The following is a 131,636-nucleotide window of genomic DNA, read 5'->3' as shown; positions in this document are numbered from 1 at the left end:
TGAAATCTTTTTTTTTTTTTTTTTTTGTAAAACAGGGACTTGCTGCATTAAAAAGTAGGATAGGGTGCTGGAGACATGGCTTAGCGGTTAAGGCGCTTGCATGCAAAACCAAAGGACCCAGGTTCAACTCCCCAGGACCCCACGTAAGCCAGCTGCACAAGGAGGCGCACCCATTTGGAGTTCCTTTGCGAAGCTGGAGGCCCTGGTGCACCCATTCTCTCTCCCTCTCTCTCCCTCCCTCTCTCTCTCTCTCTGCCTCCTTTTTTCTTTCAAATATATATATGTGGTGGTGCACGCTTTCAATTTCAGCACTCAGGAGGGGTAGAGGTAGGAGGATTGCCAAGAGTTCAAGGCCACCCTGAGACTGACTACATAGTGAATTCCAGGTCAGCCTGGTCTAGGACAAGACCCTACCTCTCAACAACAACAAAAAACCAGCCAGACATGGTGGTATACACCTTTAATCCCAGGACTTGGGAGGTAGACATAGGTGAGTCTGAGGCCACCCTGAAACTACATAATGAATTCTAGGTTAGCCTGGGTTAGAGTAAGACCCTACCTCGAAAAAACAAATAAGTATGGTTATATGATCTGTGATTTAGGATTTGTACTTGAGGAAAGAAATAAATGTTATGAAAATTAATACATGAAATAACTGTTTTACTAATCTACCTTTATTTGACAACTTGCCTGATTTTAAATATTTTTTTTGCAAACAGCGAGAATGAAAATGAGCATGCCAGGGCCTCTTGCCCCTTCAAACAAACTCCAGATACATGCACCACTCTTTGTCTGACTTTACATGGGTACTGCGGAATTGAACCTGGGCCATCAGGCTTTGCAAGCAAGTGCCTTTAACTGCTGAGTCATCTCTCCAGCTGTTGCCTGCTTTTAGATGCCCTCTGTGTCAATCATCTTTCTGTTGCTGTGGCTATATACCCAAGAAAACAACTTAAAGAAGGAAAGATTTGTGGGCTGGAGAGATAAGCTCAGTGGTTAAGGCACTTGCTTGCAAAGCCTAAAGGCCTGGGTTTTGTCCCCCAGTGCCCACATAAAGCCAATTGTACACTGTAGCCCATACATCTAGAATTTGCAGTGGCAGGAGACCCTGGCACATTCTTTTCTTCCTCTCCTTGCAAATAAATAAATAAATAAATGACTTTTAAAATATAAAATATTGATATATATATATATGTATGTATAATTTATTTATTTTTATTTGAGAGAGAATGGGCACACCAGGGCCTCTAGCCTTTGCATACAATACAAATTCCATCACATGCACTTCCTTGTGCATCTCTGGCTTACATGGGTCCTGGGAAATCGAACCTGGCTCAGGGAAAAAAAAAAAAAAAAAGAATAAAGAAAGAAGGGGGCTGCAGGGATGGCTTAGCAGTTAAGGCATTTGTCTGCAAAGCCAAAGGACCCAGGTTTGATTCCCCAGGACCCACGTTAGCCAGATGCACAAGGGGGCGTTCGCATCTGGAGTTTGTTTGCAGTGGCTGGAACCCTGTCGTGCCCATTTTCATTTTTTTTTTTCTCTCTCTCTCTTCTTTCTCTCTGTCAAATAAATTAAAATAAAATAAAATATTTTAAGAAAAAGAAGGAAAGATTTGTTTTGGCACATAGTTTCAGAAGATTCAGCCTGTGGTTGCTTGGTGCCATCCTGTGGGACTGGCAGGGACATGGCAGAGGAGGTGTGGTGGTACGAAGCTGCTCACCTCATGGCATGAGGAAGCCCACAGTAAGGAAGGGAGAGGAGGAGTGAGAGGGCTAGAAGGGATCACGGAAGTAGAGAAAGGGGGGAAGGAGAAAGATGAGGGAGAGGAGGATGGATGGGAGGGAGATGTAAGGAGAGAAAGAGAGAGAGGTGTCCTGGGACAAAAATACACTCTTTAGTGTCATTCCTCAGTGACCCACTTCCTGTGACTAAGCCCCACCCGTGAATAGTCCGCTGAGCTAGGAACTCAGGGGGTAGACCCACGGGATTCCGTGACCTACTGTGGGGCGATCTGCCTGCAACATCTGTTGCCCACTTGAGCATCAGGGTTTGTTTGGCCCATCTGGCTGGCTAGGCAGGTGTCTCCTTCCCTCAGTGTTCGAAGTACGTCCCTCCTGAAGATTCATACTTGGTCAACAGGATGACTTCCTCAGCAGAAGAGGACCATTTTTTTCTTGTCGTTGTTGTTTGTTTTTTAATGACAGAGAGCTAGAGAGATGGCTTAGCAGTTAAGGCAGTTACCTACAAAGCCAAAGGACTCAGATTCAATTCCCCAGGACCCACAAAATCCAGATACACAAGGGGGCACATGTGTCTGGAGTTCATTTGCAGTGGCTGAAGGTCCTGATGCACCTATATTCTCTCTCCCTCCATCTGCCCCCCCTTTCATAAATAAAGTTTTTTTTTTTTTTTTTTTTTTTTGGTTTTTCGAGGTAGGGTTTCTGGTCCAGCTGACCTGGAATTAACTCTGTCATCTCAGGGTGGCCTTGAACTCATGGCAATCCTCCTACCTCTGCCTCCCGAGTAAAGTTTCTTTTTTAAAAAAAATTACCACATGGCCAAAGAGATGTCTCAGTGGTTAATGGTGCTTGCTTGCAAAGCCTGCTAGCCTAGGCTCAAATTTCCCAGTGCCCACATAAAGCTGGATGCTCAAAGTGGTACACACATCTGGAGTTTATTTGCAGCACAAGAGGCCCTGGTGCACCTATTCATTTATTCTCTCTCTCTTTCTCTCTGCAAATAAATATTTTAACATACCAAAAATAAATTAGAAATAAAGTTTAAAATTACCATAATGTCATTATTAGAACAAACAAAAATAACAGTAATTTATTTATTTTAGTTCTCTTGTGAGAAAGGGTCTCATATATGCCAGACTGGCCCAAACTTCTGATCCTCCCACCTCTGCTCCCCAAGTGCTTGGACAATAGGCATGTTATCATATGTCCACTTAACTTTTTATTATTACTGGGCTGGAGAGATTGCTTAGTGGTTAATGTGCTTGCCTGTGAAGCCTAAGGACTCATGTTCAACTCTCCAGGTCCCATGTAAGCCAGAAGCACAATGATGCCAAGCTCGCAAGGTTGCACATGCACACAAGGAGGCACACACGTCTGGAGTTCGATTGCAGTGGCCGGAGGCCCTGGTAAACCAATCCTGTCTGTCTGTCTGTCTGTCTGTCTGTCTCTCTCTCTCTCTCTCTCACACACACACACACACACACAAAGGCAATCTGACAAAATGTCCTGGATATCCATGACCTCACAGTGCCTGACACTATCTACACAAGACCATCATAAGAGGATAAAAAGATCATGACATCAAAATAAAAGAGATTGATTGAGAGGGGGAGGGGATATGGAGAATGGAGTTTCAAAGGGGAAAGTGGGGGTAGAGAAGGTATCACCTGGGAAATTTTTTAACTGCTAAGCCATCTCTCATCTCTCCAGCCTTCCCCCCAAAATATTTTATCTTTTCTTTGCATTTATAACATAACCCCCCCCCCCATTATATGGGTCTTGTGTAAGTAGCCTCCAGCCACTGTGAGGTCATGAATACTAAGCCTGCTTTGTGTCTGGAAGCCAATATTGCAAAGCACTTCTTCCCTTCTTTGGGGTCTTACATTCTTTTTTTTGTTTTGTTTTGTTTTTCAAGGTAGGGTCTCACCGTAGCCCAGGCTGACCGGGAATTCACTACGGAGTCTCAGGGTGGCCTCAAACTCACTGTGATCCTCCTACCTCTGCCTCCCGAGTGCTGGGATTCAAGGCATGCGCCACCACGCCCAGCCTTAGGCTCTTACATTCTTTCTGTCACCTCTTCCACAATATTCCCTGAACCTTAGAGGTGCGATAGGGATGTCTCTGTGCTGAGACACCACTCTCGCTTCTTGGCACTTGGTGACTTTTGAGTCTTCCCTGTGGTGCCCACCATCTGGAAAGAGAAGCTTCTGTCAGACATATAGCTGGCAAAGATTTTTCTCTCACTCTGTGGCCTCTTCACTTGATTAAGGTTCCTTTGCTGTACAAAGCTTCTTAACTTCATGAAGAGACATTTGTTGATTTATTGACCTTATTTATAAGCCGAGTGACCGAGTCCCACTCAGAAAGTCCTTACCCACACGTGCATGGTAGGTTGTTTCCCTTACATTTTCCTCTAGCAAGTCAGTTTCAGGTCTTACACTAAGGTCTTTGAGCCATTTGGTGTTGGGTCTTGTGCAAGGAAAGAGATAAGACTCTGGTTTTCTTCTTTTGCATATAGATATCTGGTGTTCCCATCACCATTTAGCTAGGAGGTTTTCTTTGTTTTCCTTTTTCTAATATTTTTTTTAAAAAAAGAAAAATATATGAAAATGGGGGGGGAATACATCCCTGATACTGAAAACTTAAAACAGGGGTAGTCATGAGCCCTAGAGGTGTAACATCTGCTGATGTCTGGATAAGTGTATATATTATGCTTATCAAACTGCCCAGTAAGCACTTCTCTTAGTATTTATACCCTTATATTAATGCTACTCTCATTTTGGGTAGAGAATCTTCTCTTTTCAGATGGCAGTGACCTTGGGATGACTCAGAAGGTATCATAGTGCTGGGAAGAAGTGACTGGAGTACTGAGTAATATCTCGATCACACCTTCCAAGGCTCAGGGTCTTACGCAGAAGAGGTGGCAGAAAGAATGTAAGAGATAAAGGAAGGGTAGGACTCCTTACAACATGCTCCTCCAGACACAAAATGGCCTGCATATCTATGACCTCACCATGCCTGACACTATCTACACAAGACCATCATAAGAGGAGGAAAAGATCATGACATCAAAATAAAAGAGACTGATTGAGATGGGGAGGGGATGTGATGGAGAATGGAGTTTCAAAGGGGTACGTGGGTGGGGTGAGGGGGAAGGAAGGGTATTACCATGGGGTATTTTTTTTATTTTTATTTATTTTAATTTTTATTAGCATTTTCCATGAGAGGGGTATTTTTTATAATCATGGAAAATGTTAATAAAAATTAAGAAATAGAACATTTTAAAAAGTTTTTTGTTTTTGTTTTTTTAAGGGCTGGAGAGATGGCTTAGCGGTTAAGGCACTTGCTTGCAAAGCCAAAGGACCCAGGTTCAATTCTCAGGGACCTCACATAAGCCAAATGCATAAGGTGGAAGAGGTATCTGGAGTTTGTTTGCAGCGGCTGGAGGCCCTGGAGCACCCATTCTCTCTCTCTCTCTCTCTCTCTCTCTCTCTCTCTGCTTGATAATAAAATAAAAAAAAAATATTTATTTATCTGAGAGAGAGAAAGAAGAGAGACAAGACAAAGATGGGTGCGCCAGGGCCTCCAGCCATTGCAAACGAACTCCACATGCATGCGCCTCTTTGTGCACCAACTTTTGACCTACCACATTTTCAGTATTTGGTAACAAGGCCTGGGCATTATTTACAAAGGATGATTTAACTGTAAGAACATTGAGAACCCCAAACTGGAAGAGACATTTTAAAAAGTGAAGAAAGGGGCTGGAGAGATGGCTTAGTGGTTAAACGCTTGCCTGAGAAGCCTAAGGACCCCGGTTCGAGGCTCGATTCTCCAGGACCCACGTAAACCAGACGCACAAGGTGGTGCATGCATCTGGAGTTCCTTTGCAGTGGCTGGAGGCCCTGGCGCGCCCATTCTCCATCTATCTGCCTCATTCTCTGTTTGTCTAAATAAATAAAGATAAACAAAACGCAACAAAAAGTGAAAACGTGTAAATGAAGCATCTGTGACCGCTGCCAGTTTTTACCAAGCCCCCCCCCCACCCCAGGGTGTCCCGTAAGCAGCGAGCTTGTGGGCTTCTGGGGCGTTTCCAGAACTCACCAGCAGGGGTCAGGCTGTACCACGCCCGTGCGTGTCAGCCTCTGGGACTCGGGACCCGGTCAGGGTCATTTTCTCTCCACCCATCTCCAGCTGCGTGGGCAAATCAGTCCCCAGCGCACAAGGGGACACCCGCGTTTTCAGTGACCCGGAGCAGGTGCTCCACGTGGAGTGACCGGGTCACAGGGAGAAATGTTTGCTGAGCGCGGACCCGGCCACGCAGGGACCACCGTCTCCTGCTCTGCGCCATCACCCACCTCCATCATGACTGCCTTCCTCTCTTCTCATCTTCCTCATCTCCAGCGACCCAAGAGCAATGCAGCTTTCATCTTCCCAGCCCTGCACTCCAGCGCCTGCGCTCTCTCCTGACATGGGTACCCTTCCCCACCCACCCCGTGCCACCCAGGTGACAGGTGACATCCCGGAAACCACTTTGCAAGCAACGTTGTTTGATTTTTCGAGGTAGGGTCTCACTGTAGCCCAGGCTGACCTGGAATTCACTCTTTAGTCTCAGGATGGCCTCGAACTCACGGCGATCCTCCTTCCTCTGCCTCCCGAGTACTGGGATTAAAGGCATGCACCACCACACCCAGCCCAATAAAATATTTTTTAAAGAAAGAAATAATAGACTGGAGAGATGGTTCAGCAATTGAGGCACTTGCCTGCAAAACCTAACAACCCTGAGTTTGATTCCCCAGTACCCAAGTAAAGCCAGATGCACAAAAGAGTGCATGCATCTATAGTTTGTTTACAGTGATTAGAGGCCCTAGCATGCCCATTCTCTCTTTATCTCTCTCTCTTTCTCTCTTTGCCTGTATCTCTCTGTTTGCAAATAGAGAAATAAAAATATAAAAAGGAAATAAACTAAGGATGAAAACATGGGTTAGTGGTTAAGGCACTTGCCTGAAAAGCCAAAGGACACAGATTTGATTCCCCAGGACCCATGTTAGCCAGATTCACAAAGTGGTGCATGCATCTGGAGTTCATTTACAATGGCTAGGGGCCCTGGCGTACCCATTCTCTCTCTCTCTCACTCTCTGCCTCTTTCTCTCCCAAATAGATAAATAAAACTTTTTAAAAATTTGAAAAGAAATAAAACATATTTTATTACAACTGTGTTTAGAAAAATGGCCTTTATTTTATAGAATGTGATGGCTAATACAGTCAAGTTGACAGGATCTAGAAGTATCTAGAAGACAAACGTCTGGGCATGTTTGTTTGGGAGTTTCTAGATTGGGTTAAATGGGGAAGTGGAGGTAGGAGGATCAGAAGTTCAAGGTCATTTTCAACTATATAGCAAGTTTGAGGCCAGCCTGGTTTACATGAGACCCTGTGGCCCCTCCCAAAATAAGAGGCTTAATACTACAGCATGTACAAGGCCCAAGGTTCAATTCCTAGCACTCCCACCCAGCAAAAAAGCAATTTTTAATTTTTTTAATATTAAAAACTTTTTTTTTTTACGCTGGGCGTGGTGGTGCACGCCTTTAATCCCAGCACTCAGGAGGCAGAGGTAGGAGGATCGCCGTGGGTTTGAGGCCAGCCTGAGACTACATAGTGAATTCCAGGTCAGCCTGAGCTAGAGTGAGACCCTACCTTGAGAAAGCAAAACAAAAGAAAAAAAAATTTTTTAATTTATTAGAGAGAAAGAAAGAGGGAAGGACAGAGAATTGACATGCCAGGGCCTCCAGCCACTGCAAATGAACTCGAGACACATGCGCCCCCTTATGCATCTGGCTAAGGTGGGTCCTAGGGAATCAAACCTGATTCCTCTGGCTTTGTATACAAGCACCTTAACTGCTAATCCATCTCTTCAGCCCAAGCTGTTTATTTTTATATATCTAAAAATAAGTCCTTGAGCCGGGTATGGTAGTATATGCCTTTAATCCCAGTACTCAGGAGGCAGAGATAGGAGGATCGCCATGAGTTCAAGGCCAGCCTGGGACTACATAGTGAATTCCAGGTCAGCCTGGGCTAGAGTGAAGCCCTACCTCAAAAAACCACACACACACACACACACACACACACACACACACACACACACACAACTAGGCAAAATAACTTATAATGTCAGAAGGAAGGACCTGGAGGGGTCGAGGCTGTATAAAGCACTTGTCTAGTGTGCAAAAGGCCCTAGTTCTATCCACATATCCACAAAAAAAAAAAAAAAAGCAACAAAAGGAAAGAAAAAAGATGAAGGAGGCAAGAAGGGCAGGGGAAAGGAAAGGAGAAGGAAGTGGGGGAGAGGAAGAAGAGGAGGAGAATGAGCCAGAAGAAGAGAAAGAAGAAACAATGGTTAGAAAAATAAAGAAATAATGAGGAGGAGACTATGTGGCTCGTACGGTTCAGAGGTCTCCTGTGCTTGTGATAATGGCTGGTTTATGACTTCTGAGCATTGTGCAAGAGTGTGTAGATGGTGGATATTTATCATCTTGACCACTAGTGATCTGTACTGTGTTCTTGCCAATACGTAGATGCTGCAATAAAATTCACTTTAAAAATGGCCACAGAGCCGGGTGTGGTGGTGCACGCCTTTACTCCCAGCACATGGGAGGCAGGGGTAGGAGGACTGTTGTAGCTTGAGTCTGGGACTACCGAGTGAGTTCCCTGTCAGCCTGGCACAGAGTGAGAACCTACCTCGAAAAGCAAAACAAAACAAAACATAAACAAAGGCTGGAGAGATGGCCCAGTGGTGAAGGCACTTGCCTGGAAAAACCTAACGACCAGGGTTTGATTCGTCCAGGACTCACATAAAGTCACATGCACAAAGTGGCACATTCATCTGGAGTTTATTTGCAGTGGCTGGAGGCCCTTACCTACCCATTCTCTGTCACTTCTATCTCTGCTTGCAAATAAATAAAAACATTTTTTAGCCAGGTGTGGTGGCACATGCCTTTAGTTTCAGCACTTGGCAGATAGAAGTAGGAAGATTATTATGAGTTCAAAGCCACCCTGAGACTACAGAGTGAATTCCAGGTCAGCCTGAACTAAAATAAGACCTTACCAAAAAACTTTTTGTTTTAAAATTTAAAACAAATTGCACAGTATTTTCCTAGTATGCTCTTGGGCCTTAATTCAATTCCTAACTGGGCAAAAATAAAAATAGATTCATAAACATAAAAAGCTCTAAATTTGGGCTGAAGAGATGGCTTAGGGTTAAGACACTTGCCTGCAAAGCCAAAGGACCTCAGTTTGATTCCCCAGGACCCATGTAAGCCAGATGCACAAGGTGGCACATGCGTCTGGAGTTGGTTTGCAATGGCTGGAGGCCCTGGCATGTCCATTCTCTCTTTCTATGTATGTCTCAAGTAAATAAATAAATAATTTTAAATATATATTTTAAAAAATCAGCTTTAAAAAAAAAAGCTCAAGTTCAAGCCAGGCATGGTGGTGCACACCTTTCATCCCAGCACTTAGGAATCTGAGGTAGGAGGATCAAAATGGAGGATCAAAGCCAACCTGAGCTAGATAGTAAGGTTCAGGTCAGCCTGCACTAGAATGAGACCCAGCCTCAAACAAACAAACAAAACAACTCAAATGCCATGAGATCTGAGATGCAATCTGGTTTAAACATTACCTAAATACTATCTTGTTGCTCTGAGTAACTTTTCTTTTTTCCATTCAGGACTATCAAGGAGATGAAAGTATTATTGCAAAAGGAACATGTTTGTTGCTTCTTGGACACTGTGAGTATCGTATGCATGTATGTGCCGGAACATTCTGGTAACACTGCCTGCAGCCACTCTGTCACATGTGAGAGCTCACCAGTACAGAAGGATAAACTAGAATGTGGCTTGGTGATGCCATACAGCTTTCACCCCAGTCAGGTCAATCATCAACCCAGGCCCTCTGCAGCCCAGGGAATCTGACTAACCTTGTCGTGTGGAATGTAAGCCAAGGCAGGAAGCAGAGAGAAGAGGTTGTGGCTGCCACCCTCTCTGAAGGAGCAGAGAGAGGAGAAATTATATGGTGAGTTTGAAGTCTGACATATCCTCTGTCTGGTTCTTGGCTGTAGTCACTATCTGTGTAAGAGAAAACACCTTTAAGAAAGCATACCCTGGGCTGGAGAGATGGCTTTGCGGTTAAGCACTTGCCTCTGAAGCTTGAGGACTCAGGTTCGAGGCTCAATTCCCCAGGACCCACGTTAGCCAGATGCACAAGGGGGTGCACGCGTCTGGAGTTCATTTGCAGTGGCTGGAGTCCCTGGCATGCCCATTCTCTCTCTATATATATATCTGCTTCTCTCTCTCTGTCACTCTCAAATAAATAAATAAAAACGAACAAAAAAAATTAAAAAAAAGAAGGCATACCCCCTTAAACCGGGCGTGGTGGCACCTTTAATCCCAGAACTCGGGGAGGCAGAGGTAGGAGGATGGCAGTGAGTTCCAGGCCAGCCTGAGAATACAGAGTGAACTCCAGGTCAGCCTGGGCTAGAGTGAGACCCTACCTCAAAACACAAAAACAAAACAAACAAAAAAAGTGGCATTTCCTCCCCCCCCGCAACCAAACCTGATTTCACTTCCACAACACACAATCCAGAATCCCATGCGGATTACTTGCAACCCCTCTGAGGAGGATTCCCAGTGGAATGGGGGCAGGGATGAGGGGGGAAGATGATACCAACACACGATGAATCCATACAAAAATAGGTTGTTAATAATACTAATTAATTAAGAACAATAAATAGGGCTGGAGAGATGGCCTAGTGGTTAAGGTACTTGCCTGCGAAACCTAAGGACCCAGGTTTGATTCCCCAGGAACCATGTTAGCCAGATGCACAAGAGGCACAAGCATCTGGAGTTTGTTTGCAGTGGCTAGAAGCCCTGGGGCTCCCATTCTCTCTCTTTCTCTCTGTCAAATAAATAAAATATTTTCAAATAAGTAATTATAAGTAAAACAAAAACAAGAAGAGTCACTTCCTGAGACAGCGTGCAGAAAGGCCACAGCAGCCCCTGGTACCTCAGGTTCGTGTGGGGCGCGCCATGGGTCCGGCTGAGGCAGTTCTCTCAGTTCTCTTCTGCAGCTCTGCTCCTGGTGGCCATGGGCAGCCTTGGGCAAAACTCAGCTTGCTCATTCTTCCAGGACAAGTCATTCCCAGGACAGCGACTGTAGATTCCTAGTCAGAAGAAAAAGGCAGCTCCTGGGAAAAGAGGTGAATATTTCCCTGGTCCAGCTGAGGTCATGACAAGAGTGTTGGCCTGCCTCGCCCAGGCTTCCTGCTACCAAGAGCAGATGGCATTGGCTTGACTGTTTAGCAACCACCAATGTAAAAATTCATCTTGGGCTGGAGAGATGGCTTAGCGGTTAAGGCACTCTTGCCTGCGAAGCCTAAGGCCCCATGTGCGACTCTCCAGATCCTACGTAAGCCAGACACACAAATGTGAGGCAAGTACAAGGTCACACATGCCCACTAGGTGGCAAAAGTGTCTGGAGTTTGATTTCAGTGGCTGAGACCCAGGTGCACCAATTCCCTCCTTCTCTCCCTCCCTCTCTTTCGCTCTCTAAAATAAATTTTAAAAAAATTTTAGCTGGGCATGGTGACACACACCTTTAATCTCAGCACTCAGGAGGCAGAAGTAGGAGGATCACCAAGACTGAGAATTCAAGGCCACCCTGAGACTACATAGTGAATTCCAGGTCAGCCTGGGCTAGAGCGAGACCCTACCTCGTAAAACCAAAAAAGAATAAAATTTTAAAAAACAAACAAAACAACAACAAAAAAAACTTTATTAAAACACATGTATTGGGTTAGAGAGATGGTTTAGCAGTTAAGGCCCTTGCCTATGATGTCTAAGGATCCAGGTTCAATTCCCCTGTACCCATGTGAGCCAAATGCACAAGGTGGCGCATGTGTCTGGAATGGCTAGAGGCTCTGACACGCCCATTCCTTCTCTCTCTCTCTCTCCAGCCCCCATCTTATTATTAAAAAAATTATTTATTTGCAAACAGAGAGGGGGGAAAGAGAGAGAGAATATGCATGCCAGGGCATCTAGCCCCTACCAATGAATTCCAGATGCATGTGCCACTTTGTGCGTCTGTGGGTACTGGGGAATTGAACCTAGGTCACTAGGCTTTGCAGGCAAGCAGCTTAACCACTGAACTATCTCTCCATCCCTTCCTAATTTCTTTTTCTTTTTTTTTTTTTTTTTTTTTTTGGTTTTTCGAGGTAGAGTGTCACTCTAGCTCAGGCTGAACTGGAATTCACTATGGAGTCTCAGGATGGTCTCAAACTCACAGTGATCCTCCTACCTCTGCCTCCCAAGTGTTGGGATTAAAAGCATGCGCCACCATGCTGCTTAAATTGAAAGTTCTGAGCTACACTTTTTTTTGTCGAGGTAGGGTCTCACTCTAGCTCAAGCTGACCTGGAATTTACTGTGTAGTCTCAGGGTGGCCTTGAACTCATGGTGATCCTCCTACCTCTGCCTCCCGAGAGCTGGGATTAAACTGTCCAGCACCATGCCCGGCTTGAGCTATATTTTCTCTTTTACTCCAGTTCCTCCAGTGTCTCCTCTGTGAATGATTCCATTGTTCTTTACATTGCAATTCTTGGAAGTCATACCAACTCAGCCACTTCATAGATTTCACTTAGCACTTCCTTAAAGTGAAGTGACACAGTACAATTTACAAGAGTCAGTGTAGGTTGAAGTCAATATAAGAATAATCTGGAAAAAAAAAAAAAGAATAATCTGGGTCCAGGCACGGTGGTGCACATGCCTTTAATACCAGCACTCGAGAGGCCGAGGTAGGAGAATCTTTGTGAGTTCAAGGCCACCCTGAGACTCCATAGTGAATTCCAGGTCAGCCTGGGATAGAGTGAGACCCTACCTCGAAAAATAAAAAGACCAAAAAAAAAAAAAAAAAAAAACAAAGAAAAAGAAGAAGACTCTAGGGTGCATGTATGGTGGCACATGTCTTTAATCCCAGCACTCAGGAGTGTGAGGTAGAAAAATCGCTGTGAGTTTGAGGCCAAGCTGGGACTGCATAGTGAATTCAGCCTGCACTAGAGCAAGACCCTACCTGAAAAAAACCTAAAATAATAATAACCATAATCTATGCCTGGCATTGTGGTGCATACCTTCAATAACAACACTCAGGAGACAGAGGTAGGAGGACTATTGTAAATTTGAGCCCAGCCTGAGACTACAGAGTGCGTTCCAGGTCAGCCTGGGCTATAAGACCCTACCTGGGGTGGGGGGGGGAGGGAAAAAGAGCGGCTAGAGAGATGGCTTAGTGGTTGGAGCGCTTGCTGGCAAAGCCAAGGGACCCAGGTTTGATTCATGCAAGTTCAGATACACAAAGTGGCACATGCATCTGGAGTTTGTCTGCAGCAGTTAGAGGCCCTGGCGTGCCCATTGTCTCTATAGATATATCTGCCTCTTCTCTTTCTCTCAAGTAATTAAATAAGTAATTCTTTTTTTTTTTTTTTTTTTGAGGTAGGGTCTCACTCTAGCCCTGGCTGACCTGGAATTCACTAATGAGTCTCAGGGTGGCCTCGAACTCACGGCAATCCTCCTATACCTCTGCCTCCCGAGTGCTGGGATTAAAGGCATGCGCCACCACGCCCGGCTTTTTTTTTTTTTTTTTTTTTTTTTTTTTTTTTAGAAAAGTAATAATCTAGGGCTGGGAGATGGCTCAGTTGTTTAGAGTGCTTGCCACAAGCAAGAAGGCGAGCGGTACCCGAGTTCTATTCTCCAGCACCCAGTGAAACACCTGGGCAGAACTATCATGCCTGTAACCCAGTCCTATGGGGAGCAGAGCCTGGAAGCTCACGGGGACTTGCTAAAGAGGGAGAGAGCAGCTCCTCTCTCTCCAGGAGATTTAGGGATGTCTTCCTCTGAGCTCTGCTCTTGCCCTCGTGTCTACACACACATTTCTTTTTCTTTTTTTTTTTTTTTTTTTTTTTTGGTTTTTCGAGGTAGGGTCTCACTCTGGTCCAGGCTGACCTGGAATTAACTCTGTAGTCTCAGGGTGGCCTTGAACTCATGGCGATCCTCCTACCTCTGCCTCCCCAGTGCTGGGATTAAAGGCGTGCGCCACCACGCCCGGCTTACACACACATTTCACACACACACCATGTGTTGCAGGTAGCTCGGCCTTGCTGGCAGACAATACCCCGCCAAAAGTGGTTTATGGGAAGAAAAGGGTCTATTTTGGTTTACAGACTCCAGGGGAAGCTCCGTGATGACAGGGGGAAACACAGTACGAGCAGAGGGTGGACGTCACCTCTGCCCCGGCAGGTGGACAACGGCAGCGGGGGAGTGTGCCAAGCACTGGCAAGGAAAAGCTGGCTGTGCCACGCATAAGCCCACCCCCAACAGCACACCTCTAACAAGGCTCCAATTCCCAAACTGCCACCAGCTGGGGACCTAGTATTCAGATCATAAAGGTTTATTGGGGAAACCTAAATCAAACTGCCACATTCTGTCAATAACCCCCTCAAACTGATAACCATCCATGATGTAAAATGCAATGCATTCAGTCCAACTTTAAACTCTCCATAGTTTTGTATCAATCTCAATGCTGTTCAAACAACCCCATAGTCCAAGGTCTTTTAACTGAGCCAGAATACAAAATAAAATGTCACAGAATAAACATTTATACTGCAAAAGATGACATTGGGGGCTGGAGAGATGGCTTAGCGGTTAAGGCACATGACTGAGAAGTGTAAGTACCCAGGTCCAATTCTCTGGGTCCCACGTAAGCCAGATGCTCATGGTGGCGCATGCATCTGGAGTTCGTTTGCAGTGTCTGGAGGCCCTGGTGCACCCGTTCTCACTCACACTCTATCTCTCTCCCCCTCTCCCTCTCTCTGTCTCTAATAAACAAGTAAACATAAATAAATCTTAAAAATATATTTTTAAAGAAAGATGGCACTGGGCATAGGAAAGAAATCTTGAACCATTATAAGATGAAAAACAAGCAGGGTGAACATCAAGCTCTGTAGCTCCAATCTGAGAAGTCTCCAAATCTGACCATTCTAACCAGTGAGGAGTCTCTGGAGCCCACTTCCGCCCTCCAGCAAGGCTACTTATAGTCCGGCAAAACTTCATCTGGTGCTGGCAGCTCTCCTTGGCAGCCATCCTGTAGTCCTGGCATCTCCACTGGGTCTCCACTGAAGCCATGGTTCATCTTCACAGCTCCACTGGGCCTCCACACAGATAATCCAAAAAGCTGCTTCACACCGCCCATGATCATATACAAAAAGCAAAACCACGGGCTGGAGGGATGGCTTAGCAGTTAAGGCACTTGCCTGTGAAGACTAAGGACCTAGGTTCGATTCTCCAGGTCCCACCTAAGCCAGGTGCACATGGTGGCACATGCATCTGGAGTTTGTTTGCAGTGGCTACAGGCCCTGGCATGCCCATTTTCACTCTCTCTCTTTCTAATAAATAAATAAATAAATATAAAATCTTTTAAAAAAAACATGTTGCAAATTCGATGATCATCTCTTTCCTGCATTTGTTTAAATCCATAATACCAGTGGGCTGCCAATTTGTTAATCCAGTGGGGAATGAAGCAGACTTTGAAGAACAGAACACTCCTTGAGCACTCAGGCCCCTTCAAAAAACTCTGCATTCTTCCTGCTGTCCCAGTGCAGATCAGCTGGCCCAATCTCAATGGTTGAAATCGTTCAAGCAATTGCAGCTAATGGACAGCAGTTTCAGCCCAAAGATTTCATTTCTTCCTGTGCCATATCCATATACTCACATCAGTCCATTTCTACGCAATGCAACCCTACGTAAGTTGTCGGGACACAAGCAGGTGGAACGGAGCAAGTCTGTCATACAAACTGCTTCTAGACCAGTGAGCCAAGTTTTGCAAAGGGAGCTGACTACAACACCCCAAATCCTCCCCTGACAACACACCTCCTCCAGCAAGTCTCCACCTCCAAAACTGTCACCAGCTGGAGACCAAATATACAAAACAGACAAATTTATGGGGAACATCTGATACAAACCACCACAGTTTGAACCCAGGGTCCTTGGCAAATGTTCTACCACAAAGCCACATCCCAGCCCTGACTGTCATTAATGTATGAATTATTTAAGTATTCGGGTTACTGGTCTGGAACTCACTATGTAGCAGAGATCTCCAAAGTGCTGAGATGACAGAATGCACATGCATGATTGTAAACAATATCCCATGGTAATGTCCTCCCTCCCCCCCCCCACTTTCCCCTTTGAAACTCCACTCTCCATCATATCCCTTCCCCCTCTCAATAAGTGTCTCTTTTATTTTTGATGTCATGATCTTTTCCTCCTGTTATGATGGTCTTGTGTAGGTAGTGTCAGGCACTGTGAAGACATGGATATTCAGGCCATTTTGTGTCTGGAGGAGCACGTTGTAAGGAGTCCTACCCTTCCTTTGGCTCTTACATTCTTTCTGTCACCTCTTCCGCAATGGATCCTGAGCCTTAGAAGGTGTGATAGAGATATTGCAGTGCTGAGCACTCCTCTGTCACTTCTTCCCAGCACCATGATGCCTTCTGAGTCATCCCAAGGTCACTGCCATCGGAAAAGAGAACTTTCTCTAACCAAAAGTGAGAGTAGCATTAATATATGGGTATGAACATTAAGAGAAGTGTGTACTGGGCAGTTTGGTGAGCATAGTACATACATTTAACCAGACAGCAGCAGACATTACACCCCTAGGGCTCATGACTACCCCTGTTGTAGGTTTTCAGTATCAGGGATGTATTCCCTCCCATGGAGCAGGCCTCCAGTCCAATTAGAGGGCAGTTAGTTTCCCCATAACAGACGTGCCACTATTGCACCCATTGGCTCATTTGGCCTGGCTGGCCAAATATAAGGCTTGTAGTGTCCACTGTTGAGTATCTTCACTGGTGATTTCTCTCTCTCCCACTGAACAGCATGCAGCATGGCTTTTTCCATCTTTCTGTCAGCTGGTCTACATGGAGGAGGTTTTAAGCTTAGCTCCAGCAGGATTTCTTAGTGGCCTTGCAGCCCAAGTACGTGGAGTCTTCAGCAATAGGGTCTTACCATCTATTCCTGGTGGGAAACCCAGGGCCTCGGCAATGGCCTGTAATGTTTTGGGGCATCAGGGACCTCCCTGGTCAACAACTCACTAAAAGGTATCCCATTCCTGGAACTGCTTGCTTTCTTTCTTTCTTTCTTTCTTTCTTTCTTTCTTTCTTTCTTTCTTTCTTTCTTTCTTTCTTTCTTTCTTTTCCAAAGCAGGGTCCTGCTCTGGCCCAGGCTGACCTGGAACTTGCTCTGTCATCAATGCTAGGCTGGTCTCAAATTTACAGCAATCCTCTTTCTGCCTCCTGTGTATTGGGACTAAAGCCATGCACCATTACACCTGACCCTTGTTTCTTTTTGTTAGCTTGTTTTTCAAGGTAGGGTCTCACTCTGGCCCAGGCTGACCTGGAATTCACTACGTAGTCTCAGGGTGGCCTCAAACACACAGAGATCCTCCTACCTCTGCCTCCCGTGTGCTGGGATTAAAGGCATGCACCACCATGCCCAGCAAATTATATCATTTTTTTTAAGTGAAAAAATATTAAGGGTGTGAAGAGTTTCAGATTGGAAGAAAATGAGCCAGTGGCCAGTCATCACTTTAAAGGAGAAACCTCAGGTGTAATTTTGTGGCCATCCATTTTCTCCTCTCACAAGTGGGAAAGGGCTCTTCCCCAGCTCTACCAGGACTTCACTGATGATTGGTTCATTTGGACTGATTGTGCCTGGCTCAAATATTTTTTGTCAACATTTTCTATGTCCCTCTTTATTTATTTATTTTTCAAAGAGATCCCTTTTATTTATTTATTTATTTGAGAGAGAGAGAGAGAGAAAATGTCAGGGCTTCCAGCCTCTGCAAACGAACTCCAAACACATGTACCACTTTGTACATCTGACTTATGTGGGTCCTGGAGAATCTAACCTGGGTCCTTTGGCTTTGAAGGCAAGCGCCTCAACCACTAAGCCATCTCTCTAGTCCCTATTTTTTTTTAATTTAATTTATTAGTTTTCTTTTCAGTAAATACAGGCAGTTTGGTACCATTATTTAGGCTCATCTGTGATCTACCCCCTCCCATTAGACCCTCCTTGTTAATGAAAATGGGTCGTGAATTGTGGAGTTAGCCCCCAGTTATTAGTATGATAAATGTCTCTGCAAATCATGACCCAACATATATCTCTAGTCCCTATTTTTAATTTTGTTAAAGCCAAATTTGCCAGGCATGGTAGTGCACACCTTTAATATTGGGAGGCAGAGGTAGGAGGGTGGCTGTGAATTTGTAGGCAGCCTCAGACACACAATGAGTTCCAGGTCTGCCTGGGCTACAGTGAGACCCTACTTCGAAAAACAAAACGAGTAATAAAATAAAACCCAAATTTTTGAGCTGCTATGTAATCTGGAGATGAGGGGACAAAAGCCATCATGTTCATCAGTTTTCTCTTAGAGCAGTTAAATCATTTTGTGGTCAGTGGAGAACAGATTATGACAGAAAAGAAAAATAATTGGGGCTGGGCATAGTGGTGCACGCCTTTAATCCCAGCACTCAGGAGACAGAAGTAGGAGGATCGCTGTGAGTTCGAGGCCACCCTGAGACTACAGAGTGAATTCCAGGTCAGCCTGGGCTAGAGCAAGACCCTACCTTGAAAAACCAAAATACTACTAATAATAATTGGGCCATCATGGATTGATGGGTACATGTGAGTTTTTGGGGGACAAGATTTAATTGCTTCATAAATTGCATGCTTATTGTATTATAAGTAATAATCCTTGCGTCTTAGTAAATCCTAAATACTGTGTGAAACTCACTCCTTTCTTGCCAGTTTGACTAGATGTCTTGGAGTTATGCCATGAGAAACAGGTTAGGCAAGTGCCAGATGTTTCCAGAGCAATGACTTTTTGTGTTCATTAGTTTACACAATCCACGTGGGGCGTGGTGGCGCACACCTTTAATCCCAGCACTCAGGAGGGAGAGGTTGGAGGATCACCATGAGTTCAAGGCCACCCTGAGACTACATAGTAATTCCAGGTCAGCCTGGGTGAGAGCAAGACCCTACCTGGAAAGAAAAAAAAAAAAAAAGTATCAGAGAGTTTACACAATCCATGCTGTAGATTAACTCTCAAGACTTCATTCCATTTTTCTCCCTCGTAATTGGTGTGTAACTTTTCTTTCTGGAGGCAGGGTTTCACTTTAACCCAGGCTATCCTGGAGCTTACTCTATAGCCCCAGACTGGCCTCAAACTCACGGCAACCCTCCTACCTCAGCCTCCTTCCTGAGTGATGGGGTTAAAGGCGTGCACCACCACGTCTTTTCATTCCCTGTTTATCTGGAAGTGAGGACAGCAGGCCCTTCGCTGAGCAGGCCAGAGCAGGGTTCCTGTAGGGGTCCCTGCGTGGTCATGGACCGCGGGTTCAACCTTTCCCATGTATGATTTGCTTAACCAGTGGAAAAAAATCTAATTGTGTGTGTGTGTGTGTGTGTGTGTGTGTGTGTGTGTGTGTGTGTGTGTGTCAGCCAGGGTCTCTTGACTTTGCACAGGAATGGCAGATGCTTGTATTTGGTTTTGGGTGGGTGCTTGGGAATTGAACCCAGGTCAACAGGCTTTGCAAGCAAGCACCTTTAGCCATTGAGACATTTCCCCAGCCCCTAGCCAAGTTTCTTTTCTTTTTTTGAGGCAGGGTCTCACTCTAGTCTAGGCTGACCTGGAATTCACTATGTAGTCTCAGGGTGGCCTTGAACTCATGGTGAGTCAGTTATGATAAGAGGTGCCCGGCCTCCGCCACAGTGCGCCCTAGATCCTGAAGGAATCCGTGTTCATCCAGGTCCCTTCCTGACCTCTTAGCAACTTCCCTGGTCCCCCAGCCTGCTCTACCCTGACAAGGACCTAGGTGAGATAGCAGCTTGCCAAGTTTCCACGCCTAGAGTTCAAGGCTCGGTTCCCCAGGTCCCACGTTAGCCAGATGCACAAGGGGGCGCACGTGTCTGGAGTTCGTTTGCAGTGGCTGGAAGCCCTGGCGCGCCCATTCTCTCTTTCTCCCTCTGTCTTTCTCTCTGTCTGTCACTCTCAAATAAATAAATAAATAAAAAGCAAAACAAAACAAAAACAAAAACAAATTACAGAAGCCTATTGTTTTGGGCTAAATTTCTAAATGAGGCCTGGACAGATTCAGCTAAAAGTAAGAAGGCCACTCATGCTGCAGTTCTGGCCGACAAACTGAAATGACCTGTTCACCTGGCCGCCTGGAAACTCAGAACGAGAGCGCTAAGCTTTCCAAACAAGCTAGTTTGTTGTTGTTTCGTTTTGTTCGAGGGTCTCACTCTAACCCAGGCTGGCCTTGAGCTCATGGTGATCTTCCTACCATAGCCTCTGAGTGCTGGGATTAAAGGCTAGCCTTTTTATTTTTATTTATTTTTGTTTTGAGGTAGGGATTCTCTCTAACCCAGGCTGACCTGGAATTCACTCTGTAGTCTCAGGGTGGCCTTGAACTCATGGCGACCCTCCTACCTCTGCTTCCCGAGTGCTGGAGTTAAAGATGTATGCCCCCATGCCTAGCCTTATTTTTATTTATTTATTTATTTTATTTCTTTTTTAATTTTTTGGTTTTTCGAGGTAGGGTCTCGCTCTATCCCAGGCTGACTTGGAATTCACTATGTAGTTTCAGGCTGGCCTCGAACTCACTGTGATTCTCCTACCTCTGCCTCCTGAGTTCTGGGATTGAAGGTGTGAGCCACCACACCTGTTTTTTTAAAATTATTTCTTTATTTTTTAATTTCCTTTATTTGAGAAAGAAAGAGCAAGAGAGAGAGATAGAGAGAAAAGGCCTCTAGCCACTATAAACAAATCCAGACACATTCACCACCTTGTGCATCTGGCTTTACATGGTTACTGGGGAATCAAACCCTAGTTGGCAGGCTTTACAAACAAGCACCTTTAACCACTGAGCCGTCTCCCCAGTTTTATTTGACATGATAGTGAGGTTCCCTCTGCCTTAAAGGCGAACTGAGAGATGCCACTGTTGGCCAGGCGGGAGTTTGTCTTGCTCCTGTAGGCTTGCAAAGAACAGGACTTTGCCAGGGCCACTTCCCTGTTCCATTTCTGCCTTCTGCAGCTCTTTTCTTTCTATAAAACTGACTGCCCTGCCCACTGGAGGACGCATTCTTGTTGATGGAATGAAGTGGTATTCCTTCCTCTTTAAACCGTAATTGGGACCTTTGACACAGTCCTACTAAAGACCGGCTTAGCAACTCGTACCCTTTGGGTGTTATGAAAGTATTTTAATGAGCTAATAAATGACTGCATACAAAACTAATTCACCATAAAGCATATGTTAAACCCAGATATTTAAAAACAGTTGTTTTGCTCATGTCTACAATTCTAGAACTTGGGAGGCAACCTGAGGTAGGAGGATTGTCGGGAGTTTAAGGCCGGTCTGGGGCAATATGTGTGTATATACATACATACATACATACATACATACATACATGAAATGAAATAAAGCAGCTGTCTTGCTCACTCTGAAATTCAAATACTTGCAAGTCCTTCTTCCTTTTGTTTCCCCTTGGCTATGGCCAGATCTCCTGACCAGAATCTAGACAAGCTGCTTGACCATAAGCCTGCGCTCAGGAAGGTATTGTGGAACTGGTTTTGTTAGTGTTGGGCAAGCATTTGAATCTGATGTTGTTAAGGTAGTGAGTGCAAAGGCTCACTTATCACTGTTTTTGCCTTGTTGAATTTATTTGTCGTTAGGAACAAAATCTTTGTATCAAGTTCTCTGTGGCTGCAGTGGGCTGGGCAGTGAGAAAGGCAGCCTGCCCATCGCTGTTACTTCGAGGATTTGAGAACGTTGGTCATAGGTCCTGATTCTGGGGATATCTTCAGATCTCAGAGCAGAGCACAAGGTGTCCTTTTGTTTGGCTGGTTTTAATGTTGCTTGTTTTAAAAGTCAGGCTTAAGGCTTGCCTTAAACTGGATGTGCAGCTTAGGAAGACCTTGACGTTCTGGTCCTTATCTCCCCCTGCCTCCCCAGGTAGCATCTCACTGTAGCCCAGGCTGACCTGAATTCACTCTGAAGTCTCAGGCTGGCCACAAACTCAGCGATCCTCCTACCTCTGCCTGTCAAGTGCTGGGATTAAAGGCCTGACCTGATCATATTGCTGTTAGGAGATTAGGTCTGGTAGGAACTGATCAATGGCCCCCCAAAATATGATATAAAGAACAGAAGATGGGAAGCCGGGCATGGTAGTACATACCTTTAATTCCAGCACTCAGCAATAAAGTGAATTTTATCTTAGAAATATACTGCTTTGCTGATGTCCAGGGGATATATTTTTTTCTCTTATAGAGGGAGGTTTTTCTAAATTTATTTTAATTATTATTTTTAATTATCATTATTTTTGTTTTTTTTTTTGAGGTAGTGTCTCACTCAAGCCCAGGTTGACATGGAATTCACTATGTAGTCTCAGGGTGGCCTTAAATTCATGGTGATCCTCCTACTTCTGCCTCCCAAGTGCTGGGATTAAAAGCATGTGCCACCATGCCCAGCTTTAATTTAATTTTATTTATTTATTTTTGGTTTTTCGAGGTAGGGTCTCACTCTAGCCCAGGCTGACCTGGAATTCACTATGTAGTCTCAGGATGGCCTCGAATTCTCAGCAATCCTCCTATTTCTGCCTCCCGAGTGCTGGGATTAAAGGTGTGCGCCACCATGCCCGAAAATTTATTAATTTAATTTATTTATTTGCAAGCAGACAGAGAGATAGATAGAGAAGAGAGACAGACAGAGAGAGGCTGGGCAGGTTAGGACCTCTAGCTAATGCAAACAAACTCCAGACACATGTGCCCCTGTGTATCTAGTTTACGTGGGTCCTGGTGAATCGAACCTGGGCTCTTAGGCTTCACAGGCTTAATGCTAAGCCATCTCTCCAGCCCTGGCTTATTTTTTAAATTTTTATTTATTATTTATTTCTAAGCAGAGAGGAGAGAGAATGGGTACTCCAGGGTCTCCTGCCAGTGGAGGTTTTTTTTTTTTTTTTTTTTTTAACCTTTCAATGTAAGGTCTCACTCTAGTCCAGATTGACCTGGAATGGAATTCACTATGTAGTTTCAGGGTGGCCTCGAACTCTCTGTGATTCTCCTACCTCTGCCTCTCGAGTACTGGTATTAAAGATATGTGCCACCATGCCTGGCTTCTCTTCTTACTTCTTTCTCCTTCCTCTTTCTCTCCTCCTCCTTTCTATCCTGAAAAATCTATAATTGAATCCATGGTGGAAATCAGTGGTGCCTTAGATTTGAGGAAATAATATTTAACTGATTGACAATTCTTTCTCATGAATTTACCTTCTCCATGACAGCATAGACCTGGTCAACATTTTATTTATTTATTTATTTATTTATTTATTTATTTATTTATTTATTTGAGAGCGACAGACACAGAGAGAAAGACAGGTAGAGGGAGAGAGAGAGAATGGGCACGCCAGGGCTTCCAGCCTCTGCAAACGAACTCCAGACGCGTGCGCCCCCTTGTGCATCTGGCTAACGTGGGACCTGGGGAACCGAGCCTCGAACCGGGGTCCTTAGGCTTCACAGGCAAGCGCTTAACCGCTACGCCATCTCTCCAGCCCCCTGGTCAACATTTTAAAAATATATTTTACTTATTTATTTGAAAGAGAGAGAGAGACATAGAGAGAGAAAAAAGAGCGAGCGAGAGAGAGAGAATGGGCATGCTAGGGCCTCTAGCCACTGCAAACAAATTCTAGATGTATGATCCACCTTGTGCATCTGGCTTATGCGGGTCCTGGGGAATCGAACCTAGGTCCTTATGCTTCACAGGCAAGTGCTTTAACTGTTAAACCATCTCTCCAGGCCAAGGACAACTCTTTTTTTTTTTTTTTTTTTTTTTTGAGGTAGTGTCTCACTCTAGCTCAGGCTGACCTGGAATTCTCTTTTCAAAGTATTGTCATTCCTGCCACGGTGGTTACAAGAACACATGATCCTCTAAAGCATTCCCATCTCTTGTTTCCCAGAAGGTGAGCTCAACTCTCAATGTCTTAGGGGTTTTTCTTTATTTCTGTGGTGCTAGGGATGAAACCCAGGGCCTTGCGCACGTCAGGCTGGTGCTCTCCCACTGAGCCACACTTCGGGCTTTTCTGTCACATCAGGGTGACAGTTTCTGGCGGCTCCAGCAGTTCCGCAGCAGGGTGGCTGTCTGACCTCAAAGCACGCGGGACGCCCGTCTCCCTCCTTCTCCACGGTCCATGCTCCTCTTCCCGTTCTGTCCTGTGCCAACGCCGTACTTCCCGGTGGCAGGAAAGATGGAGGGCTTCGGGTTACCTGAGCGTCTTCCTTCCCTCCATGCTTTCAGATTCTATCTTCTTCTCTTTCTAGACTCTCATCTTCTTTCTTTCTTTTTTTTTTTTCTTTTTGGTTTTTTTCGAGGTAGGGTCTCACTCTAGCCCAGGCTTACCTGGAATTCACTATGTAGTCTCAGGGTGGCCTCGAACTCACGGCGATTCTCCTACCTCTGCCTCCCGAGTGCTGGGATTAAAGGCGTGCGCCACCACGCCCGGCTTCACCTTCTTTCTGTTTCAGGTGCAACTGCCCTAGGACTGGACACAGAGGCTCTTGCCTGAAGGAATCTAGTCACCTTTGGACTAATTTCCTTATCTCCAGGCTCTACGTAGCTCCTCCAATGCCCAGTTGACTGCCTCATATCACACTCCTTGCCCTTGCTGGTAACTTAACTGTCCACTGCCTACTACGTGGTCTTTTCAGCAAGCACCTAAGGCCTCTTCATGATCTTACCTTAGCCTAACCTTCTCCCACCTCATCTCCCAAGGAACTTGTGGCCTCATTCCTTAAACCTGCATGTGTAGCCAGGCGTGGTGGCGCATGCCTTTGATCCCAGCACTCGGGAGGCAGAGATAGGAGGATCGCCGTGAGTTCGAGGCCACCCTGAGACTACACAGTGAATTCCAGGTCGGCCTGAGTTAGAGTGAAACCCTACATCAAAAAAGCAAAGCAAAGCAAAGCAACAACAACAACAAAAAAAACCCAAAACAAGCATACAAATAAAACCCTGTATGTGGATTCTGGATAATGGACTTCTCTTCCATTTCTTTCTTTTTTCTTCTTCCCTGCCCCGCCCCTTTTGGTGTTTTGAAGGTAAGGTCTCATTCTAGCTAGCCTCGACTGACCTGGAATTCACTATGTAGTCTCAGGGTGGCCTCAAACTCATGGCAAAATCCTTCTACCTCTGCCTCCCGAGTGCTGGGATTTAAGGTGTACACTACCACGCCCGGCTTTGTCACCCTGATTTTTAAAGTTTATTTCTTTTTTCGAGGTAGTGTCTTACTCTAGCCAGACATGTACCCCACCTTGTACATCTGGCTCATGTGGGTCCTGGGAAATTGAACCTGGGTCCTTTGGCTTTACAGGCAAGCACCTAGTCTATTTTTGTACTTTCATCTATAATCTTATCTGGGTTCTTAGTTCTTTCTGACTGGTTAGTTATCACCTTGAAAAGAGAGAGCTGTAATCACCTTTGGAACTTAAGAGAAATACAAACACAGGCTCCAAGCACAGCTAGACATGGTGGCACACTCCTCAAACTGCAGCACCTGGGAAGCAGAGGCAGAAGAGGCAGGAGTTCAAGGCCATCCTGGGCTACATGAGGCCCTGTCTCAAAAAAAAAAAAAAAAAATCAAGGACGGGTGGAGGTGGCTGGGGAAATGGCTCAGTGGATAAAACGCTTAAGGCTGAAGCTGAGCACACGGGTGGGCCCCACACCTGACGTGAGCAGCCGTCGCTTGTACAGGCCCCAGCACATGGACGCTGGCAGCAAGATGGGAGCGGAGCGGGGAACCCGAGCTAGAAGCCGCCCCAGATGAGACGGATGGGAGAGGGCTGACCCCAGGGTTGTCCTTCGTGCTTGCTGACACTCATACGTGCCCACGTACACGGACACAAATGCCCCCTCCCCGCCACAAATAAGTATTCGTTTTTAAAGTCAGAGCTAAAACAAAACCACCTTCCAAAACCAAAAAAGTTCCAAGTACATTTTATCAAATGTCAGGTCACAATACCTGAAAGAAAGAAGGGGGACAAGCAGTGGGGGTAGGGAGAAGTAAAGAGAGTTGAGCAGTGTCATGGTGCACACCTTTAATCCCAGCACTTGGTTGGTTGTGAGTTCGAGGCCACCTGAGACTACATAGTGAATTCCAGCAAGAGCAAGATGTTATCTCGAAACCAAAAAGAAACCAAAAAACAAAAAAACAAAAAGAGGGCCTGAGAGATGGCTTAGCTGTTAAGGCGCTTGCCCTAAGGACTCATGTTTGATTCCCCAGTACCTACATAAGCCAGATACACAAGGTAACACATGCGTCTGGAGTTTGTTTGCAGTGGCTAAAGGCCCTGGTGTGCCCATTCTCTCTATCTGCCTCTCTGTCATAAATAAATAAATAATTAAATAAATACATACAAAAAAATGTAAAGAAAGTCAATTGCTAGGTGTGGTTGTGCACACCTTTCTACTTTTTAATTTTTTTACTGACAACTTCCATAATTGTAAACAATATCCCATGGTAATTCCCTCCCTCCCCCCCACTTTCCTCTTTGAAACTCCACTCTCCATCATATGCCCTCCCCCTCTCAATCAATCTCTCTCTCTCTTTTTTTTTTTTTTTTTTGTTTTTCAAGGTAGGGTCTCACTCTAGCCCAGGCTTACCTGGAATTCACTATGGAGTCTCAGGGTGGCCTCGAACTCATAGTAATCCTCCTACCTCTGCCTCCCGAGTGCTGGGATTAAAGGCGTGCGCCACCACGCCCAGCTTCAATCTCTCTTTTATTTTGATGTCATAATCTTTTCCTCCTTTTATGATGGTCTTTTGTAGGCAGTGTCAGGCACTATGAGGACATGGATATCCAGGCCATTTTGTGTCTGGAGGAGCACGTTGTAAGGAGTCCTACCCTTCCTTTGGCTCTTACATCCTTTCTGCCACCTCTTCCACAATGGACCCTGAGCCTTGGAAGATATAATAGAGATATTGCAGTGCTGAGCACTCCTCTGTCACTTCTTCTCAGCACCATGGTGCCTTCTGAGTCATCCCAAGGTCACTGCCATCTGAAAAGAGAAGCTTCTCTAACCAAAAGTGAGAGTAGCATTAATATATGGGTATGAACATTAAGAAGAGTGCTTACTGGGCAGGTTGATGAGCATGGTATATACATTTAGCCAGACAGCAGCAGACTTTATACCCCTAGGGCTCATGACTACCCCTGTTATAGGTTTTCAGTATCAGGGATGTATTCCCTCCCATGGAGCGGGCCTCCAGTTAAATTAGAGGGCAGTTGGTTTCCCCATAACAGACATGCCGCTATCACACCCGTTTGCTCATTTGGCCCGGCTGGCCAATTATAAGGCTTGCAGTGTCCACTGCTGAGTATTTTCACTGGTGATTTCTCTCTCTTCCATTGAACTGCATGCAGCATGGTGTTTTCCAGCTTTCTGTCAGCTGGTCTACATGGCGGAGGTTTTCAGCTCAGCTCCAGCAGGATTTCTCAGTGACCTTGCAGCCCAAGTATGTAGAGTCTTCACCAATAGGGTCTTACCATCTATTCCTGGTAAGAAACCAAGTCTTGACAATGGCCTGCAATGTTTTGGGGGTATCAGGGACCCTCCTCACTGGAAGGTATCCCATCCTTGGCATTGAAAATTTTCTAGTAACAATCTATGTCTTCTGAGTGTTCTTGTCCATAAAAGTAGGTTTCTATATGACTTATTTATAACCTCTTAGAGTTTGATTAGCCCTCCCTCCACCTTTCCTTTACTCAATCTCTTCCTCTGACCTCACTTAGGCCTTTACACCCCCCATTAACCTGTTCTTCTACTTACACATATACAATACCATCCTACTAAGTTCCCCCTCCTTCCCTTTCTATCCCGTTTATATCCCTTTTCTAGCTTACTAGCCTCTGCTACTGAGTTTTATTCCTACTCACATCAGATTCTAAAGTACTGAGTGGGATTACAGGTGTGAGCCACCATGCCTGGTTTATTGAATTACTATTCTGAAGTCTAAAAAATATATTTTCCTAAGTATGAAGTATATTAAAGTTTGATGTAGCACAACTTGTTAAAAGCATGATTTTAAGATACTTGAAGTTTGGGCTAAATAGATGGCTCAGTTGTTACGGTGCTTACCCGCAAAACTTGATGATCCAAGTTCAATTCCCCTGTATCCATGGAAAGCCAGATGCACAAAGTGACCCATGCATCTGGAGTTTGTCTGTAGTGATCGAAGGCCCTGGCATACCCATCCTTTCTCCCTCTCTGCTTGTAAATAAATAAATACTTTTTAAAAAAGTTTGGGAAGGAATCTTACTGTAAATGACACCTAAGTGGCCATAGTGGGTAAGAAATGCACACTCACTACTTCCAACCTAAACCACCACAGATATGAAGCCTTTTGTCCCTGGCATTCAGCAAGTAATCTTGGAGCTCTCAGGGACTTTGCTGGAAGAAGGAAAGTGGTTCACCTTTACCAAGGACCTCAAAATCACTGTCTTCACAGTATTTTATTTCTCAGTTATCGTCTCACTCACATTAGTAGTTGTTGAGAAAAGAGATGATAAGGGAAGTTGGGGGAGTATTCTTTTAAGGGGACAGGCAGATTTAAAATTGAGTTGATTTTTATTTTTTCTTCAGTTTTTCAAGGTAGGGTCTCTGCCCAGGCTGAACTGGAATTCAAAATATAGTTTCAGGGTGTCTTCGAACTCACTGTGATCCTCCTACCTCTGCCTCCCAGGTGCTGGGATTAAAGGCGCATGCCGCCATTCCAGGCTTTAAATTGAGTTTTGAGGCCCTGGGTTTTTATTTTGCAAAAATCATAACCAACTGGAAGTGTCATGGCCTTTAGTGTGTAGCACAATGAATACTTTTGGTGCTCATTTACTTATCTATTCATGATCCTCCTTCATTGTCTGATGCCATTTAAGGCTGAGAGAGGAATGAGCAGTTAAGGGTATACTAAGCAATGAGAAATAAATGAGAGCAGCAAAACTGGGCGTGGTGGCGCACGCCTTTAATCCCAGCACTCGGGAGGCAGAGGTAGGAGGATCACTGAGATTTTGAGGCCATCGTGAGACTACAGAGTGAATTCCAGGTCAGCCTGAGTTAGAGTGAGACCCTACCTTGAAAATCCAAAAAAAAGAAAAAAAAGAAAAGAAATGGGAGCAGCAGCCTTTATATATATGTGTGTATATAATTCTTTTTCCTGTTTTTTGAGGTAGGGTTCCACTCTAGCCCAGGCTGACCTGGAATTCACTATGTATTCTCAGGGTGGCCTCCAAGTCACAGTGTTCCTCCTACTTCAGCCTTCCCAGTGCACCAACCACGACCAGCTTGTTGGCATATTTTTGTGTCAGTGGAATTTTTAGTAATTTTGCAATCAGCCTAAGGGGTGAACCTGCTGGAAGATAAACTTTGGACGATGTATTATACTATGCCCTTTGTAATTAAATAACCCAAGATAATCTGTTAAAGTTTACTGGAGATTTAACTTCCTGAGCTGATTGAAGAACATGAGGTTTTTTTTTAAAAAAAACCTTGCTGGGATGTTCGTTTTTTTTAAATCACACATTACTTTCCAGCCTTGCAGAACAAATTATAACTAAGTACCAATAAAAAGACAGAAGGAAAAGTAACCAAACAACAACAAAAAAAGAAAAAGAGACATAGGGCTGGAAAGATAGTTTAGCGGTTAAGGCACTTGCCTGCGAAGCAAAAGGACCCAGGTTCGATTCCCCAGTACCCAGACAAAGCCAGATGCACAAGGAAGTTCAAGTGTTTGGAGTTTGTTTGGAGTGGCTAGTGGTCCTGATGCACCCATGCTCTCTCTCTCAAATAAATAAATAATATATATATAATATTTATAATGACTTAATTTAAGTTGAAGTCTAGAAGCAGAGCAGGAAAAATGGTTTAGGAGGGATCAGGACAGAATCTTTTAACTATGCAATGTGGGGCAGCGATGGTCGTGGGGTCATGGTGGAGGTGCCATTTTAGAGAGACAAATCTGGCCCTCTGTCCAAATGGGCTGGGGTAGAGAAAAGGCTGAAGAAAGCTGCTCGAGTAAGAATGATTAAGACAAAAACCCTCCCCTCCCCTAAATAGTAGCCGGGCATGGTGACACATGCCTTTAATCTTAGCACTCAGAGCCAGAGGTAGAATCTCCGAGAGTTCGAGGCCCACCCTGACTGTGTAGTGAATTCCAGGTCAGCCTGGGCTAGAGTGCAACCCTATCTCGAACACCTCCCAACTCCAAAAAAAAAAAAAAAAAAAGTATGGGACTTTTAAAGTAAGACTAAATTTGCATCATGAGATTGTCATACATCTATGGAGCCAGAGGTGGAATGTGGCGAATATAGAATGTCGGGCTTGGCGGTTAAGGCGCTTGCCTGCAAGACCGAAGGATCCAGGTTCGATTCCCCAGGACCCAAGTAAGTCAGCTGCCCATGGCGGCGTCTGCAGTGGCTGGAGGCCCTGGTGTGTCATACATAATAAAAAGGCTATAAGAATATAAGAATATAGAGGCACTCGGGAGGCGCAGTAGGAGATCGCCATGAGTTCGAGGCCATGCTGGGACTACATAGTGACTTCCAGGTCAGGCTGGGCTGGAACGAGACCCTACCTGGAAAAATAAAAAATAAAAAAGAAGAAGAAGAAAAACAACAAAGAACATAGTGGTGGGCAAGACCCACGCGGGCTCAGGACTCCACCCGGTAGGGGTCAGCTGGGCGAGGAGGGCGGAGGGAAGGCTTGGTGGACTTTCCTTCCGCCCGCAGAGCAACAGGGAGGCGCAGGCCCCGCGCGCCCCGCAGCCCTGACCCCGCGGCGGCGGCCCTCGCGCGCCCCCGCGCCAGGCCCCCTCCGCCCCGGCGCCGCCCTCGCCCCTCCCCCGCCGCCGCGCGCAGCTGACTCGCCGGGCTGCCACGTCTCACTGGTGACGTCACCGCCGCCCGCTCGGCCTCAGCCAATCCGCTAGGGGGAGTCCGCGCGAGGTCCCGTCCGGGTGGGGGAGACAGGGGAGGGGCGGAGTGTGCGGTGTGTACGAGTGTGTGTGTGCGTGTGGTGGGGGTGGAGCGGTGAGGGAACGGGGCGGGCGACAAGCCGCCGCGAGCGCATGCGCCGGCGGCGCGGTGCTTCATGGGAAACCGAGTTCGAGCCGCGTCCAGGCGCCGCCCGCGTTCGCGGCGCATGAGGCGCGCTGGCGACTCGCTTTCCCGGCGTGCCTGGCGGCGCGCCGCCCTGTGGGCTGGGTGCGAGTTGCCCCCTTCGGTCCTAGGGCTTTTCCCTATTTCCTGGTTCGCCGGCGGCCATTTTGGGTGGAAGCGATAGCTTGAGTGGAGGCGGCGGCGGCGGCGGCGGCGGCGGCGGTGGTGGCGGACTGTGTGTTCTCAGGGATCCGAGCCGGCCGGGCGTGCGGGCAGGGGGGGGAGGGAAGAGGCCGTAGACGTTTGCTGTACGGGGTCGGGGGGGGACAGCTCTGTTCTCATCCCTTTTCCCCCTCCGGTGACCGGTGGCGCGGACAGTCAGGGCGGCGGCTGCGGCAGCAAGGGCGGCGGCGGCGGCGGCGGCGGCGGCTGCGGTGACATGTCCAGCATGAATCCCGAATAGTGAGTGTCTGTCCGGGCGGAGGGCGCGGCTCGGGGCGGGCGGCGGCGGCGGGCCGCGGGCTCCATTGTGTGGCCGGGGTCGGGCCGCGGGCGCCGGCCGGCCCGGGTGGGGGCCAGCGGGCAGCGTTTGCGGAAGTCAGGTGCGGGGCCGGCGCCCGCGGGGAGGGCTTGTGGCCGTCGCCACCGCCCGTCGTCCGCGTCTCTTGTCGGCGCTTGAGAGAGGGACGGCACTGTCCGCCCGTGCGCGGCCGAGCTGTCAGGAGCGCGCCGCGTCCCCGGCTGCCCGGCGCCCTCCCTCCGCCTTCCCCGCCGGGTTCCCGGGCCTCACCGTGCACGCTTCTCGGCGCTGCGTGGGCCCCGCGGACCGCGTACGTGCTCGGAAGCTAGCGAGCGTTCCTTTTGTCTTATTATTTTATTTTTTTTTACTTCTGGTGCCCGGAAGAGTTCTTTGAGAACTTGCTGATCGATTGCTGTCTTGAAAACCTGGACTGGTGTTTTTGGGGGGGTGGGCTGGGGGGGCGGTTAGAGGACACCTTAGCCATTTTGTCTTTTGTAGGTCGACTGCAGTCCTGATGTTCTTAACCAAAAGCTAGAGCTTTAACCCAAGCGGTGTGTTTCTCGGTGGTCCCAATTAAAGGAAGCGCTGGCCTTCGAGTCGAAAGAGAAACGAATGGGACCTTATGACAGATCTGTGGGTTTTGGGTTACCTACCTGAATGCTTGTAGATAGGGGACGTGGTTCCATGACGTGTCATGAAAAGTTAATGCATTCCTTTTTCTTGCTTACTCTGGAAGTCCACACCTGGCACCTTCCATGGGAACCGGGTGTTCACTTTCCTTGGGAAGACTTTGTTGGGGGTTCTTCTCAGTGTCGCTTACAAACATCTCGCTACAGCTCTCATGTAAAACTAAACAACTAGAGATGTGATTTTTTTTTTTTAATTACTGTATAGTGTTAGACGTCATTAAGGGAGAGGTTTTTATTGTTTACTTTTTTGAGGCAGGGTCTCCCTCTAGCCCAGACTGACGTGGAGAACTCACTCTGGAGCCCAGGCTGGTCTTGAACTCAGTTGTTATCCTACCTCGGCCTCTCTTGTGCTGAGTTTATTATTGGCATGAGCCGCCACACCAGGCCTGGGGGTGGGGGGTGGGGCGGAGAATCACTATTGTCCTAGAAGCTGAATTTATTTGCTGCCTTGGTCAATTACTGCTAAACATTTCCTCGGAAAAGGTCCATCCATCAGTTTAGCTAACTTGTCATGTGAGTGTCACATGGCTCTCTTGCAAAATGCTTTCTGATTTCAAGTTTTGTAATACTGTGGTTTTATGCTAAGATGTCCCCTTTCATTTACATTAAACAAAAGCCATTTTTTTTTAATTATCAACTTTCATGATTGTAAACATTATCCCATGGTAATGCTCTCTCTCCCTTCACTTTCCCCTTTGAAACTCCATTCTCCATCATACCCCTTCCCCCTCTCAGTCTGTCTCTCTTTTATTTATTTTTTCCAAATTTTTATTAACAACTTCCATGATTGTAAAAAATATCACATGGTAACACCCTCCCTTCCCCACTTTCCCCTTTGAAAACTCCACTCTCCATTTCATCCCCTCTCCCTCTCAGTCAGTCTCTGTTTTATTTTGATGTCATGATCTTTTCCTCCTCTTATGATGGTCTTGTGTAGGTAGTGTCAGGCACTGTGAGGTCATGGATATCCAGGCCATTTTGTGTCTGTGTGGAGCACGTCATAAGGAGTCCTATCCTTCCTTTGGCTCTTACATTCTCCCTTCCCCCCCTGCCCACAGGTAGGGTCTCACTCCAGCTCAGGATGACCTGGAATTCACTATGTAGTCTCAGGGTGGCCTCGAACTCCAAGCGATCCTCCTACCTCTGCTTCCTGAGTGCTGGGATTCAAGGTGTGTGCCACCATGCCCGGCTGGCTCTTACCTTCTTAACAGAAGCCATTTTTTATTAGAATTTATACGCTTGAGGAATGGGGCAAATACTCATTCAGAAGCATATATGCTGTGTTGGCTTTTTTTTCTTTCATCAAAGACTCCAAGGACAAAATTGATTTTGTATAGTTGAGTAAAGTTGAACTTGGGGTTCCTAAATGGTGGCATTTTCTTGGTAACAATAAAAAGCATGGTTTGTATATATCTGTACTATTCCCTGAGTTTCCTGTGTTTGCTATTTACATTTTATTTTTTTTTTTTTTTATTTATTTGAGAGAGAGAAAGGGAGGGAGAAAAAGAGGCAAATAGAGAATGGGTGCGTCAGGGCCTCCAGCCAGCTCCAGATGCATGCGCCACCTTGTGCATCTGGCTTATGTAGGTCCTAGGGAGTTGAACCTGGGTCCTTTTGCTTTACAGGCAAGTGCCTTAATGCTAAGTCATCTCTCCAGCCCCTACATTTTTTTTTCTTTCCTGCGGTAGGGTCTCACTGTAGCCCATGCTTACCTGGAATTCACTATGTAGTCTCAGGGTGGCCTCGAACTCTTGGCAGTCCTCCTACCTCAGCCTCCCCAGTGCTGGTACTAAAGGCATTCACCACCACACCTGGCTTACTTTACTTTCTTTTTTCTTACAAATTATTTTTTTTTATTTTAGAGAGAGAGAGATACACAGGGAGAGAGGGAGAGAGAGAGAGAATGGGCGTGCCAGGGCTTCCAACCACTGCAAATGAAATCCAGATGTGTGAGCCCCCTTGTGCATCTGGCTTACATGAGTCCTGGGGAATCGAACCTAGGCCCTTTGGCTTTGCCAGCAAGTGCCTTAACTGCTAAGCCATCTTTCCAGCCCCCCCTACATTTTTTTTCTCAATTTTTATTAACATTTAACATGATTACAAAAAATGTCCCATGGTGACACCCTCCCTCTCCCCATTTTCCCCTTTGAGATTCCATTCTCCATCATATCCCCTCCACATCTCAATTAGTCTCTCTTTTGTTTTGATGTCATCATTTTTTCCTCCTTTTATGATGGTCTTGTGTAGGTAGTGTCAGGCACTGTGAGGTCATGGATATCCAGGCCATTTTAGGTCTGGAGGGAGCACGTTGTAAGGAGTCCTACCCTTCCTTTGGCTCTTACATCCTTTTCTGCCACCTCTTCCGCATTAGACCCTGAGCCTTGGAAGGTGTGATCGACCCCTACATTTTTAAATACAGTGAAAAAATCTTTAAGATTAATTAATTGAACAGAAATTTGTTGTGTTTCTCGGTGTCTGTATTTGTTTCTCCTTTTGTACAAGTGTAATACAAGTCATTCCTATAAAAGTATGTAAAAAATTTGGAACACTCCCAAGAGCACTCTAGAATTGTGTAAATCATTTTTTTAACTTTATTTTTAAAAATATTTTATTTTTGTTTATTTGACAAGAGAAAGAGGGGGAGAGGGAGAGAAAGAATGGGTATGCCAGGGCCTCTAGCCACTGCAAACGAACTCCAGACATGTGCGCCCTCTTGTGCATCTGGCTAACGTGGGTCCTGGGGAATTGAACCTGGGTCCTTTGGCTGTGCAGGCAACGCCTTAACTGCTAAGCTATCCCTCCAGCCGGTGTAAATAATTTTTAAGAAAGCATTTCTTGGTAGCACTAGGACTTAGGAACTAAGCCTTAACCTCGAGGAGCTTGTAATGTAATACATAAAACAGATTTTGTACATGTCAAATACCAGTAGACAGAGAAAATTCCAGAAGTGCAGTGTGGATGGGAGTATTAAGATTTCAGGGTCAGTTTTTTTTGTTGTGGTTGGCTGTTGGATTTTGGAAGACACTTGGAAGAAATTATTAGCAATTAGATCGAAGGAACAAAAGCGAACAAGGAGGATTTTTCAAGAGGGGAAAGGAATGGATGATAAATGACAAGACAGTAATTCTTTTATTTGTTAGTTTTGAGACAGGTTGTCACTGGTGTTGTCATGGCACACCTTGAACTTGGAGATATCCTTTACCTCTGTCTCCTAAGGGCTGTAGTTTTAGATAGCCACCATCACAGCCTGCATGGCCATAATTCTGTGATTTATAGATACCCACCATCACACCCTACATGGGCATAAAATTCATTCATCCTTTTTTTTTTTTTTTTTCCCTTCAAGGTAGGGTCTAGCCCAGGCTGACCTGGAATTTACTATGTAGTCTCAGGATGGCCTCGAACTCATGGTGATCCTCCTGCCTCTGCCTCCTGAGTGCTGGGTTTAAAGGCATGCACCACCACTCCTGGCTTCCAACATAATTCTTAAGTGTTAAATCTTTCTTTTGTTTTGAGAACTCTGATTTACTGCCCTCAACAAACTTATTCTACAAGTTTCACTTTCTTTTCTGGGATCAAGTATGCCTGTATCAGACCTACTGTACTGTATAATAAAATAATCCAGGAATTTGGGGAAACTTTTGCAAAAGTGTTGGTGACACTTACTATACATGAGAGGAAGTGATGGATTTTTTATTAAGGAAGATCACAAGTGCAACCAGTTTTTTTTTTTTTTTTAAAGCAATGTGACTTTAACAGTTGTTTTTTTTCCTGAGTTTTTGAGGCAGAGGTTCCAGCTAGTCTTGTTGATGTAATAGGCATGAGCCACTAGGCCCAGCTTCCTCTTTAAATGAAGGTTGTTACCAATGTAAAAGAAAGGAGAGAAAATTTGGAAAATAGCCAAAAAGAAGAAGGGGGAAAAAAAAGTTGTGTGTTGTGTTTTTGGCTTCCAAAGTAGGGTCTCGCTCTGGCCTAGGCTGACCTGTAATTCTCCATGTAGGCCTTGAACTCCCAGGAATCCTGCTTCCTCTGCCTCACAGTGCTGGGATTGAAGGCGTGTGCCACCATGCCTTGCATGCTCGGGTGGTTTTCTCTGAGACAAGGCCTCACTATGTAGCACAGTCTGGTCTCCGTTTTTTTTTTTTTTTTTTTTTTTGGTTTTTCGAGGTAGGGTCTCACTCTAGCCCAGGCTGACCTGGAATTCACTATGGTGTCTCAGGGTGGCCTCGAACTCCTCCTACCTCTGCCTCCCGAGTGCTGGGATTAAAGGCGTGTGCCACCACGCCTGGCACAGTCTGGTCTCAAATTCATTCCTCTGCCTTAGCCTAGCAAGTGCTGTTTTTTTTTTTTTGAGGTAGGGTCTCACGGTAGCCCAGGGTGACCTGGAATTCACTATGTAGTCTCAGGGTGGCCTCGAACTCATGGCGATCCTCCTACCTCTGCCTCCTGAGTGATCCTCCTACCTCTGCCCCCTGAGTGCTGGGATGAGAGGCGTGCGCCACCACGCCCGGCTGGCAAGTGCTGCATTTACAGGTGAACTCCACACCTAGCTTAACTCTTAGAGTTTTATTACCCATGTAAAATTCCATTTTCTTTAACATTTTGTTTTAATTAAACATTAAAATCTTATGTGTTCTCTTAAAGTTTTTCAGTTGGGCGTGGTGGTACATGCCTTTAATCCCAGCACTTTGAGACAGATGTGCACCACAACATCCCATTTAACCCCCTTTTTAAAACTTAAATTTTAATTAATTTATTGGGGGGGGCTTGAGAGGCCGATAGAGAATAGACACACCAGGGCTGCCAGCCTCTTCAAACTAACTCCACCTGCGTGCACTACCTTGTGCATCTGGCTTATGTGGGTCTTGGGGAATCAAACCTAGATCCTTTAGCTTTGCAGGCCTTAACCACTAAGCCATCTCCTCCAGCCCATTCCCCTAGGGTCTCACTCTAGCCCAGGCTGGCCAGGAATTCACTATGTAGTCTCAGGGTGACCTCAAACTCAGGGCGATCCTCCCACCTCTGCCTCCTGAGTTCTGGGAGTGAGGATGTGCGCCACCATGACTGCACCCCATTATTTTTAAATGGCAAGAAAATAGCTCAGTGTGCTGCTCATGCCAGTGTTCTCAGCAGTTGGCAGGAGGGCTACATGAGTTCCAGGCTATACTGGGGCTACATGAGACCCGGTTCCCCCTCGCCCCCCAAAAAATCCCTTGCACTGTGCAGTTTTGGATGATGACCTTGAACTTCTAATCTTCCTACCTCCATTTCCCAAGTGCTGGAATTAAAAGTATGAGTTAACATGCTCAGCATGAAGAAGAAAGATTTTAAAAAACATATTTGCATAACAAGTGTGCACATGTACCAGTGTGTATGTACCAGGCAGGCAGGCCTGTGTGCACGGAGATTCTTACTGCTGCAATCTAGTTCTTGTCCAGCTTCATGTGGGTGGCTCGGGAGTTGAACCCAGAACAGCAGACTTTGCAAGCAGGTACCTTTAACTATGGAGCCATCTTCCTAGGCGTGAAGCAAGCTATTTTTTTTCTTGGTTTTACAAGGTAGGGTCTCCGTCTAGCCCAGACTGACCTGGAATTCACTATGTTGTGTCAGGGTGGCCTCAGACTCACAGTGATCTTTCCTACCTCTGCCTCCCCAGTGCTGGTATTAAAGGTGTGCGCCACCTTGCTCGGATCAGAATTTAAAATTTTTTAAAATTTATTTTACTTACTTGAGAGAGGGAGAGGATGGGTGTGCCGGGGTTTTCAGCTACTGCAAATGAACTACAGATGCATGTGCTGCCTTGTGCATCTGTCCTACATGGGTCCTGGGGAATCGAACCTGGGTCCTTTAGCTCCAGAGGCAAGTGCCTTAACTGCTAAGCCAATCCTCCAGCCTGGTTTGAAGAATTTTAAGTGACTACATTCTTTTCTATTTTCCCTCTTCCACTTTAAAAATCAAATTTGTTTTCCTGTAATGATGGATTCAAGGAACATTTGGCCAAGAAACAAAGATCAGAAATGCTGTACCAGAAAAGACTGGGGTGGACCTCTTTCTTAATGTCCAGTGTCCTGTGTCTTAAGATTTGGTGCAATATTGTAAAAAAAAAAAAAAAAAGAAAAAAGATCAGAAATGTATTTCAAATAGACCTTGCCTCTTAAAAAAAAGTTATTTATGTTAATAAATGGAGAGAAAAATAGGGAGAATGGTTAGGGCAGGGCCTCCTACTACTGTAAACAATGCAGACACATACACCACTTGATGCACCCAGCTTTATGTGGGCCACTGGGTATTGAACCCTGGCTGTCAGGATTAAAATAAAGCAAATTTTACCACTGAGTTGTCTCCTTCTTATTTTCTCTTCTTTTTGCATTTTTGAGGTAGGGTCTCACTAGTCCAGGCTAACCTGGCACTCACTCTGTAGTCCCAGGCTGGCCTTGAACTCAGAGATTCTCCTACCTGTGCTTTCCATGTTCTGGGATTAAGGATGTGTGTTACCATTCCCAGCTCCTCCTTTTTTTATAAGAGAGGGAGAGAACATAGCCTCTAGCCACTGAAATCTAATCCTGTAGACGTGTGTGCCACCTTGTGTGTATGCAAGACCTTGCTTACATGGGGTCTGGGGAGTCGAATATGAGTCTTTAGGCCTGGGCTAGAGTGAGACCCTACCTTGAAAAACCAAAAAAAAAAAAAAAAAAGGGAAAAGAGGAAGAGAAAGAGATTATACATGCGAGAATTAATTTAAAAAGAAAATTTAAAATAGTGGCATTACGTGAGAGATTTCAATGTTTGTTTTACTAGCTTCTTAGTACATTTTTGGAGTGTTCAGTAAGATGTGGACAAAATGCCTATTTCTCCTCTGTTAAGGGTGAGAAGGGAGTGGCCCACCAGTTCCTCCTATTTTCCTGTCCAGGGTGGGGCCGAGATTGTGGCCTTGATTTCGGGAAGAAAGCCTAGGTTTTAGCTGTTCTTTGCCACAACCCTGGGAGAGTTTATTGTTTGCAGGAGGGGGATGGAGGCTTTGAGGAGCCAACTTGTGTGAGAACTACAGTAACAAGGTAGGAAATGAAAGGTTGTTTTTAAAATTTTTATTATTTGAGAGAGAGCACGTGAGCGAGCCAGGGCCTCCAGCCACTGCAAACGAGCTCCACATGCATGTGCCACCTTATTCATCTGGCTTATGTGGGTACTGGGGAATTGAACCTGGGTCCTTAGGCTTCACAGGCAAATACCTTAACCACTCACCACCTGGAAAAAATGTTTTGTCTGGTACTTTTGTGAGTGGTTGGCTCAGTTGACTAAAATACCTTTTTTGTTGTTGTTGTTTGTCTTTTCAAGGTAGTATACCATTCTAGTCCAGGCTGACTGGAATTCAAATGTGAGGGTGGTCTTGAGCTCACAGCAATCCTCACATCTCTGCCTCCCAAGTTCTGGGATTAAAGGTGCTGCCATGATGCTTGGCTAATATCCTGCTTTTTAATTTTTATTTATTTATTTGGTTTTTCGAGGTAAGGTCTCACTCTAACTCAGGCTGACTTGGAATTTACTATGTAGTCTCAGCCTTCTACCTCTGCCTCCTAAGTGCTGGACTTAAAGGTGCGCGCCACCACACCCGGCTTTATTTATTTATTTTAAATATTTTGTTATTTATTTGAGAGAAAGACACAGGGAGGGAGGGAGGGAGGGAGAGAAGGGGTGTGTCAGGGCCTTCAGCCACTGCAAATGAACTCTAGACACATGTGCCACTTTGTGCATCTTGCTTACATGGGTCCTGGGGAATCGAACTGAGGTCCTTTGGCTTTGCAGGCAAATGCCTTAACTGTTAAGCCATCTCTCCAGCCCCTGTCCTGCTTTTTTTGGTTCTTACATTATTTATTTATTGACAACTTCCATAATTATGAACAGTGTCCCATGGTAATCCCTCCCTCCCCCCACTTTCCCCTTTGAAACTGCACTCCGTCATCCCCCTCCTCCTCTGGTCAGTCTCTCCTCTCCTGCTGTTCTATATCCAAGGCTGTGACAGGTTAAGTTTGTTCTTTTTGCAGATTTTGATATGACAAGTAGTGTTTTGTGTACATGCTTTTTGCCCACAGGGGTACACTGTTTAATACTAGTAGCTTCTATTTGACAAGTGCTTAGTTTTTATGAGCCACTGGACTGGGAAATTAACAGTGATGGACTTAACTTCTGTACAACAATAGGTCACCACCCCCGGCACATCATCTAAATTTTTCAGTACAGAATTTAAAAAGCTTCCTGTGACTATACACAAATTTGTTTTGTCTTGGACGAAAGCTTGGTAAAGAAAATAGCCCTTTATCAGAGTTGAAAGTTTTTTTCTTTTTATTTTTTAGGTGCAGGTCCTCGTCAGCAGTAGGCGTGGGCTTTACCACTGAGCTAGCTGTATCTCCACCCTTTGAGTTGTGTTATTAAGATAGGGATTCGTTTTTGCAACTTAGTTAAAAAAAACACACGACCTCACACTAGACATGCTTGCTTGTCCCTGCAGTCGCTGCACGTGGGGTCTGAGGACCGAGGCTGGTTAGGAGTTTGAGGCCAGTCTGGCCAGCTTGGGCCGCAGAGCTCCTGCCTCAGACAACACAAGTAGTAAACCCTCACACTGGCATGCGTCTCTAACCCTGGAGCTACGAGTTCTAGCCGATGTGGTAGGGCACACCTTTCATCCCGGCACTGTGGAGAGGTAGGACCCTGCCTTGAAAAATCAGAACAAAAAATCCCTTCCCCATATTACTTTCCCTCCAACAACTCTCCCTCCCCAAAATGCTAAACACAAATTTGTGCTCAGTCAGTAAACTAGTTTTTCCCCCGTGGTCCATTGAGCCAGTCACCTCTATCCAACAACTGAATAGTGATAAATTTATAGAATAGGATGACGTAATATTGAAAAGATGTAAAGGGGCCCTGTGACTTTGTTTACATAAGGCTTGAGTTATGTTAACTAGCTGGTGAGAAAAAGAACTCGGACTGTTAATGTTAAGCTTGAGGTGGGGTTAATAGACAATTTGGATTTCTAATGCCAGCCATAAAGTTTGTGTGGACATGATTATTTCCCTTAATCATCAGTGACCCTATGGAGAAAGCACTTGAATATGATTATTTCCCTTAATCATCAGTGACCCGATGGAGAAAGCACCTGATTATGATTATTTCCCTTAATCATGAGTGACCCTATGGAGGAAGTACCCTAGCATGTCATAGTGACCTTGGTAGTCATAGAGACCCTGTGGAGAAAGCTTCCTAGCTGTTTATTTGGTGCTGAGGATTAAACCTGGCCTCAGACATTCTTAATGGGAGCTTTCCTGTTGAGCCACACCCATCCCATAATGTTGAAAGTGTCTTAGCTTTTTGGTTTTATTTTTTATAAGGTAAGGTGTCACTCTAGCCTAGGCTGACCTGGAATTCACTGTGTAGTCTCAGGGTGGCCTTGAACTCACAGTGATCATTTTACCTCTGCCTCCTGAGTGCTGGGATTAGAGGTGAGTGCTACCACGCCCTGCTGAAGATTTTTGCTTTTGTTTTTGTTTTTTCTTTTTGGTTTTTCGAGGTAGGGTTTCACTGTAGTCCAGGCTGACCTGGAATTCACTGGGTAGTCTCAGGCTGGCCTTGACTTGCTGCAATCCTCCCACATTTGCCTCTTGAGTGCTGGGATTAAAGGCATGCACCACCATGCTCGTCTTCCAGCTGAAATTTTTAAATTTTTTCTTAGGATACTATTCTTAAAACCTATTGTGGGGGGGGGCTGAAGAGATGGGTTAGTGGTTGAGATGTTCGCCTGTAAAGCCAAAGGATCTTGGTTCGACTCTCCAGGGCCCACGTAAGCCAGATGCACGGGGGTTCGCGTGCTGGAGTTTGTTTGTAGTCGCTGGAGGCCCTGGTGTGCCCATTCTCTCCCACTGTCTCTCTGCCTCTTTCTCAAATAAATAAAATACATTGAAAAAATAAACCATTTTGGGGGGCTAGAGGATGGCTCAGTTCTATCAGGCAATTGCACCCAGGCCAGTAGGCTTTGCAAGCAAGCCCCTCTCACACTGGAGCCATCTTCCCAGCCCCAACAGTGCTTTTTAAAGGTATAGAAAAAAAGTGGGCCGGGCATGGTGGTGCCTACCTTTAATCCCAGCATTCCGGAGGCAGAGGTAGGATTGCTGTGAATTTGAGGTCACCCTGAGACTCCATAGTAAAAATAACATGAGAACATGTGTATGACTAGTGAACATCAAGCTTATGTTGAGATCATAATGAAATTAGAGCTGTAAACTGAAAGTGGAAATAAGCATTCTTGGATGGTTCTCTCACTGATTTGGAGTAAGATATATATATACTTCAATTCTTTTTAAAATTACTTATTTACTTGAGAGAGGGAGGGAGAGAAGGTGGGCACACCAGGGCCTCTAGCTACTATAAATGAACTCTAGACTCATGTGCCCCTTTGTGCATCTGGCTGACGTGGGTACTGGGGAATTGAACCTGGGTTCTTAGGCTTTGCAGGCCTTAACTGCTAAGCCATCTTTCCAGCCTGTGTACTTAAACTAATCTTACCATGTAAAATCTGTATTGATAGTCAAAACTGGGTAGGGTTGGGTGTGGTGGCTCACTCTTGAAATCCCAGCACTTTGAGAGGCTGAAAGATAGCAGGATGGAGCATAACAGAGTTGGAGAGAGAGACCCTGGCTCAAAAAAATTTTTTTTTTAATTTTGGTGCATAAAACCTTACTGCCATTGTTTTTGCTTTACTCTTGGAATTGGTGACACTGCTACAGTAGACTGAGTTGACTGTGAGGAGCTGATAGCATGAGTAATTTGAATTTTTTCTTTTTTTCAGATTTTCGAGGTAGGGTCTCATTCTAGCCCAGGCAGACCTGGAACTCACTCTGTAGTTTCATTATGGCCTCGAACCTACAGCGATCCTCCTACCTCTGCCTCCTTAGTGCTGGGATTAAAGGTGTGTACCACCACACCTGGCCAAAGTTTTATTTATTTATTAGATTGTGAACTAAATTTAGATTTACCAAAAATTGGGAAAATGAGTTGTTTTTTTTTTTCCCCGAGGTAGGGTGTCACTCTAGTCCAGGCTGACCTGGAATTCACTATGTAGTCTCAGGGTGGCCTCGAACTCATGGCGACCCTCCTACCTCTGCCTCCCAAGTGCTGGGATTAAAGGCGTGCGCCGCCACACCCTTCTCAGAGAGTTTTTATGTGCTCTTACCCAGCTTCTTCAAATATGAGCATTACCCATGCATGGCACACATCAAACATTGATACACTATCACCTTAAGTACAGGCTTCATTGTGATGTCTCTGACTTTGCCTGTAGTGTTTGTTTTAAATAATTTTTTATTTTTACTTATTTATTTGAGAGAGAGAGAAAGAGAATGGGCATGCCAGGGCCTCCAGCCACTGCAAACAAACTCCAGACGTGTGCGCGCCCTCGTGCATCTGGCTAATGTGGGTCCTGGGGAATCGAGCCCCGAACCAGGGTTCTTAGGCTTCACAGGCAAGCACTTAACTGCTAAGCCACCTCTCCAGCTCATGAGTGTTTTTTGTTTTTTTTTTTTTTTTTGCTTAAGAAAATATATTTACTTATTTTGAGAGAGAAAGAGTATGGGTGCTCAAGTCTCCTACTGCTGCAAACAAACTTCAGATGAGACAGGTGCACCACTTTATGCATCTGGCTTATATGGGTTCTGTGGAATTGAACTTGGGTCCTTTGGCTTTGCTGGCAGGTGCCTTAATAGCTAAACCATCTCTCCAGCCCAGCCCAGCCGCGTGTGTGTGTGTGTGTGTGTGTGTGTGTGTGTGTGTGTGTGTGTAGTTAATCTCTGTCAATTTGAGAGGGTTTTGAATCACCATGGAAACAAATCTGGTCCTGTCTGTGAGTGATTTTTTTTGTTTTTTTTGTTTTTGAGGCAGGCTCTTGCTCTAGCTCAGGGTGACCTGGAATTCACTCTGTAGTCTTTGGGTAGGTAGCCTTGAATTCTCGGTGATCCTTCCACTTTTGCCTCCTGAGTGCTGGGATTAAAGGCGTGTGCCACCACGCCTGGCTCTTTTTCTTTTTTACTTAGTTAGATGGGGTAGTGAAAGGAGGAGAGAGGGAGGGGGAGAGAGAGTGTGAGTGTGTGTGCGCGCGTGTGCACGCCAGAGTCTCTGACCACTGCAAACAAACTCCAGACTCAAGTGCCACCATGTGCATCTGGCTCATGTGGCACCTGGAGAATTGAACCTGTGTCTTTGGCTTTGCAGACAAGTGCCTTAACTGCTAAGCCACTTCTCCAGCCCTGATTTTTCTACCTTAGGTCAGTTGTGGTAGGAGAGCCACCCTAACTGGGCAGCACCTGGTACCCTCAAGTATGTAAATGGGAAAAAGCTGGCGGGGTGTAATTGGCGCACGCCTTTAATCCCAGCGTTTAGGAGGAAGAGGTAGGAGGATGGTTGTGAGTTTGAGGCCAGCCTGGGACTGCAGTGAGTGCCAGGCTAGCCTGGGCCAGAGCGAGAGCCTGCCTCAAACACAGAAACGAGCCGGTCATCACCATTCATTGCTTGCGCTCTGCTTCCTCACCGTGCTAGCCGCGGTCCGCTCCTGCCTCCTTGCCTTCCCCGGAGCGCTGGGTTGTGACCTGGAAGTGCCACGGGAAACAGACCCGCCCTCCCCTTAGTAACTGATGAGTGTGGTGTGTGTGTAGTGCGGTGCATGCACATGAGATGCATGTGCACGCGCCCCATGTGCACCTGTGCAAGGTGCCAGCTGCTCTGTAACTCACCCGTGTGTTTCCTTGCGAGGGCGTCTGTCCCTGAGCCCGGAGCTGCTGTTTGCTCGTCAGACAGGCTGACCTGTGGGCCGCAGTGCTTTTCCTGTCCCTGCTCCTCACAGTTAGAGGAGTGTCTGGCCATGCTCAGCTGTTTCATGGGTACAGCAGGCTTTGCAAGCAGGTACCTTTACTGAGCCATCTCAGTCCCCCCTATTGTCTGAATCCTGGTCTCTGACTGAGCCTAGAGCTCATGGATGGGGCTACATCAGCTACCTGAGGAACCCTAGAGATGCCGTGTCTCCCCAGCACCAGGATTGTAGGCATGCACCCCAGTATTACATGTGAGATTCCTTGTCTCCCCAGCACCAGGATTGTAGGCATGCACCCCAGTATTATATGTGACATTCCTTGTCTCCCCAGCACCAGGATTGTAGGCATGCACCCCAGCATTTTATGTGGGTGCTGATAATCCTCACTCTGGTGTTCATGCTTGAATAGCAAACACTTTGCTCAGTGAGCCACTCTGCCCCCTTTAATAATTAAAAAACATTGTTCATTTTCTTGAGAGAGCAAGAGCCGGGGGTGGGGGTGTGAATGGGCATGCCAGGGCCTCTAGCCACTGTAAATGAACTCCAGACTCATGTGGCACCTTGTGCATCTGGGTCCTGTGGAACTGAACCTGGGTTATTTGGCTTTGTAAGCAAGTGCCTTAACCGCTAATCCATCTCTCCAGCTCCTAAGTTTTTTATGTACTGTGATCAAACTTGGGATTCATTTGTGCTAGGTAAGCATTCTACCACCCAGCTACACCCCAACCTGACAGTTTCTTTTTCTTTTTCTTTTGGTTTTTCGAGGTAGGGCCTCACGCTAGCCCATGCTGAGCAGGAACTCACTATGAGTCTTGGGTGGCCCTCCCACCCCGCCCCGAGTGGAGTGCTGGGATGACCAGGCCCTACCTTGCCTGGCTGCTGTTTGTTTGTTTATCTTGTTGTTCGAGTTAGGGGCTCAGTCTAGCTCAGGCTGGCCTGGAATCCACTCTGTACTCAGGGTGGCCTCTCACTCAAGGCCATCTCCCACCTCTGCCTCAGTAAGGTTTTTAACAGACATCTTTCATAATTACAGGCAGTAGGCTAAGATAACAACTCCTTCCCCACACCTTGTTTGGTTTTCAAGGCAGCACATCATTCTAGTCCAGGCTAACGTGGAACTTTGTAGATTTGGGCTGGCCTAGGTGGTGGTCTGTACCCTTGCTTTCCAACTGTGGGATTCAAGGCTTGGGCCCCTGGGCATGGAACCCAGGGCTTCCATTCTAGTGAGCTGAGTTATTGATCCTTCTGGTTTTCTTGTTTAAGACTTCATTTCCTTCTGGGACCTCCATTTTTTTAAAGTTAATTTTTTTGTTTATTTTTATTTATTTATTTGAGAGTGACAGAGAAAGAGGCAGAGAGAGAGGGAGGGAGAGAGAGAGGGAGAGAGGAAGGGAGGGAGGGAGGGAGAGAAAGGGTGCGCCAGGGCCTCCAGCCACTGCAGATGAATTCCAAACACATGCGCCTTCTTGTGCATCTGGCTAGCATGGGTACTGGGGAATTGAGCCTTGAACCGGGGTCCTTCAGCTTCACAGTTAATCACTTAACTGCTAAGCTGTTTCTCTAGCCAGGGACCTCCAATCTTCTGCTGATTAGCATTTTAAAAAAATGCATTTTATTTATTTATTAGAGAGAGCGAGCGCATGCACACGCTCAGAGAAAAAGAAAATGGTGCTCCAGGGCCTCCAGCCACTGCAAACAGACTCCAGACACATGTACCACTTTGTGTAATATGGCTTTATGTGGACACTGGGGAATTGAACCAGGGGTGACAGGTTTTGTAATTAACAGCCTTTAACTGCTGAGCATCTCCCCAACCTTTAATTCACCCCCCTCCAAGCCCTTAATTCTTTTACTAAGATAAAATTAGGGATGAGTATACGGTGGTAATTTTGCAAAACCAAAATAATGTGTTTTTTTTTTTTTTTTTTTTTTTTTTGAGGTAGGGTCTCACTGTAGCCCAGGGTGACCTGGAATTCACTAAGGAGTCTCAGGGTGGCCTTGAACTCACAACAATCCTCCTACCTCTGCCTCCTGAGTACTGGGATTAAAGGTGTGCACCACCACGCCTGGATGTTTTTTTTTTTTTTTTTTTTAAGTGGGGTCTATTGTACTCCAGGCTGACCTGGAACTGACCCTATAGTTTCAGGCTGGTCTTGAACTCATGGTAATTCTATCTTTGCCTGCTGAGTGCCAGGATTAAAGGTGTGCGTTACCATGCCTGGCCTAATTACTCTGCAAATGAACTAAGTTATCAGTTTATGAAGGTTCACTGAGATTTCTAAAAACTTTATATCTTGTTTAAATGTGGATGATGTTAATTGTAATCAATACTTAAATTCTGATAAACATTTGAGCTTTACATTTAAGTAGATAGCTGTTTTGAAACTTAATAAAAATTGAAAATAGCTGGAGAGATTGCTTAGATTGCTAGAGGCACTTGCTTGCAAAGCCTGCTGGCATGAGTTCTGTTCTACAGTGCCCACACAATGCCATAAAGTGGCACATTCATCTAACTTCACTTGCAGTGATAAGAGGCTCTTAGCACATCTATGTTTTCTTCATGCCCACTTCCTCTTCTCTCTCCAGTTACAAAAGCAAAATAATAAATAAAAATTTGATGGGCTGAAGAAACGGCTCAGTGTTTAAGGTGCTTGCCTGTAAAGCCTAATGACCTGCGTTTGATTCCTAGGTACAAAGTGGTACACGCATCTGGAGTTTGTCATGGCTAGAGGCCCTGGCATGCCCTTTCTCAGCCCGCTCCTCCCCTGCAGCCTCTCGCGCCCATTCTTTCTCTGCCAGGCACAGTGGTGAACCCTTTAATCCCAGCTTGGGGGCAAGAACTAGTTGGACTGCTGTGAGTGCAAGGCCAGCCTGAGACTGCGTACTGCATTCCAGGTCAGCCTGGGCTAGAGGGAGAGCCTGCCTCAAAGCAAAACCAATGGAAGATAAGTACTTGACGAAAGGCTTGATTTTTTTGGTCATTTTGAAAGTGCTTTAAAGTATAGAGAAGTCAGAGAAAGATGTCACACATCCTCGTCTGCCGCTTTTCCACTTTATTTCACTGAGCCACATTCTTTCAGTGAACTGGAGCTCCCCATTTTTGTCTAGACCTGCTCTCCAGGAAGCCACAGCCACCTTCCTGTTTCTGGCCTCACGCAGCGCTGGGCTGCAGGCTCTGCTTGGCTTTACGTGGTGCTGGGGTCAAGTCCCAGGGCTCGCTTGTGTGCAGCAAGCGCTCACTGCTGTGTGTCTCCCAGCCCCACGGTGATGTTTTGGGGAGGAGAAAATTAAACCTAGATACTGCGGAAGGGTCATAAGAACCCTTTCATTGGAGGATTGCTATGAATAATGAATGATTGGCATTGGGACTTGGAGAAGAGGGTCTTATTCATTCAGTCTGGGCTGGCTGGGAGCCTTGTATGTAGCTGAGCATTCTCTCAAACTCAGCCCTCCACCTCTGCGGGCTTGCTGCGCTTACCAAGGCCATGTGCCACTAAGGCACGAGAAGCTCGTTCATTGGCTGGACCAACAGAAAGTGAACTTTCTGTGTGCCAGAACCGGAGAGGATTGGACCCTCTCTACTGTTAAGTTTCTTGACCCCTCCAAGAATTTGAACCACTTGTTTCTCCGTTCATTCATCGCGTGGCGGCCTTACTTACCTTACTTAATACAGTGCTGGTGTACTCGGGACCTCAGACGGGCGCGAAGGTGGCTTTGGATGAGCCATACGCAGGCTTCTCAGGAGCTTTCGAGCAGTTTTCATAGCTTTATTTGGCTGTGTTCTTATTGTAGAACTTACATATAAAAATATTGTTCTCTCTTTCTTTTTAGTGATTATTTATTCAAGTTACTTCTGATTGGCGATTCTGGCGTTGGAAAATCTTGCCTCCTTCTTAGGTTTGCAGTAAGTTGAAACAAATTTGCTTTACAATTAGTAGTAACATGCTTAATGACTCAGCTGGTGTCCTCTTTTCTAGTTAGACAACATTGGAGTTTCATTTAGAGTAAGTTAACTCTTCTAGAATAAGGTATGTGTGTAAAGCGTCCAGCTATACCCCCAGTGGTGTCTTGGTCTGTTAAATGATGATCTTAAAAGATACTCAAGCTGCATCTGAGTGGGGAGAGAAGAGCATAAGGTAGAAACTGACCTTCAAGCAACCTTTCCAGATAGTGCCTTTATTCAGACACATCAGCCTTCGGGGCATTTTGTATTCACACCACTGAAAGTGGTGAGAGGGGACTAGTTGGTCTGTGTTGAAAGAGACAAGAAATACTCAGTTTTAGTTACCACCTAGGGCTGGAGAGAGGGCTTAGCGGTCAAGACACTTACTGCAAAGCCAAAGGATCCTGGTTCGACTCTCCAAGACCCATGTAAGCAAGCCAGATGCACAAGGGGCACATGTGTCTGGAGTTTGTTTGCAGTGGCATTATAAACAGACCTTCCCTTCATTTGGCTGTTCCTGTTGTCTCCTGCCACTGCAAATGAATTACAGACGCAGGTGCCACTTTCTGTATCTGGCTTTGTGAGCACCTTTAACTGCTGAGCCACCTTCCCAGGCCTTAATGTCTCTCTCCCTCCCCTCCCCTCCCCTCCCTCCCTCGGGAGGCAGAGGTAGGAGAATCACAGTGAGTTCAAGGCAACCCTGAGACTACATAGTGAATTCCAAGTCAGCCTGGGATAGAGCAAGACCCTACCTCAACCCCACCCCCCCAAAAAAAAAAAAACCAAAATCACAACGAAGGTCAGGAGATGCGGCTGAGGTGAGTGTCTGCCTTGCCAGCATGAGGGTCTGGGAGCACGTGGGCTCTGTCTCCAGCACCACGTGAAGGCTGTGTGACAGACACTCAGTGGTGGCTGCTTCTGGGGAGTTTGAGGTAGGAGGGCGGCCAGAATTCAAAGCCACATGGGACCAGAGTGAGAGTCTGCCCACAAAAGCAAAACTTACCTGATCAGCCCATGCTGTGGGGAGCAGAGGGCTTCCTGGTCAGCCAGGGTGTCAGAAAACGGTGGCTCTGTGTTTAGAGAGACTATCTGGAGAAAACAACATGGAAGAGGCGACACCTGGAAGTCTCCTGCGGCCTCAGCATGTGCACTGCGCATGTGCGTCATACATCTGCACCACACACACCACAAAAGAAGGAAACATCACAAGCACAACATAACATGCACTTCTAAAATCCTCCACAAGAGGAAAGTGAAATTAGAACTCCTTTATGGTGAATAAATTGGGTGTTTGAGGAGCAAGAGTTTTGCTTCTTGGTAAATAGGAAAATCAGTTATGCCAGGGTTAGGTGGAACTCTGAAAATTAGGAAATTTTTCTATATGATGAATGTAACAAATTTGCCAAGATATATATAATAAGAATAAAACACAGTTATTAGTGAGACGTGGTAGTACACACCTTTCTTTAATCCCAGCACTGGGGAGGCAGAGGTAGGAGGATCGCCATGAGTTCGAGGCCAGCGTGCGACTAGACTACTTAGCAAATTCCAGGTCAGCTTTGGGCTACAGGAAGGACCCTGCCTACCTTAAAGAACCAAAAAAACTATTGAAAAAAATGTCAAGGAGAAAAGAAACTGTTGCTAGCTAGTACTTTGTATTCAGGACATGAAGCAGGAGGATTTATCAACTGTTTCAAACTTTATAAACTTTGACTTTAGATATAAGTAAACTTAAAAAAATTCACTCTATTGAACATAAATGTTTATTAACTTTTTCTCTTACAGGATGACACATACACAGAAAGCTACATCAGCACAATTGGTGTGGATTTCAAAATAAGAACTATTGAGTTAGATGGGAAAACAATCAAGCTTCAAATAGTAAGTAGTTTTGGTAGAAAGTTGTTTGGTAAATGTATTAGGTGTTCTATTTAAAGTTTAAGAACTGCATCTGTGATAGAGTGGTGGAATAGTTGCTTAGGCCAAAGGAGTTACCTTGGGTTACTTTTCTCGTTTCTGCCTTTGTTTTTAAGGTTATTTTGTTTGTTTTCGTTCTGGCAGTAGTGGAAATTAAGGCCAGGGTCTTGTCTCCTTCCTTCCTTGTCCACTTGCTCTTTGTGCTGTGCACTGCGTGCTAATCATGCACTGACCTAGTCCTCACTGAAACTTCTGTTGATGAAGCAGAGATTTTTCTTTTTCTTTAAAGCTGAGTTTTACTCTAGCTCAGGTTGGCCTTGAATTTATGGTGCCCTTCCTAATTCCAGCCTCCCAAGTTAAAGGCATACACCACCACATCTGATAAGATACTCAATTTTTAAGTAAGACTTGGGCATTTTGAAGTGAGGTCTCATTTGGTGTAGGTTGACTCACTATATAGACCAGGCTGGCCTCAAACTTGTAGTGAATGATCCTCCTGCATTTGTTTGCCAGATACTGGCATTACAGGCCTATGCCACCATGCTCAGCTTCACAGATTGATTTCTACTCCAGAAAGCTTCTGCACTTTACCTCGTTACTATTTTGTTTTGTTTTGTTTTTCGAGGTAGAGTCACCCTAGCATAGGCTAACCTGGAATTCACTGTGTAATCTCAGAGTGGCCTTGAACTCAGTGATTCTCCTACCTCTGCCTCCCGAGTGCTGGGATTAAGGGCTTGCTGGCTAGTCTAGCAGAATTGGTGAGCCCCAGGCTCAGTGAGAGGAGGGCGCCCCAGTCTCAAACACATGAGGAGGAGAGCAATGAAGGAAGACACCCATCACCCACCTCTGGCTTCTGCATGTGTGTGTACACACTTACACTGGCACGTGCACACATGCACACCCACCTACTACAAACATGCGCACACACACCACACATAAAAACTACCTGAAGTGGTTGAGTACCATCTTGACTAGAAGTTAACTGAACTGAATCCCTTCATTGCTTTCTGGGGTTATAAAATGTGGTAGCCCATGAGTTTATTTTGTGTAGGAGTGCACTCTGTGGTACTGGGTCTCTGTTCATACTGAACGCTTGGCCCAGCATTAGGGGTTGAAGAGAATATGAAAAATGTATGACATAGTATATACTCTCAAAGAACTTAAAAGTTTGGTGTTCTCATCAGCTAATGCATTTTCTATCTTGGATTTACAGCTATTTAGCAGTTACTGTACAATTTAGTAATATAAGCACTATGAATTGTTGCCATGTCAAATCCTAATCTCCACAGCTACATATTTTCTATCCTGTGCTTTCCCCAACTCTAATGGAATTGTTTGGCTTCTCTGCTTGTTTTGCAATAGTGGGACACAGCAGGTCAAGAAAGATTTCGAACAATCACCTCCAGTTATTACAGAGGAGCTCACGGCATCATAGTTGTGTATGATGTGACAGATCAGGTGAGTTCCTGGCGAAGATCATGTGATGGGCAGATCAGGGAGTGTCCATAAATGTCAGGTCATCTTTAAGGCAGAACTTTGTCCCTAACAGAAATGTGAGCCATAGAAAAAGCATTTTTTTTTTTTCGGTCAGGTCTCACTTTAGCCCAGGCCTACCTGGCGCTTAATCTGTAGCTCAGGTTGGCCTTAAACTCAGCGATTTTCCTACCTCAACCTCCTGAATGCTGAGATTATAGGCCACCACACATGGCTTTTGTTTGTTGAGACAAAGTCTCAAGTAGTCCAGGTTGGCCTCAAATTTACTCTGATGTTTCTGTCTCACATCCCAAGTGCTGAGATTATAGGTGGTCACTGTCATTTGGTGCTAGAGATTGACAAAGGTCTTGTGCCGTCTAGGCGTCCACTCTACCAAGTGAGCTACATCCCCAGACCCTTGTTGTTGAAACAAGTACTCACACTGTAGCTCAGACGGCTTGAATTAATGGCAATCCTCCTCCTCTAGCCTCCCCAGTGCTGGGATTAAAGGCGTGCGCCACCATACCTGGCTTCAGACTGTCTGGCTTTATAGGGACTGGACAATCAAACCTGGACCAGCAGGCGTTGCAAGCACCCTGAGCCATCTCTCCAGGTCCTCTAACTTAAAAAAAAACAAACAAACAAACCCAAACAACTTTATTTGAGAAAGAGGCAGCAGCGGGGGTGGGGGTGAGGTGGGTGCACCAGGGCCTCCAGCCACTGCAAACAAACTCCAGATGCATGCGCCACCTTGTGCATCTGGATTACGTGGGTCCTGGGCAATCAAACTGGGTCGTTTGGCTTTGCAGGCAAGTGCCTTAATGACCGAGCCATCTCTGCTGCACAACATTTTTGTTTTTTGAGTTAGAAACGTAGGTTTTCTTTTTCATAGTAAACCCTGACAATTAAGTTTGAATGCTATTAGAGGGATTAGGTGATTTTCAAAGAGAAAAATGGGTAGCATGTGACTGTATTCCTAGTTATTTGTGAAGCTGAGGTAAGAGGATCTTTTGAGCTCATGTTTGAGACCAGCCTGGGTAACACAGGAAGGCACCATCTCAAAAACCCTGATAAAGCCTGATGTGGTGGTGCACGCCTTTAATCCCAGCACTCGAGAGGCAGAGGTTAGTAGGACTGCTGTGAGTTCAAGGCCATGCTGAGACTACATAGTGAATTCCAGGTCAGCCTGGACCAGAGTGAGACTCTACCTATTATTATCATCATTTTTTTAACAACTTCCATGGTTGTAAACAATATCCCATGGTAATGCCCCCCCCCCCACTTTCTTGAGAATCCTTTGAAATTCCACTTTCCATCATATCCCCTCCCTGTCTCAGTCATTCTTTCTTTTATTTTGATGTCATCACCTTTTCCCTCCTATTACGACAGTTTTGTGTAGGTAGTGTCAGGCACTGTGAAAGATTGTACCTTGAACCCCCCCCCCAAAAAAAACCCTTATAAACAAAAATAAGTTTGCTAATTTTATACCCAGTCTGCACCCTCAGCCAAAATGACATCTTTTGACATGTCTACTAGTAGCTTTGTTTTGTTTTTGGTTTTTCGAGGTAGGGTGTCTCTAGCGCAGCCTGACCTGGCATTCACTATGGAGTCTCAGAGTGGCCTCGAACTCTCAGTGATCCTCCTCCGCCTCCCGAGTGCTGGGATTAGAGCCGTGTGCCACCACGCCTGGATTATGAGTAGCAGTTAGTGCTGATATTCATAAACTAGAACTTTGTCAAACTTCAGAAAGTAGGTTTTCTAGCATTTAAAATTAGTTTGAAGTTGAGGTTGGAGCTGGAGAGATGGCTGAGCGGGTGCAAAGCCTGATAGTCTGGGTTCAAGTCCCCAGTACGCACATAAAGCCAGATGCACAAAGTGGGCCTACATCTGGTCATGTGCAGGGGAAGAGGCCCTGCCTGTCATGCCCTACCCCACTCCTGTCTCACACATACAGATGTATTTTAAATTTTAAAATAAAATTGGTCTTTCCCGAGTTGTAAAATATTAGAGTGCATTTCCACCCAGACGCGGTGTCTTTATAAAGAAGTCAGCGCGTCCAGTTCCTGCTCCTTTCCAGTCGTCACACCTAGAACCGTCGCATTGGCCGCTGGGCTGCTTTGTTACTGGTCGTTAACAGAGCTGTGTCTTGAACTGTATTTTCTTAACAATGTCTCACTTTCTAGGAGTCCTTCAATAATGTTAAGCAGTGGCTGCAGGAAATAGATCGTTACGCCAGTGAAAACGTTAACAAGTTGTTGGTAGGGAACAAGTGTGACCTGACCACGAAGAAAGTAGTAGACTACACAACGGCAAAGGTACGTTCAGCTTTGGCTCACAGTGGCCACTGCACCTTTCTAAAAGCTCTGTCCTTCCTCATTCTCAGATGGCAGAAATGAACTAAAGGAACAAGATTTTCCAGTGCTCATTGTGCTTTTATTATTCTCTTAGGAATTTGCTGATTCTCTTGGAATTCCATTTTTGGAAACCAGTGCTAAGAACGCAACGAATGTAGAACAGTCTTTCATGACCATGGCAGCTGAGATAAAAAAGCGAATGGGCCCCGGAGCCACAGCTGGCGGTGCAGAGAAGTCCAATGTTAAGATCCAGAGCACTCCAGTCAAGCAGTCAGGTGGAGGCTGCTGCTAAAATTTGCCTCCACCCTTTTCTCACAGCAATGAATTTGCAATCCGAACCCAAGTGAAAAACAAAAATTGCCTGAATTGTACTGTATGTAGCTGCACTACAGCAGATTCTTACCGTCTCCACAAAGGTCAGAGATTGTACATGGTCAATACTGACTTTTTTTTATTCCCTTGACTCAAGACAGCTAACTTCACTTTCAGAACTGTTTTAACCCTTTGTGTGCTGGTTTATAAGACAATGCGTGTACCCTTGTTGCTTTCCTCATACCAGACTGTTTCCCGTGGTGGGTTAGGATGTATTTTGTTCTGACGTTTCTGTGGGCATGTTTAGATGTTGGGTTTAGTCTTCTGAAGATGAAGTTCAGCCATTTTGTATCCAACAGCACAACCAGTGTCTGTCAGTTCCATGCATAAGTTTAGTGAGATGTTATATGTAAGATCTGATTTGCTAGTTCTTCCTTGTAGAGTTATAAATAGAAAGATTACACTATCTGATTAATAGTTTCTTCATACTCTGCATATAATTTGTGGCTGCAGAATATTGTAATTTGTTGCACACTATGTAACAAAACAACCGAAGACATGTTTAATAAATATTGTACTTATTGGAAGTAATATCAAACTGTATGGTGATAAGTATTGTTTTAATTCTTACGGTTAAAGGGAAATAGGGCCTTATGTTAGACTCAGTAGCAAACGTGTGTGTAACAAGGGCCTTGCAGACCTCCTATAAATAGCACAGCATCCATCATCTGCTTTCTAGATGAGAGACCCGAAAAGTGGTCTAGACTGGGTAGGGAGCTAACCACCTTTACTGGTTTTAGTTGCTCAAACTGTGGAACGTAAGTTTAGAACGTATGCTGTGTAGCACCACATCTCTGATCCTTCTAAAACCATGTGAAGTGGCTTTGCTGACCAACAACATTCCTTCGTCTGTGGAGGCAGCACGCTCTCCCTAGCCAACTACCAACCAGGTACCGCGTGCTCATCTCCCATGATCTAGAAACAGGGTCTCATGGAACCCGGGCTGGCCTTGACCTGATCCAGATGTCAAGTAACTACTTTTTTCTTCACAATTGTAAGTCATGTTGGAGGAGAGAGTGCATGACACAATGATGCCATGCACTTTAGTTTAAGATACAGCAGACGTTCAAACTGTCAGCTTATTCTTGACTAGAAGAGAAGCATCAGAGTGGAAAGCAGGAAACACTGATTGCCTTCACTATAGAAATTATATCCCAAAAAATGAATGCTGGATGGGAATGATGAGAGAAATATTTATTTCAGTAATATTTTTTGCATGTATGAAAATTTTGAGAGCCTAGAGTTGGCTTTTGTCTTATTGTGGGAAACAAAATCTCTTGCCAACACTAGCATTTTAAAGTTCACAGAAGTCAAAGATTGTTTCCTTTGGTTTAGGTAGTAGCCAAGGCACTCTTCACATGGGGGCTCAGAATGTGGCTGTCGGCAACACATTTTATTATGAAGACTTTAATTATAACATAACATATTCAACTAAAAATAAGCCAAAAATTGTAGGTTTATTTTTCACTAAACAGGCAATTGAAATACATGGTACAAAAATAAGTGGTAATATTGTAAAATGAAATGGATAGAATAAATAATTTAATTTTCCATCTATGAGAATTTCACAATAAAATTATAGTTTACTTTGTCTTATAGATGTGCTTGTTGGATCTATTCATCCTTATCTAAGGCAACTGGAAACTCCTGAAGTTATTTTTTTTTGGCCTTATCCATACAGTGCAAAGGGGGAAAGAGTTTACAAACCTTAAAAAGTAACTAAATGATACAATGATGCCATGCACTTTAGTTTAAGATACAGCAGAGGTTCAAACTGTCAGCTTATTCTTGGCTAGAAGAGAAGCATCACGTGAACTATTTTACGTGACGGTATTTACAGACTTGAGTCGGGGGACTGCAGTGCTCTCTGCAGAATGGCCGTCAAGAGCAGGACGTACCGTGTTTCAGCATGCTGCACTACTTGCTTTCCTGTGTATGCCAATAACTACAGCTATGGAAAACGTACATCCCATTTTTCAAGTACAGACATTTCAAAGGCAAAGGAAACATCATCTGCCATGCTTTGAGTACACGTGGCTGCCACCAGCTTGCATAGTGAAGAGCACTGTAAGCAGGCACGCTCTGGGTGGCCTTGGATAGAAACTCCCTCTAGCATGCCCACTGCCGTCCTGGCATCCTGGCACCCATCCTTTAAGTTTCACGATAGCCCTGTCCTGTAAGTCTCCATTGCTAAAGCCTCGCCAGGACTCTTAAGAACACAGTATTAGAACCGCCACGGCACTGTGGACTCCAGGCTCACTCATCTTACAGGGCAGTACTCTCTAGTGTGGCATCACAGTGTACCAGGCAGCCAGCCTGACCACTTTGCTCATGGAAGTGGTGCTGCCAGTATGTCCCTAGGTGAAAAACCTCCTCACACAGCTGAAGATAAACTCAGCAACTGTGCAGATACTCTTTCAGTGGCATTCACAGGCAGGTTCAGAGCTTGCAAAAAAAAAAAAAAAAAAAAAAATCACATTTGAAAGGGATGAATAAAAATATAATTTGAAACTAACTTTTAATTACACATTGCCACATTACATGTTCAGTTGGTGTAATAATTTGACTATTCTACAACGTTGTCATTTTCGATTTTTATGTTGACTAATACTAGTAATTGAATGGGCTTCTTTTTTTTTTTTTTTTTTTTCCCTGAGGTAGGGTCTCACTCTAGCCCAGGCTGACCTGGAATTCACTATGGAGTCTCAGGGTGGCCTCGAACTCTTGGTGATCCTCCTACCTCTGCCTCCCGAGTGCTGGGATTAAAGGCGTGAGCCACCACGCTTGGCTAATGGGCTTAATTCTTAAGGGCAGCTCTTAACACTCAAGGGTAAGGCAGGTTCCAATGTATAGTCACATCACAGAGAAATTGCCAATTTTTAACCAATCCTAGGTTTTAAAGAATGCTTACCACATATTCTTATAGTCAATAATCACTTGCTAGGGAGATGATGTCTTTGAAAGCACATTATAGGTCATGTAAGGGATTAAAAGGGACATGGTAGAATCTTTTTCTTTTTTCCGTTTTTTTTCAAGGTAAGGTCTCACTCTAGTGGAATTCACTATGTAGTCTCAGGCTGGCCTGGAACTCACAGTGAACCTCCTACCTCTACTTCCTAAGTGCTGGGATTAAAGGCGTGCACCACCACAACAAGCTAGAATCTTAAAATCATCAACTGAGGTAGTGCCCTTAAGCATTAAGGTAAACCAAGCCATATGCCAACAGGCATGTGAAATAGTGTTTATAGTTAATGTTAGAATTTATTTATTTTCCAATGACTAAAGTCTGAGAATATTTCCAGCAGAAAACCCCATCAATGATATTAAGGTCCAAATAGAACTTTCAAAAGGCATTTTGTAGAATTGGTGGTAACTAGCAGTTGCTTAAAGCTTTATATCAATGCTCTTGAGTAAGCTGCTGATCCATAGATTTTTTTTTTTTCTTCCCTGACAAGGGAAAAAATGACATGTAAACTTTCAAGCAACAAAAAGCTTCCTTTTTTCTTAGCTGTGGGCAGATTTCCTGTGGCAAACCAGGTGTAGCCCTGTCCTTTCTCTTCCGGGACTGTGAGCTAGCCTCCCAAGGGAAGGAGGGCTGACGGGTGGCTGAGTCCTCCACGGGTTGCCGTGAGCCTGGTCATTACTGGTACAGCTGTTCTGCAGCATGGTGGCAGGTCTCTAGGTCCTTAACGTGTTTTCTTTTAAGGGGCTAAACAATGTAGAGGCCTAAGCCATGAAGATGACAACAGATGCCATGATGCCCAGAGCAGTTCGTAAAGGGTCTGTTTACTTGCTGCTGTTCTTGTGTCAAGTAAGGGCTACATGAAGTGTGAAGACTCAGGGTTTCAGGCCAATAACTTTTTCACCGTCTTATCCTTCGTCCTTTTCTATACCTGACGCTATCAAGTACTTGGAGCCCTTTTCTCTTCTCAAAGGTGGAAGGAACCCTCCATGAATCTCCATGCCAGCCTTGCTCAGGGCCCATGCTCCTCTCTGGAATTGTTCTAGTTCTAGTAGCCGCGCTGCCGAAGCAAGCACGAGCCTGCTTTCTTCAAGTAGCCTTCTTGACCTCGGCTGTTTTACCTGCTCTTGTTTGGCTGGGGGGATAGGGCCTTTTGCTCTTTCACCAAAGCCTGAAAAGCCACCTGGTTTTTGTAGGGAAGCACGTTAGTTTAGAAGGATTCATCGTAAATACAAACAGTAACTTGGTAGCCTTACTCCATAGATGAGAAGGGCATTTCAAAGGGCTAGCCAAACTTCTCCCTTAACTACGACATGACCCTTTCGAGTTGTTCCAAGTTGTCTTCGTGAGTCGGCCCTGCCCCAGATGACGTCTGAAAGAGAAAAGCAGCCTGTGTCACCAGGCGCGCTGCGCAGGAAGGACCCCAGCAGCCGCCTGCTCACCTGCATCCGTTTCAGACCTAAGCTGACTATTTAACGGAGAGACCTCCTATTTTCTTTGAGCCCGTCTTGTTCCACAGCCCAGGGTGGGTGGTCGGGAGCTTTCGATCCTGTCTCCCGCACTCTGCGATTACAGGTGCGCACCATTCCCAGCTGGAATCTCCGTTGCTGACATACACTACAGACACTTGGTTGTAGCAGAGAAAGTTTCCGAGCAAGGAGAGGTGGGAGCTACCAAGTGATGGGCAGTTCAACCCCAGGGCGGGCATCGGGTCGCACTCCCTCCTCTAAGCTTCCTTTTCCTATCATTCATCCCGTGTGACTTCTCTTTGTGTAAGGGGGGTGGGTAGGGCGGGGCTGAGTGAGCCCAGGGTTTCTGGGGACATTTCTCACTGCTGCGGGATGCTTGGAGTCGGAGCATCCAGTGAGCAGGGTAGAAGTGTGCTCGTGCAGAACGGGGCACGGCAAGCGAGCTCACCGCGGGCGCGCCCCACAGCTCTGCCGTGAGCCCATCGGCACCGGGCTGGGTGAGGCGTGGTCTTCCTGCTTACCATGCTAAACTCCTTCACGCGGGCACTCTTGCTGCGGTTGGCTTGTCAGGGATAAGGGTCCAGCCAGCCAGCATGTCCAGAGACGCTAAGATGGAGTCATACAGGCGATCTGCATGGTTCTCCAGCTCACCAGACTGCTTCGCGATCCTCCCAAGGACATCCTTTAAAGCTGACAATGAGATTACAAAAAGGTGTAACGGTGTGCTTAGGTGTAGGATTGTGGTAAGAATGCTTGCTACCTCCTCTCTCCTTTTAAAATGCTTCATTTTTATCTGAGAAAGACAGAAAGAGGCAGATAAAAAATGAGAGGCAGACAGAGAAAGAATGGGCGAGCCAGGGCCTCCAGCCACTGCAAACGAACTGCAGATGCACACGTCCCCTTGTGCATCTGGCTTGCATGGATCCTGGGCAACTGAACCTGGGTCCTTCAGCTTTGCAGGCAAGTGCCTTAGCCGCTAAGCCATCTCTCCAGCCCCCTCTCCTCTTCAAACAGTTTTGCTCTCCAGGGGCCCAAGTTGTACTAGAAGATACTGGCCCGGCTTTGGGGTCACTTTAGACAGTAGGATACAAGTGCACGGTGACTGAGATCTTAGAAATGAGATAGGGCACACTTGAATCCTGCTGGCTAGGGAGATCGACAGTTCACATGGTCCTGAACTGGGGATGCTTGCGCAGTTTTTATTGTGGGTTCCATGTGACATGTGACAAGACAGGCCAAGATTCACCCCTACAAGGTCAGAATATTCACATGGGAAGGTCAGTGCTCACACAGCAGGCTTATACTTTAAAAACAAAAGCTGCTTGAGCTTCTGGGGCCTCTATCAGCTAGATGAGCGTGCTCCCTCGCTTCCTGCTCTGGCCACAACAGCTGCTGGCAGAGGAAGGAAAGGGAAGCCGCCGGTCTTGCACACAGTGCTGACTGGCTGCGCAGAAGGAGGGAATACAAGCTGGCTGGGTTGAGATCAGCCCCTGTGGAGGCCACGTCAGTGCCGTGCCATCGGGGGAACAGCTGCCCTGGCAACTCTTCAGAGAGCTGGCATGGGCTCTGCCTGGTCGTCTTCGGGAGGCCATATTTTTTTTCTTTTAGACAGTAGGGGCCAAAAAAAAAAAAAAAAAAAAGGATAGGAAGGGAAATCTTTTCCCCCTGTGATTTTTTTGTTGTTGTGTACATATGGGCTTCATTTGGCTTCACGCCCTCAGGTTGCAAGTGCTTGGCTAATACAGAACTTGTGTTCATGCAGCTGTGTCAAAATGCAGTAAAGAAACGAGTGGGGCATTTCCTTACCTCTGCCTCCTGAGTGCTGGGACTGAAGGGCATGCGTCATCATTTTTTTTTTTCCCCGAGGTAGGGTCTCACTTTAGCTCAGGCTGACTTGGAATCCTCTATGTAGTCTCAGGGTGGCCTCAAACTCTTGGTGATCCTCCTACCTCTGCCTCCCGAGTGCTGGGATTAAAGGCCTGCGCCACCATGCCTGACTCGCGTCACCATTTTTTTTTTAATTTTATTTTTTTGGTTTTTCGAGGTAGAGTCTCACTCTAGCCCAGGCTGACCTGGAATTCACTATGGAGTCTCAGGGTGGCCTTAAACTCACAGCAATCCTCCTACCTCTGCCTCCCGAGTGCTGGGATTAAAGGCATGCGCCACCATGCCCGGCTCGCGTCACCATTTTTAAGTAAAAGTTAAAACAGTAACTTTTAAGAGGCCTCCCATGGCTTGTGGTCCTCATGATGTGTCCTGTGGCTGTCCCTCCCTGCTCAGGCCCCTATACCTCCTGGCTCTGGGCCAGCAGCAGGCAGCAAGCACTCAGGAGCTGCCCGAGGCAAATTCACATTTCTCTGTAAGCGGCGACTGAAAAAAACCATACACACTTTTCGCCCCATGCTAACACTCAGTGCATGCTGGTGTATTCACGAGTACGAGGAGCTTGACACAATGGAAGAGACCAGCGAGAGCCTTCAAAGGGAGAGACGGCCAAGCGCTCACGTAATGCAGAGTGGACAGTCACTTCCCTGCTGAAAGCCCTTCCACTAGTCCTTTGCACGCCCACACCTGTCCTCAGGCATAGCTAGCAGTTTTGAGCTGTCACAGCTATGGGCTAAGGGGGCTTCTTACAGACATCCAGTGGGACAAAGGGGGCCGACAAATAGCCTGCAACGCACAGGAGACTCCCTACGGCGAAGGACCGTGCAGCTCGGCATGCACTGGGACTGGACGAAAAACAGACGCTGTTGTATAATCTGCCCACTTTTCTCAAGCCCCCAGGGACCAGCCTGCTATGCCAGTCCAGGGGAAACCACTCCTGCTCCAAAATGGAGGCAAAATCTAACTGGATGTCACGGGCCGTGTAATCTGACTGTGACCTCACCGCACTGCCGAGGCCGTATCCCACCTCCCAGTCACAGGCTATATAATACCTATAAATTACAGTTGTTTGCTAGTTAACGGTTTGTTTTTTTTTTTGTCTTCTTTTTTAAGGTAGGGTCTCACTCTAGTCCAGGCTGACCTGAATTCACTATGAAGTCTCAGGATGGCCTCAAACTCATGGCGATCCTCCTACCTCTGCATCCCATGCTGGGATTGAAGGCGTGCACTACCACGCCTGGCTTCTTTGTCTTTTGAAAGCACATCATGCATCATGTTTGGAATTGAGATTAATGTGGAAGGGAAGGATGACAAGTTTAAGTCAGTTCATGTCCTTAGACAGCGTGCGAAATCACACCACAATAGCAGGAGGCCTGTGCACCAACTTAGATACCTTGCCCCTTCTCCCCGTCTCTTCCTTTCCCTTTCCCATCCCTTCCTCCTGCTCTCCCCTTGAGCTCTTTTCCTCTCATCTGTTTTTCTTTCTTCTCCCCTTTCCTCTTTCCTCCCTCCCATATTTCTTTGTTGCTTTTGAGATCCAGGGTCTTGTGAATACCCCTTCTACGATTCTACAGCCTAAGAGCAACTGTGTATGTCACAGCAGCCAGCAGGAAGGGCCACGGAGGCTCCCGAAGGCCTGACAAGGAGCACACGATGTGCCCGATCGGATCCTCACCCACGGCACGTCCACCCTGGGCGCCTTAAGCATGCGTGTGTTAGTAAAACTACGCCACACAGAATGCCCTCAGGCACCTCACCTGGGGTGCTGTCCAGCAGGCACTGAAGCAGCAGCTCCCCTTTTTCCAGGACACTCGCCGTCAGCGACTGATGCTCATCCACATCTTTCTTAAATTGCTTAAGCCGTATCAGGAAAAGAGAAAAACACCTTCATTACTATTGCTCATAATAAACAATCCAGGATGGCATGATTTCCCTGGTGCAGAAGACAGACAAGATGTGGCCTCAGAATTCCTCAAACAAATACTGCACCAACTCAACAGCTTCTTTGAGCCTATGGGAAAGTCAACATGTGGGGGTAGTTTAAAAGTAGAAGGGTTTTCTTTCTTTTTTTAAAAAAAAATTTTAAGGGCTAGAGGGATGGCTTAGTGGTTAAGGCGTTTGCCTACAAAGCCAAAGGACCTTGGTTCGATTCCCTAGGACCCTCGTTAGCCAGATGTACAAGGGGGCACACACCTGGAGTTCATTTGCAGTGGCTGGAGGCCCTGCTGTGCCCATTCTCTCTCTGCTTACAAATAAATAATATTAAAATTAGGGCTGGAGAGATGGCTTAGCGGTTAAGCGCTTGCCTATGAAGCCTTAAGGACCTCAGTTCGAGGCTCGATTCCCCAGGACCCACGTTAGCCAGATGCACAAGGGGATGCACATGTCTGGAGTTCATTTGCAGAGGCTGGAAGACCTGGTGTGCTCATTCTCTCTCTCTCTATGCCTCCTCCTCTCTTGTTTGTCGCTCCCAAATAAACAGATAAATAAAAATTAAAAATGCTAAAATCAATCATATTGTCCATTCAATCGTATGTCTACTGTTTTAGGACATAAGTGCATTAACTAAAGAGGTTTTTGCTTTTTGAAGTAGGGCTTCAGTCTAGACCAGGCTGACCTAGAATTCACTATGTAATCTCAGGGTGGCCTAGAACTCATGGTGATCCTCCTACCTCTGTCTCCCGAGTGCTGGGATTAAAGGTGTGCGCCACCACAGACAGCTCTAAAGTAGTATATTCTTTTGAGGTTGAGTCTCACTATGGTCACTATGTAGTCTCAGGGTGGCTTTGAACTCAGGATGATCTTCCTACCTCTGCTTCCCGAGCACTGGTATTAAAGGCGTGCACCACCAGGCCTGGCAAGTCTGAAGTAATTCTTGATTCAAGACAAGTATCTCTAAATTCTAGTAACACATGCACTTTATAAGTGCTCAACATTTTAGAAGTTGAAATTTCCATTAAAACAGTTACTGAGCTACGGGACACCAACCATCAGTTATTTGGGATTTTACTTAGGTATCCAGTAATGTAACTTCCACTCATGGTATTGTGAACAAGCCAGGAGCCAGGAGCACGCGTTACCCGGTAGAGCTGCAGAGAAGACCTGAGACTGGCGAGACTGGGCCCGGGTGAGGGAGAGCTGAGGTCAGCACCATCTGTGACGTCGTACAGCCAGCGGATCAGTTCTTCCAGCTGACAGCAGAATGTCTGTGGGGACAAAAAGAAGACGTGGGGGCAGCCCATGATGCCACGCTTGTCTGGCACGCTCAAGAACTGAGCTTGATCCGCAACAGCACAAAATTAAAAAAACCCACGGGGGGGAGGGAGCTGGAGAGATGGCTCAGAAGTTACAGGTACCTGCTTGCAAAGCCCCAGCGCACACGTAAAACCAGAAGCACAAAGTGCTACACGCATCTGAAGCTTGTTTGCAGGAACAGGAGGCCCTGGTGTGCCCATACTGAACTCTCTCTCCGCCTGTTTCCTTGTCTCTCTCAAATAGTAATAAATAAAATACCTGGAATCACGGCGGGAACTACGATTTATCTTATCAGAGCCTAGACACCAGGATGGTTTTGGGAGATGCTTATACCTTGACAATTTTTCCTCACAGAGCCACTCCTCTCCAATGACTCTAGACCCCCCTAGCCAGGGCACTGAAAGCCCTGCTTGTGTCTCTGTTCAACCGAACGGGACACCTGAAGATGACAGTGGACCTGCGCAGGAGCAGGGACAGGCATCAGTCCGGAAGTGCAGGCCTGGAACAGAAGCCGGTTCTCAGATCAGCACCGCTCGGCTTTCTATGCGAAACAGTGAATACAGGGCTCAGCAGTTGAGGCACTCGCCTGCGTGGTCTAAGGACCCAGGTTCAACTCCCTAGAAGCACAAGGTGGCGCACGTGTCTGGAGTTTGTTCATACTGGCTAGAGGACCTGGTTATCTGCGCATCTCTCTCCTAAATAATTTTTTTAAAAAACTGAGGCTGGGGGTGGTGGCGTATGCTTTTAATCTCAGCACTCGCCTTTAATCCCAGCACTCGGGAGACAGAGGTAGAGGGTCGCTGGGAGTTCAAGGCCAGCCTGGGATTACAGTGAATTCCTCGTTAGCCTGGGCTAGAGACCCTACCTCAAAAAAAAAAAAAAAAAAAAAAAAAAGCCGAATACAAAATAAATGAGAACACCATGACTTCCTGAGTCACAGCTGAAAATGATTTCACAGCATCTCAACATTAATCATGGGAAAATGGTAACAGCTATGCCACTTGGTTTACAGGCCAAATAAGGCAACCGAGTCACTTGTGGACAGGCCAGTCCTCGAGCGGCAGGACACCTGTGGACAGCGGCCCCGGCACAAGCTCCACGTGCTCAGTCGCTGGCGGTGCCCAGTGGGAAGGCAGGGGCGGGCGGGCGGTGCCCAGGGGCCCTCCCGAGCCTTCTCTGTCGGGAACTGCAAAGGCCCACCACCAACTGCTTCACCAGAGCCAGGGCTCCAGACTGTATAAACAAGCACATTTGGGGGAAACCGAGCCCTAACCCTGTCCACACAGTACCGCACCTACAGATACAACAGATGGCCCAGAACTGATCACTGGAGAGCCAGTGTCTAGCACTGACGGCACCAGAAGTGCTGCAGTGGAGAGCCTCTGCCTCGCGTGGCCGCGTGTGCAGGAGGCGTCGCACGAGGCACCCTTCTCGTGCAGAGCCGCGCAGGGAGGGAGAGCCAGGAGTAGGGTACGAGCTGGACTCTGCAGAGGCTGCTGCCCAAGTCTGACGTGGCTTTGACACCTGCTAGCAAGCGGGTAAGTTACTTAATCTCCCTGCCTTTATCTTGGAAGAGTGAGATGAGAACAGTACTTTACATTTCTGGTAAAGACAGGGCTTCATACTGTTGCCCAGGCTGGTCTTGAACTCATGGCTATTCTACCTTAGCCTCTTAAATTCTGGGATTACAGGTATGGGCCACTGAGCCCGTCTCAAGTACAGCACCCATCTGGGCAGTGCTCAGCTGTGGGCGGGCTGCGGCAGGAGACGGAGGGCAAGGGGAAGCCTGCTGGCACCTTTACCTGCACACACTGCACCAGTGAGGCTTTGGGCTGCCCTTCAGCATACAGCTCTGAGAGCGGCCACCTGTCGGACGGAGCTGGCGAGGGTGGAGTTTTCAGCAGTCCACAGGAGTGCCCGAGGGCCTGGCTCACCGGACTGCTTTCGCCCGTGGAGTCCCGGGGGCGCAAGCAGCAGGGCTTCCGGCCCTCGGGTTCTTGGAGGACAGCACCGGGAGGACACTGCGTGTGGATGGAGTCCAGAGTGGGGGAAGCTGGCCCATCGCTGTCTGACACTTCCAGGGAGCTCTGCCGCTGAGCAGCCCTGGCAGGCGGGCTTGCAAAGGTGGGCACGGCTCGTACACAGGAAGCCAAGCTGGAAACTTGCGCCAGCCGCGCAGGCAGGGCGAGGTACTCGTCATCGCTGTGCGCCTCCTCATCTGACTTCCACCCAGGCTCTGCGCAGGCGGCGCACTGCACGCTCCGGCCGGCTCTGCTCGCCCGCTCTGACCTGGGCGACGGCTGCCCTCTCCCCCTTGTCCTCATCTGGGGAGAGTCCATTTTGAGGCACATGCCCGTAGGCACACAGTCCTTTGTGCCCCTTAGGGCCGCTGCCCTGCTTTCCCAAGGAACATGCCCACTGCCGGGGGTTCGAGGGGTCAAGGAAAGGTGGCCCCAAGATGTCAAGCCTATGGTGCCTTGCTTCTGGGATACTCCCAAGGACTGAAACTTAAGGCTTGACTTTTTGGCTCCAGTAAAAGGCAGGGTGGATGCTTCGGCTGGTGAGCAATTAGGGGTTACATTAGTAGGCGACTTCAGGGTGCTTGCTGGGGAGACCGAGAAGCTGTCTAGATCTATGCCTGAATCTTGCATGACAGGGTCAACCAGTGCATGGCGGTCAACGGGCTTTGGGGGCCGAGGCCCAGGTCTCAGTGGGTAAGTGTAGTCAAGCAGGTCTTCATACTCTTTATTAGGGTTCCAGAGTGGGGAGTGACGGTCCGGAGAAGGAGGTAGAGAATCAGGCAGCACACAGGCCCAGTACTCTGCCTGGAAGGAGAGGTGTCTTCTGCCCAGGGTGGCAGCGTCACCTCCAGGCTGGCATGACCACTGTAGCTGGGAGCCTGGCTCTACTGCAGAGGGACCCCGGGGCCCACCCACACCCAGGGAGGCCTTGGCCAAGGAGCCACTTTGAAGCTGGGCCTTTTCTTGCTGGTCCTGGAGATTGCTACCCATCGAGGAGGCAGAGACACTTCCACTGGAGAGCTGGGGAGAATCTGGGCTCACCACAGAATTTTCCTGTGACAGGAAAAGGAAAGCTGAGGTGTGGGGGGGCTGGCTGAGACCCAGCTGGTGTGGTGAAGCAACTGGGGACCCATCATCTTCGGTACCAGCATCCCGTCCTGAGCGAACAGCTGCAGCTCTGAGTGCCCTGACACTCTGTAGTAGCTCCTGGGGGGCAGGGGGCTTGCTCTCCTCCACCTACAACAAATAAGGAAAAAAGGCATGCAAATGAAAATAACCAGCTTTTTTTTTTTCTTAGAAAGTCCTTAAAGAGTTGGGGGATCTCAGGGTGGCCTTAAACTCATGGTGATCCTCCTACCTCTGCCTCCCAGGTGCTGAAGGCCCTGATGTATCCATTTTCTATCTGCATCTTTCTCTCCCTGTCTCTCTTAAATAAATAAGTAAATAAAAGTGTGTGTCACCATAAAAAAAAAGAGTTGGGGGAAAGGAATGAGGGAAGAAGATTAAAACAACAAACCAACAAACCAACAACAACAACAAAAAAAACCCATCATATGAGGATCCCATGATAAAATCCATTACTTTGTACACTAGTATAAAACTAAGAAAAAAAAGTCTTTGTGGGCCCTGATATGTTTAGGAAGAGCTTAAAATGAAACCTGCACCTACGACAAGGACCGGATGAAAGTGCCCGCTGTCAGTGGACGGCCCTGAGATCCGCCCTGCTCTACAAGCACCCCAAACGACCCTAATCACGGTCTTCGTAAGTGCAGGGTCCAGGAACATCCACTTTGAGAGCAGACCACAGGCATTTCTGTGGTCCTGAAGCTAGAAATCACTGCTTTGCCCCTGAAAGCGCGTTTCAGGCAAGTGAAAGCCTCCGTCGCCTCACTGACGATCCAGCTGGCCGCACCCTGCCTGCCACGGCAGAGCTGACTCAGGCACCAGGCAGGACGAGCGGGTCACCTCTCAGCGTCCACGCTCTGGACTATCAACCTGCTCAGCAAAGAACTGACCACAGAAGGGATGGGCTTCGTAAGCAGACAGACCTGGTTCAACTCCTGGCACCGCCACCTGTCTCCTGGAGGTACACAGGGAGCCGCTGTCCCTGTGCTGCAGAGTGGACCCAGGCCTTGCTGGCTCCTCAGGGTGCAGGGCGCAGCAAACACAGCGTGCACGGGCCTGGCACAGCAGGCGTGGCGACAGGGCGCTCCACCCTCTCTCGCGTCCGGGCTTGCTGCTCTGCCTTCCACCACATCTGACCTACGGGTGTCATTCTCTGCCAGTCCTGCTCAGAGCCGCCCACAGAATGGGGGCCCATGGTGACAGCCAGCAGATGACAAGGCCATAATGACCCTGCAATCAAAGCTGTTCCCAAGAAAGGCTTTGGCAGGCAGAATAAAAAATGTCAGCCAGGAGGGAGAGACCATTCAGATCATCCCCAACTGCAACGAGGGCCTGACAGATTCGATGACCGGCCTGCGGTCCCAGAACCCGAGAGGACTCCCTGCCCTACGGAAAGCTGCCTTGCTCCAGGGCTCTCACGAGTCCTGAGGGAGTCCTGTCCAGGAGCCCACAGCCCTCTACCAAGTCTCCCCAGGAACCTTCAGATGGCCAGGTCAGCTGGGGAGATAAGACAGCTCAATGGGTAGAGCACTTGCCTTACAAGCATAAGGACTAGATTTCAATACCCAGCACTTACATAAAAATGCCAGGTATAGGCCTGGAGGGATGGCTTAGTGGTTAAGGTGTTTGCCTGCAAGCTAAAAGACCCAGGTTCGATTCCCCAGGACCCATGTTATCCAGATGTACAAGAAGGCACATGTGTCTGGAGTTTGCAGTGGCTGGAGGCCCTGGCGTGCTGCCCATTCTCTCTCCCCCTTTCTCTGTCAAGTAAATAAATAAATACAAATAAATAAAATGTTAAAAAAAAACCACGCCAGACGTAGCAGCATGCATCTACAATCCCAGCACTGGGAGTGCAGAGACAGGACGGTCCCTGGAGTGCACTGGCTGGCAATCTTACCTAAGCGGGGAGCTCCAGGCCAGTGAGAGGCCCTGTCGGGAAGGAGATGGTCCTCTGCACACGGCCCCACACAAGAAAAGGGCAAGTTCCGAGGGCAGGGACCGAGCAGCCCATGGCTTCTCGTTCAGACCACCAAATCAGAAACGGGCCAGACTCCTCTGTCAGAGACCCTGGCCTAGTCCTCTGGGCATCAGGCTGAGCCATCACTGGTCTCAAAAGGTCCCTAGCCTCTCCTGAGGAACAGGGGACAACAGTGCACAGTACCCCAAGGCCCAGCTCTCCGGTGAACCTGGCAGACGGGAGCCGCACACCCAGCCCCCTCCTCTGCAGCGGCAGGGCAGAGCGCGGCCAGACGGCGGCCCAGCTCACTCACCTTCACGCCTTCTTGGCTTCCCACACGGTGCGGAACGTCTCCAGGTCCCACGCTGGCAGGAGAGGGCGAGCAACTGAGGGCAGCTTTCGCTCCATCTACGACTGGTTTTCTACCGGCACTGAGGGCCTGCGGCAGGAAATCCCCAGAACCGCAGCTGGGGCCAGCCGCGGCCGTCCACGCTGGCTCCCCCTCAGCTTCGACGTGCAGGGCCCGCTCTGGCTCAGGACCCCGGGGCAGCAGCTCTCCCTGTTCCCCGCAGCTCCACCTGCTGCCCCAGGCCTGGGCCTTCGTGTCCGTGTCCACAGGCGCTTCGACCTCTGCCTCTTCCTTACCCAGGGCCATTGGGCTGTCCCTAGATCAAGGCTACCCTGAAGTCTTCAGCCACCTACAAAACAGGGAAGAGTGAGAGGAAAACCGATGTAGAACTGTGTCCAGGAAACCTTGGCTTTTAGCAATGGAGGACATTTTTTTCCAGGTGGGGTCTCACTCTAGCTCAGGCTGACCTAGAATTTATTATGTAGTCTCAGGGTGGCCTCGAACTCAAGGTGATCCTCCTACCTCTGCCTCCCGAGTGCTGGGATTAAAGGTGTGCACCACCTTGCCCAGCTTGGAAACTTTTGTTAAAAAAAAAACAAAACAACTTTTATTTTTAGTTATTTGAGAGAGAAACAGAAGGAGAAGGTGGGCATAGGCGTGCCAGGGCCTCTAGCTGCTGCTGCAAGCGAACTCCAGATGCATGTGCCACCATGTACATCTGACTTACGTGGGTCCTGGGGAATCGAACCTGAGTCCTTTGGCTTTGCAGGCAAGCACCGTAACTGCTAAGCCATCTCTTCAGCTCAAGGAAACATATTTTTTTGGCTTTTTGAGGTAGGGTCTCTCTCTCTGACCTGGAATTCACTATGTACTCTCAGGGTGACCTCAAATTCAAGGCAATCCTCTTACCTCTGCCTCCCAAATGCTGGGACTAAAGGTGTGCGCCACCATGCCCGGCCTTCAAGGAAACATTTTTTTGGACCAAAGAAAATAGAAAACAAATGGTAACTACTTCACCAGGGGAGTGCTGAGGTCTGGCTTTTCCTCAGCCCTTTTCAAGGGGGTACCCAGTACTACATAACCTTGCCCTTTGCCTGGAGAGTGGCTGGAATGGCCCAAGAGTCAGCACAGGTGTGAACAAGCAAAAGGCTTGGTCAGCCTGCCATATAAGAGAAGCGAATGTGGAGGAGTAAGGTAACAGCAGTAAAGGCACAAAGCCAGCTGATACAGACGAAGACTCATGCTCTAGGCTGGAGAGGCCGCTCAGCAGTTAAAGACACCTGCAAAACCTGATGGCCAGGGTTCCCTGTCCCAGGACCCATTTTGTTTGCAGGGGCAGGAGGCCCTGGTGCACACATACTTTCTCTCGCGAATAAATTATTTTTAACAGTTTGCAGATGGTCATGTTAGGCTCTTCCGAGGAGGCTTACATACAGAAGGGTGATCGCAGGCCAGTGGGTGCCTTCTCAAGCGTGGAGGCTTGTGACCAAAAGATGGTCATCAGCTCCCAATCACCGAGCCACCAGCTGCTCTCAGTTCGCAAATCTCAGGAAGAGGCCACTGTTTCCTTGGGCTGCTCTCGTTACTGCTTATGCGCCCCACATGCAGCAGCTGCTGGACATTACACAGTGGACAGGCTGGAGGGGAGCTGCCCAGTGCCCTCTTGTTGGTCCCCAAGCTTACCGTAAAGAAGGAAAACGAGGGCTGGAGATGGCTTAGCGGTTAAGGTGCTTGCCTGCAAAGCCCAAGAACCCAAGTTTAATTCCCCAGTACACAAGGAAGCCAGGTGCACAGGTAGTATATGCGTCTGGAGTTTGTTTGCAGTGGCTGGAGGCCCTGGAGCGCCCATTCTCTACCTGACCCCCGCCCCAAAGAAACAATATAAAAGGAAAAAACAAAACAACCTTCACCTGGTTATCGTGGAAGACAAGCTCAGGTGAGGGGAGACGGGAGTTGGGGGTGAGCTCTGGCCTCTACGCCTGGCTTCAGACCCAGATGAGCCACTGCTTTACCCTGTCCCTTGGGCCCAGCCCGAGGCCCGGCTGGGTCCTCACCACATGCAGCCCTGCACTGGCTCTCTTGTGGCAACGGCCTGTTGGCAGGCAGCTTGGGACTCGCCCTGCCGTTTCTATTCTATTCTAGACAACGGAAAGTCAGGGCGGTCAGGCCTCCGCTGGGCCCTAGAGGATGCTCTCCGTGACCCCTGGTCGGCCTGGTGGAGGGGCACGGGATCAGCTTTCGTCCCGGTGGCAGCCAAGGACTGGCAGCTGAGACCAGCATCCTCCCAAGGCGAGCAAGGCGCACACTGACTGAGGGACGCCGTGGGGTCGGGTGGGAAGGAGCCCCACGGGGTGAGTCCGTGAGAGGACGGCAGGGCGGCTGACGGGTGAGGAAGCAGCCCAGGAAGAAGGGCAAGCACCAAACCGACCACGAGCAGGGGGCCAGAGGCGGAGCACCCTGGGCCCAAGCCATGGCCACGGCAGACAGACTAGGCCTACGAGGACAGGGGTGGGGCACGAGGGTCCAGGAGCCCTCAGGGCGTCAACCCCAAAGCTCACTTCCTCAGGGGCCAGGGCGAAGCTTGGGAGGAGTGTGTGCTGGGCGGGTAGGCGAGGGCCCAGGCCGCTTCTGATGGGAGCCCAGGAGAGTTTTACATGTAGTCCCACCTCATTCTCACAGGTGGTGACAGGGCAGGAGCTTAACAGATAAACTCTTTTTTCTGGTAGAAACGGCAGTCAGCCTCTCTCCTAGTCTAGCAGGACAGTCACCAGCAGGCGCTCCCACAAACAGGAGAGCAGTGTCGTCGGTCGGGCATGGCTTCTGCCACACGGTGCATATGCTGACACAGGTATCTATTTCCACTCTCCTGGCTAACAGAATTTTTTTCTTTTTTTTTCGAGGTAGGGTCTCACTCTAGCAGAGGCTGACCTGGAATTCACTATGGAGTCTCAGGCTGGCCTCAAACTCACAGTGATCCTCCTATCTCTGGCCCCCAACTTATAGAATTTTTTATTTTATTTTATTTTTGAAAAGGTGGGGAGGAGAGAGAGAGAGAATTGGCGCACAGGAGCCTTTCAGCCACTGTGAACAAACTCCAGACGCATGTATGACATTGTGCACTTGCGTCAAGATACGTCTGGCTATTTGGGACCTGAAGATTCAAACATGCGTCCTTAGGCTTCACAGTAAGCACCTTAACTTCTAAGCCATCTCTCCAGCCCATTCACCCCTCCTTTATTTAAGATGGCACACAGGGTATGACATGCCATTCAAAACCTTTTACAGCGACCTCGTGACTGACCAAGAACCTCATGCAGATCACACCCCAACACTCCTTCTGAGACGGGATCTTGTTAAGTTGTAGTCCAGGCTACCCCAGCACTCCTTCTGAGACAGGGCCTCATTAAGTTGCCCAGGCTGGCCTTGAACTCACTCTGTAGCCCAGGCAGACCTTGAACTTGAATCCCAAGTAGCTGGGATTATGGACTGTGTCACCAGGCCCACTCTTCTTTTTTTTTTTTTTTTTTTAAAGACAGTATTTTGAGCTGAGTGTGGTGGTGCACACCTCTAATCCCAGCACACGGGAGGCAGGGGTAGAGGATTGCTCTGAGTTTGAAGGCAACTCTGAAACTACATAGTGAATTCCAGGTCATCCTGTACTAGAGACCATACCTTGAAAAACCAAAAAAACAGAAACAATTAAAAAGTAAGATTCTAAGACAGCATTACTTACCAAGACCCCTTCTTTCCCTCCTCCCTCTTCCCTTCTCCTGTCTTATTAGACAGTGTCTTACAGTATAGTCCAGGCTGGCCTCAAACTCTCAATCCTCCTGCCTCTGCCTCCCAAGGGCTGGAATTACTGGCACACGTCACCACACATGGCCTCCTCCGTGCCCTGCTCCTTCCATGTGTACGCGGTGTGTGGTGTGCGTGGGCAGGGCAGGGCAGGGAGGGTGCGCGCCGTCCTTGCCTTACTGCTGCCCCACCTTTCTTCTTGAGACAGGGCCTCTCGGCGAAGCGAGAGCTCGCTCGCTGTGTTTCAGCTAGAGGAGCAGCAGCAGCGAGCCCAGTGACTCCTGCCCGCCTCCCCCGTGCTTGGACTACAGATGTGCACACTCAAACATGCTTGGCCTTTATGGGGGTGCAGGGGATTGAACTCATGAGTGTACAGGAAGCGTTCTTATCCCTAAGTTCCCATCCCTGCTATCAACCTTTCTTTTTACAACCAGTGATATAAAAATGTATTCTAGTTAATTCACCAATCCCATACCCCTGGATACTTTTAAAAAAATAATTTTATTTTTATTTATTTGAGAGACACAGAGAGAAAATGAGAGAGAGAAAGAGAATATGAATATGGGCATGCCAGGGCCTCTAGCCACTGCAAATGAATTCAAGATGCATGCACTACCATACACATTTGGCTTAAGTGGGATCTGGGGAATTGAACCTGGGACCTTAGGTTTCGTAGGCAAGTGCCTTAAGTGCTGTTTCTTCAGCCCTAGCCCTGGATGTTTAAGTTACTTCCAATGCTTCACTACTAGAAACAATGCTGTGATAAGTAACATAGCCATCTGTACGCATGGTGGCACACTCTCAGTACAGTTGCCAAGAGCAGCAGTGACACACACAGAGTACCTGTGACACACACAGAGCTTGTGGTCTCTGACAGTGGTAGTCTGCACCCCCACCAGCGCACGCGAGGGTTTCCAATGAGCCAGAGGCCTCTTCGCCTCACTTCATCCGTGGGAGTGACTCTAGAACCCCGTCACAAAATAGGGATCAAGTGACCAGAAAAGTGCACAGAAAGCAGAAGGTGCAGGACAGCGGTAGAGGGACAGAGTGACCACATGCCGCTGAGACAGATTTTCATGGAGCCACATCCTCACCTTGTGGCTCTATAAGAAACTACAGACAGAAGATGGTAACAGCGAGCTGCATTTTCACACTGGGAATAAATCGAGCCCGTAAACTGCAGAACTGAGGGGAGGCTGACCTCAGCTCCCACTTCCTGACCGCTACCGTGTCCTGCATCTCTAGAAACTCTCTAAGGCCACAGCTCCCTTATGGTCTTATTTCCCCCCCCCTGAGGTAGGGTCACACTCTAGCCCAGGCTGACCTGGAACTCACTCTCTAGTCTTAGGGTGGCCTCGAACTCAAGGCTGTTCTCCTACCTCTGCCTCCCGAGGGCTGGGATTCAAGGCGAGCGCCACTCCTTATGCTTCTGAACAGGAATGGTTCTGAGACTCAGTCTACCACAGAATGAAGCCTGAGCTAATATTCCTCTAATCCTGGAGCCCAGGGCAGATCCGAGGTTTCTGCTTGGGCCTCTCGTGAGGGGTGGCGTACCCTCCGGAGGCAGCCCAACACAGTGCTCCACGGAAGAAAGAACGCGACTTCCTGTTCGGGACCAGCACTGCCTCCCAGGCCATATGCTTTAATCCTCCACTGGCCACTATGAGGCCTTCACAAGCCTTTTTTCACTGTTGTTTTTTCCAGGTAGGGTCTCACTCTGGCCCAGGCTGGCCTTGAACTCACAGTGGGCCTCCTACCTCCTGTGTGCTGGGATTAAAAGTGCACCACACCGGTGCCAGGTCTACTTCTACCAGTGTTCCTGCCCGGGCAGCAGCTCAAAGGTGGAGCAAGGCTTCTTCCTCAGCAGGAAGCACCAGGCGGCCAGGCCGACGGACAGGAGGTAGCAGAGCACAGACACCGCACTCCGAGCCCACCGCCCCTCGGAGGAGGCCTGCACACCGCAGAGCCGCCACGACCACAGGCTTCCGAGCCCTCCGGGGCCCACCTGCACCGCGACAGGACGCCCCCATCCCTCTCCTGAACCGGCAGAGGCGGTGTGGTCCACCAGCTGTCACTGGAGTAACGCCAGCTTGACTTCCCTTGCCCCACAGTCAAACTGTGACTGTAGCACCGACCCTCCCCGAACCTGCCGCACCCCCTCAGGCCACCGCTGCCCGGCGTCATCCCACTCCTCCCCAGGGTGAAGATGGCTGGCATCACAGGGAGGGATGCGGTTCCTTCATTCCAAACATGACTAACTCACCTGGAGCAATTCTCCTCAGAACCCAGACTAAATGAACCTGTAAATACTTCCCCACGATTCTTTAAATCACGAGATCCTCTGTCTGAAACATGCCCACCTACCCGAACGCAGCCTTGCAGGGTCTGCGCTGACGCGGCCTGCTGCTCTGTGCGGAGCAAGCCCTTCAGTCTGGAGCCTCAACTGGGAACTTTTCTCACGGGGGCAACAGGCACAGAGAAAATGCCACACACACACACACACACACACACACACACACACACACACACGCCGGCAGAACATGGCTAGGCAGCCAAAGAGGCACGGGGCTCATGGCTGGACGGAGGACCCAGCAGGACAGGTGGGTGCAAGGTCCCTGTGGGAACCAGGTTTACAGAGAAAGAACGTCAAGGCCACGGCTGGTCCAGGTGGGATGGCCGCATGAGGCGGAGCCAAGACATGCGTGGCAGCAGAGGGCATGGGTATGAGATCACTCCAAGGCTGGTCCCAAGCAGGAGGGGTGCCAATGCCAGGAGAGCCACGGCCGTAGATTTGAGGCTGACTGGGAGCAGCTGCTCCTTCCCTGCGAGGCACGCTGCCCTGCCCTGTGGTGAAGTCAAGCATGGTGCTTCTGGGGCTTGGCAATGGGCAAGGCCCTCTCCCAGACCGCTGGGCACCAGTACCTCTCTCACTCTATGGCTGCTTCTTTAAGTTCTGCTTAGAACCCACAGGATGAAAGGGTGCCCAGGGCCCTAGAGGAGCCTGTGATCTCCACAGATCACTGTGATGGAAAGGTCAGGGGTCAGGCTGCTCCAGTACCTCTCCCCTCCCTTTCCCAACCACTCACCAATCGGCTGGCAGACTAGAACCAGACAACCTCCCCACAGCAAGGGCGATCTTCTCACCTTGCTCAGAGGTCTGCAGACATCCAAGAGCCAGTCTCTGAGGAGCTTGGCTGAACTCTCAGACACCCCCTGTCCCCCTCAACCCCAAACTCTCCTGAGCGGTCAGCAGAATGTCGTCAACAAGGATCGAAGGCCAAGCATGCTGAACACCTCAATCATGGGCTCACTTCTGCCCCAGAGCGAAGCAGAGCCGTGCTCTGTAAGACAGTAGGAAGCGACCCAGACCATGGGCTGCGGCAGTTCCACAGCACCCTGCTTCTACTGTGCTGACGCTTTTCTGGGAGCTAGAAGGTTCAAGCTTGTGCCCAGTGGTTTGGAGGCTTAAGGCAGAAGCAGCCAAGTTCCAGGCCAGTCTGGGCCTACTCAGCGAGAGCCTATCGCAAAAGAAAAACCACCTAACCTACGGTGCACAGCGGCCCATGGGCAGACACAGTGTTGGCACTCCACCACTCCTGAGCAGTGGGGCCCAGGGCCCGACATCGACTTTTATTTTTTTGTTTTCCGAGGTAGGGTTTCACTTTAGCTCGGGCTAACCTGGAATTCACTATGTAATCTCAGGGTGGCCTTGAACTCACAACAATCCTACTCCTGCCTCCCAAGTGCTGGGATTAAAGGCATGCACCACCATGCCCTGCTTACTTTTATTTTTAATTTTTATTTATTAGAGGCAGAGAGTGGGCACCCCAGGGCCTCTAGCCATTGGAAACGAACTCCAGACCAATGCGCCACCTTGTGCATTTGACTTACACGGGACCTGGAGGATGGAACCTGGGGCCTTAGGCTTTGCAGGCAAGGGCCTTCACCGTTAAGCCATCTCTCCAGTCCATGACATCTACTTTTAGAGGCCCACCCGGGGTCACAAGCGAGGACGTGGGCAGCATAAAAGGAAGGCTGTAAAGTGAGAGCTGGCCTGGGGAGCTGCCAAGGAAGGTCACCATCAAGTACACCCGCTACAGAAGCATGTCAGCCCGGACGAGTCGATCTCAGAACAGCTCATTTGTCTCCGAGGCTGCCGGGAAGGGGTGATCCCAGCACACACTGATGTGGGCCACCTCTGGACACATGGAGCATCGATGCTCAGGCTGCCAGGGTCAAGGAGCTGGTGGTTACTAACCCACCAAAGCCTTCCTCTCTGGCCTGCTAGACAAGGCCAGGACATGCCCCAGAGGTAACAGCCCTCACCCAAGAGGACCAGCGTCCCCCCAGGACAACAGCAGCAGCAAAAGCAAGGGGTTTCTACAGCCAGCCTCCATACTGGGAGCACGCACCCAGCCTGGAGGGCTCTTCCCTTGACCCCTCAGTCCCCTTCCATCTTTGCTATTAACTGACTGAACTTTGTGTTTTCACATTAACTCTGTGGTGCAGCCCTTTAATAAAGCCAGGAAATGCCTCTAGGGCAGAAAAACACCCCCCCCCCCAAGGTTTCCTATTTACAATCCCACTTAGCTGGGCATAGTGACTCACACCTATGATCTCAGCACTCAAGATGCGGAGGGAGGGGGAGTGACATGAGTTTTGAGAGGCCAGACTGGACCATGGGAGTGAATTCCAGTCTGTCTGGGCTGGAGTGAGACCCTTCCTCAAAAACCAAACCCAACCTAAACCCAAACACACACACACCCCGAAAACAAAACAAAACAATGGCACATGCCTTTAAATCCCAGCACTCGGGAGGCAGTGATAGGAAGGAGGATCACTGAGTTTGAGGCCAGCGTGGAACCTAGAGTGAGACCCTACCTCGGAAAAAACAAAAGCAAAACAGAGCAAAACAAAAGAAACGCAAACTACTGACTGTACTAGAGTTCTCTTGGAAAGGTCTCAGTAATAGAAATGCTGATATTCTATACAGTTTCTTTTTGACAGGTATTAACAAAACTAGTACATTTCTTTCCCTCTTTGCTTTAGCTGTTATGAAGCTTAGACTTCAATGAAGTTCCACCTAGAAAAAACGTGTTAAGCCAGGGATATTCTCCCCCCGTTTTTGCACTTGGACGATTTTACAGATGAGGAAAGTGGGGCACAGAGGCCAATTTATTCAGAGTAATCTGGAAGAGCTGAAGTCTGATTTGACTCAGAGGGCTATGCAGCCCGGCTAACCTGTGGGCCTAACAAAGGAAAACACGCGGAGGTTCCCGTTTGGTCAGCTTTTGCTTCGCTGGCTGTTTTTGTTTTCTTTCTTTCGCTTCCTTCCTTCCCTCACTGAGCTTTCATCCTGCTGAGGCTGAGGAAACCACAGAACAGACCCCAAGGGAGGGCTTGATTGGGGCAGGCAAGCTTTCAATACGCTTTCCTGAGAGGTGACCAGGCAACCACTGGATGTGAGAACTACCTTGTATACCTGGTTACCAGTCTTTGGGTCTCCGCCCCTACGAATTCCCACTGAGGGAAGGGGGAATCTACTACCGTCCCAGGCACTGGCACGATTTCTGCTTTTATTTTTTTATTATTATTATTTTTTTTGGTTTTTGAGGTAAGGTCTCGCTCTAGCCCAGGCTGACCTGGAATTCACTATGGAGTCTCAGGGTGACCTCCAACTCAGGGCGATCCTCCTACCTCTGCCTCCCGGAGTGCTGGGACTAAAGACGTAGGCTACCATGCCCGGATTCATTTTTATTATAAACGCAATGCATCCGATTTATCCATCATAAAAGGGCTTTGAATGGATTTCGTGCATGTGCTTCTGGTTGGCCTTGAACTGATTGATTTAGGGATGACAGCTGTTCGGGAAGGTGGGGAATCAAAAAGTCCAAAAAAAAAAAAAAAAAAAAGGTGAGCTTTTAATCCCAGCATTCGGGAGGCAGAGGTGAGAGGATCGCCGTGAGTTCGAGGCCACCCTGAGACTCCATAGTGAATTCCAGGTCAGCCTGGGCTAGAGCGAGACCTTACCTGCAAATAAACCAATGGCTTAACAGCTAAGGCGCTTGCCTGCAAAGCCCAAGGACCAAGGTTCGATTCCCCAGGACCCAGGCAAGCCAGATGCACAAGGTGGTGCACGCGTCAGGAGCTCGAAGGCAGTGGCTGGAGGCCCTGGCGCGCCCGTTCTCTCTCAAATAGATAAGTAAGTAATTTTTTTTTAAAAAACAAACCGTGCTCTCCGCGGCCCCGCCGCCGGGTGGCTCAGCCCACGGCCGGGAGGAGGCCGCGCCGTCAAGGTCTCCCGGAGCGCCCGCCCCGGCCCCGGCTCCGGCCGCCCCCGCCAGGAAGCCTCCGGCCCGGCCCGGGTCTCGAACCGCGCCCGGGAGCGAGCGAGCGCGCGCGCGCGGGGCTGCCCGCCTCGGGCCCTCCCCGCCTCCCGCGCAGCCGGCCCGCGCCCGTCTACTCACTCGCGGCGCGGCCCTCGCACCTCGCGGACGCCGGCCATGGGCCCGGGCTGGGGGACCGCAGGCGGCTCCCCGCGACGCCGTGGCCGAGGGGGAGGGGGCGGCCCGAGCGTGCGTCTCCCTCCGCGCGGAGCAGCCAATCCGAGCCCTCGGCGAGAAGCGGCCTCCAATAGGCAGGCGCGCTGCCGCCACAAGGCCCGCCCCCCTCGCGCCGGCCTGGCCTATGGCAGGGCGGGCCTTCTTTGTGGTCGTTTCTCCGGCCCTCCCTCCCGCCCTCGCCTCGGGGCGCTCGCGGCTGGCGGCGCGCTGCTCGCGGCGGGTGCGCACGCGCGTCCTCTTCTGCCAACGGACGCTCGCGAGGTCGCTTTGGGCCTGGGGTGGGGGCTGGGGCGAGCTCAGGTGTGGAGGGGTCTGCAGGTGGAGGAGGGTGGGCAGGTGAGGGCCTGCAGGTGGAGAGGTCTGCAGGTGCAGGGTGGGCAGGTGAGGATCTGCGAGTGGAGGGTTCTGCAGGTGGAGAGGTCTGTAGGTGCAGGATGGGCAGGTGAGGGTCTGCAGGTGAAGGGTTCTGCAGGTGGAGAGGTCTGCAGGTGGAGAGGTCTGCAGGTGCAGGGTGGGCAGATAGAGGGCTCTGCAGGTGAGGATCTGCAGGTGGAGGGTTCTGCAGGTGGAGAGGTCTGCAGGTGCAGGGTGGGCAGGTGAGGGTCTGCAGGTGAAGGGTTCTGCAGGTGGAGGGTTCTGCAGGTGGAGAGGTCTGCAGGTGCAGGGTGGGCAGATAGAGGGCTCTGCAGGTGCAGGGTTCTGCAGGTGGAGAGGTCTGCAGCTGTAGGACCGCTCTGGCCGCCACCAGTCACAGCCTGGGTGGAGACCTCGCTGTGGAGTTTCTCAGCTGACTTCCTTCTAGCAGTGTGAATGTCAGAGCCTCCCCCCCCCCCCCAGCTGTGAGTTGAGGCACTTGCCTGCAAAGTCTAAGTATCTAGGTTCAGTTCCCCAGTACCCATGAAATCCAGCTGCACAAGGTAGCACATGTGTCTGAAGTTTGTTTGCAGTGGCTGGAGGCTCTGACATGCCCGTTCTCTGGACTTCTGTCTTCTCTCCAATAAATAAACAAAGTAAAAAGAAAAAAAAAAAAAGAATTTACACTGGAAAGATGGCTTGGCGGTTAAGGCGCTTGCCTGCGAAGCCTAAGGTCCCACGTTCGACTCTCCAGGTTCCATGTAAGCCAGACACACAAAGTGATACAAGCACACAAGGTAGTGGAAGCATCAGGAGTTTGATTGCAGTGGCTGGAGGCCCTGGTGTACTAATTCTCTCTGTCTCTCTCTCGCTCACTCTCACGCTTACTGGTTTCAGTGCCTCAATCAAAGAACACAGGCTAAAATGTTGGATCAGAGCAAATGGACCCATCTAATTTGCTGTCTATGGGAAATCCACCTGACCAATAAGGATCTACACCACCATAGACAGAATGACATTCCAAACTACTGGAAATAAAAAATAAGCAGGGGTAGTTATACTGATGTCAGACAAACCAAGTGTAAGCAAAAGAGATAAAGAAGGCCCCATCAGGGCTGGAGGGATGGCTTAGCACTTAAGGTGTTTGCCTGCAAAGCCAAAGGACCCAGGCTCAGTTCCCCAGGACCCATGTTAGCCAGATGCACAAGGGGGCACACGCGTCTGGAGCTCGTTTGCAGTGGCTGGAGGCCCTGGCACACTCGTTCTCTCTCTCTCTCAATCTCTCTCTCTCTCTCTCCTCTCTCTGTCTGTCGCTTTCAAATAGATAAATAAAAACAATAAAAATAAAAAAAAACAAGCACCCCACTCAAAAAATGGGGCAGGGAATTGAACAGAGTTCTCGAAGCGACAGAACAACCGTCAGATCCAGCTGAGCCACTTTGGCAAATACTGTAAAGACTACTACATACCACAGAGACACTTGCTCAACCATTTTTTTAAAGGCTTTTAAAATTTTTATTTATTTATTTGACAGAGAAAAAGAGAGAGAATGGGTGCGCCAGGGCTTCCAGACACTGCAGACTAACTCCAGGTGCCTGCGCCCCTTTGTGCATCTGGCTAACGTGGGTCCTGGGGAATCAAACCTGGGTCCTTCGGCTTTGCAGGCAAACGCCTTAACCTCTAAGCCATCCCTCCAGCCTTTCTCAACCATTTCTATTGCTGGTCTAGTCACAGTAGCTACAGACTGGAATTGGCCCAGATGCCCATGAACAAATGAATGATTAGTGTATGGATATACAATGGAATTCTACTCAGAACTAAGGAGAACTAAAACAATCAAATTTGGGACATCTATATCATTCCCTCCTAGGCTCAGGGAACTTCCCAGAAGAACGTGTGGGAAGAATGTAAGAGCAAGAGAATGGGAAGGAGAATGTGGTGGTTTGATTCAGGCGTCCCCCATACACTTAGGTGTTCTGAATGCTGAGTTCCCAGCTGATGGAGATTTCGGAATTAACGCCTCCTGGAGGCAGTGTATTGTTGGGGGTGGGCTTATGGGTATTACAGCCAGTGTCCCCTTGCCAGTGTTTGGCACACTCTCTTGTTATTATCCACATGATGTTGGCCAGGGGGTGATGTCCACCCTCTGCTCATGCCATCATTTTCCCCTGTGTGGTGGTTTGATTCAGGTGTCCCCATAAACCTAGGTGTTCTGAATGCTAGGTTCCCAGCTGATGGATATTTGGGAATTAATGCCTCCTGGAGGGAGTGTATTGTTGGGGGTGGGCTTATGGGCTTTATAGCCAGTTTCCCCATCCCAGTGTTTGGCTCACACTGTTGCTGTTGTCCACCTTATGTTGGCCAGGGGGTGATGTCCACCCTCTGCTCATGCCATCGTTTTCCCCTGCCATCGTGGAGCTTCCCCTCGAGCCTGTAAGCCAAAATAAATCTCTTTTTCCCAGAAGCTGCTCTTGGTTGGGTGATTTCTACCAGCAATGCAAACCGGACTGCAACAGTAAAGTGGTACCGAGGAGTGGGGTTGCTGCTAGACACCTGACTGTGTGGCTTTGGCCTTTTGGAGCTGATTTTCAAGAGGAAAGTGGAAGGAGTTGAAACCTTGGCCTAAGAGATGCCTTGCAGTGCTGTAAGTACAGCTTGATGGACTATTATGGTCAGAGCTACAAGACCTGAAGGCAGTAAGAACTATGGACTGTGAGGTTTGGCTTATGAGGGTGAGAAAGAGCTTTGCCTGGACTGGGCTAGCAGTGTATGAGAAACTTGCTCTTGTGCCCGTGTCCTGAGAAGCTGTGCAGGGTTGCTTTGCGTAGAAATGAACTGGTGTGTGCAGAGGGATATGGCACAGAAAGGAAAATCTTTGGGTGAACTGCTGCCCGTTCAGCTGCAACTGAGAGATTACAACCTTTGAGACTGGGCTAGCTGACCTGTGCTGGGGCAACAAAAAGAATGTCGACTCTTTTGAAAGGGCCTGAGTGCTCAAGGAGTGTCCTGTTCTTCAAAGTCTGCTTTATTCCCCCCTGGATTAACAAATTGGCACCCTCCCTGGTATCGTGGAGTATAAGAAATGCTGGAAAGAGGGTCATTGAGTTTGCAACACGATCCTGTGTTTTGGAAATGGCCATGGGCAGTGTGAAGCAGGTTTGCTTTTTGCCTGCATAGAGACCCCATGGGGCCATGAGGATGAACCGTGGCTTGCAGTGGAGACCCAGTGGAGATGCCGGGACCATGAGATGGCTGCCGAGGAGCTGCCGGCCCCGATGAAGTTTCCCAGGACTGTGAGTAGCCTAGCTGGAGGGGTGGAATTGGAATGCCAGAGACTTATTGCTGGTTAGAATTATCGGACTTGGAGATTTGTTACTGGCTAGAGTTGCTGGACTTGAAGCTACAGAGTTTGATGTTTGCCCTGGTTGTTTTAAATCTTGTATTGGTTGAATGTTTCTTTGCTATGCCCAATGCCATCTATTGCAGTGTGAATATTTATTCTGTGCCATTCTGGGTTTTTTGAGGTTATATTTTGGTATTATGGCTCAGTTAAAAGATCTTGAACTATGGGGATGTATGAACATCATTGAGATTGATAAAAACTATGGGGACTTTTAAAGTCAGACTGAATGCATTGTATTTTACATCATGTATGGATATCAGTTTATGGGGGTCAGGGGCGGAATGTGGTGGTTTGATTCAGGTGTCCCCCATAAACCTAGGTGTTCTGAATGCTAGGTTCCCAGCTGATGGATATTTGGGAATTAATGCCTCCTGGAGGGAGTGTATTGTTGGGGGTGGGCTTATGGGCTTTATAGCCAGTTTCCCCATCCCAGTGTTTGGCTCACCCTCCTGTTGCTGTTGTCCACCTTATGTTGGCCAGGGGGTGATGTCCACCCTCTGCTCATGCCATCGTTTTCCCCTGCCATCGTGAAGCTTCCCCTCGAGCCTGTAAGCCAAAATAAATCTCTTTTTCCCAAAAGCTGCTCTTGGTTGGGTGATTTCTACCAGCAATGCAAACCGGACTGCAACACCCTGCCATCATGGAGCTTCCCCTTGAGTCTGTAAACCAAAACAGACCATTTTTTTCCCCCAAAACTGCTCTTTGTCGGGTGATTTCTACCAGCAATGTGAACCTAACTGCAACAGTAATATTTGGTACTGAGGAGTGATGTCATTTGCTGCTAGACACCTGACTGTGCGGCTTTGGCCTTTTGGAGCTGATTTTCAAGAGGAAAGTGGAAGGAGTTGAAACCTTGGCCTAAGAGATGCCTTGCAGTGCTGTAAGTACAGCTTGATGGACGATTTTGGTCAGAGTTGAAAGACCTGAATGCAGTAAGAGCTATGGACTGTGAGGTTTGGATTATGAGGGTGAAAAGGAGGTTTATCTGGACTGGGCTAGAAGCAGTTTGTGTGAGAAGTTTGCTGTTATGCCTGTGTCTTGAGAAGTTGTGCAGGGTTGCATTGCGTAGAAAGAGACTGGTGTGAGCAGAGGGATATGGCACAGAAATCTTTGGGCTAAAACTTCTACCTGTTCAGCTGCAATTGTTTGAGAGATTACAACTTTTTGAGATTGGCCCAGCTGGAGAGATGACTTAGTAGTTAAAGATATTTGCTTGTAAAGGGTGTATATATTTTAGGGTCTATTTAAGATGCACAAAATCCTGTGAGTAGATTTTTGTGTGCTTTTTTTTTATTTGTGTGTATGTATGCACATGTGCACGTGTGGAATTCAGAGGACAACGCCCAGGACCTCTGTAGCCGGAAAGAACTGCCACACTATAAAGAAACTTTAGACTTGCTGGCCTGAGAGCAGCTTTGGATTCTTGTGAGTCAGCCTCCTATTGTTCTGGGATCACAGATGCATGAGCCAGTTTGCATCTGACTTTATGTGGGCCCTGGGGAATTGAATCCAGGCCAGCAGGCACCTTTAACCATTGACCCATCTCCCGCTCCTCTTTTTTTTTTTTTGTTTTCGAGGTAAGGTCTCACTCTAGCCCAGGCTGGCCTGGAATTCACTATGGAGTCTCAGGGTGGCCTTGAACATATGGTGATCCTCCTACCTCTGCCTCCCTAGTGCTGGGATTAAAGGCATATACCACCCCACCCAGCCCACTCCTCATTTTTAAAAAAATATTTTATTTCTATTGATATATTAGAGGCAGAGAGGGTGGGAGAGAGAGATCATGCCAGGGCCTCCAGCCACTGCAAACAAACTCCAGATGCATGCGCAACCTTGTGCATCTGGCTTACGTGGGTCCTGGAGAATAGAAGCTGGGTCCTTAGGTTTTGCAGGCAAGTGCCATAACAGCTAAGCCATCTCCCCAGAGCACCCCCCCTTTTTTTCTTAAAGAGATCCAGGCCTAGGGAGAAGGCTCAATGCACAAAGCACTCACAGTTCGAGCCTGCGTGCCAGAGTTCAGTCCTCCTCTGGCCGCGAGCAGTGAGACTTTTGCTAAGCACAGCAAAGACCAAGAGCAGCGTGGCATCTGGACAACAGAGGAACCCCGTGTCAAATGAAGTGAGAAGGTGAGGATGGACCCAAGGGTGACACTGTGGCATGTGTGCGCTTTCTCTCTCTCTGTCTCTCTCCCTCCCTCTCTCACTCATAAGCAACAACGACAAACAAATCTATTGGATGACAGGGACGAGGCAATGGGTGGCAATCTTCGGACATGCAAGGCAATGGCGCAGTTCTTCGGTGTGACCACAAGGTGGAGCCCGTTGTTCCAAAAAAAGACCTTAGGTGCCTTTAGATTGGTGACCAGTTTGGGGTTGAAATGCTAAACAGTCTGGAGCAAGCAGCTTCTCCGCCCCACTCCGCCTTCTGTAGCTGAGCCTGAAGCTCGGCTGGCGTATTTTTCAGTTGCTTGAGACAGGCTCTTATGTCGCCTTGAACTTGTATCTGGAGCTGGCCTTGAACTTGTGCCTTTATCTCCAAAATGCTGGAATTGTGGGAATGTATCCCCTTGCCCAACTTGAAGCAGGCATGCTTAAACTTTTCCACGATTATGCCTGTTTTTACATTTTGTGAACTTGGATATTCAAGCATAAAATAGTGTCAAAAGTAAATGTTTAGCCGGGCGTGGTGGCGCACGCCTTTAATCCCAGCACTCGGGAGACAGAGGTAGGAGGATTGCCATGAGTTCAAGGCCACCCTGAGATGACAGAGTTAATTCCAGGTCAGCCTGGACCAGAGTGAGACCCTACCTCGAAAAACCAAAAAAAAAAAAAAAAAAAAAAAAGTAAATGTTTACCGATAATAGATCTTAAAGAATGGAAAGTGTGGGGGTGGGGAGGGAGGGAATTACCATGGGATATATTTTATAATCATGGAAAATGTTAATAAAAATTAAAAAAAAAAATCAAAAAAAAAAACAAAAAAAACAAAAAAAAAAAAAGTTTTTGAAGCTGGGCATGGTTGTGCACGCCTTTAATCCCAGCCTTTGGGAGGCAGAGGTAGGAGGACCAGTGTCAGGTTGAAGTCAGCCTGGACTACAGAGAGAATTCTAACGTCAGCCTGGGCTAGAGTGAGACCCAACCTCAAAAGCAAACAAACAAACAAACAAACAAAAAACTAAATATAGGGCTGGAGAGACGGCTTAGAGGTTAAGGCACTTGCCTGCAACGCCCAAGAACTCATGTTTGAATCTCCAGGTCCCACATAAACCAGACCCACAGCGACACAAGCTTGCGAGGTTGCACATGTGCACAAGGCTACGCACGCATCTGGAGTTCGTACACAGTGGCTGAAAGGCCCTGGCACACCCATTTTCTCTTTCTCTCTCAAAAATATAATTAAAAAAGCTAGGCTGGGCGTGGTGGCACATGCCTTTAATCCCAGCACTTTGGGAGGCAGAGGTAGGAGGATTGCTGTGAGTTCGAGGCCACCCTGAGACTCCATAGTGAATTCCAGGTCAGGCTGGGCTAGAGTGAGACCCTACCTCGAAAAACCAAAACCAAAAAACAAACAAAAAAAAAAACACCAGCTTGGCACGGTGGCACACACCTTTAATCCTAACACTGGGGAGGCAGAGGTAGGAGGATCACCGTGAGTTTGAGGCCACCCTGAGAGTACATAGTGAATTCCAGGTCAGCCTGGGCTAGAGTGAGACCCTACCTTGAAAAAGCAAAAAATAAAAAATACATAAATGAATGCCTGCAGTTTGTCCACACCATTATCTCAACCCTGAGCTCAGGTGTTCCAGGCGGTGTTTGTTAACGTGACCAGACGTGCAGTGCACGTTACGTGCTCAGAACGTGCCAGTGGACACAGCCGGAATCACTTTGCTTGACTTTCAGTTAATTTTCTGTCATCATACTCTTTGGTCTGGTCCTGTTTCACTGTTGCCAGAATCTTCACGAGCCCTGGTGTGGAACCTTAGGTTAAGAAGCTGGCAGATGCAGCCAGGAAGAAACATTAGAATCCCACACAAGACTCACCCGCAGGAGCAAGCCCAGAAGCGACAGACCGGTGGCCATCAGAAACAAGGGAGGGCACTGCAGGGCATCCCCTGGAAAATGGGTGCATCCTTCAGGATATGGGACCAGCTGCTTTCAAGAATATCAAAACAGCTGGAGCCAGATGTGGTGGGACACGCCTTTAATCCCAGTACTCGGGGTGGCAGAAGTAGGAGGATTGCTGTGAGTTTGAGACTACCCTGAGACTACGTAATGAATTCCAGGTCAGCCTAGGCTAGAGCACAGCCCTACCTTAAAAATCATACACTTTGGGGGACTGGGAAGATGACTTAGTGTTAACGGCCCTTGCTTGCAAAACCTGGTGGTCTAAATTCAGCTCCCAAGCCACCCACATAAGCTGGGTGCAAAGTGTTGCAAGCATTTGGGGTTTGGTCGCACATGCAAGGGATCCTGGTATACTCCCCCACACATGCAAATAAATAAATAAAAATAATTTTAAAATAAAAAAAAGAAGCTGGCGGACAATTTTGCCTTACACCATGGCAGTTCTAGATTGCAACCTGACCAGGAACGTTTGCTTCAAGGACGGCGCACGTGGCCGGCAGGGCCCCGGGGTGTCTGTGGAGCAGTGCCAGACTGAGCGTCCACGGCAGGGAACGTCCCTAGTGGGAAGGGACCATTTCCTACACCTGGAGGGATGTTGCAGGGTCTTACACTGCAGCTCTTCCAGGTCCCCTATTGTGTGTGGGCGTGTGCTCACACGTAGATGCACGTGCAGAGGTCTGAGGAGCCCCACGGGATGTTCATCCTCTCCAACTCTGCTTGGGGAGGGCCCCCCTTTGTTTTGTTCTTTTGTTTTTGAGGAGACAGGAGTGAAAGGGTCTAGGAGCAGTTTTGCTCAATGTTCCCACAATAAGCTGTTCTCCATGACTGGAGGTGTTCAGAGTTGATTTTCCCATGAGAGTCTCTTTTAAATTTGAAGAATTAAAAATATATTTCATTTAAGAGAGAGAGAAAATGAACGGGTGCACCAAGGCCTCCAGCCACTGCAAACAGACTCCAGATACATGCGCTCCCCCGCTTGCGCATCTGGCTTACGTGGGTCCTGGGGAATCGAACCGGGATCCTTTGGCTTTGCAGGCAAATGCCTTAACCACTAAGCCATCTCTCCAGGCGTGAGTCTCTTTTGAGAGCCCTAGTCCTGCTGGTTCCACCTGCGTTCTCTCACCTTGTGTTCCAGCTGTTTCTTTGCTCCCCTCCATGGTGCCTTTCTCAGCGTCCACCTCAGCTGAGAGTCCATATTGCTCTGTGAGAAAGGCCTTTGTGAGGCACTCTCCTTCCTCATGCCAAGGACCTGGGAGTGCAGTTCCATTCCCAGTGTGGAAGTGCCTCTTCCTCTTCTCCAACACAGCTCGTGAGCCTCTGAGTTTCCCAGATGGGGGGACACTCATCTGCTTGTGCCCCAGAACTGTCTGGATCTCACCTCACCTAAGTTCTCCACTGACCATGGGAGATCCTCCCTAAAAGGAAAATTCCAACCAGACATGGTAGCCCACATTGGTAATGCTGGCAGCGGAGAGGCCAAGGCAGAAGAACTGTTCGTTCAAAGCCAGCCTAGGCTACATAGTGAGACTATATCTGAGATAAAATAAATGGTGAAAGGGAAAATTCCTTGACTGACCACCATCTGAACCTTTAAACGAGGAGTTTATGTGAGCCAAGTCAAAACCTGACTCACCATCAGGTAGCTCCGAGGGCTACAGAACGTGCAAATTCCTACCAGTAACATGTTCAGACAACACTTACAGAAAAAATGGAACTGAGGCATAGAAAACTCATTTGGCTACAGCCTAGGCAGTAAGCCAGTCCACTGATTACAGCCCAGCTAGCTCATTCCTTACAGCCTCATCAGTTAAGTGGCAGCTATAACTAGCCCGGTCATTTGCTGTGGTTAAACTGCACCGGTTCCCGTCTGCTGGGCCCCGAGCCAGTACTCAGTCCGAATCCACCACCTCCAACAAAATCCTGACATTCTTCTCACGTAGGGCACACCACCCAGCCCATGTGCCAGGCGCCCAAGTAGAAGACAGAAACCACATTAGTTCTGTTTTGTTTTTGCAGCAAGGGAGCAAAACTCGGGGCTTGACACGTGCTGGGCATATGGGCATGAGCTCCCCCACTGAGCTGTTGCTTTAGTCCCTCAGCCCCTCAAACCCCCCCTTTTTAAAAAATTTTGTTTATTTTTTATTTGAGAGTGACAGATGGAGAGAGAAAGGCAAAGAGAGAGAGAAAGAGAGAGAGAGAGAAAGAATGGGCGCGCCAGGGCCTCCAGCCCCTGCAAACGAACTCCAGACGCGTGCGCCCCCTTGTGCATCTGGCTAACGTGGGTCCTGGGGAATTGGGCCTTGAACTGGGGTCCTTAGGCTTCACAGGCAAGCGCTTAACTGCTAAGCCATCTCTCCAGCCCCCCCCTTTTTAAATTAATACTTCTTGTTGCTGTTTGTGACAGGGCATCACACGGTAGGTCAGGCTGGCCTGACACTCACTGTGTAGTCCAGACCGGCCTTGAACTTGAGGCAATCCTCCTGCCTCAGCCTCCCAAGTGCCAGGCATGCAGGCATGAACCACCACGCTTGGTAGCACATCCATTCTTTCAGCTATTTAACGGAATCATCGGGCAAGCTCTGCAGGACTGAAACGGCCAAGAAAGGAACGAGGCGGAAGCACCAGGTGTGAATGCCGCCCAGGCCTGGCACACAAGGCCTGGTTTCGCTTAGGATGCCGTCCAAATGTTCTCAGAACTCAGTGTTGGAAGTAGCACCCATCCTTCCTGCTAGGCAGGGACAAGCTGCGGTGAGGCCTCCTCTGTGTCTTTTCAAAGGGCAAAGGGGTCAAACGTGCACACTCGGACCCAGGCACAAAGAATGCAGGCTGGTCAGGAACCTTTCCAGCCATTGTTTTTTGATATGAAAGTCAACTTGGGGCTGGAGTGGTTAAGGCTGCAGAGCCAAAGGACCTGGGTTCAATTCTCCAGGACCCACATAAGCCAGATGCACAAGGTGGCGTATGCATCGAATTTGTTTGCAGTGGCTGGAGGCCTTGACATGTCCATTGTCTCTCTCTCTCTCTCTCTCTGCCTTTTTCTTTTCTTTTTTTTTTTTTTTCGAGGTAGGGTCTTACTCTGGCCCAGGATGACCTGGAATTCACTATGTAGTCTTAGGATGGGCTCGAACTCATGGCCACCCTCCTACCTCTGCCTCCTGAGTGCTGTGATTAAAGGCGTACGCCACCACGCTCAGCTTCTGCCTGCCTTTCTTCTTCTCTCTCAAATAAATAAAAAGAACGACCGAAAGTCAACTTGGATGCAGACACTGTGTGCGCCCCATGCCCTTCTGAGCACTTAAACGCCCGGAAGCATCTGCTCCTCACGCCGCTGCTGTGGTTGTGATCCCCATTTTCTGCCCAAGGAGGCCAAGGCGTGGGGAGGCGACCATGCAAACAGAGCGACCAAGGGGAACCTGGAGGTGACAGCTCACGTTCCCCCTGAACACACGCTGCAGGTTGTTCCTGGAGACCCGCTTCCCGTGGGCAGGGACGTCTGAGCAGTCCAGTCACCGGTGTCCCTGTTACCTGTGCAGAGGTGGCTTGAGCGGTGTGTTAACTCCCACAGTGGGGGAGGCAGGGTGCCCGGACTCCCAGGGCGAATCCGAGCTGTTTGTCAGAGGTCCCGCCGGGCCTTTAATCTGTGCATTCTGTTCCCTCCTTTGTTCCGTGCCCAGAAAGTAAAGCCAATTTCTGTATTATATGAAGAGCTGGAAACATGCAGCTCAGAACAGGGATCTGTTTCTTCAGAGCCCCAGGGTCTGAAACCACAGCGTCCTGTGCGAGCTTGCAGAGTAACGCTTTCTTTCATGAGAGCGGCTGGAGTCCCTCATTGTGGTGGAATGTGGTGCCGCCGAAAACAAGATTGTATAAGAAGCTGGGCATGGTGGTGCACGCCCTGAGTCCCAGCACTTGCAAAGCTAGGGTAGGAAGATCAGCAGCAGTTCAAGGCTAGCCTGGGCTACCTAGCAAGTACCATGCAAGCCTGGGTTACATAGCAATACCCTATCTCAAACAACAAACAGAAAAACCCCTGGCCATTTGGGAACTGCCAGCTGTGGGTGGGATTTTCCCTCAGCTGGACTTGGGCTGGGCTGAGGGAACAGCCCCCCAACCATTACTCCTCACAGGGCTCCTTTATTCCCTCCAGCTCCCCACATGGCAGGAGCTCCTTGAACTTTCCTTTCTCTCTTTTCTTTCCATAGTTTTCCCAGGCCCTGAACGTGGGCTCTCTAGCCATATGGGTGCCTTCCCTTGGCTCTTCCCTCAATAATATAGTAATTAAACAACCAACCAACAAAACAAACAAACAAACAAACAAAAAAAAACCCAAGCTGGCTGTGGTGGCGCACACCTTTAATCCCAGCACTCAGGAGGAGGCAGAGGTAGGATCGCTGTGAGTTCGAGCCACCCTGAGACTGCATAGTAAATTCCCGGCCAGCCTGGCCTAGAGTGAGACCCTACCTCCAAACAAAACAAATGCAAACAGAATAATTTCAAAGACCAAGCAGGGTGTGGCCCTGGTACAGGCAATGGACAACTGCCTATCTACAGGGACTTCCCAGTTATAACCTGCGACTTGCTTTGTTCCTTCCTGCTTGGCTTATCATAGATGATCAGTTAAGCCCTATGAACCTAACTGTTCTGCTAAGACCTAATTTAAGTTGTGGCAAGCCCACAGCTTCTACAAGAGCTGTGCTCCTGCGGGGTAGCTTCACGGTCACCAGTGGCAAGCTGGCAGCCGCAGAGAGGAGGTCTGCCCACCCGACAGGACCCACTAGACTGCTTTAAGAGGCCCAGGCTGGCTGAGCGGGAAAGTTCTCCTTAGTGCCCCAGCCCCTCCCCTAAAACAGCAACAGCTCTCGCGGTGGGCATCTTCAAACAAGACAGGAATGGAGACCACACAGATACCAGCAGAAGGGCTACTGTATTCACTTTTGAGGACTGCGCAGTTTTAAGGCAAGTATCACATTTACACACACACACACAAAAGTCCAGAGATGGGACAGTACTTGGGACATGTTCGAAAGAGAACTGGCAGGGAGACGTTTCAGACAATCGCAGTGGAATTTCCCTCGGTCGCCTCTGCTGCACTCACTTCCCTCCTTGTGGGCCAACAAGCAGGGAGACTGGCACCTTCTCTTCTGCCCGCACCACCCCTCCCCGGGCACGTAGGCACACTTCTCCGGATCGTGGCACCAAGCCTCTCTTCGGGGTCGGGTCAGCCCGTGGTCTCCCCGTTCGGCTCTCATCCCTGCACTCACTGAGATTTCCCTTCAGAAACGGGAAAATCTGGGTTGCCAAACATGCAGCTCAAAGTTTAGTTATCCATTACCCAAACTCATATTGCTTGGACCGGAGCTAAAACTACAAAGACACACAAGGAAAAAGAAAAAAATTTACTGAAGCCTGAAAAACAGACAATGTTCAGATCTGTAGTCTGTGATTGATCAGTGAGTTTGTTTCCCCTGTAAAAATAAGACAGTACTGTCAGCAGGCTCTGGCCAGGGAGCACACGCCTCACTTCCCGGTCACTTTGGCCCCACAGGAGACTGCAGTGACTCAGCTGGCTTAAAGGAAGCTGGGCCGGGCTGCGGAGGTGGCTCAGCGGTTAAGGCGCTCACCTGCGAAGCCTAAGGACCCGTGTTCTACTCTCCAGATCCCACGTCAGCCAGACGCACGAAGGAGAGGCAGGCGCAAGGTCGCACATGCCCACTAGGTGGCACAAAGCGTCTGGAGTTCCATTGCAGTGGCTGAGGCCCTGGGGTGCCAATTCTCTCTCTAAAATAAAAATGAAAAATTAGAAAAATAAAAAAGCTTCTTAAAGAAAGCCAGGTCCGCTCAATGGCTGCTTCCCTCGGTAGCCGTGCCTCTTCCCCACGAGGCCCCAGGTCAGAGCAGCATGAAGTCTCCGGGACACCCGAGAAAGCAGGGAGCCGGTCTGGGGGCTCCAGTGACCTGGTGTGGGATGCCAGGGCGACAGCGCCCGAGTCACAGCAGCCAGGTACCCAGAAACGTTTTGTCAGCAGGTGGGGATGGCAGTCCTCACCGGGAGGCGGCCTCCAGGGAGAACCCTGCCCCCGGGACAATACAAAAGCACTCCGCCTCCCAAAGCAAGATGGTCATTTTCAAACCAGTTTGACAGGTCCCTCTGAGGTAGGCACGAGGCAGGTGTCACTGACCCTGGGACTTGCCAGGCCATAACCACCAGCCCACCCGGCTGTTGCTGAAAAATGGTTCCCTTGCCACACTGACACCAGGGCTCCTGGTCAGGAGAGGAACACGTGACGTTGCAGGGGATCATTTTAAACTTCAGTGAGCTGGCGGACAATGAATCTGCACCTGTGGAAATCAGGTCAAGCCAGAGGACTTGGCAACAGGTGTACCCCCACTCAGTCCCTGCGTGGGTTTGGGGTGTGTGTGTGTGTGTACGTGGGTTGTGTTTTTGCTGACCTGCAGCATTGTATGGAAAGCCTAGTGAAAGTGTGGTGGTAGACTGGTGAACCAATGTGTCTGGAGTGCAGCCACCCCACACAGCTCCCAGACCAAGGGGCCCCCCGGGTCTGTCGCCGAATGAGGAGGAGATGGAGGGGAAGTGCCGACGAAGGCCCCGAGTCTCAGAAGGAAGAGGTAAAGTGTCCCATGGCCGGGGTGGGAACGGAGACAGTGTGGATGTGTCTGGTCCTAAATAAGGCACTCCCCCTTTCCCTTCTTTGACCTCAGAGCTGCTCATGGAAAACCACCATCTGGAGTTTTCTAGCCTGACACACTCTGGTCCCTTAGAAGTCATTCACACTTGGTTGGGGCACGATTCTTTAAAAGCCCGAGTCCCAGCTCGGCGCATTCCTGCTCAGGCTAAGGATTTTGGAATCTTTCCAGTGACTACTGTTGATGAGACGCGACAGATGACTGCAAACCCCTCTGGTTTGCTCAAAAAGCACCTGATGTGGCGCCAACGGGGAGCAATGAAGAATACGCCTCTATTTTCCCAGGCTTCACCCACAGGCCTCTGTGAGCCTCTGATCTCCCCAGGCCTGGCAGTCCAAGAGTGTTTTCTAAATAGTGCTGGCATATACCCACGGCTATACCTAGGCACGGGTCAAGCCCAATGTCAAGAGCGTCCTGGTCCTTGCTAGCCAGTTCTTGCTTGGGAGCCCAGTGCCTGTGCCTCATCCTCAGATTGGTGACTGGGCCAAAGCAAGGCTTGAGGGACTAACCGCCCTCGAGGGCCAAGCCCGTGTCTGAGTACCGAGGCAGGCGGCCAGGGCAGGGCGTCGGTGCTGCAGGCCAGCCCGTGGCTGAGCCCCATCACAGCACCGACTCCTTGGATTCCAGTTCGGGAGCGCTGGCCACGGGGCCTGCAGGGTTCTGGTGGGTCACCAGAGGCGACGTCTCCTCCTCGGACTTGCAGTTGGGAATGGCCTCCACCTTCACCTCCTTCAGCTCCTGCTCCCCTCTCCTCATCGCCTTCTGGTTCAGGTGGTTGAGGATGCCCGCTCCCAGGGCGTCCCCTTCCACGTTCACTACGGTGGTGGTTCGGTCCCTGACAGAAACAGAAAAGGAAAGGGGCAGGCGTCACACAGGGAGCCGCACTGTCCCGGGCAGGCTGATGGCCACGTGGAATGTGTGATTGGGAGGCCCTTGTTTGTCAGAGGGCCGGCTGCAGCTGAGAAACTTATTATTATTTTGCGGGGGGGGGGGTTAGAGGAAGAGAGAGAGAGAGCCAGAGAGAGAGAATTGTAGCACCAGAGCCTCAGCCACTACAACTGAACTCCAGATGCCTGTGCCACCTAGTGTGCATGTGTGAGCTGGAGAGTCGAACTCGGGTCCTTAGGCTTTGCAGGCAAGCACCTTAACCGCTAAACCATCTCTCCAGACCTAAGGGACTCATTCTAAATTGATTTTCTTTGGACAAATTTAATTCTTTTTATTTTTATTTATCTTGAGAAAGACAGAATGGGCACGCCAGGGCCTCCAGCCACTGCAAATGAACTCCAGGCACACGTGCCACCTTGTGCATTTGGCTTATGTGGGTCCTGGGGAATCAAACCTGAGTCCTTTGGCTTTGCAGGCAAGCACTGTAACTGCTAAGCCATGTCTCCAGCCCCAAATTTTATTCTTGAGGGCTTGTTTGGAGGTCCTAGCAGGGGAAATGCAGCTACGGGTATACTCTTGACCGAAGCCCTGTCCTCTCTACTTGGGGAAGGTCATCCTCTTTGAGCAAGCACTTTCAAGAGGGACTCACATAGACTGGTGAGGGAGGCAGAGGACCCCTGCCTAGCCAGCCACATCAGCCGAATGCATCAACCCTGGTGAGGGACCAGTGGGGTGACGGATGTCACAGCTAATCACCCTCACATCCAGTTTTCATTCTCATAAAAGTAATAGACTCTCCTTGTAGAAAACTTAAAAGAAGTCTAAGGAAGCAAACACGTCAGGCATGCATCTGAGAGTCTCTGTGAGTGTCACCGCTCTATGCACGGCCCTCGTACGTACCACCCTGTCACGGGACTCTGCACGTATGCAGGGAACGAGAGGGGACACAGCCTGGCTGCAGCTCCTCTTCCCCACAGAGCTGCACTTGCTCTCCCCGTGGTCCTGCTTCACTCCTGGGTGCCAACCATGTGCGCATGTCATGGATATGGGCAAGTGCCACCTTCCAGGAACCAGCACCAACCTTTCCAGAGCTCACCTGCCAAAGGATGTTAGCCCACCATCTATCTCGTGGCCCTGGAGCTCAGGAAAGGGCCTGCACTCATTCTGAAGCGTGGGAGAAGAATGTGGGTCTCCCCCAGAGCATCGCAGGGCTGAGGGGATCAGAGGTTTCCAATGGCTGTTGGGAGGCACGAGTTGGCTGCTGGGGAGGCACAAGTTCCCTTCCCAGCTGGGTACCTCTAGGATGCCTCTCCAGACATAGGGGCAGGTGGGGAGAGGAGGAGACTGGCTTCTGACATGGCCCCGCCCTTGTCCAGCTCCGGGATGGGGCTCTTTGCCTGAATACAGGAGTCTCCACTGGGCACCTCAGTCCAATTCTGTGAGGGTCTGTCAGGACTGCCCACAGCTACTTAAAGTTGGAAAATTATTGTTTCTAACCTCCCCAAGCAGTCCCAGAGCCCAGCGCTAGGCATCTGCACTCCGCCTCTGTCGGGCCAGCTGTGGCTGGCGCAGCATGTGCGCCCCTCCACACTGCAGGACTGGCGATGCCATCCGTCCTGGGCAGCTCGTGCTCTGTGCATAAACCGACTCGGTCCTTGCCAGCACTGTAACAAAGCTCCGGTTGGGATTCTCACTTACAGAAAAGCAGACCTGGGCTGGAGAGATGGCTTAGCGGTTAAGTGCTTGCCTGTGAAGCCCAAGGACCCCGGTTCGAGGCTCGACTCCCCAGGACCCACGTTAGCCAGATGCGCAAGGGGGCGCACGCGTCTGGAGTTCGTTTTCAGTGGCTGGAGGCCCTGGCGCGCCCATTCTCTCTCATCTGCTTCTTTCTCTCTCTGCCACTCTCAAATAAATACAGAAAAATGAACAGAAAAGCAGACCTGCTGGGCGTGGTGGCACATGCCTTTAATCCCAGCACTTGGGAGGCAGAGGGATCACTGTGAGTTCGAGACCACCCTGGGACTACATAGTGAGTTCAGGCCAGCCTGAACTAGAGTGAAACCCTACCTTAAAATCCCCCCAAACAAAAACAAAAACAGAAAAGCACACCAAAGCACTGAACAACTTCCTTCACACCTTTAGCACAGGGCCGAGTGAGGAGGGGCCTGGGCTCCAGGCCTGGTTTCTCCACCGTGTGCTCTGCTGTCTCAGCATTATGACCTCAGCCAACCTTCCTCCAGCAACAGGTGCTACTCACACCTGCGAAAGACCTTATGAGTCTCGAGGAATCAATATCCAGACACCGCTGTGTCTTTACGGCAGCCCTGCGGGTGACAGTCTGGTCACCTCCTTGACCGACTCTTCCTCCTGTGATCTGAGCCCAAGGCAGTCAGCTGCTCTCCTTGTGGCGGAGTCACTCCTCGTGTGTTTCTAGGCTGGGGGACGGCCGCAGAGGCCCTTGTCACCTGCTGACTGCTACATGTAAGCTCTACGTAGTGGCGTCTCATGTCACTCGGGGGCAACTGACTTTCATATAAATAACTTCCCCATCTGGTTTCAGTGGCCCTCAAGCAAGACTTTTTCTTCAAGGGTCTTTAGGGACTAGCAACTTACACAATCCAGTCCACGGCCAGGATCAAAGAGAGGTCGTGGGTGGGCAGCCCAATGGCTTCCAGGATAATGGCGATGGTGAGGACCCCTCCGGCTGGCACGCCTGCCGCTCCGACACTGGACGCTGTGGCGGTCACTCTAGGAGACAGCAAGTCGGGGTCAGCCATGAACGCAGAGCCGGTGGGGGGGGGGTGCACAGACAACGGGGAACAATGCAGCCAGAGCTTATCAGTTCCAGGGAAAGATGAAGAAAGTTCTGGGAAGATGGTGCTCAGGTACCATCAGCCCCCACAGTCTCGGGTTCTCTATTCATGGATTCAAACACAGACGGAGTAAACCAGTGAATGCTGCTTGAAGCACTCAGCTCAGATATCGCACTACTGTAGGTAATGAATGGCAGTGTTTTTAGTGTTCAAAGTTTTCTGCTTCTGAAGAAACAGAATGGTGGGCTGGAGGGATGGCTCAGCAGTTAAGGCACTTGCCTGCAAAGCCTAAGGATCCAGGTTTGATTCCCCAGTACCCATGTAAGCCAGATGGACAAGGTGGGCTCATGTATCTGCAGTTTGTTTGCAGTGGCTAGAGGTCCTGGCATGCCCATTCTCTATCTACCTCTTTCTCCCTCTCCCTCTCTCTCAAATAAGTAAAGTATTTTTTAACATGTAATGGTTTAATTATGGAAAACAAAGACTTTTTAGTATCTTCCTATGTCGTTCCTTAGCACAGAAGTATAAAGTTAGTGTATCTTTCAACTGTAATGCGTTAGATTGTTTCATTTTTAAAATTTTATAAGGTTGCTGCCTTGAGTTTCATTTTTTAAAATGTTGAGTAAATTTTGGTTTGGGATTAGGACAGAATTTTCAACAATTTCTGTAATGTTCCTAAACATACTTCTGCCATTTTGTATTACTTTTTTTTTCCTTCAAGGTAGTGTCTCACTCCAGCCCAATCTGACCTGGAATTCACTATGTAGTCTCAGGGTGGCCTTGAACTCACAGTGATCCTCTTACTTCTGCCTCCCATGTGCTGACATTAAAAGCATGCGCCACCATACCCGGCTCATTTTGTATTACGTATTTATGCAAAGTGGCAATCTTAGCATTGATAGTTATAAAATCAGAATAGTAAACTGAAAAAAAAACCACTGAATATATGTCCTACAATACGAATATACAGCCAAGATTTAATTCTTTATTAAAATAAGCACATCTATCTCATTAGTATGCAAATTTGCCTTTATCTTTAATAAATACTGAAATCATATGCATGCTAAAGAATTGCTTTAAAATGAATTTCTTTATGTTTTACATTCAAAACCACAGTGAAAATAAAGGTCTCTACTGAACATCTGTAGATATTTTGTCGTCTCACTATTTTGTGCCGGCTGGGGAGGTGACTCACTGGTTAAAGGTGCTTGCTATCACTAGTTCCTAAATGAGACCAGTATAACTATTTATAGAGTACACATACTGATTAGATGTAAGTAATTTACAGACGACTTAAGTGTACAGGAAAATTTGCAGAGATGACATGAAAGTACCACTGTTATGGTTTGAACCTGAAATGTCTCTGGGCTGGTGTTTCGAATGCTTGCCCCCCAGTTGCTGACACTTATTTGGAGAGCAGTGGCGCCTTTAGGAGTTGGGGCCTGGCTGGCAAGGCAGGTCCCTAAGGGTGGCCCTTGAAGGCCATACCTGCCACTTTCCCTGAGCACCGGTCTCTGCTTCCTGTTTGTCACCATGTAAGTAAGATATCATCTCACACTTCTGCCACCAGATATGGAGCCACTCTCTCCTGCCTTCCCCACCATAAATGGACTAAAATCCCTCTGGAAATGTGTGCCAAAATAAATGTTACACCTTTTAAGTTGGTTTTCAGGTATTTTGTTACAGCAATGTGAAAAGTAACTATGACGACTCATTTTATAGGAGACTTACATATTAATGTCCCTGAAATTTGGATTCTTAACCTGATTAGATTGAGCAACATCCCCCCACTAGCGAGGCACACTTTTGTGTGTTGTCTGTGGGGTCAATTCCAGAGAGGATTAATTGAAATAGGAAGACCCTCCCTGAATGTGGGCTGCACCATCCCGGGTAGGGTTCTGGGCTGAATAAAAGGAAAAAAGGGGGCTGAAGAGATGGCTTAGCGGTTAAGGCGCTTGCCTGCAAAGCCAAAGGACCCAGGTTTGATTCCCTAGGACCCACGTAAGCCAGATGCACAAGGGGGCGCATGCGTCTGGAGTTCATTTGCAGCGGCTGGAGGTCCTGGCTTGCCCATTTTCTCCCTCTCTCTCTGCCTCAAATATATATATATATATATTTTTTTTAAAGGGGGAAAAAAGAAGAAAGCCAGCTGAGCACCAGCATCCACCTCCCTCTGTTTCCTAATGCACCCGATGTGATCACGCAACGTGGTTCTCCATGCCCCCGTGCCACGTCCGACCGCACCCTCTCAAGATGTGAGCCCAAAGAAACCCTGCCTCCTTCGGTTCGCTTTCCATCCAGTCCTCCACCCCAGCAACACGGAAAGCAGCCAGCCAGGGCGGATGGCCCATGACTCTCCACTGACATTTTGGGAAGGAGCCGCTGAGCCCCGGCCAGGTTGATTCTCACAGATCACCAGCGGCAGCTCGAGGTTTGGGGGGGCTGACCCGAGGCCGAGGGAAAGGGGGGTGGGCTCACAGAATCGTGAAGATCTGGCCCGCGTTCAGCTCCACGTGGTTGAGCTGCGCGATGAACACGGCGGCCACACACTGGAAGATGGCGGCGCCGTCCATGTTCACCGTGGCGCCGATGGGGAGGATGAACCGGCTGATCCTCTTGTCCACGCCGTTGTTCTCCTCGATGCACTTCATCATGGAAGGGAGGGTGGCTGAGCTAGAAACAGGAAGAGCCATCAGCCAGTCCCTCCCAGCCAGGCTAAGACATGGTCTGTCCCCACCCTGGAAACATCTCAGCTTCTGGGCTCCCCTTGGCGCAAGGGGAAAGAAAGCCAGGACTCCTTATCAAAGTGCCTGGCATTGGGTGAGGCTCGGTCAACTCCCAGAGCATTCCAAACGTCACTTCTGGGATCTACCTGCTGTTATTATTTATTTGGCTTCACAGGTTCCAAAATGTTTCAGAAGCCACATAACGGGGCGGCCAGAGAGATGGCTTAGCAGTTAAGGCGCTTGCCTGCAAGGCCAAAGGACCCTGGTTCAACTCCCCAGGACCCATGTAAGCCAGATGCACAAGGTGGCACATGCATCTGGAGTTTGTTTGCAATGGCTAGAAGCCCTGACGCTCCCGTTCTCTCTCTCAAATAAGCAAATAAAAACGAAATATTTAGAAAAGCTCCTTAATTCCCCAGTGCAAAACGTTCCCAAGAGAAACCCTCGGGTCCACAGCGACACGGCCCCAGCTCTCTCACCTGGAGCAGGTGGCGAATGCCGTCGCGAATGGCGTGAGCAGGCCCAGCAGGAACCGGAATGGGTTTTTTCGTGTCAGGACAAAAAAGACAAGCGGCAGAACGACCCCCCCATGGATGACATGCCCCAGCATCGACGCCAAGATGTACTTCCCAAGGCTGGTCACGAGCACCACGATGTCCTTCATTTCCACAATTTTACTGCCAACCAGGAACATGATGCCCACTGGCACATACCTGCAACACAGGCAGGGTCTGGTCAGGAAGGCGGTGGACACAGGGACGTTCAACCACACCGACTTTCCCGCTTCCTAGGATGACTCTGATCACAGTAAAAGGTGGGCGCAGACCACCCTCACCTTGCAGGTTGTGAGGCTGAGTGAAATGAATTATTCACCTGGCGAATGCGCCTCAACACTTAAGACTTCTTCCCTTGGATGTGTACGTTCCTCTCTTTTTCTTTTAAAAAATTTATTTATTTATTTGAGAGAAAGAGAGAGAGAGAGACAGATTAGATGCATAGATAGATCGAGAGAGAGAGAGAGAGAGAGAGAGTATGGGTGCACCAGGGCCTCCAGCCACTGCAAACGAACCCCAGATTTATGCATGCACCACCTTGTGCATCTGACTTATGTGGGTCCTGGGGAATCAAACCTGGGTCCTTTGGCCTTGTAGGTGAGTGCCTTACCTGCTAAACCATGTCTCCAGCCGTCCCTGTCCTCTCAGACGAGATCTATGATCCTCCTGCCTCAGCCTCCCAAGTGGTGCTATTACTAGCATGCGCCATTAAATCTTGCTTTACATATGTTCTTTTAAAAATATCTATTCTGGGGCCGGAGAGATGGCTTAGCGGTTAAGCGCTCGCCTGTGAAGCCCAAGGACCCCGGTTCGAGGCTCGGTTCCCCAGGTCCCACGTTAGCCAGATGCACAAGGGGGCGCACGCGTCTGGAGTTCGTTTGCAGAGGCTGGAAGCCCTGGCGCGCCCATTCTCTCTCTCTCCCTCTATCTGTCTTTCTCTCTGTGTCTGTTGCTCTCAAATAAGTAAATAAATAAAAATAATAAAAAAAAATCTATTCTGGGCTGGAGAGAAGGCTGAGCAGTTAAGCAATCGCCTGTGAAGCCTGAGGGCCCCGGTTCAAGGCTCAACTCTCCAGGACCCACGTTAGCCAGATGCACAAGGGGGCACATGCGTCTGGAGTTCATTTTGCAGTGGCTGGAGGCCCTGGCGCGCCCATTCTCTCTCTCCCTCTTTCTCTATGAAATAAAGAAATAAACAAAAATAAAAATGTTAAAAAAAAATCTATTCAGTTGCGGGGTGTGGTGGCACACGCCTTTAATCCCAGCACTCGGGAGGCAGAGGTAGGAGGATCGCCGTGAGTTTGAGGCCACCCTGAGAGTCCATAGTGAATTTCAGGTCAGCCTGGGCTACAGTGAGACCCTACCTCGAAAAACCAACCAACCAAACAAACTATTCAGTTATTTGTGTAGGTAGGTACGTAGGTAGGTAGGTATGTCAGTGCTCTTGCTTCTGCAAATGTGCCCAGAGGCTTGTGCCACTTTCTTGAATGCAGCTTGTATGAGAATCGGGGCCAGCAGGCTTTGCAAGCAAGCACCTTTGACCTCCGAGCCACCTTCCCAGCCCCAGTAATACGTTCTTAACAGATGGATGCCACCAACTGCGTGGGTCCAAGACGAAAGGCCCGGGGACTCTGAGCTTGACTTTTAGCTTTGTTCCGACGCGTTCCCCTAGCTCACAGAGCTGCTGTGCTGTAAAGGAGAACCTACACGGGGCTACTGTGAAGTTTTACAGTCTTTGTGGTTTGGAAAACATGGTCCCGTGGGAAAAAGTCATGAACAATGACATTCTGGGAACCCTGCCAGAATGTGAGGATTTTTTTTTTTTTTTTAAAAGGCAGGAAGGGAAAGAATGAATTATGGGAGCTACAGAGCTTTGAATTTAGTATCAGCAATCATTTTGTAACTGTTGATTTAATTTGCAAATTTCTTTTTGTTGCTGTTGTTTTCAAAGTAGGGTCTCACTCTAGCTCAGGCTGACCTGGAATTCACTATGTACTCTCAGGGTGGCCTCGAACTCACGGCAATCCTCCTACCTCTGCCACCCGAGGGCTGGGATTAAGGGCGTGCACCACCATGCATAATTTGTAAGTTTTAATTTATAGGAAACATCTCGCAGTTCAAATTTCAGAGGTACAAAAGGGTTATCAGTACGAAGGTTCACACACCTTGTTGAATTTTATTTCTGGAACTATTCTAAGCAGTGTTTTGCATACTATTTCTCACTGTCAAGTATGAATACATTCTCTCTTCAAAACTCAAGACATTACAGGTCAGAACAAATTCCTCTTCCGGCGCCGTCCTCAGGCCAGATCTGTTATAACCACTCCTGTCTCCTATGCTTCTAGATATATAGGCATGCATTTAAATCTGCGTTTGTTCATCTTACACCTCACATTATGCTTTTGAGATATTCTTAAACTAGTACTTAGAATTGCCCTACTCTTTTTTTTTAGTTGTGATGAAACCCACACAAAATTTAGCATCTAAACCATTTTTTAAGGGTACAGTTGAGTGGCATTAAGTATATTTACACTGTTGGGCAACCGCTACCACCTCTGGCTCCACAGTGTTTTCATCATGCCAAAGTTCTCTCCCAGCACCCCCACTCAGCTCCCGGTAACCACTGGTGTACCCTCTCTGAATCTGACTGTTCGAGGCGCAAGCAGCAGAACAGCACATACTTGTCCTCTTGTGACTGGTCACTTAATGTCCTCTTGTGACTGGTCACTTAATTAGCTTAATGTCTCCAAGGGCCACCGTGGCATAGTATGTGTTGGTTTCATTCTTTTATAAGACTGAATAATATTCCACTATATTTTGTTTTTATACCTATTACTGATAGAAATTTGTGTTGTTTTTACATTGACCATATTATGCTATTTTTATGTATTTTTTTTCTAGAGGAGGTAGGTTCGGGACAGGGAGTCATGCAGCCCAGACTGGCCTCACATTTACTATGTAGCCAAGGCTATCCCTGAAGTCCTGATTCCCTTGCTAACCTCCCAAGGGCTAGGATTACAGGTGTGCTACATGACATCCGGCAGCTTTACCATGTTACTTGAAAATATTTCTTCAGATTAGAAATGCCCAAAGTAATTTTGCATTTGTTTGACTGGTAGACATCCAGACACTGCACACGACAGGCCCTCACAGCAAAAGACCAGCACCAAAGGGCAAAAGTGTCAGGGTGCGGGGCCAGAGAGATGGCTGAGCGGTTAAGGCGCTTGCCTGCGAAGCCTAAGGACCCATGTTGCACTCTTTGGATCCCATATAAGCCAGACGCACAAAGGTGAGGCAAGTGCTAGGTCGCACATGCCCACTAGGTGGCGCAAGCATCTGGAGTTTGATTGCAGTGTCTGGGGCCCTGGCGCACCAATTCTCTCTCTCCATCTAAAAATAAATAAATAAATCTGTTCCCCCCCACCAAAAGAGTGCCAGGGTTCAAACACCCTATCCTGAACCTTATCAAGTCCTGATAACACCAAATTCTCAGCATCTTGACTCCTAACTAGGTCAGGCAGGCCTTAAGATGTCCCGGTCATTCTGGTGTCCTCTCCTGTCAACCTCCTGCCTCATGTTCCAGCAGCACAGAATCCCATCGTTTTTGGTGCCAGCGTTCAGGATGAGAAAGTGGGCTGAGGTGGAGCAGGCCTGTCAGTGTGTGGGAGTTTGGGGTAGGAGGGTCTCAACTTCAAGGCCAGCCTAGGCTACATAGTAAGACCCTACCTAAAGACAGCAATGAGCCGGGCGTGGTGGCGCACGCCTTTAACCCCAGCACTCTAGGAGGCAGAGGTAGGAGGATCACCAGGAGTTCAAGGCCACCCTGAGACTCCATAGTGAATTCCAGCTCAGCCTGGGCTAGAGTGAGACCCTACCTCGAAAAAGCAAAAGTAACAACAACAAAAAAAAACAGTAATGAATTTTTTTTTTTTTTTTTTTGTGGGGGTGAGCGTGTGTTTTCGAGGTAAGGTCTCACTCTGGCCCAGGCTGACCTGGAATTCACTATGGAGTCTCAGGGTAACCTCGAACTCACGGTGATCCTCCTACCTCTGCCTCCCTGGTGCTGGGATTAAAGGCATATGCCACCACGCCCGGCTGAGACAGGGTTTTTGATAAAACCCCGGCTAGCCTCAAATGAAAGGCAATGCCCCTGCCTCTGCCAGCTGGGTACTGGGATTACAGGCGTGCGCCACCACACTTGACTTGCTGGTTCAAAGTATGCTGCATATGGATGTTTTACATTAAAAAAAATATTTTCTCATTTACTTATTTAAGAGATGGGGGAAAACGGCACACCAGGGCCTCTAGCCACTGCAAATGAACTCCACACACGCATATTCACCACGTGTACCTGGCCTACGTGGATTCTGGGGAATCATACCTGGGTCCTTAGTCTTCACAGGCAAGCACCTTACCTGCTAAGCCATCTTTCCAGCCCCAGTTTTTTTTTTTGGGGGGGGGGGATAGAGTCTCACTCTAGCCTAGGCTAATCTGGAACTCCAGGCCTGGCCTCAGACTCATAGCAATTCTCCTACTTCTGCCTCCTGAGTGCCAGGATTTAAAGGTGTGCACCACCACGCCCGGCTGAACTTTTTAATTCTGACATGATGTAAATGCAGTCTTACTAGAACACAGGCGTTTGTAACTGCTCACGGCTGTTTTAGCCCTGCAAGGTGCTGCCGGGTACAGTTGCAATGCAGATTGTTAACGGCTTCACAGCCTTGATCCTGTGTTTAATCTGTCCGGGAAAGATTTTTATGATGGTTAGGGTGAGTACGCAGGTGCTTTGGTCTTGAAGCGGCAGAGGATAAAGGAAGAAAGACAGGGCTGGGGAGATGGCTCAGGGATTAAGGCACTTGCCTGCAAAACCTCAGGACCCAGGTTCGGTTGCCTAGAACCCATGTAAGCCAGATGCACAAGGAGGTGCATGCATCTGGAGTTTGTCTGCAGTGCACAGAGTCCCTGGTGTGCCCATTCTCTCTCTCTCTCTCTAATAAATAAAATATTTTTTAAAAAGAGCTTCCATACTTGGTTGAGATCCCTTAACTAGATAAGGCATTTTTTAAAAAAAGTTATTTTAATGTGTATGTGTGTCACTGCAAACAAATGCCAGGTGTGTGGACCACTTTTTGCAGCTGGCTTTACGTGGGCAGCTGGGGAATTGAACCTAGACTGGCAGGCCTTGCAACCAAGTGTTCTTAACTGCCAAGCTATCTTCTAGAGCCCCCCCTCACCTTTTAAAATAGGTTCTTGTAATGCAGTCTCATATAGCCAGCCTGGTCTTGAACTCCAAGTGCTGGGATTACAGTCACTGCGTCACGTTGGCTAAACATTTGAAACTCCAATTTAATGCTGAGTATGGCAGTGTACACCTCTAAGCTGAACACCTCAGGAGGCTGATGATTTCCAGTTCATGGCCAATTTGGGCTACACAGCAAGAACTTGTGCTAGAAAACCATCGGCCAGACCCCACAGCATATGAACGACAAATCAAAATATGCAAGCAAATAACAAAAACCAAACTTTCTAAGCCATAGATTTCCCAACGCAGTCAGACATTGTGCAAGACTGTTGACAAAGAACACCTTCTTTTTGTGTGTGTCTTTCGTTTTTCCGAGGTAGCGTTTCACTCTAGTCCAAGCTGACCTGGAACTCACTCTGTAGTCCCAGGCTGGCCTCTGCACTAACAGTGATTCTCCTGCCTCTGCCTCCCTAGTGCTGGGATTAAAGGCATGAACCACCATGCCCAGCTAGAATACCTTCTTATGTGAACCAGAATATCATATTGAAAGGTCAATGAAAATTGATTACCAGATTGAAAACAAATGTACTAGCCTGAGAATATTACTTTTTGTGCATAAGGTTTAATTTTTCCCAAACTTTAGTAGTTTAGACTCAAAAAAATAAGCCAGAATTTAGCGGCTAAGTGCTTGCCTGTGAAGCCTAAGGAACCCGGTTTGAGGCTCGATTCCCCAGGACCCAGGTTTAGCCATATGCACAAAAGGGGCGCACACATCTGGAATTCGTCTGCAGTGGCTGGAAGCCCTGGTGCACTCATTCTCTCCCTCTCTCTCTCTCTCTCTCTCTCTCTCTGCCTCTTTCTCTGTCTGTAGCTCTCAAATAATAAGTAAAAATAAACCAAAAAAAAATTTAAAAAATAAGCCAGAAAAGACTTAGCAATTGAATGAAAGATGAAAAAGAAACATGTTTCTTTCCATTCCAAAAATACCAATTAACTAAGTTCTAAGCCAGGCATAATGCCAGATCAGTACTTGTGAGATAGAGGCAGGAGGATTACAGAAAGGAGGGTGGCAAGTTTGAGGCCAGTCTGGGCTACATGAAATCATGTCTCTAAGCATCAACAACAAAACAGAAAATAGCTCTCTCCCCAGAATAACAACAGTCAACATGAAGTGGCGTGTTTGCAGCAACAGGGCTTTCAGACTGCAATGGCATCACTGCTGAAAGGGTCTGGAGCTGGCCTCTCAGTCTCAAGTTTCTAAAACCAGTCCAGCAGGCACCCAACCCATCTGGACAGAGCAACGTGTTGGGATCGTCAATGGCTGACAATAAAGACATACTTCGTGCATAGAAGCACAAGTTGGTTTTTTAATAGCTAACGGGTAGAAGGTAAAATCCACAGAAGTTGGCTTGGGTAAAATACCAGATCTGAGCCCAGGATTTTATTTTTTTAATTTTTAAATTTTATTTATTTATTTATTTATTTTTTTGGTTTTCTCAAGGTAGGGTCTCACTCTAGCCCAGGTTGACCTGTAACTTACTACGTGGTCTCAGGGTGGCCTTGAACTCACGGTGATCCTCCTACCTGTGCCTCCCAAGTGCTGGGATTAAAGGCGTGCACCACCAAGTCCGGCCTAGGAATTGGTTTTGATTTCTGAGAACTTGCTTTGAAGGAGCTGGACAAATTTGCAAATGGTCTTTACTTCTAATCATCCTTTTTTGTTTGTTTGTTTGTTTTTTTGAGGTAGGGTTTTGCTCTAGTCCAGGCTAACCTGGGATTCACTCTGTAGTCTCAGGGTGGCCTCGAACTCACGGCGATCCTCCTACCTCTGCCTCCCGAGTGCTGGGATTAAAGGCGTGAGCCATCACGCCCGGCCTCTAGTCATCCTTTTATTAGCAGAAACCCTTAGGAATGAAAAGCTTACTTTATAAAAGTTCTACATCTGAGTTTGTCTTCCATGATGTGTATTATTGTAGCGAGGGACCTCCCTGGAGTTTAAATAAAGTCTATCGTTTTAAGACAAAAGAGCCTGAATTTATGCCACTTCTGGGCATGGTATATGGCAGAGGCTGCTGTGGGAGACCCATAAACGGACCACGTGGCGTTGACAAGTCTGTCAGGGAGTCACTGTAGGCGCAATGAGGGCCCATACTGTATGGCCACTTCTTGGGGGTCCTGACAAGAAGGACAGTAACTTCACTCCCTCACTTCTTGTAGCGCAACTGGCCCGGGGTGTATCAACCACCGACAGAGCACACAGCCAGGCAGCTTCCCAGGGGAAGAGAGCAGGGGTGAAGGAGACAGGGCGAGCTTACCACATGATCCAGGACACCAGCACCATTGTTGCCTCATTGAAGGAACTGAAGAAGCGGATGAGCTCCTCGCCCTCGGAGCCCAACTTCTTCAGGGCCACTCCTAACACCAGGGCAAAAAAGACCAGTCCTAAAATGTTCATCCCTTCGATGCTGGTGACCACAGGGAGCTGCAGGACCAAAGGACACGGAATGACTCAAGTTCAACAACACGTGAGCATGACTTTAGGGTGGGTTTGCTTGGTGTGTGAAACCCTGTCCAGGTAAGCAAGCGCTTCTATCGTCTTTAACCTTTAGTGAGTTATTATAAACAAAGGAGTAAAGAACTCAAGGGGAGATGGAATACGAGGCTAAAGAAAGTCAACAAGTAGCAATTTTACCTAAGCCGGGCGTGATGGCCTTTAATACCAGCACTCGGGAGGCAGAGGTAGGAGGATCCCCGAGAGTTCGAGGCCACCCTGAGACTACAGAGTGAATTCCAGGTCAGCCTGAGCCAGAGTGAGACCCTACTTTGAAAAACAAAACAAACAAACAAAAAAAAAAATGTTTTTAATCTACTAGCCAGATGTGACAGGTCACATCTGTAACCTCAGTATCTGGGAGGTGGAGACAGGAGGGATCTTGAAGGTCCGGAACCAGCCTAGGTTCTAGGCGGAGAGAGGAGGGACCTTGAAGGTCCGGAACCAAGCCTAGGTTCTAGGCGGAGACAGGAGGGACCTTGAAGGTCTGGGACCAGCCTAGGTTCTAGGTGGAGACAGAGGGATCTTGAAGGTCTGAGACCAGCCTAGGTTCTAGGTGGAGACAGAGGGATCTTGAAGGTCTGGGACCAGCCTAGGCTCTAGAGTGAGGTCTGAATGCTCTGAGCTACAAAGTGAGTCCCTGGCTCAAAAAAATAAGACCAACAAAAAGGAAAAGCTGGTTGATTAAAAAAAAATTCTTTCAGATCAAGACTCAAGAATTGTAACTTTATCTCCTAAATGTCAACAATTCTGTTGCTTTTAAGCTCCTATAAGGACCTCCAACAAGCTTCACAAAATGTCTTAAGGTCTGCATGGACTTTCCCTAGAAGCTCGTTCCTAATCCACAGGTTTATTTTTATTTATTTATTTGACAGAGAGAAAGGGAGAGAGAGAGGGAGGGAGGGAGGGAGAGAATGGGCACACCAGGGCTTTCAGCCACTGCAAATGAACTCTAGACGCGTGTGCCACCCTGTGCATCTGGCTAACATGGGTCCTGGGGAATCAAACCTGGGTCCTTTGGCTTTGCAGGCAAACACCTTAAGCACTAAGCCATCCCTCCAGGCCCTAATCCACAGATTTAAAATGTATCCTTTATTTTTTTTCAGCAGTGCTGAATCTTATTGCTATAAGAATAAAGTACACACAAAGGTAGGAGGATCACCGTGAGTATGAGGCCACCCTGAGCGTACATAGTTAATTGCAGGTCAGCCTGGACCAGAGTGGGACCCTACGTTTAAAAAAAAAAAAAAAAAAAAGAAGAAGAAGAAGAAAGTACACACTGAATCCGCTACTTATGTTGCCGGGACAAAGACCTCAGCAAGAGCAGCTTAGTAAAGGTTTTATTTTCAGTTTCCAGTTGGGAGGGGAAGTCCGTCACGGAGAACGGCAAAAGTAGAAAAGCTGTCACATGGGCAGGGCAGAGTAGAGAGAGAACGGCAAATGGGACTGGGGCTCTAACACCTCAAGGCCTGCCCCTAGTGACCCACTTCAGGTTTCACGACCTTCCCGAAGAGCCCCACTCACTGGAAGTTCAGTGTTCGGACACGTGAGTGCAGACTTTGGGCAGGGCATTTTATTCAAATCACCACACCAGCATTTTATCCCATCACGACATCTTCATCGGGCTGGGGAGAGGGCTCCCCAGTGGCTAAAGGCATTTGCTGGCGAGCCAGCCAGCGCAGCTCCACTCCCCAGGACACAACGTGAAGGCAGACAAGCTGACGCGTGCGTCTGGAGTCTGTCTGCAGTGGCTGGAGGCCCTGGTACCATACCCACCCCTGCACACATGCAAATAAATAAAAAATACCTTTCTATTTATGTTTTTCTATTCTTTTTTTTTTTATAAGAGAGAGAGAGAACTGGCACACCAGGACCTCCAGCCATCGCAAGCGAATTCCAGATTCGTGTGCGCATGTGTCCCCGTGAGTCTGGCTTACGTGGGATCTGGAGAGTTGAACATGAGTCTTTGGGCTTCTCAGGAAAGCACCTTAACCGCTAAGCCATGTTCTCCACACCCTGGAGATGTTTTATTAAAATATTTTTATCAGGCTGGAGAGATGGCTTAGCGGTTAAGGTGTTTGCCTGCAAAGCCAAAGGACCCTGGTTCAATTCCCCAGGACCCATGTAAGCCAGATGCACAAGGAGGCACATGCATTTGGAGTTCATTTGTTCATTTGGAGTTCTGCAGTGGTTGGAGGCCCTGAATCGCCCTCAAATAAATAAATAAATTAAATTAATTTTAAAAAATCTTCATAGCTCTGCATGGTGATGGTTTAATCCCAGTGCTTGGGAGGCTGAGGCAGGCAGGTTGCAAGGTTGAGGCTGGTATGAGCAATAAAATGAAGAGTCCAAAGCCACTGAGGCTGTGTCTCAGAAACAACGCTCATGCAGTGTGGTGCAGGAGGCAGGCGGCACGGCAGAAATGCAAAGCGAGTCTTCCCCACGCACGCACGCGAGCTCCGGCTCGGGGCTTCCTGCTCTCTCCAGCTTCAGGCCCCTCCTCTGCACGGTGAGTCAAGCGCACGAGCGAGGAGCTCCCCGCTCTCTCTGCAAGGGTGTTTTCGGTGGTCAGGCGTGCACCCAGGCCTGCGGAGGCCGGAGGATGGCTCCCGTGTTGGTCTGCAACCTCCACCTCGCTTTGAGGTTCCCACTCGTCCCGACCTCCCTTGTCACACAGGCAGGCTGGGGTTATGGCCACTCTCAGTAGTGTCTGGCTTCACAGGGGCTCACTTACGTGGCAAGTGCTGCAGCCAACTCCTCAGCCCTCGTGTGTGTGTGTGTGTGTGTGTGTGTGCGCGCGCGCGTGTGTGTTGAGTAGGTGTGGTATGGTATGTTGTATGATGTGTACGGTAAATATGTGTGTGTTTGTATGTGTGCATAGTATGGTATATGATGTGTGGGGTATTATATGTGGTATATATGTGTGTGTGTGTGTGTGTATGTGTGGTATGGTATATGATGTGTGGGGTGTTATATGTGGTATATATGTGTGTGTGTGTGTGTGTGTGTATGTGTGGTATGATATATGTGTACGGTGTTATATGTGGTATATATGTGTGTGAGTGTATGTGTGGTATATGTGTGGGGTGTTATATGTGGTATGTGTGTGTGTGTGTGTGTGTATGTGTGATATGGTATATGATGTGAAGGCCTTTTTTGCTTTGTGAGACAAGATCTCACCAAGAGCTGGATGAGAACTTGCTATGTGACCTAGGTTCACCTCAAACTCACAATCCTACTGCCTCTGCCTCCTGAGTGATGTAATTTCAGGCAACGTGCCACTGCACTCAGCTTTATCACTGTTATTATTGCATATTTGTTTGACAGAGGGTCATGTGTCCCAGACTGGCCTCCAACTAGATAAGCACTCCACCAACTGAGCAACATCTTTATTTATTTGTGTGCATGAATGAGTGTGTGTGTGTGTGTGTATGGGTGTGCCAGGGTCTCTTGCTACTGCAAATGAATGCCAGATGCATGTGCAACTTTTTGCATCTGGCCTTACATGGGTGCTGAGGAATTGAGCCTGGGCCGGCAAACTTTGCAAGCCAGCATCTTTAACTGCTGAGCCATTTCCCCAAGCCTGATTTTATTTTGATTATTTTTTATTTATTTGTGTACATGCACCAATGCTTGTGCTACAGTACGCATGGGTGGGTCACAGGACAATTTCAAGATGCTGGTGTTCCCCTTCTTTGAGTCAGGGTCTCTTACTGTACAAGTGAGCACCCAACTTGCGGCCATGGGATGGTGTCACCCACAGTTAAGGGAGATTCGTCCCACCTCAGTGGACCTAGTCAGGATTATCCCTCACAGGTGATTTCCCGGTCCTGTCAGGTTGATGATAAATATAAACTAACACACCCATGTTTTAAGAAAAGTGTGTCAAGGGCTGGAGAGATGGCTTAGTGGTTAAACACTTGCCTGTGAAGCCTAAGGACCCCGGTTTGAGGCTCAATTCCCCAAGACCCACGTTAGCCAGATGCACAAGACGACGCACACGTCTGGAGTTCCCCTGCAGTGGCTGGAGGCCCTGGCACACCCATTCTCTTTCCCTCCTCTCTCTCTGCCTCTTTCTCTCTGTCTGCCGCTCTCAAATAAATAAAAATAAACGAAAAAAGAAAAGTGTGTCAAGACAAAATGTTAATATGCAAGTCACTGGTTACGAGACATGTTCATCTGTACTTGCCGCTGTAGCATTCGGGGCCTTTATACACACAGGTACCAAACACAGACTGAGCACTGCTTCTTTTTTCAAAAGAAAAGTACCAACAGTCTTTAGTTGAAGTCTGTTGTACTGCTTTTGTCTAACTGCCTATCTATCTATCCATCCATTCATCTATCTGCCTGTCTAAAAGTTTCAACTATTTAGCCCAGTCTGGCCTGAAACTCACACTTTAGAAAAAAAATTTTTTTTTTACTGACAACTCCCATAATTATAGACAATAAAACATAATTCCCTCCTCCCTCGCTTTCTCCTTTGCAACCTCACACTCCATCATACCCCTTCCCTCCCTCACTCAGTCTTTTATTGTGACGTCATCATCTTTTCCTCCTACTGTACTGGTTTTGTGTAGGTACTGCCAGGCACTGCCAGGTCATGGGTACCCAGGCATTTTTGCGTCTGGAGCATTATTACGGGGAGTCCTACCCTTCCCGTGGCTTGGAACCCACGTGTCTGCCCTAGCCTCCCCAGTGCTGTGACTGCAAGCACGTGCCACTGCTCCCAGGTTATCATACATGGGTGCAAGTGATCCTCTGGCCTCAACTCCCCAGTAGCTGAGACTACAGACCTAGAGACATATGCCACCGCACACAGCTTTCTCCCTCACTCCCTCCCTTCCTTTCTTCTTTCTTCCTTTCTTTTCCTTTCCTTTCTCTTTCTTCCTCCTTCCTTCCCTCCCTTCCTTCCCCTCAGACAGGGTCTCCCTGTATATCCCAAGCTGGCCTAGAATTCACAGCAGAGATTCCGCAGCCCCAGTGCTAGGGAGTGCTATGCAGCTTGCTGGGGGAGAAAAGCCTTAGCCAACAGTAGACCCTGAAGGCTTCACAACTGGCCACCTGGGAAAACTGTGCCCACGAGTCCAACCGTGGCTTGTCTGCTATGGGGGAGGAAGAGTAACCAGTGCTCTCTGTCTGAATTTGAGGCCTGCTCCTCCATGTCTGACTCTGAAAACCTAATGAAAAGGGGGGCCGGGGGGGCGTTACTCCTGCTGTGAGCTACATGGATATACACAGGCCACCGAGTCGCTCTCTAAATACTTAAATGCATGCCTATGTATTAGTGCTTCTCTCACTTTTGGTTAGAGAAGTTTCCCTTTTCAAATGGTGCTGACTTCCAGGGAGGCTCAAAACTTGCTGAAGTGCTGAGAAGAAGTAATAGGTGAGTGCTCAACACAATGAGACACCTCTGTCACCCCCTCCCGTGGCTCGGGGACTATAGCAGAAATGGCGATGCAAGAATATAGGAACATCGCCAGCAATGCTTTGGAGTATCTCAGACACAAAGTGGTCGTCATTATCTGCACAACACCTGCAGAATTTTGGGCCCATCAACAGGCTGTTGTGGATAAAGTATGAGGGCAAAAACAAACAAACAAACAAACAAACAAACAAACAAACAAACAAACAAGGCCTCTACGTAGAAGAGAGAACAGTGAGAAGAGAGACTCAGTGTAGAAGGTTGGGGAAGGGAGGACAAAGGAGGAGGTGGTGGAAATACATAATTTTTTTTTGGTTTTTGTTTTCCGAGGTAGGGTCTTGCTCTAGCTCAGGCTGACCTGGAATTCACTATGTACTCTCAGGGTGGCCTCGAACTCACAGCAATCCTCCTACCTCTGCCTCCCGAGTGCTGGGATTAAAGGCGTGCACCACCACACGCAGCCCAAAATATGTAAAATTTGTAACAAAGTTTTTTTTTTTTTTATTTTAATAAAGAAAAGGAAACAAGTTACTATGTATGTCCCTTAATTCAAGAACATTATTTGCTTTACACATATTTCACTAGCGATGTTATAAAGAGCTTTACCTTCTCTTGGGTCACATTCCCGAAGCTGGTACTGTGGTTCAGCATTTTGTAAGTGGTTGCAGTCTGTGATTAAGAAAAAATAAATATGATAATAATAACCCATCAGTGATCAAATGAAGGTGGCCCACCCAGAGGAACCCGGAGTATGGCTGGGTCTCTTGCAACCGCCTTGATTCACAGTGGGTGGTCTGGGCTTGCCCCGTTTGCTTGGCCTGGTGCGGACCTCTGAGAAAACGTGCAAATGCTGCAGGAAGACCGAGGCGGCACGGCTTTTTCAGGACCTCTGGGTTATTTAGGGACCCAAGGAGACAGGGAGAACTTCCATCTGCTCCTTGGGCAGTGGGCTGGAGCAGAGGTACAAGTTTCTGTCTCCAGCGTCATCTGAGGCAGTCCGACACGAACCCGAAATGCCAGGGTTCGTCTTCCAACGTGTCGTTTGATTTCCGCTCCCCCATGTGTGCCCCCCCTTCGTTCCGGAGGGCATTTGAGTGTGGCTGCTCTTTGGCATCTGTTTTTAATCGGGCTTGGCTCGCCGCTCTCCAAAGCAGGGGAGGCGAGGCGAAAGCAGCGGCTGCTGGCTACGTCTTCCCAGAGGCCCACACGCCAGCCCGGGCTACGGCTGGTTGACCTGGCACAACTCTGCATGGTGCCCACCTCATCTCACGCCAGGATCCCGAGCGGGACCACAGCCTGCCCTGTGCCAGTTTCTCTAGGCCTCTCTAGGCTCTACCAAAGTTGCACAGAGGCAGCTATCCCACGACCAAGGGTGCCAAAGAAATAAACCCCACGATATCTCTTTTTTGACAAGCACTTAAAAGCCCCATGCATCTGGTTTTCTCCCCCTTTACCACACAAGTGTATATACAATTAATGCTTGTGCTTCTAAGCAGATTGAAAAAGCAAAACTCAACCATCTCATCTAGACCTTTACTTAGCTCTCCGTGTGAATCGTCAGAGGTGGTTTTGCCACATTACTAAAAATGGAGGGCTAAAAAGGCTGGGCGTGGTGGTGCACACCTTTAATCCCAGCACTCGGGAGGCAGAGGTAGGAGGATTGCTTTGGGTTCGAGGCCACCCTGAGACTCCATAGTGAATTCCAGGTCAGCCTGGGCTAGAGTGAGACCCTATCTCGAAAAACAAACAAACAACAACAACAAAAAGCAATTACAAAATAAGGAAAATATACATTAGATATATGCTGCCATAGAGCAGATTACAAAGCATGTGCCACATGTAAACATTGGAATAATACATGTACCATACTTACAATCAAAACATATATGCACAAAAAACTGGATCTGCAGGGGGTATATCAAATTTTAGTAAGAGGCAGCTATAGGTAGTAATTATGGGATTTTTGTTTGTTTGTTTTCTTCTCCCTTTTTTCTTGAAAATTCTATACTTCTTAAGACATACCCCAAGTAATGATTGTGGGCATATTATAAATGATAAAAAAATATAGATGATCTAAGTGATCTGGGACCTTTTTGAACATTTTAGGAAGCTTTATTTATAGGTATTCATCTATAAAATCCTAACCCTAATGTTACCGACCAAGTTTTGTAAATAACGGGATACCTCTTGGTTCTATTTTTACCTAATTCTACTGCAGTAGTTTATACATCTCCCCCACCCCCTTAAAGTTTCATACGTTTGATGAACTTTGAAGCCTTACCGTATTGAATGTTGCAACCACGAGATTGGAGGGAAACAGGTTTCTGTTAGAAAAGAAGAAAAGAGTATTTTGTTAGGGTTTTTGTTTTTCTTCTTGGCAATACTGGAGACGGAAGCTAAGGCCTTATGTATGCTACCTCTAAGTTATATCCCCTGCATGCTAACGTTTTGTTTTTTGAAGCAAGGTCTCAAGTTAGCCTAGGCCGACCTGGATATCTGTAGCCTGGCTGGACTCAAACTCACAGTGATCCTCCTACCTCGGCCTCCCAAATGCTGGGATTAAAGGCGTGTGCCATCATGCCCAGCTAACTTTCTTTATATTTTATTTGTATGCATGCAGGGTCTCTTGGCACTGCAAAAGAACACCAGCCAGATACATGTCTCTGTGTCTGGGGGTTGGGAACTGAACCCTGGCTGGCAGGCTTGACAAGCAAGTGCCTTTAACCACCGGACCTTTGCCTTTTTATTTTGAGATAGTGTCTCACAAAGTACTCACTCTCCATGCAAGGCAAGCCTTGACTTTTGTTGTTGTTGTTGCTTTTTGAGGTAGGGTCTCACTCTAGCCCAGGCTGACCTGGCACTCTGTATTCTCAGGGTGGCCATGAACTCATGGCAATCCTCCTACCTTTGCCTCCCAAGTGCTGGGATTAAAGGCATGTGCCACCACACATTTTTTTTTTTTTTCTTTTTTTGAGGTATAGTTTCACTCTAGCCCAGACTGACCTGGAATTCATTATGTAGTCTCAGGGTGGCCTCGAAATCAGTGATCCTCTTACCTCAGCCTTCCAAGTGCTGGGATTAAAGTTATGTACCACCATGCCCGGTTCAAGCCTTGACCATTTTTTGAGGCAAGCCCAACAGACTGTCCCCCCCTTTTTTAATGTAAAAGAGCGAGAACAAGAGAGAGCATTGGCGTGCCAGGTACATCAGCCACTGTAATTGAATTCCAGATGCGTGCGCCACCTGGTGTGCGTGTGCAAACATGCGCCCTTGTGTTGTCTTGTGCGTCTGGCTTACGTGGGATCTGGAGAGTTGAACATGAGTCCTTAGGCTTCACAGGCAAGCGCCTTAACCGCTCAGCCATCTCTGTAGCCCTGGAAACCAACTTTTGGCGTCAGTCCTTGCATTCCATCTTGTGGTAGGTCTCTCGTGATTTACCTATCCATTCCCCAGGCTAGCTTCTGGAAAATTCTCCTGTCTTGACCTCCCGTCTCCCCATAGGTGTGTTGAGATTACAGAAGCCCACCACAGCTTTGACACGGCACTCCACTAAACCTTAAACGGCACCACTTCCCTTTAACCACCTTGAGGTCAAACCATACTGCCGTGGTTTGCAGTTGCTAATGGTACTACCCACTAGTAAAACCAGGAATTGTTTTATCCCTCCCCCAAAACCGTGCAGAGATTAAACCCAGGACACTAGGCATGCAAGTCCCTGCTCCACCACTGAGCTACAGCCTCAGCCCAAAGGATTTTATTTACACAGTTATTTGTTTTAGAGAGAGACAGAAAATTGGCATGCCAGGGCCTCAGCCAATGAAAGTGAACTCCAGAAGCTTGTGCCACCCAGTGGGCATGTGTGACCTTGCACGTGCCTCACCTTTGTGTGTCTGGCTTATGTGGGATCTGCAGAGTCAAACGTGGGTCCTTAGGCTTCACAGACATGTGCCTTAACCACTAAGCATCTCTCCAACCCCTAATTAATTTATTTTTGAGGTAAGGTCTTACTCTAGCACAAGCTGACCAAGAATTCAGTCTGTAGTCCCATGGAAGTTGTTAATTTTTAAAAAATGAAAAAAAAAAAACTTAAAAAAAAAGTTAAAAGAAATAAAAGTACTGGTCGTGGTGGAACACGCCTTTAATCCCAGCACTCGGGAGGCAGAGGTAAGAGGATCACTGTGGGTTCAAGGACACCCTGAGACTCCATAGTGAATTCCAGGTCAGCCTGAGCTAGGGTGAGACCCTACCTCAAAAAAAAAAAAGAAAGGAAAAAATAAAAACAAACAAGAGTGTTAACATCACTTCACAATAGTTTACTCTCTTCTAAGTACAGAGTTGTTTGCTATGTACTTGTTCTGCATCATCTCCATTAGAGAATAACATTTTCATTGGATATGCTAGAAATATTACAAAAGGCAGCTTGCTTCTTACTCTTTGGGAGTGTTGAAGGAATTTTTTTCCTTGATGGCAGAGGAATTGTTGTGAGAGTTGGAAACTCTGAACATGTGTGTGTGTGTGTGTGTGTATGAGGCATGATCTGAGAATGCAAAAAAAAAAAAAAAAAGATTTCCGAAGGTCCATGAGCACACATCACAGACAGGAGGCCGGCTGAGAAGCTCCAGGGACATTAGGAGACATGTCTACCGTGACGACCTTCCCCCAACTAGACCTTCGCACAATCCTACCACCTCCAACGATCGCTCTCAGTTGAGTCCGTAATGCATTAGACCAGCCATCCGCTCAGAGACCTCATGACCCCGCGGATTCTGAAACTGCCCTCCCAGCATTCCCAGAGGCATGCTTGACTAGGGGTTTTTTTGTTTGTTTGTTTGTTTGTTTTTGGTTTGTTTTTTATCCTTCAATCCAATCAAGTTGACAATTAACCATCTTAGGACTCACCTGAAGGCTGTGAGCTGAAATTCAAGCATCACCCCAAAATCTATGGCTTTCACTCAGTCCCCTGGCTGCTGTAGGCCAGGAGCTGGAGGAACCCCCTTATTCTGGCTCCCAGGGATTGGAATTAGGGCTGGGGGACCAAAGCACAGCTTTCTGACTCTGCTTAGACGGGTCAGCACAGATGCAGTGGTGAACGTGGTCCTCCGAACACCCCTGGGCTCCAGCAACAGCCGCTCTCCAGGCGAGGGGGTTTGCTCCTCAAAGCTCGGTCTCCGGGCTCCTTCCCCAGCGGCTCTCATCCACGCACACCTTAGTGGGTTTGCGCCACCGAGTTGAGAGGGGCCTTGGGGGTTATTTCTCACTTAGCACATGGGGACCCCAAGGCCTGGAGCTAATCTACCTCCCTATGTGCACTACCTAGGCCAGGAATAGAAATATTTGCATCTGGGGCTGATGGGATGGCTTAGCGGTTAAGGCCCTTACTTGCCTGTGAAGCCTAGGGACCTAGGTTCCACTCCACAGAAGCCAGATGCACAGGGTGGCACATGTGTCTGGAGTTTGTTTGCAGTGACTGGAGAACCGCGAGTTGCCCTTTCATTCTCTCCCCCCCCCCCAAGCAAATAAATATCTTTTAAAAAGGAAATACTTGTGTCTGTGTTGCCCAGTGGTGGCTATGAGATTACCGAGCACCTGAAACAGAGTTAGCACCGTGAAGAACTGAACTTCCCCCCTGCCCCAAGTTAGGATCTTGTTCTAGCCCAGGCTGACCTGGAATTCACTATGCAGTCTCAGGGTGGCGTCGAACTCATGGTGAGTCTCCTACCTCTGCCTCCCGAGTGCTGGCATTGAAGGTGTGAGCCACCACGCCTAGCTGAACTTTTTATTTTACTTACTTTTAAACTTTAACAGCCACATGTAGGTAGTATGTGTCTGTTTGATGGCACAGACGTGCAGATGTGAGATCCAAAACCCAAATGACAAGGCCTCCCAAGTGCTGGGATTAAAGGTGTGTGCCACCACACCCGGCTCGGCGTTTCTTTTTCAGCTACTTTCTGAAACAGGGTCTCAAGGACTCTAAACGGGCCACAAGCTCACTACGCAGCCACTCCTGCTAGATCCTCCACCTCCACCTGCCCAGGACTGCGATTACAGGTCTGTGCTACCACACCCAAACCATGTTGGGATGCTTCTAGCTTTGGAGCCCTTCATCTTATCAAGTTTGCAAGCTATTTTCCTCTTTCTATGGTTTGATTTTGGAACTCTCTACTTGAGTTACAGGATACGCATTAGACCAAAGTATAACAAACTGACTTATGCATGGGAGGCCACAAAGTCACTGAGTGGCTTTAAACCAGCATTTTATAAGAGCTCATGTAGCATACTTAAAACAGTGTTCGTGGGGCTGGAGGGATGGCTTAGCGGTTAAGGCGTTTGCCTGCAAAGCTAAAGGACCTAGGTTTGATTCCCCAGGACCCATGTTAGCAAGGGGGGCAGCACATGTCTGTAGTTCGTTTGCAGTGGCTGGAGGCCCTGGCATGCCCATTCTCTCTCTCTCTCCCTCTTTCCCTGTCAGATGAATAAACAAATAAAAATAATAAATTAAAAAATAGTATTCAATATAACTTGCTTTGATTGATGTATGTGGAAGTGAGGAATGTAAGCGTGCACTGTAAAATGCATTTCTCACTGTATCAAAGTAAAAAACACATGAAAATGTTAAGGCCATGTTATTAAATCCAGAGACTTGGTCAGACCAAGCAGAGCCAGGATAAATGCACAAGGCTTCTCAGTACTGTGAGGGTCTCTGGCTACGTTATTCGAACAGGAAAACAAAAGCGAGTCATAGCTTGGCCGCAAATGCAGAGCTCTGCGGGACTCTTACAGACTGTGTGGAAAACTTCAAAAATGTTCCTTGTGTGTATATCGGCTGCTGTTTGTCCTGAGCCTATTGTCAAGGGTGGTATGCATTTCCCTGTTCTATATAAGAATGTAGGACAGTGCATATATATTTTTTTGTTTCAGAAGAATTTCCTTTTAAGTTCAAAAACTTTTTTGGTAAACTGTGATAACTTCAAATATTCCAGAACAGGACATAGCACGGTATACATACCTGGTAAATATTTATGAACCCCAACGTTTATTGTTTCAGAGCCAGTTAACAAAGATGTTTCCTTCCAGATCTTGGTACCCCCTGTGAGGCCGGAAGCTGAGGAAGGACTGGGAATGGCAGACTCACACTGATGAATGTATGTGCATGTGTGTGTGAGTGCATGTGTGTGCGCGCGTGTGTGTGTGTGTGTGTGTGTGAGGAGAACCTGGGCATATAGGGAGTTCCAGAATAGCCTGGAAAATCCTATCTCAAAAAATAAAAAAGAGGGGCTGGGGAAATGTCTTAGTGGTTAAGGCGTTTGCCTGCAAAGCCTAAGGACCCGGGTTCGATTCCCCAGCACCCATGTAAGCCAGATGCACAAGGGGGCGCACGTGTCTGGAGTTCACTTGCAGTGGCTGGAGGCCCTGGTATGTCCATTCTCTCTGCTTCCCCCCCCACATAAATAAATTATTTAAAAAATAAAAATAAAAAAGAGGGGCTGGAGAGATGGCATAGCTGTTAAGGCACTTAACTGCAAAGCCTAAGGACCCAGGTTCGATTCTCCAGGTCCCACATAAGCCAGATGCACAAGGTGGCACACTGTGTCTGGAGTTCGTTTGCAGTGGCTGGAGGCCCTGGTGCACCCATTCTCTCTCCTCCCTTTGTCTCAAATAAAAATAAAAATAAAAAATAAAAAGAAGTATGAGAAAGAGAGGCTCCCCAGGTCCCTAGGCAACATTTCCAGGTGGGCTCAGTCCTGTTTCCTAGCGCATGCTACTTGGCAGGAAGCCAGACCAGAAAAGGCACATATGTAGGTGCCATGGCCTCACTGAAAGACCCAGCTGGTGGGTTAGAACCTGCCCTGGCCTAGTCACAGCTTAGCTAGTTCCTCTTTTGGCCCACAGTGAATTTCTGAGACAGTGACATTAGGCCAGCAATGGAATGGCAGTGAATTGTGGGGTGCAATACCCATAGTTCTCCTAGTAACACCCCCCCCAACTCCTGTGCTGGAGATCCGTGGCAGAGCCTTAAATGTACCATCAGTGAGCTATAAAACCAGCCCTTGGTTTTGTTGAGACAGCCCAGTCCGAAACCGAGTGCTCTGGTCTCTCTTTTGGGTACTCTGTGTCTTTGAGCAAATCCCTTAAACTCACTCTCTCTCTGTTTCCTCAGCTGTAAGCAGGACCAGAACAAACACCTTCCCTGCTTTATCCATAAACTGCAGGATTAAGTGAAGCTAGCAGGTACAAGCGTTCTGAAGTACTACCTAGCTTAACGAACCAAGAAAAGCTTTTCCACGAAGATGTGGCCCAGGTCACTCAGAGTTTATGCCTACGCTGCTAAACTACGTATAACTATGACACTGGGCTGTCATTCACTTCAAAAGTCGAAGCGAGGGCAGGAGAGAGGGCTCCGTGGTTAAGGTGCTTGCCTGTAAAACCTCACTACCCGAATGTGATTCCCTGGTGCCCACGTAAAGCTAGATGCACAAAGTGGTGCCTGCATCAGGGACTCCTTTGCTTTCTCTCTCTCTCTGCTTGCAAATAAATAAATAAATAATGTTTTTTAAAAGTAGAAGCTGGCCTGTAAAGCCAAAGGACCCAGGTTTGATGGCCCAGGACCCACATTAGCCAGATGCACAAGGGGGCACAAGGTGCTCATCTGCAGTGATTGGAGGCCCTGGCACGCCCATTCTCTCTCTCCACCTGTCTATTTCTGCATCTCTCTTTCTCTCTCTCAAGTAAATAAATTAAAATAAAACATTTTTAAAAATAAAAGTGGAAGCTGAAGGAGCTTGGGCCGAAAACCACAACCTGACAACAAGAGATCCTTCCTGGGGCTCCTCCCCTCTCTCTGCCCAGCCCCCAAGTTTCAGCTAGTCCCTCTTCCAGAGACAGAATACTCCTAAGGCTTCCAGTGGGCTCCCTGCAAGGCAGGGCGGCACACCCTCTCTGGGCCGCAGATCCCTGCAGAAGGGATCCTTGAACCCATAACCGCCTTCCTTCCCCGCAAGACCTGCTTACAGGTGTGATAACAAGACAAAGGCGTTTTGGACCTCAGTTCGCCTCTTTCTCTGTACCCGCCTAAAAGTTATTTCTTAAACCTTAAAACTCTTGGAGACTCAAGCTGGGGGTGGTGGTGCATGCCTTTAATCCCAGCACTGGGGGGCAGGGAGGCAGAGGTAGGAGGATTGCTATGAGTTTGAGGCCAGCCTGAGACTATATAGCGAATTCAAGGTCAGCCTGGGCTTTAGTGAAACCCTACCTCGAACTCCCCCCCCCCAAAAAAAAACCTCTTGGAGACCCCCACCAATCAAGCTGCCAAACAGAAAACAAAACTTATATTCCCCTCAAAGTTCCTATAGGCCACTCCCACCAGCCCTTTGCAAGAAACTTTTTGTTCTTCTTATTACAGGGTTAAAAAAAGAAAAGTCTGGGTTTCTGTTTTGCATGGAAAATCTTTCTTAAGTGGCAGACAGTTGTCATATATTCCAGATGAATGAATGGAAACAGGAGAAAGGCAAGCCACTCTGCCCAGTTTGCTGGTTTTCAGTGTCAGCAGTGAGGAGCGCAGTGACTCAAGACCAGCATCTTGCTAGGGCTCAGCCAGCTGGAGGGGCGCGGGCGGGCCTGACTCCCTGGCTCAGATGAACCCCGTTACATGATCAGACGCCTGTAGACCGGTGTTTCCCCCGTCTGTGAACTTTGGATTTGTGTGGAGAGCGAGAGGCGAGGCTTTGGAACCTTCACTGTCTCTCACCTTAGGGATGAACCACAGCTGCCAAGAGCCCCAAAGCGAAGCGCTTTCAATTCCCTGGAACTGACCCCTCTCCATAAAGAAAGCTCCTTATGCTGGGGATACTAGAGGCGCTCCTGACCAGGACGGAAAGCAACCTGGTCAAAGCCCTCAAGACCCCCATGGGTCTAGGCACCGGGCCCACCACAGCTAACTTCGGGCCCATTATTGTTCCACAACCCTGCAGAAAACTGCCAACTTCTTTCACAGCCCAAGAGCTGAAATTCGAGAAAGCTGCACATGTTGCAAGTCAGATGGTCTCAAGGGCAAAATTTAACCAGCGATGTCCCAGAACCTTTTGGGTACTGTGGGGAGAAAATGGGGTGAAGACACAGGTCACGATGGAAGGAAGTTTAAAAACAAAACAAAACAAAACGCGGGCCAGAGCAGCCCAAGGCTGAGGAGAAAAGCATTGGTGGGAAGGCAGACGCACCCACTCAACGGAAGACAATCCTGCTGGAGGTGCGGCCCTCCTGGAGGTTGGCTGGAGCGCCCCGGCATGCTGCAAAGACGTGGTCAGCGTGCAGACAAGACGTTTCGAAATTTAAAAGTATTAAAAGCTCTCAGGCGGCCAATTAAGAATTAATTCTAAGGGCTGGACAGATGGCTTTAGCGCTTGAAGTGTTTGCCTGCAAAGCCAAAGGATCTCAGTTCGCTGACTCTCCAGGACCCAAGTAAGCCAGATGCACAAGGGGGCGCACGCATCTGGAGTTCGTTTGCAGTGGCTGGAGGCCCTCGCATGCCCATTCTCTCGCTCCCAAATAAATAAATAAATAATTTAAAAAATAATTAATTCTAGGCTTGGCGGTTTAGGCACTTGCATGCAAAGCCAAAAGACCCAGGTTTGATTCCCCAGGCCCCACGTAAGCCAGATGCACAAGGGGACACACACATCTGGAGTTTTACAATGGCTTAAAGGTCCTGGCGTGCCCATTTTCTCTCTGTCTTATCTCTCTTCTTTCTCTCTCTCTGCCTGCAAATAAATTCAAAAAAACGTTTTTTAAGTTTAAAAAAATTGAGCTGGAGAGATGGCTTAACGGCTAAGGCACTTGTATGAAAAGCCAAAAGACCCAGGTTCTATTCCCCAGCACCCATGTAAACCAGATGGCACAAGGTGATGCACGCGTCTGGAGTTAGTTTCCAGCGTCTGGAGGCCCTGATGCACACATAGTCTCTCTCTCTCTCTCTTTCAAATGAATAAACATCACATATATATGTTTTCAGAGGTGGGGTCTCGCTCTAGCTCAGGATGACCTGGAATTCACTATGTAGCCTCAGGCTGGCCTCGAACTCTCTCGGCGATCCTCCTACCTCTGCCTCCCGAGTGCTGGGATTAAAGACGTGTGCCACCACGCCCAGCTTACATAAAATATTTAGGGTATATATATATGTGTGTGTGTGTGTGTGTGTGTGTGTGTGCGCGCGCGCGCGCGCGCACGTGTACGGTCCGGACGGGCATGTCCCCCCCGCGCCCTCCACCCGTGCCTCCGGCGGTGGAGAGCAATCACTACCTGAGCAGATCGAGGAAAGAGTCCACCGTCTCTTTAGGCACCGGAGGAGGTCCAGCCTCGTCCAGCCCCAGGTCGCTGGACTGAAGGGTCTGCGCTCCCGAGCCCGGCTTGATGATGAACGCCAGGGCCACGGCTAGGGCCGAGGCGCTGAGCGTGGTGAGGGCGAAGTAGGCGACGGCGATGCCACCCAGGCGCCCCAGGGAGCTGGCGTCCAGCGAGGCGGCGCCCGACACCAGGCTGCACAGCACCAGCGGCAGGATGATCATGCGCAGCATGCGCAGCAGCATCTCCCCGGGGAAGGCCAGGTAGACCACCTGCGTGCGGCTCAGCCGCAGCCCGCGCAGCGCCGCGCCCAGCCCGGCGCCCGCCAGCACCCCGGACACGGTGAGCAGCACGAGCGCTTGGCGCCGCACGAAGGCAGCGCAGCGGCCGGCGCGGCCAGCGGCGTCCCGAGGCCCCGGCGCGGCGCCGTCCACGTAGCCGCTGGTGTCGCCGCCGTTCTCCATCGCCGCGGGGCCGGATGCACGAGGCAGGCCAGGGGACGCGGGCTCCGATGAATGGACCGGGCGGGCACCGGGGGTGCGCGCGCGCACACACACTCACTCCCCAACTCTCCCCGTAGGCTCCGGGAGCCCAAGGTCTTTGCCGGGTCCCCGGCAGGGACACGTTCCAGAAAGGTCGACGAGAGGCGTGGGTCGCCGGTCACCCCCCAACCCCCTTACCCCCCACGCCCAGCCTCGTGTCCCCGGGAGAAAGCGGCGGGCTGAAGATGATGCAACGAGCCGGGGCGGGAAGGAGGTGTGTGTGTGTGTGGGGGGAGCGGCCCCGGCCCCGCCCACAGGCCACCCCACCTCCGTCCCGCGGCGCCGACCAATCACAGCTCAGGCACCTCGCCTCTCGTCCAATCCCGTGGTCCGGTGCAGGGAAGAGCGACTCGGGGCTGAGTTGTGGGAGGGGGACTCTAAGGGGGGGCAACCGCGGGCCAACCCCCCGCGCCTCCCCAGCCTCCTGCCGCGCCCCCTGACCCGGGCACCGGCGCGGACTGGTGAGATCGTCTGCCCTCGTTGGCATCGGTTCGGGCCTCTGCGGGCTCCGGGTCGCAGGGCCTGGAGCATCCTGGGCAATCGTGGAGAAGGGCTTCCCTCCGGCGATCGGCTCCCAAGCTCGCGAGACGCGGCCTGCGTAAAGACCTCCACTCCCTGCGGGGTCAGCGGAGGACGTGGTTGGGCTGAAAAGCCCGGTGCATTCAGAAAGGGCTCCGCTCCTAAGTGACAGGGACCTCGAGGCGTGCGACAGACGCCAAACCCGGCGCCGGCCCGCTGCACGCTGCACCCAGGGGTGCTCCTGGGCTTGGGCCAAGAGGCCTCCCCGGAGGGTCACTGGGTCGAGATCAGCTTTTGTGGATGATGCAAAAACTCCTTAACACAAGAAGCGGAGCCTGAGGCCACCCCTGGCCCTTACGTGTCTACCAGGTCACCCCCCCCCCAAAAAAAAAGCCTCTGGATTTTAACCTCTTGGTCCCAGGGCTCCAGACCTGGTACAGCAGTGCAGTCTGGGAGGGGCTCAGCCACTCTGGAAGACGGCTCCGTATTGTCCAGTTGGATTCCTTTTTGCTTCATCTTTTATTTAATCTCCGCCCTGGCCACCACAGATAGGAAACCGCCGCCGTCGTTTTACTGTGTGATTTCCTAATTTTCTTAAAAAAAAAATTTTGTAATGTCATTTATTCATTTTTATGTTTTCCCACTCTGCTTTAGAGGTTACCCTTTTCTGCAAAAGGGAGGACTGTGGGCAGCTAATCAAGGAGGAAAGTAATTTGCTATATTGATCTCTTAAAGGAAAGGACTCACTTAAAATATGCCAGACCAGGTCCCCGTGCAAATCAAGGTAGCTTCCTAAGGCATCTGAAGGACTGGGACTAGAGTCCCTCACTCGAGGCCCCCTAGCTATTGGATAGACCTTGTAGTGGGGGGCGATAGGCAAGGAGGGGAGCATATTTTCATCATGTTTGCGTCTCTGCCTTAGTACTTTCTGTGGACACGTGCCAGCTTGTTAGCTCACCGCTTTTATGCAAAATCTCAAACCAAGCTCCAGAAATGACTTTAGACCTGCTTGTTTAATCTCTCCACCTGTATGCCCTGCAGGCATCTCAGTTCAACATATCCCGAGCCGGATATACGATCCATCGATCATGTCCCTCCTGTACCTGGCGCCCCTATTTCTGTAGCCGGCCCCATTTAAAGGCCCACCTCTGTGTGGAATTCCAAGGGGAATCTTTGAGTTCTCCCTTGGGCCCTCTCTTCATCAGTTGCCAAGTCCCATCGACGTCGCTTTTTGTGATATTTGTCACGTCCATACTCTCTTACACGTCCACTTGGCTCCGTTCTGGTCTCTGTGCCTTTTGGACAGAGTCTTGTTGTAACGGCAGCCCAGGCTGGCCTTGAACTCTGTGCCTCAGCGTCCTTTCCGCTTCAGACTCCTGACTGCTGGAATTTGGGGTATGTGGCACCACTTCTTGCTTATTCCTCACTTCTTGTTTAGACTTTGGAAAAATTTTAAATTAATTTTTTTCTGAGGTAGAGTTTCACTCTAGCCCAGGCTGACCTAGAATTCATTCTGTAGTCTCAGTGTGGCCTTGAACTCATGGCGATCCTCCTACCTCTGCCTCTCAAGTGCTGGGATTAAAGGCGTGCGCCACCACACCTGGCTAATTTATTTATTTTTTATTGACAACTTCCATGATTGTAAACAATATCTGTGGTAATGCCCTCCCTCCCCCCACTTTCCCCTTTGAAACTCCATTCTCCATCATATCCCCTCTCCTTCTCAATCAGTTTCTCTTTTATTTTGATGTCATGATCTTTTCCTCCTTTTATAATGGTCTTGTGTAGGAGTGTCAGGCACTGAGAGGTCATGGATATCCAGGCCATTTTGTGTCTGGAGAAACACGTTGTAAGGAGTTGTACCCTTCCTTCGGCTCTTACATTCTTTCCTCCACCTCTTCCACAATGGACCCTGAGCCTTGGAAGGTGTGATAGAGATACTGCAGTGCTGAGCACTCCTCTGTTACTTCTTCCCAGCACCATGATGTCTTGTGAGTCATCCCAAGGCCACTGCCATCTGGAAAGAGAGGGTTCTCTAACTAAAAGTGAGAGTAGCATTAATGTATGGGTATGGACATTAAGAGAAGTGCGTACTGGGAAGTTTGGTGAGCAGAGTACATACATTTACCAGACAGCAGCAGTTGTTACACCCCGGGGCTCATGACTACCCCTGATGTAGGCTTTCAGTAATTTTTTTTTTTTTTTTTTGAGCCAAGGTCTTAGTATAGGCAGGTTGGCCTCGAACTCACTATGTAGCCGAGGATGATCTTGAGCTTGGTCCCCTTGCCTGTCCTTCCCAAGCGCTGGGACTACGGGCATGCACCTCCCCCACCACTACCGCCCTGACTGAACCCAAAGCTTTGTGCGAGCCAGGCCAGGATTCGACCTCTGAACCACTTCCTCCAGGATCTTGCTGTGTGGTTGCCTACACTGGCTTTGAACTCACCAAGTAGCCCATAACTCTTGAGCCTGCAGCCTCTCAGGCAGGTGGGATTACATGTGGGTGTAACCATGCCTGGATTACCTCCTCTTACCTAGGCCTCTGAATTGTCCTGTGATCGTTCCACCTCCAGTGTTCATCTTGTTCGAGCTAGTCTATATTTCATCCTGGTACCCGGGTAATGTTCTAGGAAGGAAGTAGCAAGTGGGGCCACGAATTCTTGTCCAAAAGACACTGATTTTAAAAAGAGGGGGACTGGAGAGACGGCTCAGCAGTTAAAGCACTTGTCTGCAAAGCCTAAAGACCTGGATTCATTTCCCCAGGACCCACGTAAAGCCAGATAAATAAAAATAAATACAAATAAGGATGTTATCACTTCACTTTTGTGTGGTACAAATTTGAATATTCGTTATGACTACAATGGAAGTCCATCCCAGCTTAAAAAAAAAACTCATTTGGGGACTGGAGAGATTGCTCAATGGTTAAGGCACTTGCCAGCAAGGCCTCAGGATTGGGGTTTGATTCCCCAGTACCCACATAAAGCTAGATGCACAGTGGTGCGTGCATCTGGAGTGTAGCTGGAGGCTCCGGAGCACCCATTTCTTTCTCTTCTCTCTCTGCTTGCAGATAAATAAATACACACACCAACACACACACACACACTGAGGCAAGCCCAACAGACTGGCCCTTTTTTTTTTATGTGAGAGAGTAAGAGAGATAGAGAGAGAGAATTGGCATGCCAGAGCCTCCAGCCCCTGCAATTGAACTCGAGACACGTGCACCATTCCTGTGCACATGTGCGACCCTGCAAGCTTGTGTCACCCTGTGCGTCTGGCTTACGTGGGACCTGGAGAGTTGAACATGGGTCATTAGGCTTTGCAGGCAAGCGCCTTAACCTGTAAGCCATCTCTCCGGCCCACATAAAAATATGTTTAAAAAATATATTTGGTGTATGTGTATGTGTGTGGTGTGCATGAGTCTGAATGTGTGTTTACTTACGTTCAGTGCAGGAACATGTGTGCATGCATGTAGAAGCAGAAGGTCACTTTCAGGTATCTTCCTCCACCTCACTGATTGGCTCCACCAGCTAGCCAGCAAGCCCCAGGGCATGTTCCTGTCTCCGCCTCCGCGGCACTGTGCCCTGTGCCTGGCTCTGAAGAGGAGGCTCAGGATCTGAACTCAGGTTTTCATGTTTGTGCAGCAAGCACTTGATTGATGAGTCATTCCTCCACCTCTTTCCCAGTTTATAATAGTGCATGTGTGCATGATTCAGCATTTCAGACTGCACTCTCAGAGTGACCGTGTCATGGTGTGATTATAACAGGGGCGATTATGATTTTATATATATATATATAAATTCAGCCCTGAATCTGAGCTCAGCCACGGATTTTCTCTGGCCAAGGGGCACAGGTGACCTGAGGCAGGCAGAGGTTTCCAATGGGCTTACACATGGCCGGTGCCTTGTGCCTTTGTGGTTCCCATGAGACCTGGCCTGGG

General features: G+C 48.4%; 3 protein-coding genes and 1 pseudogene across 3 annotated transcripts; 2 read left to right on the top strand and 2 right to left on the bottom strand.

Annotated features, from left to right (window-relative positions):
- The first annotated feature begins 31,271 nt into the window (after positions 1-31,271).
- Rab1a (RAB1A, member RAS oncogene family) lies at positions 31,272-55,670 on the top strand. The gene is made up of 6 exons (XM_045137153.1): positions 31,272-31,483; positions 48,912-48,984; positions 50,809-50,904; positions 52,303-52,398; positions 54,597-54,728; positions 54,862-55,670. Exons 1-6 carry the CDS (start codon positions 31,461-31,463, stop codon positions 55,057-55,059), a joined length of 618 nt encoding a protein of 205 aa, XP_044993088.1. The 5' UTR covers positions 31,272-31,460; the 3' UTR covers positions 55,060-55,670.
- LOC123455905 lies at positions 38,168-38,326 on the top strand (annotated as a pseudogene).
- A 648-nt stretch (positions 55,671-56,318) lies between the features above and the next one.
- Cep68 (centrosomal protein 68) lies at positions 56,319-80,497 on the bottom strand. The gene is made up of 7 exons (XM_045137152.1): positions 80,427-80,497; positions 70,129-70,513; positions 66,512-67,966; positions 64,535-64,660; positions 63,212-63,308; positions 60,092-60,260; positions 56,319-59,473 (listed from the first exon to the last, which is right to left on the bottom strand). Exons 2-6 carry the CDS (start codon positions 70,468-70,470, stop codon positions 60,106-60,108), a joined length of 2,175 nt encoding a protein of 724 aa, XP_044993087.1. The 5' UTR covers positions 70,471-70,513; positions 80,427-80,497; the 3' UTR covers positions 56,319-59,473; positions 60,092-60,105.
- A 12,811-nt stretch (positions 80,498-93,308) lies between these two features.
- Positions 93,309-127,327, bottom strand: Slc1a4 (solute carrier family 1 member 4). Its single transcript, XM_045137518.1, has 8 exons — positions 126,597-127,327; positions 117,586-117,628; positions 115,911-115,973; positions 109,647-109,813; positions 102,015-102,248; positions 101,288-101,482; positions 98,610-98,744; positions 93,309-95,943 (listed from the first exon to the last, which is right to left on the bottom strand). The coding sequence occupies exons 1-8, from the start codon at positions 127,100-127,102 to the stop codon at positions 95,709-95,711; spliced, it is 1,578 nt and encodes a 525-aa protein (XP_044993453.1). The 5' UTR covers positions 127,103-127,327; the 3' UTR covers positions 93,309-95,708.
- Positions 127,328-131,636: the final 4,309 nt, after the last annotated feature.

Source organism: Jaculus jaculus, chromosome 18 (genome assembly GCF_020740685.1).
Source record: "Jaculus jaculus isolate mJacJac1 chromosome 18, mJacJac1.mat.Y.cur, whole genome shotgun sequence".
In the NCBI taxonomy this organism is placed as follows: domain Eukaryota; kingdom Metazoa; phylum Chordata; class Mammalia; order Rodentia; family Dipodidae; genus Jaculus; species Jaculus jaculus.
This window is presented reverse-complemented; position numbering and strand designations above follow the sequence as displayed.

Bases quoted from the DNA above. Each gene is read 5' to 3' on its own strand.
- Slc1a4 (XM_045137518.1), bottom strand. From the start codon at position 127,102: ATGGAGAACGGCGGCGACACCAGCGGCTACGTGGACGGCGCCGCGCCG. The intron at 102,249-109,646 runs GTAAGCTCGCCC...CCTGTGTTGCAG, and splicing joins CTGGTGTCCTGGATCATGTG to GTATGTGCCAGTGGGCATCA. The intron at 95,944-98,609 runs GTAAGTTGCTAG...TGTTTCTGTCAG, and splicing joins CTGGCCGTGGACTGGATTGT to GGACCGAACCACCACCGTAG.
- Rab1a (XM_045137153.1), top strand. From the start codon at position 31,461: ATGTCCAGCATGAATCCCGAATA. The intron at 31,484-48,911 runs GTGAGTGTCTGT...CTTTCTTTTTAG, and splicing joins TCCAGCATGAATCCCGAATA to TGATTATTTATTCAAGTTAC. The intron at 52,399-54,596 runs GTGAGTTCCTGG...CTCACTTTCTAG, and splicing joins TGTATGATGTGACAGATCAG to GAGTCCTTCAATAATGTTAA.
- Cep68 (XM_045137152.1), bottom strand. From the start codon at position 70,470: ATGGCCCTGGGTAAGGAAGAGGCAGAGGTCGAAGCGCCTGTGGACACG. The intron at 63,309-64,534 runs GTAACGCGTGCT...ATACGGCTTAAG, and splicing joins CTTCTCTGCAGCTCTACCGG to CAATTTAAGAAAGATGTGGA. The intron at 60,261-63,211 runs GTGAGGTGCCTG...TCTCATTGTCAG, and splicing joins CCTGCTGGACAGCACCCCAG to CTTTAAAGGATGTCCTTGGG.